This window comes from Cryptomeria japonica, chromosome 7 (genome assembly GCF_030272615.1).
Source record: "Cryptomeria japonica chromosome 7, Sugi_1.0, whole genome shotgun sequence".
NCBI classification, from domain to species: Eukaryota; Viridiplantae; Streptophyta; class Pinopsida; order Cupressales; family Cupressaceae; genus Cryptomeria; species Cryptomeria japonica.
The window spans coordinates 394279826-394423983 of record NC_081411.1 but is presented as its reverse complement, the minus strand read 5'-3'; the positions used below and the strand labels follow the sequence as shown (position 1 = coordinate 394423983).

At 37.4% G+C, this 144158-nt stretch overlaps 1 protein-coding gene across 1 annotated transcript; it reads right to left on the bottom strand.

Annotated features, from left to right (window-relative positions):
- Positions 1-47079: 47079 nt before the first annotated feature.
- On the bottom strand, positions 47080-124769 carry LOC131041814 (protein EXECUTER 2, chloroplastic). The gene is made up of 11 exons (XM_057975034.2): positions 124230-124769; positions 103151-103267; positions 102978-103043; positions 64653-64759; positions 64486-64567; positions 63599-64312; positions 48515-48650; positions 48243-48415; positions 47994-48068; positions 47794-47886; positions 47080-47621 (listed from the first exon to the last, which is right to left on the bottom strand). The coding sequence occupies exons 1-11, from the start codon at positions 124668-124670 to the stop codon at positions 47526-47528; spliced, it is 2100 nt and encodes a 699-aa protein (XP_057831017.2). The 5' UTR covers positions 124671-124769; the 3' UTR covers positions 47080-47525.
- Positions 124770-144158: the final 19389 nt, after the last annotated feature.

The following is a 144158-nucleotide window of genomic DNA, read 5'->3' as shown; positions in this document are numbered from 1 at the left end:
CACTTATAACAACCCTTAAGTTGTACCCAAATTTACCACTTATTTTCCTCACTATAAATTATAACCAAGTTATTATGTATTTGTTAATCTATATACTCAAGCACTTCTATCTATACAAGATAGATATATGTCTATATAGAATAGGCATTTCTCTATCAATATGGGATATACATCTATTTAAATGGGATAGACATCTATCCATATAAGATAGATACATTGCTCTAGCTAAAGACTTAGAATCATCGAGACCAATCAAGTCTTAAATCACTTACTAGAAATTATATTTCCCTAATAGAAGTGCACTAAGATCATCATCATTCATGAATACATAAAGATTTGAGGCCCACATCAAAATTTGACCTAAAGCCTTGGGGAGTCGAACAATCCATCCAAGATTCTTCTCAAAATACAACAAATTTATTGTATCTCATTTATCTTAGTGATTCATCCTTAGATTTAGTTGATTACTTCACTTGAATGAATAATTTAATTAAATTTTGTATAAATTGGTAAATCTATTGCTCTAGAAGATTCCCAACCTCATACCTAAAAACTTGTATATTGAAAATTTTGTTTGTTCACCAAACTACCTAAATATTTGCTTCTAGATGGGATTAAGCTTAAATATATATGCAGTTCTCATATCTAATTTATATTTGATGTGAACCATTAGTTTTGGTATCTAACCATAACTAGGATCCTTTTCTCTCATATATTTCCTATTCAACTAGTACTCGTGAAGGGAATCATATGATTGAAATTATATTCAATTACCTTGACTAATACTTGTTTACTAATTTTCTCAAATTGTATAATCCTAATAAAATAAAACTTTATTTGAACTATATGAAAATACTTCTATTTCCTTTGAAAAGTTATAAGGTGATAATTCTACTTCTCTTTGAAACTATATGTTGATAATCCTATTTGTCTTTAAAACCATACGATGGTAACTATATTTTCTTTGAAATTATATGACAATTTCTTTAACTAACTAATGTTGATTGGTTTCTTTACTTACTATTTATCTTTCACTAACTTTTTATTTGCATAAGATTATTAGTTCCTTATATTTAAATTAGTCAAATATCCCTTATTAATCTTCCTACAAATGTCATTATTGCAACTATATTAGACTATAAGTGCAATAGATGAGTATGTCGATGTTACCTATAACTGTGAACCAACAACATTATGATATTGAACTCTATGATGTTAAAAAAATTATATCTTGTTTAAGTTATTTAAATTAAATTAGAAAAATAAATTAAAAAAACATTTTATCTAACGTATAATGATTTTAAATACTAGATGAAATTGCACTTCAAAAATTAAGTTATATACCTTTCACTGGTGGCCCAATGGAGTTGTATCCTTGTGCTAGGGGCTTCTTTATCACAAGATTTATATCTCTAAAATATTTAGAGTTGGTGTTGAATGAAAGTTTGCGAACGTGGGTTAAACATTGCCTCTCTCTCAATTGATGGTTTCCTTCTTTCAACCTTATGACAAAATTTTTCAATATTATGCCATTTTGAGTGAGGTTGCCTAACTTTATCTCCAATTATGGGAAGATTCATGTTTTGATGATATCAACAATGCTATTGGTCATTTTTTGAACATGGATTCCTTAATGTCTAATATCAACCACTCCACTTTTACCCCTACCTTGACGGACATTGAGATTTTCAAGGCCCCTCATGGTTGAAAATATGTAGTGGATTTAATCGATTGATTATGAGAGCCTATCATTTCAATGCAAACTATGCTTTGATACTAGACATCTTACTTATAAATGTCCCCATTCTCCCCACAAGAATATTAAATTAGATACTTGTTGGAGAAACATCCTCCCCAATCATTTGACTATGGATTTTTCTATTCCCTCTGATTCTCTAGTTGATAAAGTTTTGTGCCCCACTTCTTTGATGATGGACCACATTTTGATTGGGCATGGCTTCCTCTAGGACTAGTACAACTCAAACAACCTTTTCATCCCCTAACACAACTTCTTCAAAACCAATTCAAGCTTCTACTACATTTGATTCTATTGCCATAGTGGTGGGCTATGAGATAATTTATGCTCTTACTCAATTTGAAGATTCAATACAATATACAACATCTTTGATTACATTCTTCCTTGTTGCATGACGAAGACTTTGGTTAAGGTGGCAATTGAGGACTTCCTCCTCTCTCCTTAGTCAATGGTGTTTGAAATGTCTTTGACAATTGTTCAAAGAACGAAAAGAGGTTTTCCTAAATCTATTTCAAAATCTCATCCCCAAGTTTATGATGTGCAAATTGCAAGGACGAAAAATGACATTGTGTAAGTTGAATGTGTTGTACAAGGTTCGAGGCCCTTTCAGAACCGATTCTAATTAGTTGTTTTTTAATTTAAAAAGCAGTGTTAACTAGGGCGCTGACCCTTAACATAGTCATAGACTATCAAAAAAGAAATAAAATCTTGTAGCCAAAAAGACAACACATCGAAGCAAGTCCGGGATTAACAAGTTTGAACAAAGGAAACTTGTCCAACCTTCAACAACAAAGACCCAACTCAAGAAGGGGTGTGGAGATCCGATCCAAGGGGGGCGGGGAGGACTTCCCCTTCCACCTGTGACAAACAACAGTCCAAGTGATACTATTATCGGGGCCATCAAGGGAATGACCAAGCGGTAAGGAACTCGCTTGTAAACCATCAATGAAGCTAGCAGCAGGCTGCTGCGAGACAACAATCGATTGCTGCAAAATAGGAGATAGTTGCAGAACATAAGGTTGTTGCAGAGCATCAGGAGAAGGACTAGTAGGTGTAGAGAGAAGCTGCAAATCAAAGGCAGCAAGGTCCGTCGGGGCAGGAGGAGCCAAAACGATGGAATCGACAGCAACATTAGCATTAGTAGAAGGAACCTCAACCTCCTAAGAGGAACCATCCAAATCAAATTCAACAGCATAGATGGTCAAATGATCAACAATAGCATCCTTCCACCAAGTAGCAACACCTTTGTGGCATGAGATATAGCAGTCTGAAGAAAGAACCCATTAAAACTGAAATTCTAATTAGTTGTTTTGTTGTTGGTCAACAATTTTTATACTGACATTTTGATATAACTAGGTTTCAAGAACCCATTAAAATTTATTTAACTTTTAATCAAAAAATACCACCATAGATGAAATCATTAATGCAGAACGGGTATTTTTTTATGTTTTTTAAGTTATTTAAAAACCTAGTATGAAAATCCCGAAAACCGTTGTAGGTGCTAGAGCGAAGTAATCTAGACAACATGATGAGTTCGAGAACAACAATTATCAAAAACAGAACTTGAAGAACAAAGCGCTATTGTCAAGTTTTAGGTCTTCAAGCTGACAAATATAGTGGGTAGGATTTCTGGTAATAGCGCAGAGTCAGGCAGGCAGAGACTGGGGATGGTTGTTGTTGTTCCAAATAGTGGATGCATTCGTGGGTCCAGGTGCAACATGGCAACAAAGGGAAGGAAGGGAACATCTTCAAATTTGTTGTCCCTCAACTTCTCCCGACAAGAAACAAGGGATTTACAATAGATAGAGAGTCAGGTATATATATCAAATATTGTAGTGGGCTGCAATGTCTGCATTTTTTAGTAAATTATTACCATTTTGGTTGCCTTCAATACAAAAACAGTTTTGGTCTTTATCTTGTTTATTTTACTCCTTTTTCATGGGAATGGAAACACATTCACCTTCACACATAATAAACGGACAAGATCTTTCCAATTGCATTGAAACAAACATTTTAGGTCAAGTGAAAATTGCTTCTTCAGTCAAGGCAAGGAAGTGGATTTGGGTCAATGCCAAACAAAGTCGGCCACCTTAAAGGAATAAATTTTATTTTATTTGCATAAGACCAAGTTAATCTTCACCCTAAAAGACATATCTTTCCCTTGAGGAACCTATATAAGGAGACTTCAAGCATTCATTTAATCACCAATTTGAAGCAAATTCTTTCTCCAATAGCGAATTTCAAGAGCAGAGTAGCGATTTCAATAAGCATTGGCGACAAAATCAATCAACAAGGAAGCATATCATCAACGAACTTCATCATTATAACAGAGAATTTCTCCTATGGATTAGTGAATTTATCGTAAGAAGGTGAATTTGTTCATTGACCTTCAGCACCAGCAGGCTTGTTGAGTATTCTCAGTCACATCCTTTGATCAAGAAACATAGATATAAGATACAATAGGATGATGATGCAAATTGCAAAACAGAAGGAGGAGGGTTGCAAGACTTACACCACCATGCAGATTCAAAAGGAAAACTTAATCACATGAGGGATCTCAAGGACTCTCACCACATCATGATGACATGAAGAAGACAAAACCTTAAAGTGTAAAGAGATATCACACAACTATCTCAAGGCGGGATAGGCAGAAGGTTAAACTTGATCATCATCGCACCAAGCTTGAAATGTTGAGTATCAAGAGATATTGCTCAATATTCCTTCATGATGATCTACCAAGCATAAGTGTAGATTGAGGTGGCATCCCAGTCACTACTCCACCAGAGGTTACACATCAACATATCCAAATGCAGTGCACTTGACTCACCCATGGGGACATAAACTCCAATGCACCTACTCACACTATTTATTGATCGAATATTCTAAAGATGACATGTGTCCAAGCATTATAATTATTTCATTGGCCAGAATAAAGTTTGTTGTAACAAACCCTAATTAGGCTTTCATTGTAAAATCTTGGCCATTGATGGTGATTCAATCCTGGCCACTCATTTTAATGAGCTCTCTATATAAATCTCAAGCTCCTCATTTGTAAAGGTTAATAGTGAATAGGAGATAGAGAGTAGTTAGTAGTTGATCAATAGATAATAGTTAGTTGGCAATTATAATAGAAGTTAGATTAGGAGAAGGCTAAGATTGTTGTCAAAACTTTGTTGTAAAGGACAATTGATTTCATTGAAGTTATGGTGAATTTGATTTGTTATTTTAACAACTTGCATGGTATTTACTTCTCAATTCATTTTCATGTTATTTAGATAAATGGAATATCTTTGTGCATGATCAATGGTGAAACTCCTAATCCATACCACTCGCCTCTTGTTGATTGTAAGTGTGCCTTGCGTGTTCAAATGGAATACCTAAATGAGCTTAAGTTCAATTGTTATTCAATCATTGATATGCATTCAATTAATGGTGTCTATGCTTGATAATGATTTGAAAATCATCTGATTTCCTTATAAGATCGCACGAAGTTTTGTTGAGTTGTTGCTTCACATGTCAAAGCAAGGCTTAGTTGAGTTTCACCAAAGATTGTCCATTGTTTCTACATTCTTAGACTTATCAAAACCTATGTCTTTTGCCCTTTTTTATTCTCCAAGCATGTAATTAGAATCTAACTTCCAACAATTCAAGCATTCATGTACAATGTAAGTCCCCTTGTGATTCCTGCATAATCGCATTGACCAACTCTGTTTATCCACACGTCGTGACTCGACATTCAATAAACTTGGAGTTTTCTCCAGTGATCCTTAGGTGAATCTTCAACATTTGAGAGACTTTGATCAAGAGAGGATAATATACTTTTGGATATTTTACTCTGTGTTAGCATGTGCATAAAAAAAACATCAATAGGATTGTGTCAAAAGCTTTTTTGAAATCCACAAAGCAACAAAAATCTTCCTCTTTTTGCTCCCAAACTTTTTCAATGATGTACCTTAGATTAATACCATGATCAACTGTGGAATGCTTAGGTTTGAAACCTGCCTGCCCTTTAGCACGTTTATCACTTTCTTCTACCCACTTGCTGATTTTGTTTTCTATCTGTATACACCTAAAAATGGTCTGAAGATAATTAATTGAACAAGCAATTATTTAATTAATCCCCCTTCCCAATTTAATTGAATTCATTAAACAATTTGACTAAATACCCCTTTTCATCTACTTATTAATAAATCTAAGGATTTATTTAATAGGTTCATTTCAATAATCCCCTTTAATTAATTAATTCCCTCCATCCAAATTCATTTCTTCTAGATCCCCTAATTAATTAAAATAAATCAAATTCATGAGTTGTTGAGATTAAATAGCCTTTTCCCATTATTTGAATTTTTAAATTCAAATTATCCTAACTTCTACCACTCCTAAACCTAACCCATTCCATCCTAACCACCATGTCCCCTTTCATCTAACCTCTTCTAGAAGCTTTGTGACACTTGTCACTAAGTGTTCCCTTTCATCTAACCTCTTCTAGAAGCCTCTTGACACTTGTCACCATAGAGATGACAGATGTTCCCTTTAGTCCAACCCCTTTGCCAACCTCCTCCAATTTAACTATTGATATCTTCAAATCAATCTGGACCGTTGATTCCTGCCACATCATCCCTAGCCTTGGGAAATCCTATAAATAGACATCATTTTGGAGCACAAAGGGTCCCAATTTCATATCATTTGGCATCCCGATTGATTCATCTCATTTGCATTCAAGCATTGTTACTATAGGCATCTAGCTTCTAGTTTCTCATTTCAAGCATTGTTATCATGTTCAATTTTAACTTAATTGCATCTTCATTCTGGCTTATTTTCTAGAATAATCATGAAATCATGTAGCTTAATCATGCTATCATTGCTAGATCATGCATCTTCATCATTTAAATCCTCCATTTAAGTGTAGTCAAGTCACTGGAGTTTGCATACCAAGATTTGAGAGCAAAATTCATACTCGCATTTACTAGGAGGCGATAGATCGCTTAGCTATGGTTTTGTCTTTCTTTGATTTAATTCACTAACCATTGCTTGTAATGATTTATTGAGTGCATTGTGTTTGCAGGTACAGGTACACTTCACAGAGCACGACACTATCATACTGCCAAATAACTTTGCAAACAAAGGATGTATCATAATGGTTCTATAATTGGATGGATTATTGACATCACCATTATTGAAAAGAGGTATTGCTAAGCTAGTAGTCCAATCAGTAGGGAACCCTTGTTGAATGATGTTATTGAAATTTTTTGTGATATGAGGTGTAATAATTTCCATACCCCACTTTAGATACTCTGCTTGAAGTTCAAGTAAGTCTTTTGCTTTACCAATACCCAACTTCTTAATACCCATCTTGATCTCTTGCATGGTGAAAATTTTAGTGGTGGTGTTGACCAAAGGGGGGCAGGCAACCTGAGAATCATGCTCATAAAGATTCTTTGCATAATCGAACCATTGGGATGTTGTAATAGTGTTTTTAGTTTGCCTCTTTATCGACTAAAGTTTTTCCCAAAACAACTTGGGGTTATTCTTCCCAAGGAAGATTAACTCTTCCCTCCTTATCACTATGAAATCAATTTTTTTCTTTCTTCAAATTTGCTTGTAAACTTTGAGATTAATTTTCTTATTATTTGTGTCTTTAAAAGTTCTCCTTGCCTTTTTGTAGTCTTCATCAAACCAAGCATTAATCATAAAGCAATTTGTTTCAACTTTTCTATTTTTAGCTTTTTTACATTCAGCAAGTGCCCTATGAATTATATTTATAAGCTCGATACTACAAAGCCCATGTATAGGAGTTTTCACCTTCTTGTAAAACTTTTCAAGCACTATTTGGAAGGTATTACAATTTTTTTGAGTTAGCAAAATTTTGCCCTTTGAAGGAGAATGAGGAATATATGTGGATTTCCTCCCAAGTTGTTCCTTTTCAGTCAAAGGGAAGATTAAACAAATTGGTTTATGATTAAATTTTAAATCCCAGAATTGATCACTAATTAAAACTTCCTCCATTTTCTCACACAAGCTATGTGAATATATGACATACTCCACTACACTTGCACCATTATAAGTATTGAAAGTAAAATTGCTATACCTCACCCATCTAACCAAACCATTGTAGATGACTAAATTGAATGACCCACACAAAGTAAGCTATTTCTCCCCAAAACATTCTAGGCTCTGTTGTCTTCTGAGACCCTAGCCCACTGATGAATACTTTCTTCTGTAAGCCAAATGGAATTGCAATCTTCCTTACAACAAAGAATGTTGGCTTGCTCACTTGTTGTCCTAGCATTAAAGTCCCCCACCAAAAGGACTTCACCAAGTTGAGAAAACTCTACAAGATCCTTTTTTAAAGCTGCAAAAGGATCCTCGTGGTCAAGGTCTTTGTTCTTATAAGTTTTAGAAACTTTTGGAGCAAAATAACATGTTCAAATTCAGATAAGATTACCATTTTCAACAATTTCAAACCAAATGAATTGCTTATTTGAATCTTCTCTTTCTAGCTGAATCAAATGACCTTCTTTTTCCTTCACTAAGATCATGATACCCGTGTGACCTTTGCCATTCCCAGTTGCCTTGTTCTATAGTGCCATCTTCAGATACCCTTCAAACCAAGGTGTCTTGCACCCCTCATGCTCATGTGTTTCTATGAGACAAATAATGTCTCTACCCTCAACAATAGGCCCTAATCCAGGTACCCGTCTCCAAGGGTAACCTCTACAATTCCGACAAACTAGACTTAGAGAAACTTGGGTATGTCTTGATTGCTATTAGTGTTGGCATGTAAGACTCAAAGTTGAGTCTACTTCCCCATAAGCCCATACTGACTTTGTTGGCACGTTTCTTACTAGAGGTTTTTTTTCCATTTCTTTGCCACAAACTTGTTGTTCTGATTTAAAATGAGGCCCAAAAGAGGCAATAACCACTTTGCCTTTGTACAACCATGCTCTTTTTCCCTCATCCCTAGCTGCCTATGGACATTTCCTCTCTCCTTTCCTCTTGTTGTCTGATAATTAAATTCTCACCTAGAGAAAAGCGAGAGCCCCTTAAGAGTTGTTTCTTACTTAGAAGGGCTTGCTTATCCCATATGTTTGACATGATTATTTTAAAGGGTCTTTCTCTTTCATCACTAAGCTTACCCACCCTCCTTGATTGGCAGATTCGCCCTTGCGAACTCAACTTGTCTTTTAAATTTTGCTAACCGAATCAAGAGTACAGTCATTTCTCCCATAGTCCTTCACACCTCTAATGATTATGTTTACTACTCTAGCTTGCCTTTCTTTGGTTTCTTTGACTTGCATACTATCAACCTAAGTGTTTGCTTCTACTATTTTATTAGCATAATTGCTAATAACTTGTGTCCAAGACTTGTGATTATTAGTAGAACGACCTTCCTTACCTTCTCCTTCCCCCTTACCTTCTCTTTCTTCCACTCCACGAGTGTTTGCTTGGTCACTTGCTTTACTTGAGGCAATTCAAAATTTAACACATCTCTCCTTTCATCAACCTTCATGGCTTGCCATTCACTCTTCCCAACTAAAAGAACCTCTCGCAACAGTGCTAACCGCTCTTTTAAAAATAGTGTTAATTTCTCTTTTAATAATTAATTACTTTCTATCAAAGTTTGATTTACAATTGTTAGTATGGATTTTGTGATCCCTTTCTTCCCCTTTGCATTCCAAAACCTCCAACCTCCTCTTGGCCCTTAATAATTCTTGTAGATACAGATCAGATGACCAAGTGAGAGGTGTGGAAGAGGGACTGTAAAAGGCAGAATCATCAATGTCCTTGTTGCCTTTGGGTTTGTTGATATGAATTCTCTGCATAAGAGATTGGGTTGGATATTTCTTATTACGAAGGTACAAAATGCTTTGTCTTTGACACGGTTTTTTCCTTGACTGCTCCTATCTTATACGAGCACATGATAAATGACCAAATTCACCTTCTTATGATAAATTCACTAATCCAAAGGATAAATTCACTAATCCATAGGATAAATTCTCCGTTATAATGATGAAGTTCGCTGATGATATGCTTCCTTGTTGATTGATTTTGTTGCCAATGCTGATTGAAATCGCTACTTTGCTCTTGAAATTCGTTGTTGGAGAAATAATTTGCTTCGAATTGGTGATTAAATAAATGCTTGAAGTCTCCTTATATAGGTTCCTTAAGGGAAAGACCTTAGGGTGAAGGCCGACTTGGTCTTATGCAAATAAAATTAAATTTATTCCCTTAGGGTGGCCGACTTGGTCTTATGCAAATAAAATTAAATTTATTCCCTTAGGGTGGCCGACTTGACAAGCATTTAAACATTTTCCCTTTTTAAATTCATTTTTGGTGCCAAATGTGTTTTACATTGCACTTAAAACGATCAAGAGGGAAATCGATTCTAAACAAAAGCAAAGGAAGGACTTTTCCCTCCTAGAGTGGAGCAATGGGACGAGAATTCACTCAACTTTCAAGGCAATGGAAACATAATTCGCTTGAATTTGTGAGCAATGAAAGCACATTGATAACCAATTAGCTAAATTCCAACCTCTTATGTCTCAAAATCGTCATCTCTCCTATATGAAATGCTTGAAATTATCATCAAAATTGCCTTGGGAAGAATTTCGCTCTCAAAGAAGGCCAATGGAAGTGAAAATCGATCCACTCAAGGAGCCCTGGAAGTAACCATTTAGTCAAAACTCCATTCACTCTTTCCATTCCATCAACTCAAACTTAAGCCTCAGTCATCCATGCGTCAAAATAGGTCAGATTAACCTCAAGAAGGGCTTTGAAATGAACTTCACTCTCAAACTTAAGCAAAGGAAGAGGGTTTCGCTTTCAAAGGGAGGCAATGGAACAAGTATTCGCTCCTAGAGTGGAGCAAAGGAAGTTGATACTTAGCTTGGTTTCACTCACTTGTTTTCCGTCCATCGACCCACTTCCTCAAGTTCTTATCAAATTTCCTTTGTTGATTGCTTTGAGGAAAATTTCGCTCCGAAGCTGAAGCAAAGGAAGGCATTTTCGTTCCCAGCTAGGGGCAATGGAAGTGAAAATTGCTCCGGGAGGGAAGCAATGGAAATAGCTTCCAATTTTGACACTCAACTATTTTTCGTTCATTTGTCTTCATTCTCTCAACTCAAGTGCATCAAATCATCTTCATGTGAGGCTTTGGAAGCAAATTCGCTCTCATGGGAGAGCAAAGGAAGAACATTTCTCTCTCTGACTTGAGCATTGGAAGTGACTCAAATTTGTCATCTTCTAACTCGGTCTTATCAACTCACATCTTAGGGTTTTCCTTTCATGCACAAAAAGGTTATCAAAAGCCCTTAATGAATGCCTTGAATATGATTTTTCTCCTAACCAAGGGCAATAGAAGGAGAATTCGCTCCCAAAGGAGAGCAATGGAAGTGTTTTTCGCTCCTTAAGAGGAGCAAAGGAAATAACTTCAGGCTACCATCTCCAACAGGTCTTTGTCAAAATTTGAGAGCAAAGGAAAGGTTATTGGAAGTTTTCTCCAAATAGGGAGCAAAGGAAATACATTTCGCTCCTGAGATGGAGCAATGGAAGTCACCTTCGCTTTAATTGAGGAGCAATGGAAGTGTAGCAAACTTTTGTGATTCAGTCCTTGTTTCCAATCTGCATGCCAATCATCCATGTTAATGAACCGTGGAAAGGTTATATTCGTGGTGGAGAACAAGAAAATTCTTATTCCATTCACCTAAGCTCTTTTCCCTTCTTCAAGATTATCATAATATCACGAGCCATTAACCTTTCAAACAGCTTTTGTGTGCAGACTAGTCACTAAGGGATCAAAAGAAATCTGCTCTTAGGCCAGATGGGTGCACTATATGCTGGCGATACTTCGGGTTTTGTTTGCAGAAGCAAGTCTATTTGATCCATTATTGCTCAGGCCTCACGTTATTACACTCAGGCAAATCGGTGATTTTGTCGTCATTTGCACAAGCGATTGTGCTTAATCATATTTTGATTGCCCTATAATGGAATTGTCCCAAGTTGTGTTGAATTCACTTATTCCTTGTAAAATTCAAGTTTCCTTTTCCTCACAAATCTGCCACTTTCAAATTGATGAAATTCAACCTAAATCTCATATGGACCGGGTCTGCAAAATTACTTCTTAGGTCTGATGAAAAAAAATACCCCCAATCTGCTCTTCTTTGTTCAAATCAAGATCCTTTTTGTCTCAACCTTGAATTCCAGATGCTTCACCTAGTATAGAAATGGAACCTAATGAATTTCTAGGTCTAGTTTCACTTTTGCAATCTTTGATTTTAGTTTTCAAGGTCCTTTTGTGATCAAATTCAGCACAGAATTAGGCTTCAAATAGGTTGCTTTTGCTTCATCTCAAGCTGAAATTGACCCCAAATCAGGTCTGATTGTAAATTTAGTGTTGAATGGTAATGAGGGTTTGCATCTAATTAGGTCTGTTCCTTTTGAATCATGCTCCCTGAATTCATTTAGGTTTGATCTGCTCTGAATTGCCTGATTTTTTTCACCTGAAAAGAAAAGACAATTTCAATTAAGAAGAATCAAATGAAACTTAATAACATTATTAGCTTTATCAATCTGGAAACCAATTATCTCTCGGTACTGCTGACTTGAAATCTTATATTCTTCATCTTCCATCAAATTGAAATTTTAAAGATGATACTCGGTGAAATTCACATCAACATGATTGAGATTATCTTCAAAATAAGTCTGATTCACTTTTCCCCATGCTGGAAGTTAACTACCTTTATCTCTGGCTTGTTCGAATTGAGAGTTTTAAGCTTTTCTGTTGTAGATTGCATTCGGGCAATGCCAGTCTCTTCTTATGATTTGATTTTTAATTTAAATCCCCCCAAATGTTTTGTTCATGTGACACATCTTTCACTTCAGAGGCCAGCTTGTTTATTTCCTTAGTGCCGCACCTTGCCTTTATATTTTATTGTGGATTTAAGGGGCTTGAGCATGTGTTATAATAGTGGGATTTGCTAGGGCTTAAGCATGCTACGTGGTAGAGGGGATGCAATTCTTTTAAAATCGTCACATCAAGGTTTGTAGTCGGGCCAATAATATGTGGCATGGTAGAAAGGGATTAAAGGCAATGAGTTGAATGGAAAGAGGTGGTAAGGGATAGTCATGAGGGTAGGATGTAAGGAATGTAGGGGGAGGATAAGAGGAGTGGTAGGGAAATGAGGGGTAATTGGAGGTGGATACGGGGTTATAAGAAGTATTGCGGTGGGAGGTAGGAGTTAGGAAAGTGAACAAAGGGGTAAGGAAGGCGGTCAAGGGGGTAGACGGTGATAAGGAATGGGTTGGGTATAGGGTGTAAGGGGTAGTGAAGGGGCTGATAGTAGGTTAAGATGGGGTTAGGGTTAGGGGTAGAAGGTGATAAGGAATGGGTTGTGTATAGGGTGTAAGGGGTAGTGAAGGGGCTGACAGTAGGTTAAGATGGGGTTAGGGTTAGGGTTAGTGAGGGTGGAAACGAACGATAAGAGGAATGGTGGTAGGGGAATAAGATAGTGGGAATGTAGGTGAAGGTGAGGGTCAGGTAGAAGGGTAGGTGATTAAAGAAGATAAAGGGCGTAGGAAGGTAGAGAGTTGGAGGAGGTGGAAGGTAAGGGAGATGGAAGTGGTAGGAGGTAGGAGGTAGGAGGCGTAGGTTAGGAAAATGGGAGTTTAGGATGTAGGTTAAGATGGGGTTAGGGTTAGTGAGGGTGGAAATGAACGATAGGAGGAATGGTGATAGGGGAATAAGATAGTGGAAATGTAGGTGAAGTTGAGGGTCAGGTAGAAGGGTAGGGTAGAAGGGTAGGTGATGAAAGAAGATGGAGGGATAAAGGGTGTAAGAAGGTAGAGAGTTGGAGGAGGTGGAAGGTAAGGGAGATGGAAGTGGTAGGAGGTGTAGGTTAGAAAAATGGGAGTTAGGAAATTAAGTTAGGAGATTAGGATAAATAAGTGGGTAGGGAATCCATGATAGGAAGGGTAATGGTATAGGATGGTTAATAATGAAGGGTTTAGGAGAATTTAAGGGATAGTCAGGAGTAGGTAGTGGTACAGATAGGTTAAAATGCAGGATGGAAGTTGGGATATATAAGGTAGTAAGGGATGGGAGGTAAAAAAGGTTAAGGGATAGGATGGAGGTTGTGTAGGTGAAGTGGGTTGCGATTAGGATGTAGGTTAAGATGGGGTTAGGGTTAGTGAGGGTGGAAATGAATGATAGGAGGAATGGTGGTAGGGGAATAAGATAGTGGAAATGTAGGTGAAGGTGAGGGTCAGGTAGAAGGGTAGGTGATGAAAGAAGCTGGAGGGATAAAGGGTGTAGGAAGGTAGAGAGTTGGAGGATGTGGAAGGTAAGGGAGATGAAATTGGTAGGAGGTAGGAGGTGGAGGTTAGGAAAATGGGAGTTGGGGAATTAAGTTAGGAGATGAGGATAAATAAGTGGGTAGGAAATCCATGATAGGAAGGGTAGTGGTATAAGATGGTTAATAATGAAGGGTTTAGGAGATAGTGGTAGGGATAGGTAAAAATGCAGGATGGAAGTTGGGATATATAAGGTAGTAAGGGATGGGAGGTAAAAAAGGTTAAGGGTTAGGATGGAGGTTGTGTAGGTGAAGTGGGTTGGGATATGGGGATGGGTGGAAGGAAGGGTAGATGGAGTATAGAAAGGTAGGTAGAGGATGAAATGGAAGGAGAGGTTTATGGATGAATTTTTAGAAAGGTTAGGTGGAGAGGGATGAATAATGGAGAGGTCGAATGGTAATGGCAACGGTGAGGAATGGAAATGGGTGTGATCATGTTTGGACACCCGCTGAGAGCGCTGGGGGATTCAGGTCGAAGGCTTAGGAGGGCAAAGGAAGTGTTGAACCTCACTTCATCCTTAAGAAAGAGACTTGATCAGCTCCTGAGAAAATACAAACAAAAGGTTAATAGCAAAGACTTCACAACAGCCAACAACTAAGCTAAGACAACTATCCTAGAAAGCAAAAAAGTGGGGGTCCCCATTTGCAATGGGGTGATGTGTGAAACCATCACAACATCTAGCACCACCTCAAATAAATGTTCTCGAACATTTCAAAGATAAAGACCCAATCCACACTTAGAATAATTCAACCTAACTTATCAAGAGACTAGGAAACATACTCAAGGTGGAAGAAGAATCCTGAACCAGATCAAGGCACTTTATCTTTGATTACCCATGTGTGTGCAAATTTATTCACCTTCTCAACAAGAACATTATGACCTCCAGGTTCCATCGTGAATAGCTACGCGGTTTATTTAAACTTCATAAGCATCCTAGATAGAGCCTTGTTGCCAGTCGGACATCTATAGCCCCGACGAGGTTATCGTTGTAATCTCACGAATATTGCTCCATTGCAAGTCGGGTGTCTATAGCCCCGATGGAGTTACTCGCATGTTCCCATAGCCAATATTGATATTTCATTTTCATTCATTTTTTTCCTTTTTTCCTTTTTCTCTTTTTTTCTCATCTTTTCATATTCCATCAATTCCTTTGGCTCATAAGCAATAAAGCTCACTTGGGTTTGACGATTATAGTGGCGCTGAAGCAAGACTTTGGATTTTTCATTAATCATGGTTTCCCTCAGAAAGCCATAATGACTTGGAGTTTATTAGTATGTAAAGATATAGTAATCAAATGATGTCAGTATCAAGACATAGAAAGTGATTCCCTTCCAAGTCAAGTACAAGTCCTAACCAAATGATCAAACTAGAGAGGAATAACCTTGGATTCAAAAGTACCTCATAAATAGATATCCAAGAAATGGACCGAACATAAGATCCAAAATGTGCTAGTGAGTGAGAAAATAACATTAATGCCTTTCTCACAACTGAGGGCTCCTAAGCTAAGAAAACCCACTAACTGACTCAAAGCAAACTAAAACTTAAAGCAAACAAAAGCAAATTAAGGCAAACCAAAAGCAAACAAAAGCAAATTAAGGCAAACCAAAAGCAAACTGAACTAAAGAAAGCAAACAATTAGACTATTTGAGCCACCTAGGATTCTTGGGTCAAATGACTCAAGGCAAATTAAGAACAAGGCTCCACAAAACCTCTAAGATAAACTTGTGGAAAGAAAACCTACTCTAAGCTATATACAAGACTCCTAGACTTGACACGACTCGAATAAGCGACATATGTATATGACTTTACATGATTTCTCAAGGTATGCAAGATGAGCACAACAAAAGTGATAGTTTAAAGTCGAGCAAACTCATCCTTAAGTACGGAAATGCAAGCTCTCACCATGCATCTCTCATATTCAAGCAAGGTTTCATGTAAGATAATCAATTGAGAAAACTCATTAGGACTGTGATCTATCCAGATGCAAGTTGTTTTCCCAAAACCCCCATAATCAAAATCATAATAACTTTCAAAACTAGGATTAAGGAAAGAGACAAAATAGCATGTTTCAGGCTCAGGTGGAAACTCTTGTGAGCTCTCCACCTTTGCATCGTTGAAATAGAGATCATTTGCCGCCTCAGGGGTTACCATTGGTGATGTACCAATCCACGAGCATTACAACATGTCGATCCTTGCTTGCAATCTCCTCTTGAGATAAACTAAGTGCCCCTTCGAATAGCTCAACATTCTTCACTTTCGTGGTGACAACGAGTTCATTATCTTGCATAAACCACGCATCCTCATGTAACTTCGTAAGCATATCTTCAAAAATTAGGGACTCCTTGATAGGTTGAGCTTCAAACATTTCCTCTAGTTGATCAAATATAACATCTGATGATATTTCATCCCCAAGCATTCTCTCCGAAGGTCGGAGTTGATGATGAATCATATCACTCACAATAACTTATTTTCCTTGAAAAAAATTTGGCCATGATTCCATTTGTATTTCCTCCATGATATCTTTTAGCACCACATCAAGTAGCATGATAATAATGATGTCTTTGAGTGCCCCCTCAAATTGTTTTTCATACTTGAGCTCGCTTGTGATAATTTGTAGCTCTTCATTCAACATGTCAACTTGATTGTTCTCTTCAAGGGGTGCTACTTGAAATCTCTTGAAATTCACTCTCAAGGATATCCTTTTGTAGTAGGAATGAAAATTCGTCAATGAATTCTCTTTCTTGAAATGTATGTGAATCATTGTCCTCCTTAATCTGTATTTCAACGTGTTCTTCTTTTGATGTAGGACACATAAAGCTCTCATTCATTGCTATACATTGATCACCTTGTGGAAGGTCATTGACTTGCAACTGGCTTCCTCCACTACCGGATCATGTAGCAATGCCTTGTTCATATGTTCTTCTAAATTCGTCTACAAGGTGTGCACTCCAAGATCTATTCGCAATACATTCTTCCTCAGATAAGGATGACATTCCAAGCTGATGTCTGACTTGGTTGATAGCCATTTTGCACACGGAGCAAGTAAATTCAGAGAGGAGTGCATTATGAATCCTACACCACAATGGTAGCAATATACTTTCTAAATGCATTCCACCATTCAGGACCAGTTGATTTTCAATCATCCATAAGAAGATTGAGAGAGGATCATTTCTCTCTGGGACACTGAAATTGTTAGGGTTTCAAGCAAATCCGAAGCAAATATGAACTAACAATTATATGCATCTTTAAATACAAAAGATAAAGAAATAAAATAGGACACAGATAACACAGAGATTTAACGTGGTTCACCCAGAATGGGTTACGTCCACCATACACAGTCGTCCAATCTTTCTTATTATCCAGCAAAAACAATACATCAACCTTACAATGCCTTAAGCATCCCAACCGCTTATAACATGTGTTTATAGGGTAACAAACAAAGTCGGCCTTTTTAGGGTTTTATTACAATGTCGGTTTTCATCAACAAAAAACAGCAAAAAAAAATTTCTCGGGGGCGACCCCCGCAGTGGGCTTGGCTCGCTTTCCCGGGGCCCGGCCCGACCCCGGTGAGAATACGTGTTGAGTGTACAATACTTTGTTGATCAGTCGCCACATATCAATAGAAATTGCCTTTTTCCACTTTTGGGTTAGATACATCCCAAAATAAGATTTTTCCTTGTTCTACTAATTCCATCCTTGATAGGTATGTCAAGCAATGCATCTCATCATGTTCATTTGTCTCATGGATTCTACACTTCCCTGATGGTGCAAACTTGGACAATCTCCATGGGTATAGTTGTGCATTCAATCTCCACCAAAGGTGAGGAATATCAATTTGTTACTCATCATGAAATTGTTTTTGCTCCATTGAGAAACCTTTCTTTTTTTATTATTTTTTATTTTATTATTTTTTGGATTTTTTGGTTTTTCACTTTTTTGGATATTTTGGAATAAAGAGATGTTGCGAATCTCATATTCAACTTGAAATCTAAACTAGTTCCAACTGCGGGAAATTCTTCCTTTCCTTGCAAGACCAATTGACAACCCAACAGTCACCTTCTTTGATTGTTCAAGTATATATTCACTATCATGCCCTCCTAATTTCGTTGAGCATGGAGGAGAGTGAAAAGAAGGTTATAAGATTACTCCTCGCAAATATGAATTGATATGATCTGGACTTCAACTGCTCAGGAATTCATTGCGATCAGCCCTCCTTCTAGTGCCAGTTTTGTTGATGTTTTTTTTATGTACATGCGAACACAGAATAAAATACCCAAAAGTATCTTATCCTCTCTTGATCAAACTCTCTCAAATGCTAAAGATTCGCCTAAAGATCACTTGAGACAACTCCAAGGTTCTTGAATGTGGGTCACGATGTGTGGATAAGCACAGTCGGTCGATGTGATTATGTTGGAATCACAAGGGAACTTACGTTGTACATGAATGCTTGAATTATTGGAGCTTAGATTCTAATTACTCGCTTGGAGAATAAAAAAGGGAAAAAGACATAGGGTTTGAGAATTCTAAGAATGTAGGAACGATGGACAATATTTGTTGAAACTCGACTAAGCCTTGCTTTGACATGCGAAGCAACAACTCAACAAAGCTTAGTGCGATCTTCTAAGGAAATTAGATGATTTTCAAATCATTATCAAGCATAGACACCATTAATTGAATGCATATCAATGATTGAATAACAATTGAACTTAAGCTCATTCAAGTATTCCAGTTGACCACACAAGGTGCACTTACAATCAACAAGAAGCTAGTGGTATGGATTAGGAGTTTCACCATTGATCATGCACAAATATCTTCCATTCATCAAAATAACATGAAAATAAATTGAGAAGTAAAGACCATGTAAGTTGTTGAAATAACAAATCAAATTCACCATAACTTCAATGAAATCAATTGTCCTTTACAACAAAGTTTTGACAACAATCTTTGCCTTCTCCTAATCTAACTTCTATTCTAATTGCCAACTAACTATTATCTATTGATCAAATACTAACTATTCTCTATCTCCTATTCAATATTAACCTTTACAAATGAGGAGCTTGAGCTTTATATAGAGAGCTCATTCCAATGAGTGGCCATGATTGAATCTCCATCAAGATTTTACAATGAAACCCTAATTAGGGTTTATTACAACAAACTTTATTATGGCCAATGAAATAGTTACAATGCTTGGACACATGCAATCTTTAGAATATTCGACCAATAAATAGTGGGGGTAAGTGCATTGGATTTTGTGTCACCATGGGTGAGTCATGTGCACTGCAGCTAGACATGTTGATGCGTAACCTCTTTGATTGGTGGAGTAGTGACTAGGACGCCATCTCAATCTGCACTTATGCTTGGTAGATCAGCATGAAGGAATATTGAGCAATATCTCTTGATACTCAACATTTCAAGCTTGGTGCGATGATGATCAAGTTTGACCTTTTTCCCATCCTGCCTTGAGATAGTTGTGTGATATCTCTTTATACTTCAAGGTTTTGTCTGGTGAGAGCCCTTGAGATCCCTCTTGTGATTAAGTTTTCCTTTTGAAACTGCATGGTGGTGTAGGTCTTGCAATCTTCCTCCTTCTGTTTTGCAATTTGCATCATCATCATCATCATCATATCATATCTTATATCTATGCTTCTTGATCCAAGGAGGTGACTGAGAATACTTAGCAAGTTTGTTGGTGTTGAAGGTGAATGAACAAATTCGCCCTTCTTATGATAAATTTGTTGCTCCCTAGGAAAAATTCGTTGTCATAATGATGAAGTTCGCTGATGATATGCTTCCTTGCTGATTGATTTTTTTGCCAATGTTGATTGAAATCATTGCTCTGCTCTTGAAATTCGTTGTTGGAGAAAGAATTTGCTTTGAATTAGTGATTAAATGAATGCTTGAAGTCTCCTTATATAGGTAAGGGAAAGATATGTTTTTTAGGGTGAAGGCCGACTTGGTCTTATGCAAATTAAATTAAATTTATTCCCTTAAGGTGGCCGACTTGACAAGTTTTTCAACATTCTCCCTTTTTAAATTCATTTTTGGTGCCAAATGTGTTTTACATTGCACTTACAATGGTCAAGAGGGAAATCGCTCCTAAACAAGAGCAAAGGAAGGACTTTTCACTCCTAGAGTGGAGGAATGGAACAAGAATTCGCTCAGCTTTCAAGGCAATGGAAACATAATTCGCTTGAACTTGTGAGCAATGGAAGCACATTGATAACCACTTAGCTAAATTACAACCTCTTATGTCTCGAAATCACCATCTCTCCTATATGAAATGCTTGAAATTATCATAATAATTGCCTTGGGAAGATTTTCACTCTCAAAGAAGGGCAATGGAAGTGAAAATCACTCCACTCAAGGAGCAATGGAAGTAGCCATTTAGTCAAAACTCCATTCACTCTTTTCATTTCATCAACTCAAACTTAAGTCTCAGTCATCCATGCATGAAAATAGGTCAGATTAACCTCAAGAAGGGCTTTGAAATCAACTTCGCTCTTAAACTTAAGCAAAGGAAGAGAATTTCACTTTCAAAGGGAGGCAATGGAACAAGTATTCGCTCCTAGAGTGGAGCAAAGGAAGTTGATATTGCAGACACATAAAATTTGTCTTCCTAATTAAACTTTATTGTTCCTATTATCAAGTGGATCCTCATTATATAATATTTTTATTATTTATTCCTCCTTATTCTATTTTTCATTATAATATTCATATCATAATATATTATCTCATTATTCTTCATTATATCATAATATTATATTATTATTCATTTAATCCATTAAAATATATTCTATTATTAATCCATTTTTTCCAAATCTCCTACATATCTTCACCCTATATTTATCAATTCCCACTCTATGTATTTCACTCATCTAATGCATGTGGGATAAACACTCATTTTCCACATTCGTCTTGATATTGGATTTATCCTTTAGGACTTCTATAAAAACTCAACTCCCTCTTTCATTTGAACTATCTAGCAATCTAGTAATTAGTTAATTTTTTTGCATTCGTCTCTTGCATTTCACTTACACTAGACCTTGATTTAAGGAGTGCAATGGAGTAGATTTTTCTTACATGCATGTGTGTTTCTAGCTTAAATTTTTGTTTTGCATGCATGTTCATTGTAGGTACTTCATTGTTGGGTAAATGATCTATCTGGATCTTCTCTCATAAGATCTCAGACAAATTTTCTGGTCTTTATTTGGCATGTCCATTGGGATACTCCTTTATCCTTTTGTTGATTTGATTTTTGTTTTCATCTACAGGTTGCCATCATGACATTTGGGGTCCCGGTTCTTTGAGGCTTTTAAAAACATTTCATGAAGTTGCAGTTTTCTTTTTGAAGCATCTAATCAGATAACTTCGCTTGTCTTGTATCGCAGTTCATATTTTGTTACCATTGTCTGAAAAAATTTAGAACTTTTTCACAAAATTCTTTTCGTGCATAACTTTCTATCCTAAACGAGGATATTTCTTTGAAGGATCTGCCAAAAATTTCACGTTGCTTGTGTTTGCGTACACCTATTTCTGCGTTCCAAATAGTTCATGCATCTTGGTTGATTGGTAACGTTTTGTGGAAGTTTTTCTTCTAATCCTTTGCATCAAGCTCATTTGCTACATATTCTGCAATCATGGCAGCCCAGGAGACCTTATTTCTTTGCACAGTTCATTAAATCATTAAACATTTCCTTATATATGCTCCCACTGTCTTGCATGCATTACCTTTAAAACTGCCATTGCATTTACTTGAAAATTTATGGTACCTTATCTGAAAATTTCCAAAGCCATTTTCAGCAAAGTCATTATGTGCACAGCCAACCTATCATGGCGTTCCCTGTGAGGCATTTTAAAAAAAATAGTTCACATTACCTTATCTATACCTCCACGTCTTGTCGCTGTTGTATATTTTGCATGCATGGTTGCTAGAGCATTTAACTCTTAAAACAATCCCCACGTTAAATCTCCATGATTAAGTTTGTCAAAACATTTGAAGTCTGTCAGAACAATGTGCATAGAAATCTGCCTGGACATTCATATTATTTCCTGTTTGGTTGCATGCAGGCCTGGAATTTGACAGGCGAAATGGCCGTTTTTTCACTTTTGAAGTGTATTTGACAACTTAAAAAATTAGTAGAACGTATGCATTGACATGCTATTTTTTTCTAAAACCGTATAGATGAAAATATAAATTTATTTAGAATATTTTGAAATGGAAGGATTTAGAATATGGAAGGATGTAGTTGTTTCTAATTTTATAATATTTTAATATGATTTTTTACAATAGTTCTATTTTTTCATACGAATTTACAAACTTGTCATAATTGAAATGATAGAATATAATTGATAAAATATTTGAATATGAATTTTTACAATATATTCTATTTTATATAAATATATATATATGAATTTAGAAACTTAGTCAGTTTAATTTTTTAAATATATTTAATAAGATTGTTATAGAAACTTGTCATAATATATATAATTTTAAAATTTAAATGTTTATTATTACTAAATTAGTAATTATTAATTGATTATCATTTAATGTTAATATATAATATATATTAGTGTATTAATTTAGAAACTTATTTAGTAAATTTAAGATTTTTGCATATATTACTAATTAATCATTATTCTCTCTCATTAAGATAATGATTTTCATTTCTTTCCAAGAAAGATGTGCATTGATTTTCATTGCTTCAATCTTCTACTTTTATATTTTTTGACAGTTAATATTTTTCTTAAAACGTCAAATGAAGGCATTGAAATGACTAAACCATCATCAAAAATTCATATAACAGATAACCCTGGTTGCATGTATCCAAGCCTAGATTTTACTATTTTGAAATCTTCTATTACCTATTTTAGGCCCGCTTTATTCTTGTTTTAAATTTAGATTCTTTTATTTTTAAAAGGATTTGTTCTTAGTTGAACTATGTTGTATTTAGTTTCAAGCTTTTCTAAGTTCTCACGTATCCCATGTTTTTAGTTTTACTTTTTAAATTAGAATTTACTTTTAGTTTTTAATTATTATTTTAGAATTTGTTTTAGTTTTTAATTATTTTTGTTAGTTTAGTTCTAGATTAGTATTTAGTTTTTAATTGGTTTTTAGTTTAGTTTTTAATTAGTATTTAGTTTTAATTTTTTATCAGTTTAGCTTTTTTATTAGTTTGTTTAGTTTAGATTTTTAAGTTGTTAATTAATGTAGATTTTTAATTTTGTTATTTAGATTAGGTTTTTAGTTTGTTATTTAGATTAGTTTAGATTTTTAATTTTGTTATTAGATTTAGATTTTGTTAAATTAGATTTTATTATTTGTTAATTTGATTTAATTTTGATTAGATTTGTTAGCTTATCTTGTTAGTGTGTTCTTAGTATGGGTAGCGTTTGGTTTTTTTGATTGACTTTTTGATTTCAAGGGCTAATCTTTTAAAATTTTGTCTTCTGCAGGGCATGCATTTTTCATTGGTTAAAAACCATAATCTTGAAACTATTAATGACATTTGGTGCAGGATGCTTGATGAAGACTTGATTTTGAAACTGGTTGTCTGTTAGTTTACAAATACTTCAATTGGTACTTTAAAATTAACCAATGTTTTTTGTGTCTTGAGCAATAGGCTCTTTTTTATTTTACGTTTTAGAGGGCTTGCCTCCCAAGAATCCCTTAAGGCTCGGTGAGAGGGAACGGCCCATGTGGTAGCAAGGCTAAGGTCAAGCCCATCCAAGCCATTATAAATAAATGTTTATGTGAGAAAACTTGCAGGCAACAGGTGTTGATGTGTCATACCAATGTATGTCTCCCTCAGCATTTGTGTGATGCGTAAAAACTCGTAAGGGTTGGGAGGCCTCATTAATTTGAGCGAAACACCGCATGTATGGCCACCTGAACGGATGCCCTTACTAGAAACTCATTGTTTTAGTAGCCAAAAACCTTCTACTTGTTGACACAGGCGTTGTGATACGCGCATGTTGAAGATACCCCTCATGTGCCCCTTAGTTTGAGATAGTAAATTTCTTGGGAAGTGATGACCCAAAAATTTGAAGCTTGGTATGCCCGTAGAAGTGAGAGTCATTGAGGGGAGCCAATGCTACCAAGCTTCTAACTATCCAACTCAATGTGGTATTTTATTGCAAGGGGATTCAACAAGTATTGTCCTAGCCAACCTTAGGATTGTGTTTGAATGTTTTTATTTCATTGCAAAATCAAATAAACATTTTGTCTATTGTGAACATTTCACAACAACACCACACTTGAAATTGAAACACTTTACAAAAATCTTGGTCTAAACATTCAAAATCTTGGTCTAAACTTTCAAGTATACATTCATATTGTAAAACAGAAACATTGCAAAACAACATTATCATTGAAACGTTGATCCCATGTTCTCAAAATAATCATTTCAAATCTCTTAGAAATCATTTTCTAGTTATGATCTTCTAGGTTCTTTCATAGTCACATCATCACACCTTTAGGACCTTGCATACCACCCTTATATCATACCCTTGCATATTTCCTTTAGGTATTATTCTTACATCGTGTCCTTAGGTTCCACCATTGGGTTTATACCCTTGGATCGTTCCCTTGAATCATACCCATAATATTTGCATAGCCTTACATCATTTTCTTAGGACACACCCTCGATCCTTACACACCTTCATTAGGTCATACCTAAATCAGTGCACATCCCCATATCCCTTTAGGACATAATCCCACCTCTTGCATAATTCAATCAAAGTTTCAAAAAACCCAAAAACATTGCTTGCACTTGGGATTTCTCATCTTAGGTCTGACATCAACTTTTGATCATCAATCATCCTTATCACTTGAGGTGCATCTTCCTTGAGTTAGGGAACCTATCAGTGTCTTTGAGTTGGTATTCCGCTTGGATTTCATCATCTCCTATCATAGCATGCCCTCTTTTTGATCACATATCCTTGTGTCTATCCATCATAGCACAAGTCAAACCTTACATTGCAAATATTTTCAGACCTAGAGTACCCTTAGTCCTTGCATCAAACATCATTCATCCCCATATCCTATTTAGGGCTTAGTTGCACATCACTTTCCTATCATATAGATCACATTTTGTATCAATACTTTATCATATTCTCATCACAATCATATCACATAGATTGCATTTTTGCATTGATCATTATCATATCCCAATATCACCTTCCTATCATATAGTTTGCACCATAATCTTTGAATTGATCTTTAGTTACATCCTAATCACACTCATATCATATAGTTCCCCCTTTGCATTTTAGGGTTTGCATTCCATCTAGAGTCTCATACATTGTCCTAGGTCAAAGATCAAAACTATCATATATGCCCATGGATACCTTGGCTCAAATTCAAGATCTCAAGAGAACAATATATGGCATTCAAGTCCAACAAAAGGAATCAACGAAACCTTTTTAGAGACAAATTCAAGATATCAAGAATGACGAATTGAAAGGAATGCTAAAAAGACTATATGATTTGGAACAACAAGTGATTAAAAATCAAAAGCCAAATCTTGAATAAGATCACAAGATACCTTCACCAAGACAAAAAAAAAAATTTCCTCCAAGTATCCCCTAGATAGACAGTTTACACCTTTGGGGCAATCCATTGAGTCACCTTTGAAAGAGCTTCTTGAGCACAATCTTATCATATTGCCTAATAAGACCACATGGGGATGTGAATTTTTAAGTAATTATTGTGCATATCATAGACATAACACACATTAGACTTCAGATTGCATGGACTTAAAACATAAGATTCAAGACCTCCTTGATAATGGTATCATTGAAATCTAAGATCCTAATGACTCACCTAAAGAGAAACAAGGCACTACTCCTAAGCATGATCAAAATTATGAACATGTGTCTAGCAATGGCCCACATGTAGCCTCCATCTCTTCCCATCTCCTAAGGTTTCTCAACAACAATCCATACCATCTCTTTCAAACAATGAACCTATTGATGACACTTTTCTTGTTGACCCTCAAGGGCTATTGACAGTACAAATCCAAGCTAATCCATTTTTCATACAAATCCTTTATATGATTCGGATATCTTAGATCCTATGCCATCATACACTCCAATTCCAATCATACCCACTCTAGAAGGCCCCATCCAAAATGCTTTCCCATCATGCAAAAACATGAACACTTTCCAAGAATCTCCCACGCATATTGAAAATACTACCCCTTCCTTAGAAGTGGCTCCATGTCAAGAGCATAATCTTAAAAAATGAAGAAAAAAGTTCTATCATAAATCAAGATCAAGACACAAAAACTCTCCAATCCCATCTAATGGCTAAAAAAGATCATATCTCCCTAGAATCCTGTGATGATCCTCTTATACCTTTCCATTTCTTCCAAGATGATCCCCTTTCATATCAAGAGCTAAGCATCCTTCCAAATCTATTCCTAATCCACTTCCTAAACAAGATTATGATGCCTCTTCCACCTTTTCAAATGATCCTATTCAAAATGAAGAGTGAAACACCCCACTCTATCCAATGGTCCTCTTCCATGTCAAGATCAAAGTATCCCTTTATTCCCTTGTCATAATTCTCCATGTTTACCTCAAGAGTCCATCATGCTTATAAATCCCTCTCATGATCCTATCATTCCTTTCAAGTCACCTCCACCTCAAAATGAACCGACCTCTGACATCAAAAGTAAGAAGAAACCCTTTGTTAAAAAGATCTTCCAAAGCATCCATTATCAAATAAAAGGGTTAGACATTCATAAACAAGGTATATTAGAACCCCCTGATATAAAAAAAAATCTTGATTATAATGGATACATTGCTCACTCTCAAGATGTTGGTGTTCCTCATAAATCCTACATTTCTCCAATTAAATCCAAACACACACCTTCTGGATCCTCCAAATCTATTTTGGGTCCCTATATGCCAAAATCAAAACCTTCAAACATTTCATCTATCTTGGGTCCCTTCATCCCTCCATCTCCTATCCATGTTATCCCTAGCTTTCAATCCACTAACCTTACCATAAGTCAAGATCAGCAAAGGCACACATCCTTGAGAACCTTCCAACAACCTACCCACATGAACTCTCCATATCATTCATATCCATCCATAAATCCTAATGCCATTGGAAGCAACTTGGATGCCAAGCATAAAATTCCAATATTCAAAAATCCACGTGAATCAAAGGATCAATATGTCCCATCTAATTGACATGCAAAAATAACAAAAAATTTGATCCAAAAAGAAAAGAAAAATGTCGAAAAGGCCACAAAGAAAGAAGAAAAGTCAAAATTTGTATGGCTTCCTAAGTCTTACATCAAGGCAATGTGTTCTAAAGTATTACAAAAAAATGAAAAATCAAGAACCATGTGGATTCCCATGTCGCTCATATAGGACTTGCACACTAAAGAAAAATCAAAATTGGCATTCAAGTTTGCTACCCCAGCTTCTCCCACATCCACTATCCTACTACCTCGGTCACCTCCTTCATCCATTTTGGCTCCTTGTGTCCTAAAAACCACATCAACCTTTTCATCAAAATCACAAACTCTGAAATCCTTTATTCCTTTCTCATTCCATCACCCTTCAAGGTGTGTGTCAATGTTGACCTTGCTGATATTTCCATCCACTCCTACACAAATCTTCCAACATCACATCCATTATCCAAAACCTATGTTCTATCCTTCCATCCCTCTTATCCAATCCTTCGCATAAATCCTTATAACCTTTCCATCTTATCATTCATTTCATCTCCCTTTACCATCACCATACCAATGTCTTTGAGAATACCTTCATAGCTATGGTCTATAGAAACACATATTCCAAGGGTACCATGCAAAGAAGTGAGACGCTTGAGTCCTTCTTCCATCTTCTATCATGCATTCATTATCTTCCAAAAAGTGAGAAGAGAGAGAGAGAGAGAGAGAGAGAGAGAGAGAGAGAGAGAGAGAGAGAGAGAGAGAGAGAGAGAGAGAGAGAGAGAGAGAGAGAGAGAGAGAGAGAGAGAGAGAGAGAAGTAAAAAAATAAAAATAAAAAGGAGAAAAAATTTAAAAAAATCGAAAAAAGTAAAGAGAAAAATTCATCCATTGGTGGAAAAACCTGACAAACAGGCGCCTTGGACAAGTATCATGATAAAAACCTGGCAAACAGACATCATGCGTAATCCATTATCTTCTTGCACTATTCACTGGGAGCAAGTTCCATCCATGCTATCCTATCCACCACACCCATCTATTGTCTTCCAGTATCCCTCATTCACTATATATCCATACATATCCCTTTTCCACCTTTGATCTTGACAAGGTTGAAAACCTTTGCAGGATTTTTTTGTCCTATCTATTGCACTTGATCCACACCCTTGAGCTCCTATCTGTTATTTTGTCCATTGCATGCTTCCATCCTTTATTATCACCTTTGATCTTGCTTATCCTATCTACCTCGTGTACAAATCTATCCCTTGATCTTGATAAAAAATAAGGACAAAATGCAAAACATGTTTTCAAAAAACCTCTTGACATGGCCATTTCTTTGGACCATATGATATTCATTACACCATTTGCTTTCTTTATACTACTATATACAGTCCCTGTGCTTGGATTATTATGTTGTGAGATAGTCCTTGAAAATTGCATAAGCTTCCTCCATCATTCACTTATCTATTTCTATCCCATTCATTCATTCATCCACTCAAAATCCCTTTTGCCTTACTAGACACTAGGGGTAAACATTTAAAAAACATTAAAAAATTCATTAAAATTTCCTCTTACTTAATCTCAATTTTCTAATCATTATCAAGTGGACCCAAATTAAATAATATCTTAATATCTCATTATTCTCCATTAGCTTATGATATTCATTTTTCAGTATTCCATCATTCCTCATTATATGATGATATTCATATTATATAGTATATTAAATAAATCCATTTAATAACATTATTCTCCATTAAATCCATTTTTCCATCCATTTCCTAAATCTCTTTCATATCTATTTCATCTCCTATTTATTTTCTTCCACTCCCATCAATTACACTCACCTAATGCATGTGGGACAAACATCTCACACTAATCTTTTATCCCACATTTGTCTTGAAACTTGGATTCCACCTTGGGATATTATAAATACCTTGCTCCTCATTTCTAAGCCTGGAAAATCTCTCTATCATTTGCATACTTGCATTTTTGAATCTTTTCTTTTGCATTCTAGTTTTCTATTTGATCATTTTGTTTATCATCTCATTGATTCTCACATTGATTTCATTGAATTTAATATCCTTTATACCCATTCATCATAGCCTCTTGTGTATGTGTTTCTGAGAGGATCTGTCATTTGAACACAAGATCTTGATTGGTAGGAAAACAATGAAGACAAATCCTTGTTTTTGATTAAGGGGAAAACAGGTTTTGAAGGGACCTGAAACCCTGTACAAAGCAAGTTAATTTGGGGGAACCTGAAACCCACATCAAAAGATATTCAAGAATAACCACTAAACGAAGCTAAACTAAGACAAGATGGAACAAAGCCAAGAAAGGTGATCAAAATAGACTAACCCCTCCAAAATGAAAAGTTGTCTGACAAATAAAAACATATGCATGGAAAATCTGCAGGCAGTCCGAGATCCAAAAGGAGATACAACGAGCAGTAAAAAAGAAAAGGCAAAATAAAGTTCCAACTGCCCTAAGGTATTTTAACAACAGGCACCCCCAACCTGGAAAAAACAATCATCATTAGGATTTCCCTTTGGATCCCTTCTTTTAGGATCTAAGAGTCATGTCAAAAGAAGGCGAAGACCTTTTAGAATGTTTGCTTTTAACCAAAATCCGGCCTTCTTCAACCTTAGCAGCCTCAGCTTGCCAATCCATCAAATGCAATGCAAAAAACCCAATGCCCAAGGAGAGGCCAGCAAACATCGAAGAGCCAACAGGATCAGCAGAGCTAGGGCTAGGCACATCCCTGGAAGAAGAAATAGACAATGGGACAGCTCCAACAGATGCATCAGAAGCAGAAACAGGTATAGGGGCAACTCCATCATATGTACCATCTAGAATCTTGTCACACCCAGTAGCAGGGGCAGATCCAGCAACATGTAATATATCAGGGCCACCATATGGCTTAGAAGGAATTGAAGCAAGAACACCATTTGAAATGTTAGCAGAAGGGACAACACCTTCAACAACATCCACTGAAGGAGTATCAGATCCCGTCCCAGGGACCAAGGGGACAGATCCAGCAGAATCTACCACAGGCACTTTAGAGCCATTGATGGGAAGATCCTACCCAACCGTCTGAGAAGAGCTCTTGAATACCGTATAATGTTGAGAAGAGACACCTTCCCACCATAAAGAGGGCTTCGTCACTTTAACTTTCTCTAAATCACATTTAGCCACGACATGCCCAGTCTTGAAGCATCTTCTACATCTGAAGGGAATCCCTTCATAATCCAAAGATTGAATCTAGAAACCCTTGGGGGTCGAAACTTTGATCTCTGCTGGCAGAGCCCTAGAAGCATCAATGTCTACCAAAATACGATCATAGGTGGAATGAAGGATATCAGAGGACTCCACATCCACCATAAGAAAATCTCCCAATGTGTCACCCACTTCCTCAAGGAGCTGGTCCACCCAAAGATGAAGTGGGAGGTTGGGGATTCTAACCCAAACTGACATTTTACAGAAGGATTCAGATGAGGGATTAAAATCGTCATGCCAGGGTTTAATCATCAAATGGAAACAATTCTCCCAAGTAAAAAAATAGTCACATAGAATAATCTTTCTATTAGCCACTTTATCAAACTTGGCAATAAAAAAACCCTTGTCCAAAGGGAAAATCTGAGCCGAATCCAAAATGAGGGGTTCCCAATGCTTAGAGATCCAGTCATGGAGTCTCGAGAGAATGGGCCAAAAACCCTTAAACTAGCATATAACCGTAGTAGAAGAAAGATCAGAGACAACTTGATCAATCTCTTTAACCGTCTCTTCTTCTAGATTAATAGCAATAGACTAACAAACAGGAAAAGGCTTAGTCTTAGCATGAGAAGATTTCTTACCCCTTCCAAAAGCCAGACGATTCGCATAAGATCCCCTAGAGACCCAGCAATCTGCACCTGAAACACAGGCGACCAAATCAACACAGCAAGGAGCACTAGCAGACGTCAATGGAGGCACATCGACCACTTCATCACCAGCATGGACCGTTCCATTAGAACTTTCAGAAACAACAATACCCCCACCGAAGCAAAGACACCCAAAGCAGGTGCCTGCAAAGAGGCCGAGAGTTTTGAGCGGGAAGCCATGGTTCAGATAAGTTGCACAAGTATTGATAACTTGTTGGTCTTGGCCGACACAAGATTGGCGCCTGCAAAGAGGCTGAGGGTTTTGAGTGGGAAGACAAAGTTCGAATAAGTTGCACAAGTATTGATAACATGTTGGTCTTGGCCGACAAATCCTTGTTAATGCATGTGTGTGTGTTTTGTTTAATTTAGCTTTGCATGTGTGTTTTCTTGCAGGTACTTCATTGTTTGATGTAAAATCGATTTGAATCTTCTCCCATAAGATCTCAGATCATATTTTTTGCTTTATCCAACTGATGCATGTCTTTGAATCTTTTGTTTGATGTAAAATCTATTTGAATCTTCTCCCATAAGATCTCAGATCATATTTTTTGCTTTATCCAACTGATGCATGTCTTTGAATCTTTTGTTTGATGTAAAATCTATTTGAATCTTCTCCCATAAGATCTCAGATCATATTTTTTGCTTTATCCAACTAATGCATGTCTTTGAATCTTTAATCGCTTTACCAAATCAACCAGCTTGCTTCTTGCAATCTCAATGTCCCTGGATCAATCAATCAACACGTCAACTTGATTTGTGCTAGCATCAATCCCTATCAGCTTAATCAACTATTCTATAATGTTTTTTTATTATTTATTCCTCCTTATTCCATTTTTTATTATAATATTCATATCATAATATATTATCTCATTATTCTTCATTATATCATAATACTATATTATTATTCATTTAATCCATTAAAATATATTATATTATTAATCCATTTTTTTAAATCTCCTACATATCAACTTCACCCTCTATTTATCGATTCCCACTCTATCTATTTCACTCGTCTAATGCATGTGGGATAAACACTCTTCATTTTTACATCAATCCTTTATCCCACATTTGTCTTGATATTGGATTCATCCTTGAGGACTTCTATAAAAACCCAGCCCTCTCTTTCATTTGAACTATCTAGCAATCTAGCAATTAGTTCATTTTTTTGCATTCTTCTCTTGCATTTCGCTTTCTTTAGCTTTCTTTGCATTCATCATCTCAAATCTCCACTAAATCATAGCTTCTTGTGCATGCTTCTGAGAGCCATTTTAGTTACACGAGACCTTGATTTAAGGAGTGCAATGGAGTAGATTTTTGTAACATGCATGTGTGTTTCTAGCTTAGATTTTTGTTTTGCATGCATGTTCATTGCAGGTACTTCATTGTTGGGTGAACTATCTATCCGGATCTTCTCACATAATATCTAAGACAGATTTTCTCATCTTCATATACTTAGCTTGGTTTCACTCGTTTTCCGTCCATCAACTCCCTCAAGTTCTTATCAAATTACCTTTGTTGATTGATTTCAGGAAGATTTCGCTCCCAAGCTGAAGCAAAGGAAGGCATTTTCGCTCTCAACTAGGGGCAATGGAAGTGAAAATCGAGCTCTCGGAGGGGAGCAATGGAAATAGCCTCCAATTTTGACACTTAACTCTTTTTCGCTCATTTGCCTTCATTCTCTCAACTCAAATGCATCAAACCATCTTCATGTGATGCTCTAGAAGCAAATTCTCTCTCATGGGAGAACAAAGGAAGAACATTTCCTCTTAGACTTGAGCAATGGAAGTGACTCATATTTGTCATCTTCTAACTCAATCTTATCAACTCACACCTTAGGGTTTTTCTTTCATGTACGAAAAGGTTATCAAAAGCCCTTAATGAATTCCTTGAAAATGATTTTTCTCCTAACCAAGGGCAATAGAAGGGGAATTCATTCCCAATGGAGAGAAATGGAAGTGTTTTTCTCTCTTGAAGAGCAGCAAAGGAAATAGCTTCAGGCTACCATGTCCAGCAGGTCTTTTTCAGAATTTGAGAGCAAAGGAAAGGTTATTGGAAGTTCGCTCCAAATAGGGAGCAAAGGAAATACATTTCTCTCCTGGGATGGAGTAATGGAAATCACCTCGCTCCAATTGAGGAGCAATGGAAGTGCAGCAAAATTTTGTGATTCAGTCCTTGTTTCCAATTTGCATGCCAATCCATGTCAATGAACCGAGGAAAGGTTATATTCATTGTGAAGCACAATAAATTTCTTACTCCATTCGCCTAAGCTCTTTTCCCTTCTTCAAGATTATCATAATATCACGAGCCATTAACCTTTCAAATAGCTTTTGTGTGCAGACCAGTCACTAAGGGATCAAAAGAAAACTACTCTTAGGCCAGATCGATGCACTATATGTTGGCGATACTTCGGGTTTTGTTTGCAGAAGCAAGTCTATTTTATCCAATATTGCTCAAGCCTCACCTTATTACACTCAAGAAAATCGGTGATTTTGTCCTCATTTGCACAAGCGATTGTGCCTAATCATATTTTGATTGCCCTATAATGGAATTGTCCCAGATTGTGTTGAATTCACTTCTTGTAAAATTCAGTTTCCTTTTCCGCGCAAATCTGCCACTTTCAGATTGATGAAATTCGACCTAAATCATATATGGACCGGGTCTACAAAATTACTTCTTAGGTCTAATGAAAAAAAATACCCCCAATCTGCTCTTTTTTGTTCAAATTAAGATCCATTTTGGCTCAACCTTGAATTTCACATGCTTCACCTAGTTTGGAAATGAACCTAATGAATTTTTGGGTCTAGTTTTACTTTTGAAATGTCTGATTTTAGTTTTCAAGGTCCTTTTGTGATCAAATTAAGCATAGAATTAGGCTTCAAACAAGTTGCTTTTGCTTCATCTCAAGCCAAAATTGACCTCAAAACAAGTCTGATTGTAAATATATTGTTGAATGGTAATGAGGGTTTACATCCAATTAGGTCGACTGCTTTTGAATCCTTCTCCCTGAATTCATTTAGGTCCGATCTCTGATTTTCCTGATTTTTTCACCTGAAAAATAAAGACAATTTCAATTAAGAAGAATCAAATGAAACTTAACAACATTATTAGCTTTATCAATCTGGAAATGAATTATCTCTCGGCACTGCAGACTTGAAATCTGATATTCTTCACCTTCCATCAAATTGGATTCTAAAAGATGACACTTGGTGAAATTCACATCAACATGATTGACATTATCTTCAAAATAGGTCTGATTCACTTTTCCCGCATGATGGAAGTTAACTACCTTTATCTATGCCTTGTTCAAATTGAGAGTTGTATGCTATTTTGTTGTAGATCACATTCGGGCCTGCCCTGCTCTTCTTATGATTTGATTTTAAATTTAAATCCCCTCAAATGTTTTGTTTATGTGACACATCTTTCACTTCAGAGACAAGCTTTTTATGGTGGATTTAAGGGGCTTGAGCGTGTGTTATAATAGTGAGGTGGATACTAAAAAAAATACCCAAGCATGCTACGTGGTAGAGGGGATGCAATTCTTTAAAAAAAAAGTTTTAAAATCCTCGCATTAAGGTTTGTGGTGGGGCCCAGTAACATGTGGCATGGTAGAAAGGGATAAAAGGCAATGAGTTGGATGAGGTGGTAAGGGATAGTCATCGGAGTAGGATGTAAGGAATGTAGGTGGTAGGATAAGAGGAGTGGTAGGCAAAAATAAGAGGTTGGGTATAGGGTGTAAGGGTTAGTGAAGGGGCTGACGGTATGTTAGGATGTGTAGGTTAAGATGGGGTTAGGGTTAGTGAGGGTGGAAACGAAAGATAGGAGGTATGGTGGTAGGGGAGTAAGATAGTGGAAATGTAAGTGAAGGTGGAGGTGGAGGTGAAGGTGAAGGTGAAGGTGAAGGTGAGGTAGAAGGGTAGGTGATGAAAGAAGATGGAGGGATAAGGGGTGTAGGAAGGTAGAGAGTTGGAGGTGGAAGGTAAGGGAGATGGAAGTGGTAGGAGGTAGGAGGTGTAGGTTAGGAAAATGGGAGTTGGGGAATGAAGTTAGGAGATGAGGATAGATAAGTGGGTAGGGAAGCTATGATAGGAAGGGTAGTGGCCGTATAAGATGGTTAATAATGAAGGATGTAGGAGATGGAAGTTGAGAAATATAAGGTAGTGAGGGATGGGAGGTAAAAAGGTAAAGGGATAGGATGGAGGTTGTGTAGGTGAAGTGGGTTGGGATATGTGGATGGGTGGAAGGAAGGGTAGATGGAGTATAGAAAGGTAGGTAGAGGATGAAATGGAAGGAGGTGTTTATGGATGAAATGTTAGAAAGGTGAGGTGGAGAGGGATGAATGATGGAGAGGTGGAATGGTAATGGCAACAGTGAGGAATGGAAATGGGTGTGATCGAGTTTGGGCACCCACTGATAGTGTTGGAAAAAATAGGTCGAAGGCTTAGGAGGGCAAAGGAAGTGTTGAACCTCACTTCATCCTTAAGAAAGTGACTTGATCAACTCCTGAGCAACTATAAACAAAAGGTAATAGAAAAGACTCGACAACAACCAACAACTAAGCTAAGACAACTATCCTAGAAAGCGAAAAAGTGGGGGTCCGCATTTGCAATGGGGCGATGTGTGAAAACGTCATAACATTTAGCACCACCTCGAATAAATGTTCTCGAACATTTCGAAGATAAAGACCCAATCCACACTTAGAATCTTTGGAAAATTCAACCTAACTTATCAAGATACTAGGAAACATACTCAAGGTGGAAGAAGAATCTTGAATCGGATCAAGGCACTTTGTCTTTGATTACCCATGTATGTGCAAATGTATTCATTATTTCTCAACAAGAACATTATGACCTCCAAGTTCCATCGTGATTAGATACGTAGTTTATCTAAACTTCATAAGCATCCTGGATAGAGCCTCATTGCCAGTCGGACGTCTATAGCCCTGACGAGATTATTGATGTAATCTCACGAATATTGCTCCATTGTCAGCCAAGCGTCTATAGTCCCGATGGAGTTACTCGCATGTTGCCATAGTCAATATTGATATTTCATTTTCATTCATTTTTTCCTTTTTTGATTTTAATCTTTTTTTTCTCATCTTTTCATATTTTGTCAATTCCTTTGGCTCGTAAGCAATAAAGCTCACTTGGGTTTGACGATTACAATGGTGCTGAAGCAAGACTTTGGATTTTTCACTAATCATGGTTTCCCTTGGAAAGCCATAATGACTCGGAGTTTATTAGTGTGTAAAGATATAAGGCTCTTTTTGTATGCGGATGACCTTATTTTGATTGCTAGGTCTCCTCTTGGCTTACAAGAGCACTTACACTCTCTTGAGTAGTTTTGTAGAACAGTGGGGATGCAAATCAACATTAGCATAACAAAAGTGATGGTTTTTTTCAGCAAAAGAAAGCATAACCAGCATAAGTTCTTTGAAGGCAGTGTTCTTGAAGAAGTGGCAGATTACAAGTACCTCAGAATTGACTTTAACAAAAATCTAAGTTGGGAAGGTTGCAGAAAGAAGAGAATGTTGATAGGTTGGAAAGCATTTTATGCTTTTCAAAATAGATGCAGGGAGGCAGAGCTATGAGATTGGAAGGCTACCCAAACTCTCTTTTGTTTTTTAGTGGTTTTGGTTGTACTTTATGGTTGCGCCTATGGAAGCAATTGCTTTGGTGAGATTCATAAGTTATTTGAAAAGAATTAAGCAAATGGAAGAGGGTTGATGGCTTAATATCGTCTTCAATGACGCATTATGCAAAAGAAAGAAGACTTGGATGCGACAAAATAGCAAATGGTTTAGAAAAGGGGATATATACTTGAACACATGTCCCTCGAATAATGAGATAAAGGCTTATGTTATAGATAAGTTCTACAAGCGTACTTGGAATAAAGAGCTAGGGAGAAATAAAAAATACTATATTGAAGAGTTTAACCCCTCGTGTAACCATCATCAAAAGGGGTACATAGGGGCCAATTTATCATGGAAAGCCAAAATCCTCATTGCTCAATTAAGAACTAATTCTCATCAACTCCACTGCGAAACTGGGCACTGGAAAAGACCAAAAGAAGCTTGGGAGGAAAGTGTGCATTTTTGGCACTTCAGGTAAAGTTGAAACAAAAACACTTCATTCTAGAATGTGACGCTTTCGAGGCCAGCAGACACAGTTTTGAAAACACCTTGGCAGCTAGTTCTTGAAATAATTTATTCAACGAAGTGTGTGTGGAGAAGTTAGGCACTCTCATCATCATACTGCACAAGAAAAGAGTTGAAATGTAGAAGTTGGTTTTGTGAAGGGGTTTGTCCCATATTTAGCCTCGTGGACGTTAAAATGTGTTCATCTTCTTCTTAACTACTAGGTAATCAATTTTATCAAATGCCAATCAGTGATATTGCCTTACTATCATTTGTTGACCAAGCAGAATTATAATATGTTGCACGTTATTTCCAAGATATGCCTCCAATGGCATCTTGCAATAGCACTTGGTTTTCCATCCACTTCTCTTCTGAATTTCCATGTCATAAGTCATTTTCCATCGAAAATAATGCCACATTACTGTTACACGTGGTGCCACTTTTCAATCTTCTCCATTGCAGAGGCAACAAATAAAGATTGCATGATATATACCATTCATACTTTTGATTTCATGTGTGTTTGATTGATTTACTTCTAAATCGGCAAGAAGAAAATCAATGCTTTGGCAAGGCTTTTGAAAAGACCACGCGCAAAGAATACTTTGATAGTACCTTTTGTCTTTTACCTTATCCGTTCACTTGAACTCTACCAGGCTACAGTCAGAAGCACTTAAATTGACAGATTTCACTTGAATTGACATTGTCTTCTCCACAGTCGATGCCTCTGCCTCCCTCATGCATTGAATACTTTTTTAAGCAACCATAATGTCCATGCCTTAGCAGTCTCATGTGCCTGCATATACTTTCAACATCAGCCTCTATCTAGCACCAATGTCTTCTTTGGACAGCATAGGATCGTGTGTTGCTTTGAACAATGTTGAAAATGGTAGAGCATAAAGAAAAATAAAACTCATTACATTATTCCTACGCATAATAAAAATTTTTATTTAATTGATCTCACTGGGATTCATTCTTTTATTCAATCATAAAGATGTTCATATTTGCCTATTAAACTAACCCCCAAACCAACTACTTATGGGAAAGTTTCCAAAACTCAAATTTGTTTTATTTATTTATTTACTTACTTACTATTATAATCTAACGTACAATATTCTGTATAAACGCAATATAATCTCCATCAGTTGCATCATACGGAATTTTATTCATCGTAGAGAATTCCACCAAAGAGGTATCTGAAGTAACAATGTGTGATGATTTCCCAATGCAAGAAATAATTATTAACCTCATCAGCCCAACAAGAACCAGGAATCTCGTTCCTTGTGATTATCTTCCCCATGCCACCATGATTACTATTAGTCTCTTGAAAGACATCTTCCCGTATAATATTCACTTCTTTATAACCAACCTAAGGATCATCTTCGGAAATCTATCATAATTGACTTGACTGGGGAAGATCCCTAAACTCAGATCCCTGCATTCAGCATCCACAACAATTTCAACTGGGACTTTTCAAAACAAATCGATTATAATTTACAATATACATGGATGGAAAGCTTGCTAGAGATCCTCGAGGACGGCCCAAGCTTGACCTTCATACTCTCAATATGACTCAAAATGTTGTGGAAGAAAAACAAAATAGCCTTAACAAGTTTAGGAATCAGTGAGGTTGTTCCTCACTGAGAGTGTGTGAGGAGAAAAGCCTGCAATTCTAGATTTCCAAAGAAGAATCAATGATTCTCACAACTATTCTACTATGAGTTCAATGTCACTAGGAAAAACAAATTATGTTGCACAAAGTGTCATGCATCTAAATTTGATCAGAATATTTGAATGCAGCGTCTGCAGTGACTGCTTATTCAATGGCCCACTCCTTCATTGAGACAGGTTTGACATGACCTACTCACCATATTGATAAGGACGAAAGAAATTGCAAGAAAAATTAGGTTGCATCACAAATTAAAAATTACTCAAAAACTTCAGCTATATCAGAATTGTAGATGAGTAGATCATGATGTGGTAGAAATTTTGAAGTATACTTAATGTAATAAGCGGCAAGACACAGAATCATAAACAGTTTACAAACTCTTGGAAATTGTGATGACATTTTTCAAACACTTTGGAAACGATCATGAATACTTCTGAAAACTTCAAAAAATAGAGTTTTTGCATCTCAATTCCGAAAACTCCAAGTGTGCAGCTAGAAACTCTCAGAAACCTTTCTTAAGATTCAAATTTGTTGATGTGCTTTTCATGCACATGCGAACACAGAATAAAATACCCAAAAGTATTTTATCCTCTCTAGATCAAAGCCTTTCAAATGTTGAAGATTAGCTTAAGGATCACTTGAGACAACTCCAAGGTTCATAAATGTCGGGTCACGACGTGTGGCTAAACTCAATGGTTGATGTGATTGTTGGTAATCCAAGGGGACTTACATTGAATTTTTAAATGTTTGAATCGCTGCAACTTAAATCCTAACTACTTGATTGGAGAGTACAGAAAGAGAAAAAGATATAGGGTTTGAGGAGTCTATTCTAATCCTAAGAATGCAAGAAGAGTGAATGATTCGATGGAATCCTATTGGGCGAGGTCTCACTATTAAACTGAACAATTTGACACAACTTTAGTGCAATCTTCTAAGATGCAATTCAAAGATGTTCAAATCATTACCATCAGACATTGATTACCATTCAAGTTAATGCATAAACAGTGGATATATAACAATTTGAAGTTAAGCTCATATCATTCCAGTTGACCACACAAGGCACACTTACAATCAGCAAGAGGCTAGTGGTATGAAATAAACAGATTCTATGCAAATGCATTCAACGATTTCCTTTATTCATTCTATTCAACATGAGAGAAAATGAATTGAGAAGTAGAGACCATGCAACTTGTTGAAATAACACATTAATTCACCATAACTTCAATGAAATCATATGCTCTTTACAAAAGATTTTGGCAACAATCTTTGCTGGAATCGTCGTTGTCATTACACCAAAAGCTTGAGTTGTCGTTGAACGGGAGAGCGGCCAAAGACAAGGATCCATGAGAGGCAAGAGGAAGCCATGTCACAAACCCCAAGGAGGTGTTGACCACCAAGTCAATAATTCCCCCCTCCGCACCGACTGAGGGTTCCGCACCGACGGAATGAAGGGGACCTCCTGAGATTCGAACCCGTAACCCAATGCTCTGATACCATTTGTTGAAATCACCACTGCTATTACACCAAAATCTTGAGTTGTCAGTGAATGGGAGAGCGGCCAGAGACAAGGATCCACGGGAGGCGAGAGGAAGCCATGTTGCGAACCCCAAGGAGGTGCTGACCACCAAGTCAACAGTCTTTGCCTTCTAATCTAACTTCTACTCTAATTGCTATCTACTATTCACTATTCACCATTACTAACTATTTCCCCTTTTACAAATGAAGAGCTTGAGCTTTATATAGATAGCTCATTTTACAATGAATGGCCTAGATTGATTTGAGATCAATGGTCAAGATTTTACAATGAAACCCTAATTAGGGTTTGTTACAACAAACTCTATTGTGGCCAATGAAATAATTACAACATTTGGACACATATCCTCTTTAGAATATTCGACCAATAAATAGTGGGGGTAGGTACATTGGAGTTTGTGCCCCCATGGGTGAGTCAGGTGCACTGAATCTGGACATGCTGATGTAGGTCTCCTCTGATTGGTGTAGTGACTGAGATGATGACTAGGATGCCATCTCATCTTGCACTTGTAGACTTGGTAGATCATCATGAATGAGTATTGAATAACATTTCTTGATACTCAACATTATCCATCTTTGGCAATGATGATGATGGTCCTCTAACTTCGATTAACTCTTCTGAAACTATCCTCTTGAATGTCTCAACAGAGGCGCTAGGTATAGATGTTGACTCACCCTTAGTTTTGAATTTTGATATTGCCTTGTCATAACTGCTCCTTCACTCTTTTGGAAACTCTTTCTTTGTTATTCTCTTCATGTTGTTGATGTTGTAAATCATTTCCTTGTATAACTGAATCCTTCTTGTGTAGTCACCTTCCTTGATGTCCTTGTATTTGTCGATGAAGTTTTCCTCTTTGAAGTTGCATGGTGTCGGGGTCTTGCAATCCTCCTTTTGCTGATTTTAGGCAATCAGATGTTAATCTAGTTACTTAAATTATAAACATATTGAGAATAAGCAGAAATAATAATAATAAAAAACACGCACACAACACAAGACACAAGTACCCTGGGAAAACCTCCCTCTTGGAGGAAAAACCTAGCATCAAAGATTCAGTTCAATTCCTTTATTCATAAGCAGATTACATGAATCAGATTACTTATCTAATTGAGTGCCAATCTAGGGCAGACTGAACCTAGTATATGCAGCTGTAGTATGTCTTCAAAGAGAGCAGAATATTGACACCACTTAAAGAAGGAGATCATTGAAGTATAGAGCACCACCTTGCCCAGCAAGTTGTCCAAAGGATTCGCTCAAGGATCAGATAGACTTGCAGCGGCATGAAGATATGAATCGCTCTCTTCCTCCAAGTTTGCTGACTGAATTTGCACAAGGCTAACAACACTTGATAAAAGATGTTTGTTGTGTAGAATGAATCTTGTTTATATACAAGATTCATGTTCAAGTTTTCCAAGTCGGCTTTGACCAAATTTCCTTTATTTTACATATTTTAATTTGCACTTTTGGCGCCCAATTTGGGGCCTACATAACTTGCAAGTTGTGACACGTTTCCTTTTGGGCCCAGCCCTATTAGACATGAATTGCTTAACCACACATTACATTTTGGCCCAGCCCTATTAGACATGAATTGCTTAGTCACACTTTACATTTGGGCCCAACCCTATTAGACATAAATCGCTTAACCTTATTACAATAAGATAGTATTTTAATTGCCACAAGGCAACATTAAAATATGATCTGAACTAGCTAACCATTTCAGCACTCCCTCTTAGCTAGAGAGGATTCTATGAATAATCAAGTCTCAAAGTGGCTACTATCATGGCTACTCCCATGGATGAAACAAATGATACGTTCACCATAGCTACTCCTAGAGGGTGAATGAACTCATCATGGAATTTCTTCCATGATACCCACCATACCTACTCGTAGAGGGTGGGACCACCATGCCTACTCGCAGAGGGTGGAATTTCTTCCATGATACCCACCATACCTACTCGAAGAGGGTGGGACCACCATGCCTACTCGCAGAGGGTGGAATTTCTTCAATGATGCCCACCATACCTACTCACAGAGGGTGGAACAAGGGTTTTCACCTCAAACTTCTCCCAGAGAAGAATGCATCACCACCATGCCTACTCGTAGAGGGTGGATCCACCATACCTACTCACAGAGGGTGGAACGAAAACTATTACACAAAAGATGAGGCTTCCTCTGAAGCTGAAAGAAACTGGCTCCCTCTAAGCTTGACAAGCTCCCTCTGAAGCTAAAGATGTCAAGCTCCCTCTAACATTTCCTCCTTTTAGAAAAGGAAGTCTTCATTTGACCTTTCCTCGTCCTAAGATGTCCCTATGCCAACTTCTGCAGAGGAAGCAAGAGGAGTGGACCTGAATTTGCAATCCCGAGCAAAATGACCATACTTGTCACACTTAAAGAACTGGATGTGAGATAAGTCCTTTCTTTTTGATTTAGGGGTGGGATCTGAATCTTTGTCTCTATCCCACTTCCTTCCTTTGCCTTTAACCATATGCGAAGCAAGGACTTGATTGTCTACATCATAATGATCACGCTCAATTGCTCTTGCTATCAATCGTGACTTCTTGTATGCAATCTTCTCTCAAACGATCGAACTTGGGAAGATCTGGTCTTGCACTAATTCCTTGAATGTAAGACTCCCAAGATGTCGGAAGACCATTGAGAGCAAGCATGGTCAAGTCACTATCATCAACAACCTTCCCAATGGATTAGAGCTAATCTCTCAAATCAGAAAACCTCATGAAGCATGCTATGACAGATTCACCTTTCATCATCTTGATGTGATGAAGTTGTTGCTTCAAAGCTAGGGCACGGCTAGTGTTGTTGATTTCGTACATCTCTTCCAATGTCTTGAACATTTCGCTGGCAGTCTTCAGCTTAGAGATGATAGGTACAATATGATCCTTCACAGAGTCAACCAGCATTCTCTGAGCTTGAAAATCTTTCTTCCTCCATGAAGTCTTTTCCTCTTCTGCCTCAAGTTCAATGGAAGATCTCTCCACAAAGTCTGCAAGATCACTTCCATTTAATGCAAGCATGATTCGGAATCTCCATGACGTGAAGTTGGATGCACCATCCAATCTATCTTCAACCCTGAGACAGTTCAACATTTCGAATGAAGTAATAAGAGCAAATTGAAAAGAGGACGAACAACTACAATCAATCTGATTACCCCTAATTCGAACTTGGCTCTGATACCATGTTGGTTTTAGGCAATCAGATGTTAATCTAGTTACTTAAATTATGAACAGACTGAGAATAAGCAGAAATAATAATATTAAAAAAAAACACACAACACAAGACACAAGTACCCTGGGAAAACCTCCCTCTTGGAGGAAAAAACCCAGCATCAAAGATTCAGATCAGTTCCTTTATTCATAAGCAGATTACATGAATCGGATTACTTGTTTGATTGAGTGCCAATCTAGGGTAGACTAAACCTAGTATATGCAGTTGTAGTATGTCTTCAGAGAGATTAGAATATCCACACCACTTGAAGAAGGAGATCACTGAAGTATAGAGCACCACCTTGCCCAGCAAGTTGTCCAAAGGATTCGCTCAAGGATCAGATAGACTTGCAGCAGCATGAAAATATGAATCGCTCTCTTCCTCCAAGTTTGCTGACTGAATTTGCACAAGGCTAACAACACTTGATAAAAGATGTTTGTTGTGTAGAATGAATCTTGTTTATATACAAGATTCATGTTCAAGTTTGACATGAAGGCGGATTTTCATGAGACCTTTGCCATTCAAACCCTTGGTCGGATTTTTGAAAGATCTTTGCAACACTTGACCATGGTGGCTTTTAGGGATAGCTTTGCAACTTTGCTCCATGGGGGCATTTGACAACACCATTGCAAGTTTAATGTAGTGGCGGATTTTAAGAAGACCTTTGCATCCTAGCATTGAGGTGACATTTCAAGGGGGCTTTGCAACTTGTCACCTTAGGTGGCTTTTTGAAAGACCATTGCATCTCAGGGTTGAGACGGCAATTTGGAGGAGCTTTACAATTTTTCCCCTTGGTTGTCTTTCGGCAACACCTTTGTATGTCTTTTACTTAGTAGAATTTCATCACACCATTGCATCCTTTGACCTAGGCAGTATTCATTAGCATCTTTGCAACTTGGATTCTTGAGACATCATTGCATCTTTAGCTCTTGGCGGCAATTTAGAGGATCTTTGCAAATCAATCTTCAAGTCGGCATATTGAGATGCCATTGCAACTTTTGATGAAGGCAGCTTTATGGGGGTTCATTGTAACTTAGCCTTCATGGCGTAAATTTGTATGACCATTGCAAGTATTGATTGTGGCAGCATTTCATGACCTCATTGCATTTAAACATCTTGATGGCTTCTTGGAGGAGCTTTGTATCTTCATACCTTAGCGACATTTGGAGGCACCATTGCAACTTCATATCAAATCGGACTTCTAAGTGACCATTGCAACTTTTGCTTGAAGGGGAAGATTTGAAGTAGCTTTGTATCTCAATCTCCAAGTTGAATTCTCTTGACTTCTTTAAAATTTCATGTTTACCATTGCAGTTGAACCGTAGATCAGCTTTTCACACCACCTTTGCAACTAGACATCAAATCGGCATTTTAGGTGGTCATTGCAGGTTAGCCATCAAGTCAGATTTTTGAAGAGGCATTGCAACTCAACACCTAAGCGGCATATGAGGACCCCATTGCAAGTAGATCAAGATGGCAGAAATTTTGATGTCATTTGCATGTAATACTTGGATCGGCTTTTTGAAGGAGCATTGCAAGCTAAGATCAAGTCGACTTTTAGGGATACCATTGCAAGAATTGCTTCTTGGTGGCAATTAGAGGCACCATTGCAAGTCTTACCTTGGCGGCATTTTGAGACCCCATTGCAACTCATTCTTGAAGTCGAAATTTCAATCACCACTGCAATTTCATCATCGAGACGAAATTTTGGAGGAAGCATTGCAATTCAACCACCAAGGCGATCTTTGGAAGGAGCTTTACAACTTATCCACCAAGGCTGATTTTAGGAAGACCTTTGTAATATTTGACCAAGGCGGCTTTTTAAGACCCATTTGCAACTCAACACCAAGTCAATTTTCAGAGGTACCTTTGCAAGTTGACATCTGATCAACCAACCAGCTTTGCAATTCACTTCTTAGTTGGCCAACTAGAAGACCTTTGCAATCCATTTGCATCCAAAAGCTTCATCAAGATTTTAAGGTTATGTTTGGCAACTTTTCAAATCTTGATTCAATACTTCATCCTTTGATCATCTAAGGCTCCTTTGCACTAGATCTTGATCTTTCAACATTATTGAGACAAACCTTCATCCCAAACCTTAATTGACCTAGATTAGGTGATATTAATAATCTTAATCCTTAGACACACCTCTTAACTCGTGAAATTTCATCCTTAGTCATGGCGTTTGGAATTGCTCTAGAACAAGGGAAACCATTTGAAGATAATGTTGTACCTTACTTTATCTTGAAGAGAGAGACCTGATCGCCCCCGATGCAATTACATGTAAGAGGCTAATAGCAAAGACACAACAACACTAAGACAACGAAGCTAAGGCAACTAACTTGGAAAGCAAAAAAAGTGGGGGGGGTCCCCATTTGCAATGGGGCGATGTGTGAAAACGTCACAATAAAATCCATCTCTAGGAGTCCATAATTTTCAAAGATAGAGAAGTAGATTTGGAATTCTGGAAACTAGTTTCCAAGTTCTAACCTTTGGGAAATGTTTTTTTGATATAATAGAAAAAGATGCACACTATGTTATAACAGGAAAAAAAAAATGTACTCTCCAAAACAGTGAGAGTTCCAAGCACTCCCCAATATAGTAAGTACACCAAGCACAAACTCAAGAATGAAAACTATGAAAATTATTTGAGTATTCACTAATAAAACATTGGGCAAAATTAGAGGTGAATGAATTTTCCAAACTTCCAAGTCATACGTATGAGTTTGGTAAATACTTCAATCTATTATCCTATTTTGTTTCTTCCATATGACTTGATGCAATCATTTGCTCCACCTTTGTAATGAGAACCTTGAAAATGATGAATTGCCTATAGACTTTACGATACAGTAATTAAAGCAGAGAGCAACTCGGTTAACTTCAAAACTAAAAAGATTAAACTAAGATCACATTGATTGGACGAGTCAGCTAAAACTATTGAAAACTAATGTCATGGTCATAAAATATCCTTTCTTAGATATTGTGATAATTGTAGAGGGTTATTTAAAAAATCTCATCATTACAATAGCTGCAGTTCCTAGTATGGAAAAAAATTCCAATATTAATACAAGGCAAATACAAAAAACATCCCAAAGCCTTTCAACATTATGATCCACTCGTAAGTATAAAAGCCATTATATTTTATACTGATGGTTCCGAAACTCAAGATATGCTATAAAAAATGAAAAATTTCAGGTGTATGATTAAATAAAATGTTAAATCAAAGCAAGAAATCACCAACAAGGAAAAAATACATCTGATAATCTCATTTTAACTTGCTACCACAGAAAATGGTCCAGAACCAAGTTTCTACTAAGTTAGATGTACTGTACAGAAATTTGGAACCTTTATCATTAGAAGACATAATATAACATCTCTAAATTCCATGTTCACAATCATTGTCAAACAGTAAGACTGTTCCAAGGACTAATGGAATATGCTCTACAGGTTCGTATTATCCATTAAATTACATTCGAATTCAATCATCTAAGCGATGATTTCATGTGAACTCCTTATCTCTCATGTTCCTAGTAAAAGAGGCCTGATGACAATTTGCATCGGAGTCCATCCAAGCAATAAAATTAGCAAGTACTGCATCCGACTTGCATACCTAAAAAGATCAATTTCCCCAAGGTACTCGAGAGAAAAAAAAAATTAAATTCATACAATATGGCATACAGGAAGCTAGATATCTTTGACCATAACAAGTCCTCTATAAAAATATGTTTGCAATGAATAGCGGATATGGACAATGAAAAATCTAAATCTCATTATTGAAGCTTCAACCGATTGAATAACACAAGAATGTGTTTTTCCGACACACAATATACAAAGCCAAGTTGTGCACCTTCTGTAAGACCACCACCCTGAATGCAGAAATTAAAAATCCGCATTAAGCCTCTTGAAGAGAGATCTAATCATACTATGGTCTGTTCAAATGATATGAGTAAGTAAAGCAGAACACCCAAAAAGAAGACTGACCACTAGGTTCTTTCTTATAATTAATAAATCAGTTTCATAAGCTACTGCCATCATTACCTTTCCATCAAGTACCACTAATTCACCATCAATCCACTGTGGATTACGGAAACCAGCCCTTGCAATTCTTCCCTGGCCTTTGTACCTAGCAATCTGCATAGTATATAAATTAGGTTTCCAGTTGACAGAAAACTGATGCTAGAAAGTCTGGCCTACAATGAATAGACATTATCTAACTTGTACAGTTAAAACTTAAATACCACTCCCAGTTCCTCTGGATAAATTCCACGAATTGATAGAGAATTTGTATTGCCTATTTTTGCTCGAAAAGTAACCTGCATGAATAAATCAAACTCCTGTAAGACAAATAATCAAAATAAAACCCATGTATGTACCCATAAGGATGAAAAGTCTCACGGTCAATAGTACAGCATTCGGTAAACTTAATATCCAAGAACAAGACAATTATTTTAAAAAAGGAAATAATTAATATGATCACAGCTCTCTACCTGGCCAGCAGGTACATTCAGGTCGCCAGTTAATTTTACAGCTTCTACATACTCAAAGAATTCTAGTTTAGAATTTTCACTCAGACTTTCATTTGTGTTCTGCCAATGCCCATATGTGCGCCTTAGCTGAACCACTTCTGAATTGTGGTGACCAAAAGTCCCAATATATAGTCCTAAATGAGAGCCATGGAAAATATCATATTTTTTGAAGTACAACCAAAATCTATATTAGTACATATAAAGCATTAAGATCCATGGCTCGTGTAAACTACCGCTCAACAGATCTGAGTTAGCCTCTGCAACATTTAAACGCCGGAACATACTGCTCCCAGATAAATCATTCCTTTTCTGAGCTTGACTAAATGCAAGCTTAATTATTTCAACTATTTCCTCTATATCCTTGGGTTCCTGCATAGACCTTAGTTATACAGCAGAAAAATGTTTTGAACATTCAGAGAATAAGAAAAGTAAATTACTTTGCAAATAGCACTGCCAAGCAAACTATATTGTAAATTTTGACTATAATTACCAATTTCCCAATTCATTGGCCAAAAGCACAGTAAACCTAGCCAGATGGACATATATTAAAATCACTAAAGAATTAGCTTATTTGTTGGATAAAAAATGTCTAATCCATTGGAAAGATTGAGAACTAGAATTCAACTGGAATAGAATCTTGATAAACCAATTCATGTCCATATAAACAATCAAACAATAATACAAAGATTTTACTGACCCAAGTCATGATGCACTCAAGGAATTTCCATCATGATAAATATTAAAGCCATTGTAAACATGAAAGAAAAGTAGATGTAAACTTCAGTCACAAGAGTACTCTCTTACATCCATTTGCAAGAGCCTGTAATTTGGTCATAAGCTAGAGAAAATCAACAGACCAAAACAAAACCTTTACAAGAGTTTATGCATGCATGTACCAACAAATACCTATTGACACCTAAAAAACATATAAGCCTGCATATAGTAACATAAATCTTATTCAAATTATAAGTTGTACTTTACATTGGGAACACCTGTCAGCATTTACTAGCTACCCAATTTCTAAAACACATGTTTTCCTCTAACCTTAGGATATTAGCTCCTAGGATCATCAATCCATGGCTTACAAGTTCCACAGCTAATTAGAAAAGGATTAAATATCTTGTGCTACCCTCTGTACGACTAGAAAGTGTACCTAAAGCAATGCCAAAAGAAGTTAAATAAACAATTAAATTGTAGATGTTAAGACTTTCAAGTTTCAACAGTTGACAGAAATAAACCCTTGGTTAACAATACAAACCCTTGAACCAGAAAATAATATTTTCAGCATACCAATTATGCTTCATTTTCTACTTGGCTTCCAGCATGTGTGCGGTACAAATCTTTCCAATCAAGCATCTTGAAGAATGACATCAAACTTTTACAAATAGAAAAGTCAAACTACAGTGTATAACTCCTTACAAGAAATCGGGATGTCATGCCAAAAGCACACATAAGTGCATGCGAAGTACATGACATGTTTTCTAATATAGAGACTTAGATTCTTGACCCTTGCCATGTCACATCATTGTTTGCAAAACTAGCATCAATCCATTTTAGAAGCCATTGCCTGGCATAAACTTCAACAATCATAAACTCATAAATATACTCAATAACAGACAAATCATTTATTTTGGTCTTCATCAATCAAAGTCCACAACTTCATATGTGTTGAATGACAAATAGTAAAACAAAATCTCCAAAGGAAAAGTACTTCAATTTATTTTTATAAATATCACTTGTAAAAACTTCAAAGCAAACTCACACATCAACTTCAGTAAAGGCAAATTTTCAAACATATTCTTAAGGTGAAGATTCATCTTAACAAAGACTAAACAATGCAATAATATAACCACTACAGCCTAGGATCAAGCCCTGACAACATCACGTTGGAATGTAATGAGTTGAGTGTTGTTCGCTTGCACCAACATGAGCTGAGAAGGGCACATCAATTTTGATGGTTTGGGGTTAAGGCAAATTTTCAAACATATTCTTAAGGTGAAGATACATCTTAACAAAGACTAAACAATGCAATAATATAACCACCACACCTAGGATCAAGCCCTTGCAACTTCATGTTGGAATTCAATGAGCTGAGTGTTGTTCACTTGCAAAGAATTCCATATTCGTAGAGTAGACGAAATAGTTTACAACCACCAACATGAGCTGAAAAGAGCACACATCAATTTCGATGGTTTGTGCATTATTGAGAACTCATGAGAATCAGCGATCATCTTATGACATCATATTGGAGGGCTCTCAAGGTTTTTTGGTGTGGTTTTAGTTTTCCACAAGCCAAAGTCTCGAGCAATTTGATGGGATAAGAGCACGATGACCATCATTTGTTGATCTTTCATGACCCTGACTCAATACAGTATGAACAGTGATTAAAATATGGATCGGGATTACATCAAAAATCATATGGAATGCTGTCAATCGTAGTTGAATCGTTATTAAGGAGGATGTTACATAAATGAATCGGCACTCTATGAAGAAATGTGTTGTCTACTAGAACAATGATTATGTCTAATCAGTGAAGATCATTAGTGCAAGAATCCATTACTTTACCATGATATCGATTAAATGAAGAGACTAATCAGTTAAGATCAGATCGGTTATATAATAGAAGGGTGTGGTCTGCACAATAGAGGAAGTAATCACATGTCCAAATTACTATCAAGAGGTGTTAGGAAGTAATCAATTCACTGGTTAACAAGCAGTGATCATTAAAAGCACAGGTCGTGACTCTTAAGTGAAACAACCATGTGTAACAGCCAGGATACAATTTAATACTGCTTTACAAATATAATATTTTTAAGCTAATAAGGCTAAGAGCCAATATATGGTCCAATTCATATGATATAGCATTGGTATCAATTTATATGAATGAAGCACACGCACACGCACACGCACGCGCACGCAAACACACGCACACACACACACACACACATCATAATCTATTTGTAGTATCCCTTTGTCTCTTGCTATAGCCCCTTTGAGGACAGATGGGTTGTAGGGAACAGCTGGAGTAATTCCTCACAAGGTGGGGAATCCCGAGATAGGCTAAGGCATGTGTTTCTGAAACCCTGATGGCATAGTTCCAAGATGGTTATGAATATGTGTTCTGGAAACCTTGAAACCTTGAGGGAATCCACTTGTAGATTGGTATCCGAGCACCCTATGACAAGTACTCCTTGTCCTCCTTAGGGTTGAGTTTGGAGAGAAGTATGAAAGTGGGTTTGAATATGTTAACTCTCAAATATATTATGAATTATTCATTGTTTTCTTAAATTAATTTGATTTAGTTGCATAGTAATGTATGTTAAACAATGGAAATTGGCATCCTCCTAGTAGGGGACAAAACATGATCTTTGCATAAGGAGCACTCGGTGATTAGTGTAGCCTAAAATGATACCATCTAACATCATCAATGTGCTCAATTGGTAGGACCTGCAATGATGTCACCATGCTGCATAAACCAACAATTGTCAATCTTAAAAGCGTTGAAGCAATACATGGGAGTCATTGATTTACCCAATTATCTAACAGCCATAAAGCTTTTTAATAGCTTTAGAGTATTAGGCACTATAAAATCTCAAGAGTCGTTCATTCATGTTTTTATCCAACCCTCAAGACTTTGAGAGGTGTTAATGAAGGATAGTGAGAATTTCATTGATGATCCATATGAGCTCACTTGTGTTTATTAAATATATGTTGTGCACAATAGTGGATCTCAATTGAGTGATGCCTTGTATTCAAATGGTCAAATGTTAATTAGTTAGAGTGTGGAAAGGACACATGGTGAGTTTGCGATCCATCTCCTTTAATTTGAGGACACATGGTGAGTTGTTAATTTGAGTTTGTTGAGCTCGCAACGACAACTATAACATAAAGGAGATGGATCACAAATATGTTTAATAGAGATAGATGATGCAAATTGTCGAATATGCAGTGTGATTATGAGACAAGTCATATATTAGCAAAATGTAAAAACAAGATGAAGGAGATTACAATTGTATTTGATGAGCTCTATGATTTTGCAGATTAATACATTCTTTGCTCTCTTTTGGTCTTAGGTTTTTCTCAAAAGGGTTTCCCAAGTCAAATGTTTTCTCATGGCCCAATGGATAATGTTTGTTCTTTCTTTCTCTCAATTTTATTGCTGAGTGAATTGATACAGTAAAATAAATCTCTAATTTGATCATAAAATTTAAGATTCAATTGCAATCATTGAACCAAAAAAATTCAAAGAGCCTAGCACAACTTAGAGCCATAGCAGTTTGGCTGAGGACCTCGGTAGTATATTTTTGGAGCCTTGGAAGAAGCTAGGCACAACTTGGAACCATACTATAAGCCAAGGTAGAGGCTATGCATTTGATTGAAACCATGTTGTCAGTCGGAAAAGATTGATGGAACTAAGAAGAGTTGATTAGCCAACAGCAAGAGCCACAACCTTCAAGCTAAATAGAAGGTTGTGTTTGGTTGGCAGAGAGGGCATTGATAGGAGGTATGTTGCTGGTGTTTAAGTAAACAGGAAAATCACCTAATAATAATTTAATTATTAGGCCCCTTTTACTTTATGCACTTAGGCTTATCTTAGGAAATGTTTTCTTATTATTACATTGTTCTTTTTTTGTCTCATAGCATTGGATGAGGACACCTGTCATAATGTGATTTAATCCTCGCCTAGGGTTTGATCTAGCGTTTCTTTTTCCTTTTTATATGGATTCATCATTCATTGTAATTATTCATTTAAGCTATTGCATCAAAACAATTTTATATTTTTCAAGCAGTTCAATTGCTTTGATCTCTCTTTGTGACAAGTATTTTGCTTGCATGTGATTCTGAGGAGCAATGGGGTTTAACCATAAACTTCAACATGGTATTAGAGCACTAGATCTGCAACTTCTTGTCCTAATTTCGAAAGATACAGCCTTAAGGAAAAAACTTGTGCATCTTGAAGCCAAATGGACCTCATCATATCATTCAAAACAGCCAAAAACCCTATCGTCTATCGAATCGTCAAAATTGGTGATCGGGATTTTTGAGGTGATTTTTTTTGGAGAGGCACTTAATTCAAGGTGAAATTTTGGTACAGCCATATGAATTCGTAAAACATACAATACTACACAAGCATGGCAACCAATAACGCGCAAGGTGCAAAAATAAATCTAGCATAAAAAATAACTAGTGACATTTAAAAAACAAAATCCGATGAAATTATTAAATTTGACAACGTACACTTTTTCCATTGGCATAGCCATGCTTGTGCATGCACAAAAAAGGCTGACATCATCAATTTGATGTTTGCCGCCAGATTTTTCACAGCAACTCTTCACTGTTGGCCATTTTTTATCGACAGCCACTCATGAGCCACTGCCACTTTGCCACCAATGCCACTGAGAAAGCCCCTCCCTCTACCTGTTGTCGAGCATATTGTCAACTGGGGGATAGGGGCTTGTGACCAGCCCCTATGGCTAGTTCCTAGTCTCGCATGTGTCAGATGGCTTAATTTTTTGGCCCCTTTGTTCACATTTGAAGCCAAATTTTAGCACTTTTCGTCAATCAGGAATAAATCAAGCATACAAATTCTATCATTGGCAAAACCATATAACATTGGAAATTTCCAATCCAAGCCCTATCTAATGGTGCTACTCATTTTTCTAGATTCTATTATGAGTGAAAATTGTTGCCAATTGAATCCAGATCTTGCTGTTTTCACTCAAAGGCTCATAACTTTTTCCTCAGACCTTGGTTTTTCATGAGTCTTGTTGCACTAGAAAGCTGATGCAAACCTCTACACAGATCTCAAACTTGTTTTTTTCCAAAAATTTACCAGGCACCTGTTGTTTTCATAGATCTCAGGTTTTTTTGGTTACTTTCTTGAAAACATGCAAACGAGGGAACAAAGAGGAATTTTCTTGCATTGTCAGAGTTCTTGTTTCTTCGCTATCAAATTTTGTATATTTGCAATAAAAACATATGGATCCAACACACATAAGTCTCCTCACACCATAAAATTACTATGGGTGGAAAAAAGAATGGAGATCCATCTGAAAAACAAGGGATGTTAGAGTGACCATGGGTGTAAAACTTGAACCAATAAAGTCAGTGGAGAAGAGAAAATGGTTTAACAAATGTGATGAGATTTTTAGAACATTATCCATGTCTGTCTCTTGATCTACTCTTTCATGTTGAATCTTGCACTACACTCGATCAAATATGGACTCAATAGGAGTCCTTGTTTGGGAAGAAAGATACCTTGAGAGGATTTCAAACAGAGAATAAACTTATCAGTTTGAATCCTACAGATTTTGACAGCATCCAATACTTCTTCACCAAACTCAAGTCTCTCAAATTGTAGTTGTCAAGGTGTGGTATTGAGAAATAGAAGTCCCAATTGATTCTTTCCATCCTAGCCACTTGCTTTTCCACCTTATATGCTACTACAGATGCACTTGGTACTAGATTTACCATGCCTTCAGTTTATTTTGCTACATCACTCACCAAGAAGCATGCAAAGTTGTTACAGATGAGCTCATTGGAGCCTTCCAAATCAAAAGCTCTTATTGCAACCAAAAGGCTCAAATAGCAAAGACGAGAAACAAAAACACAAGGATTCCAGAACAATGATCAAGCAAAGAAGTCACATTCACAAGATATCTCTGAGTCCTCTTCCTCTTCTAAGGGGGGAAGGAATTTAGGGAGAAACTGGAATGTGCATATTGCATAAAGACAAGACATGATGAGCATCAATGTTATGCAAAACAAAATAATGAGCTGAAACACCTTCTACAAAAGAATCATATTCAGTTGCCTTCATCTGTGTCTTCTAATACATCCTCTTCTTCCACATCTACACCTACACATTCAGGGTCAGCAAGCATGACAAGTGGAGTAGAGAAGATGAAAATCCATGGACTCTTTGCACCCACCAATCCTCAATCAAACCAACGGCTTCTTGATTTAGGAGCCTCACATCACATGGCTTCATCTCCAAATACGTTCTCTTCATATGAACCTTGTGCATTAGTACACATACTATTGGGGAACAACACATATATGAATGTTTGTTGGAAAGAATATATAGATATTGATGGTGGCATAGTTTATGATGTACTTTGTGTTTCTTCACTATCCTCCAATCTCCTTTCCATCTATCAGATTGCACACAATGGGGCAAGGAAGATCATTGAGTTCACACCTGATACAATGCTTATCATAGATGTGTAGAGTAGAGAGATCATTGCAGCTGGGACAGTTGATCATGCATCCTGATCGTATGCATTCTCAAACTTTGCTCCTGATGATCTTGTAGTAACATTGACTAGTTTACATTCTCATGCGTCTAGAGTGGATCAGATATCTGAGAAGTTTGGTCACCTAAACCTTTGTGTACTTCCATCATCCACCTTGGTTCATGAAACTTGTGTTGAGGCTTCCACCTCCTCCACATGCATCTTTAAAGATCAGTTTAGTTCAGCAGGATGATGCTTGTCTTTCAGGCTCCAATTCGTGGGATGACTTCTTGCTAGGCATTGCAACATTATTTGTTTAGTCAGATTGTAGATACTAGGGACATGATTGAGGATATTCACTTCTTTAATGACAGCTACAACCCACCTATCATCACTTCATCATTTCCTTTGGAAGTTGTTCTAGAAAGATCTTTACTGTTAAGATTTGTTTCATTGGATTTGGCATCTTTTGATTCAGACATATGGAAACTTGAGCAATTTTTTGAGGCACTCAATTGAGATCACTTCTCCTGAGAGAGTTTCTTCTACATTTGCCATTGGATTTGTTTCTTCCCAAGGGGAGGAACAATGTTTGCCAATTTTGGATCATCGTTAGCATTCTTCTTCAAGCATTCACTTTTGGCAGCGGAGCTACTTCTTTGTGGGGTGAATTCATCATCTCTTCTTTTGTCTTCTATGGGGAGATCTTGATTGTACCTATTTGAGTGAAGTAATGCTTTGGGAGGACATGTTAGGTCCTCAATTCTTTTGTCATACGTAGGCTTTTATTTCTTTTTTCTCTCTTTTGAAGAGGATTTTTTTTCCATGAGGTCTTCTCTCTTTCTCCAATTATTAACTCAAATTTGCTTAAAATAGTGTTGCATAAATAACAACAGTTGAACAAAGATGCCAAGTAGCTTATTAACTCAAGTTCACTTAGGAAAAAAAATTAATTGCAGACCAATTGGTAATTGGACAAGGTAGATCAATATCCACACTAAACAATCAATATTTTTCTATTCTGAACAAACTACAGAGTCCACAGTAGCTGGCACTGATTAAACTTATCCAGGAATATAGCTAATTCAAACTTGTTATTGATAGGAATAAATTTTAGTCTACATGATACCCACCATGAGTTATGCCTCCAGTCTGAAATGGTAGCAATAAAATTTTATGATTTTACCCAAATTTGTGGCTCAACCTGCGAACTGTATGCTCAGTGGATCTTGCTATGGAACTAGTAGCTTCTCCCAATTGTCTATACCTTACTTTGTTTGTGTCAGAAGACACACAACAAAGTATGGTTGCCTTCCTGACTGCATAGGATTGAAAAAGTCGTTGCCTTGGGAAAGATTGCACCTCTTCTTGCTATTCGCCCAGATTCTACCCAATGCCTATTTTCTCTTTAATGTGTTGCCCAAGGATCTGCAATATTTAGGGTGTTAAACTTGATTTTGCTTGTGTTGTAGGAAAAAACTATGAATGATGGATAGGGGTGTTGTCCTACCCAATTTGATCTTCAAGAGTTTCTGTCCCTTCAGATCCGTGCATTGTTGGAGTACTCCTAAAATCAGAACTTTTCCATGATGCTTCCAAACAGAAATCTGCCCTTACAAATACCTGATTAAGCCAAAAATCCAAGACAAGTCGGCCTAGAGGGAAAAAAAATAGATTTAAATTTGAATTATTATATTTTATTTGTTAAGATTTAAATTCAAAATTATATTTATTTATTGGTGTTTAAAAACACCATTTGTGCGAGTTGGGATGACCCAGCTCGCAATGGGCTCATGACAAGTACCTCATCAAGCGTTGTAGCAAGGACCCATTCATGTATCCAACATTGCATCCATCATTAGGTCTTTAGCTTCTCCCTAAGTTTTACTAAAGGGGGGATGTTAAAGTAAATAGGAAAATCACCTAATAATTGATTAATTACTAGGCCCCTTTTACTTTATGCACTTAAAATAAACTTGGCAAATGCTTTTTTATTATTAGTTTGTGCTTTTTTTGTCTCATAGCATAGGATGAGAACACTTGTCATAATCTAATTCAATCCTCGCCTAGGGTTCGATCTAGGGTTTCTTTTTTCTTTTCATAAGGATTCATCATTCATTGTAATCATTCACACAAGCAATTGCATCAATACAATTCTCAAGTTTTTTGAGCAAATCAGTTGCTTTGATCTCACTTTGTGACAAGTTTTCTGCTTATAGGTGATTTCTAGGAGTTGTGGGGCTCAACCATCAACTTCAACAACTGCAAGTCTTGCAAAGCATCCCTTAGGGCATCTATTTTTTAGCAAAGGTTGTATTCTGAGCCAATAAGGCTAATGCAACAAATTTTTGGACTGCTACAAGTGGATAACAGATCTTTTGTATGGAGGATTTAGTTCAAGTAGAGTAGTAGGTCAAGTTTCCTTAAAGACTATTTACGAATGTACTGTAAGACATGTTGAGGCATTGTAAAACATGTACAATTATGGACTAGTGGCATGAGGAGTGTTGCTCACTCTTCCTAGAGTTTTTTACCTATTTGGTGGTTTCTCTAGAGTACAACCTTGTTCTTGCAGTACACCATATGTATGTGATTGATCACACAGTTGTCTATTGTTTATTTCCAAATGCAGTACACTATGTTATGCTGCAAGTTGAGGCAGCTTGAGTACATATTAATCCCATATGCTAATGCAGTGGAGTTGTCATAGATGCCCAATTTATGGATCAAGTGATATCAGAGCCATTCTTTCTGTGAGACTGGTGGAAAGTGGCACCGAAGTATGTCCTTTCATTGTGCCTAAGTTTTAAACATCCAATGGTGTGCAGTGTTTTTCTAATCTATTGTAAGTGCAAAAACAGAGTGGATTGAAGCATGTTTAGTACAAGAAAGACAAGAATCAAAGTCAATACCATTTGAATCAAAGCCAAAATTCAAAGCCATAGTTACACCTAGAGTAAGAGCTAAAGATCAACCCATAAAGAAATGTATAAGGTACAAGAGTTTGTTGGACTATGCAGACTGAGTTGTCCATGCAGGAGGGATGGAACTCAATTTAAGCTTAAGGAGAGTTGCATATTAACTCAGAAAGAGTAGAACTTTTTACCTATTGAGCTAAGAATAGTGTTGTCAATCGCGGTCTCGTTCCAATGGTGGTTTGTCTATCAAGATGAGGGCCAACCAAAGGATATCTGTAATTTCCCCTAATTAGTTATACTTTAAATTATTCTAAATTTGCCCAAATCTAAAATAGGTAATTAAGTTTATGGGAGTACCTTTATATGCTATTTTCCTGCAACACAAAATTAGAGAGCATATATGAAGTAATACTTATAAACTGAAACATATGCTAATGAATTTGATTGAGTAATATAGATTTTTAATGTATTAATTACTATTAATATTATATTTGTTAGATAAAATCAGATTGTAGGTTAGTTGCCATTCTTTATTATCCAATTCTTAGTGCACTAGGGTAGGCTAGCTGGATAGAGTGTCCGAGAGACCCTCCACCCTAGGCCCAAGAGCAGATGCTACATCCCTCTTGGCTCCATGTGGCAAGTGTTAAGCATCCATCATGGAGTGGCATACCCAATGAGGTGTCCTATTGTCATTCCCCCTCATCACAACCACCTTCTCTCTTAAGCCCAAGAGCAGATGATTCATCCCTCTTGGCTCCATGTGGCAGGGGTTAGGCATCCACTATGGAGTGGTGTACCTAAGAGAGGGTCCCACATACATAAAGCAATGAGTTTGCAATTTATAAGTCTTGTAGAGGTTACAAGTTCCCTTAGTTTAACATTATCATACCATCATATTGATCATAATAGATCACACAGTATGAGTTAGAAATGAGCAGATTGGAGAATATATGCAGTGAATGATCATAACAACGATCTGCTATCAACAACAGTATGCATAGAATACTATCAGAAATATGCACAGAACTTCGTATAAAAATATAGTCTTATCTTAACAATAGTTGCAGATTCGATCTCTTTATTATGTTCACCTCTTCCATAATTGTTCGATGCCTTTCCTTTGAGTGGTTGTTATGCAGTATATAAACCCTCGATTTGCATGGAAAGTTGTCTTTCCAAACGGTCATTATCCTTGCAAAGGTGATGACTCCTCATATCATGTCTTTTGCCTTAACTAATTAATCTACTGCTGATTATCACACCTGATCAAGGATTATTAATAATACTTGTTAATGTAAACACAATTCTTATCGTTTCATTAATCCATTTGCAATCATGCTAATGCCACATTGACGTATAATAAGATCTTTGTCTGGATTGGTATTGCTGCTCTGCAATAATTAAATGTGCCTTTTTGTATAGTGCTCGTTGTTTTTAGATCATCCTATGCATCAGCCTTATATATGCCTTTGTTTGAGTATGGAGACGGTCTATAACTTCAAAACAATTCTGATCCAATCTGATTGATGGTGTTCTCACTGGATGCTTTGATTCCTTTCCTTTATATCTCTCAATGAGAGGGAGGGGTCAACTCTCTTCATCATGCATGCCCTTTGGCAAAAGACACACCCTTTCATCATTAGCACCCTTTGAAAGAGTGCAACTCTTAATTATTTCTGCCCTTTGAAAGGGAGACAACTTTCCACAATCAGATCTGTACTTTTATTTAAGTCAAATCTGCACATCTGATTTCCCAAATTATACCCCTCAAATGAGGTTCTCTTCTCCCTTTGATATCTCATTTTTGAGGGAGTCACAACCTTTCATTTCATGTCTTTTGACCATTCATTAACTTAATTAAAATTTAATTATATTTATTTATATTTTAATTTTAATTTTATTATTATTATTTACCATTAAATTCTATTTCAAAGAGGGGGCATTACAAGATCTCATCCCCATAATGGTTTTACTTTTAGTCCATCACAGGAATGCTACAAGTGAGCTAAAGTTTAATTCCTTCAAAGATGCTACAAGTGCAATGGAAGTCAACAGCCATTTGAATAAAGCTAATTCATGCCATGAGGGCGTGTTACATCTGTAATCAGCCTTGAAGAGGCTTCTCTTAGTTTTTATGGAACCCAAGCTTCAGTGGTGGACTTTCACAAGGACGAACACTTGTATCACATGGACTATCAGGGGGGATAGACAAGGAGATAACATTTATGCATACTAGGATATGAGAGTTCTTAATTTTTCCTTTTTGTCTTTTAAGCTTTTGGGGACCAAAAATTCCTCTATTTGGGAGGTGTAATCTGTAAATGGATCATCTCAGGTGGGCCAATAGGATCATGCTGCAAGTTCACCTGTAGCAATTGAAATTACACTTGTAGCAAGGCTACAACTCACTTGCAAAGGCTGTTGCAAATTCACATACACCATAGGCCACAAGTGTTCAAGTCTTCTACAAATCACCAACAACATTCATGAGAGTAATGGTTTCTCTCAATAATTAGTTGATAGTTATCAGCACTGTCCTTGCATCGGAATATGACAAAACACATGCACTAGCTTGAATCATTCACTTTTGGGGTCATAGTATTGCTCAAGAGCCAAGTGCCAAGGGCATGTAATCAAGCAATTTGACATTGTCCGGCAATTACACAACAGGATGGAATGCCAGGTGGACATATGGTTGGTGGTAACAGAGTAAAACAGGGAGCCAGAGGGACATCTATTCTGGCAGAATTTTCCATTTTAGTGTGCATGATTGTTCCTTATTTGGAAACAACCCTTAGCCCTATTTGGGCAATGCCTATTCCTCTTTGCTAGCAATGTGTCTATTTTTCTTCTTTTGCAGGCACAACTTTTCATCTTCCCTATGTATCCATTTTCCATGTTTTGGCAACATGGTCACCTATTGTGAGCCACCGTTTAATTTATTGGTAGGGTCCATCTCCTTGCCTAGGCATGTGTCTGTTTGCATCCAAATTAGCAATCATTTTTCCTATGTTTGCATTTCTATTACATTTTTTAGGATGTTTTAAAGTTTGACATAGATTGTTTTATTCTTTATTATATTAATATTTAATATTTAAAAATATAATTTAGACTTTAAATTGCTAGTATATTTGATATATAAAATTTAACATATTTATAATGATTTAAATATAAAATTAAATTTATTTATATTTAATTTATTTTATTGGTGAAAGCAGGACTTTTGGCCTAGCCCACACTACGTGAAGCCACAATCGGGTGACCTCATCCCCAACATGAATGCACAGAACCCTCCAAACCCGCAAGTATGGTAGCCCAGCAGGAACACAAAGCCCATGAAAACACCAATCCAATGAGGGAGTGAACCACAGGCATGAACAACTTCTAAGTCACCAAGCATGAACACCAGCAACATCAAAGCTATAGTTTAAACCCGCGAGCACACTTCCAAAAGCACAAGCCTACAATCGCAATGGCCCAACAAGGGTTTGAACCTTGGTCACAACATCAACAATGCCACAACTTAAACATCACACTACGGAATGAAACCTTCTATTTAACATTTTTAAATATATTATATCCTATTAATTTTAAATTTGTTATATTGTATTATTTTTTTATATTATAAAATGTAAATTTGGTGGTTGAATATAACAACGAATTTATTTTTTGAAGATTATATTTGTTGAATTTAATCCAAATTTTATCTTTGCCAAATTTGAACACAAACACAAACCTTGTGATATGGGTATTTTATATTGATTTGACATTTGACATCAAATTATCAATCTCAAATGTGTTTTCAATCTACGAATTTTTATTTTTTTTCAAATTATATATATTCAACAAAAATTGAAATACTAGCAAACCCAAACCCCAAATCCATACCAAACCTTGTACTTAAACTAGCACTAGCATAAAAGTAATCAAGACACATGAGTTTGTAATCTTGTAAAGCGTAGACAGATAGGAAAGGTTGAGTTTATTCTCATGCTTTGTTGTAAGGGCAAAATCCAAAGAGGCGCAAATTTAAAACCATGTATATAATGTAAAGTGAAAACACCTCAAGCATCATAGCTCTTTTCTTTTATTTGATTATAAAATACTAAAGTTGAACAGTAAGATTTGTAATTGAGCGTTAGTTTAGTCCGACCACTTAATAACTATATCTAGCCTAAGTCCTTACAAAGATGAAGTTGTGACTTGTCCTGAACTTGTGCAAATGGAGCAAACTCCAAGGCTTCTACTTTGTGAGTATTTGTCCCAATTAAAATCTTCTTTGTATTTCCTATGTAACTTTCTCTAACACCCATCACCATCCTTTTTTCTCATGACAATGCAAAAGTTATGAGTGGAATGATATTCAAGAAGTAACAATTGAATAGATGTTTCTGGATTCATCATGTCTGATTTTTTTAATTTTGAAAACCTTGATGCCCATCAATTGCATGCTTTGCTGTCCATAGAGTTCTTTTGGTGGATATCTATTGACAGTTTTCTGTCAATGATATTTGTATTTGATTGTCAGCATGGTACATGTAATCAATGTAATTTTCTAAAGAAGTTGTGCCAGGTCAACTATGTAGTTTGCTTGTGTTCACTCCTTATGGTAAAAATAGGATTATGTTTCAGTTATGCTCTTTGTTAGATACTCTTAAATATATTTACAGACAAAAGTTAAGCTGTGCATCATTGTATTTGTTAGTGTGTTTGGATGACTTGGTAATGTGTATCTCATGTAGGCTATACTTCAGCTCTCTGGCAGCTGGCTTAAGTGGTTCAGAAGGTACCTCACACTAAAATGATTAACAAGAATGCCATGGTTTGCAAGAAGGAATTTTTAACCATGAACGAAACTCATTTAAGAATTTAATGATTCCATTAAGAACAAAAAATTACTGCTCCAATCCCTCAATCCTTCTTACATGACTGGGGTAACTAGCAGACACTGCTACACCTTACCTGAGCCATCGCTTTTTCTACAAAGTAAACATTAAAGTATGTCTGAAATAGAAGAAATAAACAAAGAAAGAGGAAGAACGACTTACACTGACTTGTATAGATTTCCAGAGAAACGCACGGGTTACATAAATGTTTGCCATTAAAATAAACACAATAAACATAAACCCCACAAACAAAGTCTGTAAATATAAACACTCACCTTTAAACCAATCTTTTTGGATTTCCACAGAGATTTTACAACATTTGATAACTCAAGGTCTGAAGATGACTGTGCTGCAACTTTTGCCACTTTCATATCTAGTTCATCTTTTAGAGATGGCTCCTGACTGTCATTTTCTGCTTTATGGAAGATAAAAGCATCCCGCCCTCTATACTCTATTTTGGCTGGAACACGTTTGACAACTCTTGAAGCCTTATCTTCTAAGCTACTTGGTAAAACCCCGCCAATCACAAGTTTGAATGGGGTTTCGTTGTGTTTCTCTGCAAAATCAATATCTTCAATAGTTTCTTTATCATCTTGTAGATCACCTTCAATTTTAATCTCATCTTCATTATCTTCGGAACTTTCACTAGAATTGCTCTCATCATTCTCGTCCTCATTCTCCTGTATTAACTGTTCAAATATCTTTGTGTCCATCTCCGCCCCTTCAGGTGCAATGACTTTCAAAACCTTGAATTTTATACCTGGTATCCTATGTCTCAGATAATTTAGAACACGATTCAGTTCATCCATATTATCTTTGTTATCACTCTTGTCTCCTTCATTTTCCACATCTGCAGAAATTTCCAAACTCTGATATTTTTGGTCTCCTTCAAGTGAGCTTTTTGAGGAACCCAAAAGATCAGCATCTAAAGGTTCTAATGATGGAAGAGATTCGTTTAAGGTCTCTTTGGCACGCTGTAAATAAATTGCCTGCCAAAGATGGTATCAACTTTTATTACTGATTCCAAACTTATATCCCCCCAGCATGCATATTTAAGCACTCAAAAATATTTACTCCATATCCAACAAAATAGAAGCACGACAGAAACTTTATTTCTTGTCCCAATCTAAGCAATCAATTCCATAATACTTATAACAATTACCTGCTGTTTGTATCTAGGGTCCCCATATTTAGTTACAAAGATTTCAAACAAAGGTACACCTGTTTCTGCAGCAGCCAACTGCCTGGTAAAAAGAAATGTATATTTTCAGTAGTTCCTTTATTTTTAGCAATTGCATTGCACAAAAATAGCATCTATACAAAAGCTACCTTGCACTGTAACTTTCGGCCACAAATCTACCCTGTGCAGGACAGATTTTTACAATTCGACCATATGGGTCCTTTTCACCTTGTGGCAGACTAACCCACCAACCTACCTGCAGAGAGAACATTAGTCAACTTTAATTGACAAAAGGTTGCTACTAAAATCTTTAACTGATTATATACCTGTACTGTTAATCATCTTCTTATAAATCTCCTTTTCCAGTTGAACCTTACTATCGTAGGCACACAAACCAAGAAATGATGTTCCATGACTACCCCAAAGTGCGTGAAAAAATTTAAGGTACATATAGATAGATTTAGGCAACAGAAAAAAAGCAGGTATGAGCATTGTTATCCTCAAAATGACAAGCCAAAATTACTATACCATGGATGTAACTACAAGCAGTTAGAACAAAAAGAATAGGAAGGCACACGTGTATCAGAAGATTAAAACTTGAAACTAGTTCTCATATGTTCTTATTTTGCATAGAAAAATGCACATTTAAGAAAGAAATACCAAAGGACCAAAACCCCACTGCCACGAGACCAATTCTGTAAGTGTCAGTTTTACAATAGATACACATAATCTATAATGTCTTTAGACTCATGTTATAGTTTGTTCTTGTATTGTAGTGGCAAGGCAAAGACATAAGAAATAAAAGCGTTTAGTCAACTCGTGTTGAATATTTAGACAATTTAGTTTTGTAATTGGTTAGTTGAGATTGGTACATCAAGTGGTTGTCAAATATTGCTAACAACACACCCCTCAGTTGACACTTGATGTCTTTATTTTGTTGTGTTGGAGAGAAGTTATTGTATTTCTCCCTGGTGATATTGTTGTACTTACTATATAGTATATAGTATATACAAATATGAATAAAGCATTGTATTCTACTTCTTTCTTGGTATACTTCTCTCAGGTTTGGTTGTATATACTTTATTTCTATTTGCTATGCTACATTTTTGCACCAGTGTCTTTCTCAATTTAGGCCAGATCAGGCATCAAACAGCAGTAGATGGAAAGTTTGCCAATGAAGAAGTTGTAAAGGTTCGAGCACAAATATTTCATGGGTGGAGAATTTAATCAAACACTGATCTGTGATGATCTCAAGCTATGCCTGATAGAAATCTTCATAACAGGCCTTAGATTTCCTATGTTATTGATCCAATGTAAAAACAATTGCAACCCAACATATATAGACTGAAAAATGATGCATTACAACTGTCAGCAGCCATCTATGTCATTTAAATTGTATGCTGATCCTAATGTGTTTGTAACCCAAATACACGCCTACACTACTGAAAACTAGATGTCTATAATAATAAAATCTTAGCTTGATCCAAATATTCTGTAATATCCGCCTTCGGGATTTACCTTAATTTAGTCTTATCTTGATAGCTTTCCCTAATGTGTCCATGTAATTCATGTTTGCAAGTTTCCTCTCAATTGCTTATAGTTGTTCCTGATAGCTAGCTTTAATCGTATGTACCAATTTGGCCAGTAAGGCTGCTGCTCAAATGATCGATCCAATAAGAGATACAAGCTTTCCCCATCTCGTAATGTCCCTTATTATATCTGTGATTCTTACAAACTGTTTAATGATGTATTTCAAGCAAGATGTGGTATGTATAGATATGGAATTCTTATTTAGCATTTGATAGTATTGTTTGAACTTCCGATTATAATATCCCTAGAGGGATTGTGTTTAACTCAAGCATAACTCCAATGTGCCCTAATATATGTGTGAACGCTGAATTATATTATGTTGGCCTTGTTTAATCTTTTATTGATTGGTATCCTCCGTCAGTCACACCCCTTAATGTGAATCGGTTCTACCTTTTGTTGATGTGTTTTTTACGCACATGCAAACACAGAATAAAATACCCAAAAGTATATTATCCTCTCTTGAACAAAGTTTCTCAAATGCTGAAGATTGGCTTAAGGATCACTTGAGACAACTCCAAGGTTCATAAATGTCAAGTCTTGATGTGTGGATAAGCACGAGTGGTCGTTGTGATTGCTGTTTCATCAAGGGGCAGATGACATGCAGTGAAGTTCTTTCCTATTACTACGAGATGTTTATCAAAGAATTAGCAAAAGATGAGGATTGAGAGGTTCTAAGCTATCCTAGGAATAAATGGATGAGGATGACATAAGTGAAACTCTACTAGTCTTAGCATCGCCATACAAGAACAACTCAATCAAAACTAGTGCAATCTTCTAAGGATGTTTAGAGATTTTCAAATTGTTACTGATAATTGAGCAACAATTGAACTTAAGCATTTTCAATGATTCCAGTTGACCACATAGGGTGCACTTACAATCAGCAAGAGGCTAGTGGTATGGATTATGAGTTTCACAATACATCAAGTACAACATTCCATTATTCAATCTAAATACTTAAACTAATATCAAAGATTGACTTGTGAGGATGAAAAACCATGCAACAAGCTTCAAAGATTGAATAGAAACACCATAACTTCAACGTTTTATTAATCCAAAAGCCAAACAACAACAATTCTTCAACTCCTCTTATCACTCTTGAATTCTATATCTAATTTCTCTAGCTGCTATCTAGCTTTCTCTCTCTAGCTTACTAACTTATTAACTTACTAACTCTTTACAAATGAAATGAGTGGAGTTTATATAATACTCCCAAATACAATGAAGGGTCGAGATCAAATGAAGATCAAGGGCCAAGTTTTTGCCACCTAAACCCTAATTAGGGTTTGACACAAATGAAACCCTATCTAAATAAACATCACCATGGAATCAGCCAATGAGAAAATAGCATGTGTTGGCACAGAAATCGAGGAAGCATCCTCCAATGAAAAAATGAATTGCCAAGTAGGATCGTAACAAACTGTCTTCTAGAATCTTGTTTCCTTTCTCTCCTTCCCTTCTAGCATATTCAATGAATCTGGTCACTATGCCCTCTATCTCAGTCATCGAGATCGCGGGTAGAGACTTCAAGTGTTCCTCCATGTGCATGACTTCCTCGAAGGCTCTGACGATAGCATTCTCCCATTCAAGTTCAAACTCTTGAGTCTTGTTGGCTAATACTACGAGTTCAAGCATATCATCCAACTGTCCTTTGGTGATCATTCCATCAATCCCATGAAAGATAACTCTTATCCTTTCTTCCAGCTCTCTAGCTTCTATAACCGTCCCAGGATCAATCTTCCTTTCCAAAACGATTTGTACTACTACTATCTTATCATGAATACAATGCATATCATCTTGAACTTGGCTGCATCTGTTTCCAATCTCCTCAAAAATGACCTTCTTTGTGCGAAGTAGACTACTTCATTGTAGAAAGCTAGGTGTAGATCCTTCTCTTCTTATCTTCTCTCTTGATAAGACTTCCCTGGGTGTTTTCCTTATTACTTGCAATATTGGAATGATGACATCTCTAGCATGAGCAAATGCTTCAAAGGCTTCTATGAGGACATAAGTTCTTCCAAGAACTTTTATGACTGTGTCGAGTGTCTTCATTATGCCCATCATGAACTTGTTGACCCTGTTATATGAATCTTCTATCCATGTGTCCATCAATTGTGCGAAGTTCCTCATCTTCTCCATATGATCAACTAATTTCGGAGGAAGCAAAGGTGGTGGTGTAATTGCTAGACTCTGATGTCTCAATGGTTCCTGGAAATGTTGGAAGTAATTCCTCCACGCGCTTATATCCTTTTCTAATCTTCTATCCTTTTCTACTTCGGTTCTTAGCATATCATTAACTGCCTTCAATGAATCAGTTGCTTCACCTATGGCTTGCTTTGAGGTGAGTGGACCCAAATCAATAGTCTCCATATCATACTCATCTGTTGTGATCTCACCTTCATATTTATCAACCCTTGGAGTAGCTATTTGCGACTTCCTTGATCCAGAATCATCTCTAATCACCTTGGACATCTTTGTAGCTTTCCTTTTCTCGATGACTTCTCAAGTCTGGCTTAGAAGGCTCGCTATGTCATATGTTGGTTCTTCATCAACTACTATAACTTCTTGGGCTAGTCTTTCCTTAAGCCATTCAGGAATAGAGGATCTTCCTTCTTGAATTTATGTTTCTTCCCGTATTTGCTCATCTATAGGTGGTGAGGTAGTCTCATCATTTCCTTCGATCTCTTGAATGTCATTAATGAGATCTCCTTGTCCTCGTGATGATTTATCTTTGCCTTTATCATTGTGAACCGCGGATTCCGTTGATTCATTTGCTCCTTGACTCAATTCCTTCTCTACCCTTTGTTCTTCGTGCCTCTCATCCTGATTCGATTCTTCATGCCTACAGGAAGGATGATTGGAACTTGATTTATGCTTCTTTCTTGAGGGTTCCTTTTCTTCACGATCATCGTTTCTCTTAGACCCTCTTGAGTGAGATGGTTGAGGTGCACTCCCACTTGCGCTTGCTTCATCTTCACCATTTGCTCTTTCTTTTGAGTAGAATGTCATGGTCATGTTCTGCTCTTTCAATTTCTGATGCTCTATGTCTACCCATATGTGAGTGTATTCCAAGACTGGTTTCATTAACTCCTTCAAATCCATGACCTCCATGTCAATCCACTTGATGTTGATCTCCTTGTTTTCTTTGGCATAGGCTGATTGAAGATATTTGCCACTATCCTGGACTTGATCAGCAACATGAAACATCTTACATTTCCTGATGAAATCAAGAGGTAGCCTGGAATACATCTTCTTCTTCACTTCCACATCATCTTGAACGTTCATCCAATAGTCCTCTAACTGCCATTGATGTCCATACTTCTTTCCCAAAATTCCTTTTACATTATCATATGGATTGAAGCAATCTTTAGGAGTGAATGGAGTGCCAACTCTTTCTCAGCATCCTCAGCTACATGAATGGAAGGGCACACTTCAATAGAGTCTCCAATTGTAATAGGAAAAGAAACACTAGTTCCATGCTTATGCCTGTATGCCTTGACATATGCCACCAATCTCCTTCCAACTACGCCCCTATACATAAGTCTTGGATACTCGTAATTTCTTGCAAGGGAGTATATTATATAGGAGCTCAAATAGAATGTTCTGGTGCGCATCAATCTTCTTAATTGTAGATCAATGTTGTTGCTGATGAGCCTCACCCAATTGATTGTATCCTTGCCATGAGTGACAATCTCTATGAAATAGAACATCCAGTCCTCGAAATAGGAAGCCTCAAGTGCACCAACCAATCAATGAAGGTGATGAAGTCTCTGAATTCATCTTTGAAGTCCACCCTATGTAGTCTGTCGGGCCATCTGCTCCTACCACCTCTACTCTTCTTCAACCAAAACTTGTTGATGATCTTTGAACAAGCATCTGGATTGTCGTCGTAGGCGGACTTAGCTCCTTCCATTACTTGTGTAGACCATATCATTAGGCTCTGGTAGATGAAATGCTTCGCTGATTGCTGTCTTCGGGAGATATGCAAGTACTGTTACATCCTTCGCCAATATTCTTCTTGAGGGAGAATCATAATGTTGGGCACACTCCACAATTAACTCGTAGCATTGCACTGCAAGAGGAAAGCCAGCTGCATTTATGTACCCACTATCAATCATCTTCTTGGCTGTAGCGGTAGGTTCACTTGTGTATGACAGGTGTCAAAACTTCTTGGTGTCGAACTTCCCGAGATTGGTGTCTCCTATTTTGCTGCAATGCAACATGATTCTGCTTTCTAATGCATCATTCTTGCATCGTTCTTCGAGTCTTCTTTGATGAGTGCATGGCAGGTCATGGTTTTATTCAATTTAGGAGCCGCCAACTTTCACCTATAAGAGATATGTAAGTTAGGGCAATGGTGAAAAGTATGCGAAATGCTGATGTAATGAAGCCTATTCACTTAGTAAGCTAGCTATGATATTGATCTAAATCAATCTTACATCTTAATGAATGTGAAATTTGAATGCTTGATAAGACTGATTTGCACCTTGAGATGAATTAAGGAGGTATATTTTGATAAACAAAATCAATTTCTGACCTTAATCAGACCTGTACCTGACTTTATATCAGTCAATGTGATGTCTCTACCTCTAATTTCTGATACTTGACCTTAAAATCTGATCAATGATGTGACTGCTAATGTCCAAGAGTTCGCTGTCTTCTTAAATTTGCTTTTATTTTTTATTGATGTTGCTGTTGAAAGACGAAATTCACCCTTCAATCTGCAATCTTGGTGCTAAAATTCACCTTAGCTGATGATGTAATTCGCTGACCTTAGAACAAATCGCAGCTTGCTGATGAAATTCGCTCAAGAGAGAGAGTAATTTGTTTGATTTGATGGTAAAATGAATGATTCGAAGCCCCTCTTATAGGCGATCAGGGTGAAAAGTTATGTCTTTTCTTATAAGGGCCGACTTGTTTTGATAAAAACAAATCTTTTCAAGCTGGCTGACTTTACCTCCTTTTATTTGAATTTTAAATTTTGTTTAGGGGACGCCAAAATAATGTTTAATTAATCTTTAAAGTGCATTAGAATATTAGGAAAATTGGCTCCCCTACCTTAATTTGTGAAGTTCGCTCATATGCCTTCATTTGTGAAGTTCGCTCATATGCCTTCAAACATGAAGTTCGCTCATCTCCTCCAATTTGTGAAGTTCACTCATGCAGTCTTGAAGACGAAGTTTGCTTTCAACTCAAAATTGAATCAGCTCAAGGCATATGAAAGGAATCTGCTCTTGCTAGGGAATTCATGAAGTAAAAAAAAATTCGCTCCACTGCCTTGAGACATAAAGTTCGCTCTCCTGTGTTCAAACATGAAGTTTGCTCTTGAGGGGTTGGAGATGAAGTGAACTCCTCTTCAATCCTTTGTTGCTTCATTGATTCAATCCTTAGGTTTCTTAAGTTATCTCATTCAAACGCTCAAATCCACACTCACACATACACTCAAGCAAGGCACTTTAAGGGAAATTCGCTCTCCTACCTCCAAACATGAAGTTCGCTCCCCTACCTCAATACCTAAAGTTTGCTCCTGGGGGCTTGGAGATAAAGTAGATTGAACTTGAATACTAAGTATTTGCTCACTTACCTTGTTTTACTCTCTTTATTCAAACTTGCAAGATAAGGTTTGAAACAACTTTGCTATCAGTCAAGGGTAATCGAAGCTTTAGAGCACTTGGAGTGTCACTAACTAGCAGTTCTTTAGACTCTTCGGTTGAGCTCGTGACTGACTCACATGAAATCTAGACCCTATGAGCTCACACATTTCACCCACGCGAGGGAGAGACTAGACTAAGAGGCTAGGACCTAACAAAAAAGGGGGGCCCATCTTGATGGGGCGATGTGTGAAATGGTCACAACACCTTTATTCCTTAATCGCACCCTTTCTCTTTATCTATTTGTATTAGCAAAATATTTGTAAATCACTGCTTTTATTTAGATCGCTGTCCCTGCTGGTGCTGTACCTGATTTGTATCACGGTAAATGTGTGACCAAGGCTAACGGCTGTTTTCTCAAGATCATCGAATTCACAGAGGATGAGTGGGGAAAATAAAAGATGTTTGAGGCCTCCTTATATTTGGGAATTAGCATGAGTAGTTTTCTTGCAACGGACGTGACTCATGCTCGTTCATGAATTCTCCATCATTTGTGCTAATCACACCCTTTGATCGATTTATTCTTTGATCACTATGATTGTTTATATTCTCATCGAATTTTGACTAATGCCATGTCTCCTAAATCCGATAGTCTTGTAATTTGATTGCTATTTCCGGTGACATCTTGTGTAAGTCTTATTGTATCCTCTTATAGCGACGGCACTATGAATCATAAACATTGATTATTGCAAATATTGCAAATGTAACTACTTGTACAAACCAAATCTCTGAAGCTTGTCATCCTTTACTCAATTTCTGATTTCATTTATACGATTAAAGAATATTATTAAATATTAATTAAATAATATTATTTAATAAATAAAAAAATATTTAATAATTTTCAAATAATCATTCGTTAATAATTATCATATTAATTAATAATAATAAGTATTTCATTATGCTATATATAATGATCAAGGAGGGGACATGACACATTCCTATATCCAAAATGTACGTTACTACAACTAAACCCACTTTCTTACATGGATGAAATACATTTACCTATGTTATAACAATACCCCATATGACACATCCAGCCATTACTTGTTATCTTTTAATATCAAAAGTTTCCAACCACTCCTACAATTTGATGGATATGATCATATTTATTAGCTTTAGACTCCTTTTCCTATTTCCAAGTCATAGCTCAACTTAATCACATCTCTAATTAACAAGGGTGGTTATGTGGTGGTTGAATCTGTAGTTAGACCACCTCATGTATTCATGTGTATCATTGTAGTTGCCACCTATTGAATTTTTTTGAGGATTTTCCATTGACATGGCTCCTCATATTTTTCCCTCTATGATTCAGTTAATGCAAACGTATGTGAGTTTAATCACCAAGTGGTATTAGTGCGTAGGTGCGTGGAGGACAATGAGAAGTTGATTCGCAAAGCATGTTGTGCTATGTGATTGTGCAAAAGCCTCCAACCTCCTCTTTTTTGTCATGATGGCTGCATGATATAAAAAAAACATGACTTCTCGTAAGTTTCTTGCACGTGAATTCCACAAAACATTTCTAAGCCCGAGGTTCACTAGTTTTACCTAACTTCTAAAGAGATCTTCTTAGAGCAACTTAATTTGTTGTGATATCCATGACTAGAGACTTTTAAATATGGTGCTTTAGATTCTCGAGTAATTATTTACTTTCAAAGAACTATGTAGATTCTTGAAAGCAACACCAAGAAACAACATGCCTTCTCCTTACTTACAAAATTAAATTTCCTGAATTTATTGCTTTCCTATTGAGAGGGAATCATGAATGTGCCTCAATCAATCTTACATGTGGCTTCTATGATGAAAACATAGATTCTATTGGTAAAAGACTGAAGAATGAGATTGAGAGGAAATGGCATGCTTTCTCAAGTTGAGAGCACTGGATTTTACTATTGATCATATGCTAAAAATAGAAAGTAGTTACATAGTAAAAAATAGAGTGTAGGCATATCAATTTTAATAATTATAAGAGAGCGAGATGGCGGCATTGGACGGCAGCAAGAGCGACGCTGGCGAACAGAACAGGGTTACCAATCTGAGGTATTCTGGCTCCCAGTCCACGAAGGTTGGTTCTTCGAGCGATGAAGTGGACATTGCTTTTCCCATTAAGACTCGTAGAATGCAAGCGGTCCAGGAACCAGATAAACCGGGGGTAACAGATAGGTTTCAGGGCTCCAAATATTCCAGTCCGCGGTTAAACCATGGAAATCCCTACTCAAGTGGTAATCTGTGCCCTATTGACCCGCACAAGTGGAAGGCGAATGGTTTCAATTGGAACAACAAAGGCTGGTTCCGCAAGGCTAACCATCCCATATCCGAGGGCCCCAGAAACTGGTATCCACCGCCTAAACCTAACACTTCTGATGCGCCGCTCAAGAGAGACATCCCTTATACCGACTCTTTTTTGGCTCCCCTGACTGATCATGGTAATTTCCAAAAATGGAATGGGCGCTTCAGGCAAGGAAACTCTAAGGCGGACCAAGCAAGTTTTTGGAGATCTAACTTCCGTTCGATTAATCGGAACCCTTGACCGAATCTAGAAAGACGCCCAGATTTTCGGAGAGCGGGCTCTCTCTCACAACAGCACCGTTTTCATAAACCGGTAAGTAAAACATCAAGACCCACTATCTTTCTGGATGAGAATAAAATTAATTCTGCTCAGTCAAATTTGCTTAGTCTTGCCTTTTTATCAAGTGGGGTAGTGGAAAGCGGGTTAAGGACAGCTTTGAATCCTGGTGTAGAGCGCAGTGGGGAAAGGATATTAATATTAATATTCTCCCAAATGATTTCTATATGATTGAATTTATGAACAATAAGGAACAATGGCAAGCTAAAAACAGAGGTCCATATATCCTAGATGGCATTGAAGTTCACATCATCGATTGGCAGCCCAATTTCAATCCCCGGACATATGTCTTGCCGGATAGCAAGGTATGGATAAGACTGTATAATTGTCCCTCAGATTATTGGCACATTGATGTCATTAAGGACATATGCAAAAACCTTGGTACCTTTGTATCGGCTGATGATATCTTGGAAGATAAACTATGGGGAAGCTTTCTCAGAATTTATATTAGCACAAATCAAATCAACAAGATCCCTGACGAAGTCAGAATTATTGGGGCTGGAAAGATCTGGATTCAAAAGATTGACAGGGAAGATCAGCTGCATATTTGTCCTAAATGCTTCTCCTTGGATCATTCTGGTATTAGTTGTGATGTCTCGGCCACGATACAGCGAAATTATTCCTGTATGCAATCTCCTATTGAGGATAAACTGCAACCGGAACCTCTCATTACCGATGACTCTAGGGATACCCTTTGCAACGATACTCTTGAGAAGGAGAATGTTACGCTAATGGAGGCAACCCCTTTGATCATAGTCCCCCCCTCCTCTGGTCAAAGCGAGAGCCAACAAGATCTTCTCACACTGTTGGAGAAGACCAAATCCCTACAGGCAGACATTGAATCCAAGATTGCGGACTCTCTTCCACCCTCCCCCTTTGTGCCTACGAATAAATTGGCAATTGAAGACGGAAATCCACCCTCAGGATATGGAGAATGAAACTATAGGGGTGCTAGGAGGGCAGACTCGCTCTCCGATAGGTATTGAACTAGAAGATGGCAAAATTGAAACCTCCTCAGAGGGGGAGGACTTTGAACCTGACTCAGAGCTTATAATGGAGGGTTCCTTAAAAGGTTTTGGAAAATCAGATTCGACTATTGATAAACCAAATTTTAAACCAAAAGGTGTGCGGGGGCGCAAGACCAAAAAAGTCATGCTAGCAGTCAGTAGCTGGTGCTGCCTGTGGTCAAACCAAACTTAATTTAGGGAAGGGAATTGCCCTTCCCCAGGAGTCATGATTCTTATCTTGGAACGTCAGGGGTATCAATGCCCCTGACAAATGGCGCTTGATTAAGTGCCAGATTGATGACACCAAAGGAGATATTTGGCTACTACAGGAAACTAAATGGAGCAAGGCTGAGATTGAGGCCAAAATGAGAGTTTGGAAACAGTGGAATGGGTTTTTTAGGCAATCGGATGGAGCTTCCGGTGGCTTGGGAATTATTTGGAACCCCATGAATGTTAAGATCTCACTTGTGGGAGAAGATAAGTATTGGCAACATTGCTTGGTCACTATTGGACGAAATGAAAACTTCAATCTCTTCAATGTGTATGGACTTTCTTCTGTTGGTGATAAGCGAACTCTCTAGGATCTCCTATCCATCAAGCTAAACAATATTACCGATGGTAGTTGTGTGGTAGCTGGGGATTTTAATGCGATCCTTTCTGGCACTGAGAAAAGTGGGGGTATTCAGAGGACTGGTACGTCCCAAAAAGACTTCTTGGACTTTGTTGAGAAGAATCACCTTTTAGACATTGTTCCGAAAAATGGAATTTTCACATAGTCGAACCGGAGATTGGGCTTCACTAATATTGTTGAACGGCTTGACCGGTTCCTTGTTTCTGGTGATTGGCTAGGCCAAAATCTAGCCTTAGAATCATTGATTCTATCACTCACCGGATTAGATCACTACCCGATCTGTCTGGAGGTTGCCTTGGCTCAAGCGGAGGGAGGTACTTCGTTCCGATTTGAGAAAATGTGGCTCAGAGTGGCTAAACTACATGATCTTATAGCGGCTTGGTGGAATGAGCCGGTATTTAGGAATCATTCGAGACTTCTCATTCTCAATAAAAAACTCAAGTATATTAAGGTTAAGATCAAGGAATGGAATAATAACCACTTCAAGAATATTCATATGGAGAAATTAAGAATTAAGGTTGAACTGGCAGATTTAACCAACTCTATTACGTCTTCAGGAATGACTCAGGAGCTATTCATCAAAGAAAATTCTCTCAAATCTGACCTACAAGAAATCCTTAGATGTGAGGAAATCCACTGGCGGCAAAAATCAAGGGAGTTATGGTTAAAGGAAGGAGATAAAAACACTAAATTCTTCCACCGGTTGGCCATTGCCAATCGAAAGAGAAACAAAATATCGGAGATTATGAGATCAGATGGTGTCACTGTCAAGAATTACGAGGACATTGCACAGGAAGCTATAAGTTTCTTTGACTCTCTGTTGAATGGTGACCGTCAGATCAATCATGAAGCAAGAACCAGAATTCTGAACTCAATCCCATCCATCATTTCTGCTAATCAAAATACAGCTCTCTGTACGCCCATTTCTATTGATGAAGGAAAACCACCCTCCAATTGAAACCAGATAAGACTCCTGGCCCAGATGGCTTCCCTGTCACGTTCTTCCATCATTACTAGGATATCATTGCTCAAGATTTACACCTTGCTGTAGAAGAATCAAGAAAGAAGATCACTATGTTAGGGGCCATCAATCACACCTTTTTGACTCTAATTCCGAAGAAGCAGAACCCACAACAGATGAGTGACTTTAGGCCTATCGCTCTATGCAATACTGTATATAAGATTGTAACAAAGATCATAGCTAACAAATTGAAGCCCCTCCTTAAGCACATCATATCAGAGGAACAAAGTGGGTTTGCCCCTGGAAGATCCATTGTAGATGGTATCATTGTTGCTCATGAAACACTCCACACAGCAAGGAAAACCAAGGACTCCTGTATGATTTTAAAACTGGACATCATGAAAGCTTATGACATGGTGGACAGGGATTTCTTATTTGATGTTCTCAATAAATTTGGCTTCTACAAGGAATGGCTCACTTGGGTCACGAGTTGTCTCTCTTCCCCCAAATTCTCTATTCTAGTCAATGGTTCATCCCACGGTTTCTTCTCTTCGACAAGAGGTATTAGACAAGGTGATCCATTATCACCCTTTCTGTTTATCATAATGGCTGAAGTTTTAGGTCGATCCATAAGAGCTCTCCAGCAAGATGGTCGTTGGGTTGGAGTTAATGTGGCAACAGGGGTTGAAAAAACGACTCATCTTCAGTTTGCAAACGACGCCATTCTATTTGGATCGGCCTATAGGCGAGAAGCCAGATCAATCAAAACTTGCCTTGATGATTACTGTTTGGCTTCTGGACAGAAAATCAACTGGCACAAATCTGAAGTGTTTTTTGTCAGCACTCTACTCAACTTGCAAACGGTATTATCAAGGATTCTCAATCTCAAAGTTGCTAATTTCCCAAGGAAATTTCTTGGTACCCTGCTCTTCATTGGTAGTAACAGAGCTCACTACTGGAAGCACCTCATTGATAAGTGCAAATCCAAGCTTGCAACTTGGAAAGGCAAGTGGTTATCTTCTACTGGGAAACTCACTATGATAAAGTCGGTCCTTTCAGCGCTACCGATTTTTTCCATGGCTTGCCTACGATTACCGGTGGCAGTTGAAGATGACTTGATTTCTCTAATGAGAAATTTCCTTTGGAATGGGTCGGATGATAAAGGTAAATTTCCCCTGATAGCTTGGAAAAAGATCTGTCAACCAAAAATGGTAGGTGGCGTCGGTATTCGCCAAATATCAATTATGAATTTAGCAATGGGTGCTAAACTGGTTTGGGAAATCTGTAGCGGCGGGAAGCAAAAATGGGCAAGGCTCCTGAAACATAAATATCTGGACTCCCTAGAACCTAAGAGGATTCTGACTATCAACAACCCTCCCAGGGGTTTGGCTATCTGGAATTTCATTTGGGACAGCAAGGAAATCATAAGCGATCAGGTTACCTGGGAGGTCAGGAATGGCAGGGATGCCTCCTTTTGGTTTGATTCTTGGTCGGGTGAAGCTGCCCTATGTCACAACCCCTCTCTACATCCTGTTATGGAGGAAACTTGTCGCCTCTGGGGGCATAATATTTGTGATTATGGTTATCCGATCCTAGAAAATGGTATTTCTAAATGGAAATGGAACTCCTTGGACGAGCTGGACTTGGATCAGTTTCAGAAGGACTTATTTACTGACATTCTCAACAAAAGGATTATTTTCCCTTCCCTTGATAAGGATATTATTAGGTGGTGCGGCTCCTCTGATGGAAAATACAAGGTATGCTTTGGCTACAAGCTGAAAGAAGCGGCTATAGACAAAAAAGACTGGCCTGTTAATCTATTTTGGCATCAACATCTCCTTCCCAAAGCAGGTTCCTTTGCCTGGTTGGCCTGCCAGAGGAAAATCTTAACTCAAGAAAGGCTCCATTCAATGGGTATCAATGGACTCAGTAGATTTCCTTTATGTCTAGATCAGGAAGAGACTGTAGATCATCTTCTTCTCCATTGCAAATTCTCCAATCATTGTTGGTGGTATTTCATGGAAAAACTGAGATTATTCCGCCCCTTCCCAACAGGGCTGGACAAATGGTTTTTGCAATGGCCTAAACCGGTAGGAAAGGCAGTTTTTTCTGATTTGCTCTTCATCCTCCCATCACTTCTGATTTGGCAAATTTGGAAAGAAAGGAACCGTAGAATCTTCCACGGTAAAGATATGGGCCCTCAGTCTCATTGTGCGAAAATTGAGAACCACCTGACTGAGCTCCTAAATGTGGCGGCCCAATCCAAAACACTTAAGAAAAATTTGTTCACGGACTGGGATTGTAAGATTAAGATGGCTCTTCCAAACCTACTCATCCCTCCGATTTTCGGTCTGAGCTCTCTGGTGGATCAGACCAATCCAAGAGCGGGGGTGATTTGGGACGCACCAGCGGTTGGGTGGAGCAAGGTAAACTTTGATGGTGCTTCTGCAGGCAATCCGGGCCAAAGTGGTATTGGTTGCATTCTTAGGGACTTTGATGGTCTCTGTATAAAAGAAATCTCCGAAAAGATTGGAGTGGCTACTAATAATGAAACGGAATTCAGAGCGGCATTAAGAGGTCTTCAGCTAGGGAAGGAGCTTGGGGTGCAGAAAATTCATTTGGAGGGTGACTCATTAAATGTCATTAACGCAATCGGCTGCAATAGCACCCCTTGTTGGCGCCTTAACCAGTGGCTTCAACCGATCCTGGTGTTGCTAGCTACCTTTGATGAATTCCGGGTTAGCCATATCTACAGAGAAGGCAATGGTGAAGCCGATAGACTTTCTAAATTGGCTATAACCGTTAGTGACCCCCCCTAAAGATCCACCGATGATGTTTTTTGTTGGACCGATTGACATGCTCTCCTCACTTAGGTTGGGTCCTTTGAATATGGCACGTACCGGTGGGTCTCTTGATAGGTGTGCGCTCTCCGTTTCTATCTGCCCCCTCCGGTTGTGGAGCAAACCGGTGCTCTACTCCCCAGTAGCCGTGATTCCCCCTCCACCTTTTGGTCTTGTTTTCGGTGAAAAGATCAATCGGCTGCCTTGTTAACCGGTTAAGGTCTCCTCTTATCATCGTGATGTGACGCATTGCCGGCACTATTGATGAGTGCCAGCATTTGGCTCGTGGCTATTTAATACAAGTGTACTTGAGTATCCAGTTACAACTGTATCCTTCAAGATTTGTTTATGATCACTTGATGCTTAAAGTCGGTCGGCATCAAGTTGAGAAGTTTTGGAGTAGATGGTTAGTCGGATACCGGCTGCTCACGCGTGTAGGCATTTATTGGAGAGGCAAGTGCAGGGTGTCGTATTCTCTGGTTCGATTCCTTGCTATTTAATAAAGGAATACCCCTTCTTTCCACCATATTTTGCTTTCCTCTCTTGGCAACTCAGTATGGAGACCTGTTGTGACCATTTCACACATCGCCCCATTAAAATGGGGACCCCCTCTTTTCGCTTTTGTTTTGCCTTTTCTTCTCTCTGTTTTTAGGGTTTTGATTAAGTGAGTGAGTCGTCTGGACTAGGGTTAAGCCATAGGGGTTTCTTTTGGATGTTTTCAAGCCGAAGTCCAGTCAAATTTTGAAGGTTATTGCGCATCCTCCTGAAGATTGTTTACTGAAGTTAGGGTTGTCTTAGGTTAAGTCGGGGTTCTTTTGGGGTAAATTCAAAGTTTTCTAAGTGCCAGCATTTTGAGGATAAAATTGTATATTTTGTCTAGGTAAATTTTGACCAAATTTTTGATGGCTTGATAATTGGTTCCCGGCCTTGGAGATGACCTAATTATGCCTTGTGAAGTGATTGAAGACCTAAATTTTGGATATTTTGGCTTATAAAGGCAAAATCGCTCCTGTCCCTCACTGAAGGACCGGAGCTTGAATTCCGAATTTGCATTATCCTCACAAGATTTAAGTGATTTCGCGATTTGAGGAGGTCAAGAGAAGTATGTTTTATTCGTTGAATATAACTTGAGTGGCCTACAAAGGAGAAAATCAACCCAAGTTGCAATAGGCGCTCTTGTCCCTCTCCAAGGGACCAGACCGATTTTCAAAGAAAGCTCCTGTCCCTCTCCAAGGGACCAGAGCGATTTCCTCAAGAGACAAATTCTTGGCAAAGGTAACGTGAGTTTCAAGTTTGAGATGAAGGAAGGAAGGCGTAATCGATCCATTGAAGATAATTTTGAAAGTTTGCAAAACACAAGTGAGCTCATAATGGCAAAAGCGCTCCTGTCCCTCACCAAGGGACCAGGGCGAAAAACACATTATCAAGTCTTCCCCTCCAAATTGGGACGAATACAGGCCAAGGCACAAGATGGCGATGATATTTAAAATGCTTCAAGGAAGAATGAAGTTGCAAAGACCACGAAACTTAATGAAAATTGGCTAAGGCGCTCCTGTCCCTCACCAAGGGACCAGAGCGAAATCTTCAAATATGCCTAATTTTGGAATGCTACTTTCGTTTCCAAGACTCAAGATGGAATAAGGAATGACGTTTTACGCCTTGAAGGTAATTCGAGGTTGATATGATCAAGAGTGTGTGCAATAAGCTAAAAAGCGCTCCTGTCCTTCACTGGAGAACTAGGGCGATTTTTCATAAAATCAATCATTTCCTTCCAAGGCCACGCCAAGGCAAGGTGATACAAGATAGGAAATATCTTTCGAAGGACGATGAACAAAGAATTGATCCCAAAAATCAACGATCCTAGGCTCAAGAACAAAATCGCTCCTGTCCTTCACTGGAGGACCAGGGCGAAAACCTTTGGAGAGTCTATGTTGCCTTGGAGAAACGAGTTAAGCATGCATAGAACGAGCAATAAGGATCATTGCTTACATCACATCATGAATTGGCAATTTGGAAATCAAGGACAAAAGGTGGGATCGCTCCTGTCCCTCACCAAGGGACCAGGGCGAAAATGTTTTAAAGCAAGCTCCTTCCAAAGGTCACATAAACTAAACTCAAAATTCCGAGCTAGAGTGCGATTTTGAACGTCAAGGTTGGGATTTTGAACGTAAAAAAACTAGAAATGCAAGGTCAAAATGTATGGGCGCTCCTGTCCCTCTCCAAGGGACCAGAGCGATGTTATTCATGTCTACTATTTTCCCATGCTTGAGCACGTACTTTGAAAAAATTCCTATTAAATGCCAAATTCGCTAAAACCTTGAAATATTCTAATTAAGTTGGCATTTAATGAAGGTGCGTTGATATTTAATAATTAATTTAAGCCTTTTAAAAAATCAAAATTTTTAATTATAAAGGCATTTAAAATTAATTATTATTAAATTAAATTTAAAAATAGAGCGCTTGGGGTATTATTTTAAATATTTTTTATAAAAGTCGGCCTCTTCTTTTATTAAATTTTGTTTATTTTTTGGCCTATTTTCACCAAGTCGGCCTATGAGGAATGAGGTAATGAGCACCTATATAGTTGTGGTGTTTTGAAGCATTTTAATCCATCATTTAATCATCCATTCAAGTGCGATTTGAAGAAGCAATAAAGGTGCGAAATCTGGTCCAAGGAGGAGTGCGAAGTTTGATTTAAGAGGGAGCGAATTTGGTTGGAGGCTAGAGGTGGTAAAGTTAATGCTTGCGAAGTCTAGAGGAAGACCATTTTGTTGAAGGGAGAGCCTCGATCCACATTTTGCCTAGCGAACTTGCCTAATCTTGCATTATTTCTTAGAATTAGTTCTCAAGTGGAGGTATGGCGAGATCTTCCTAGTTTAATGTTGAAATTTTGAATTTTGAATTTCCAATTGCATAGTTATATTTAGGAAATGATAATTCAAAGATCTATCATGAAGTTTCCTAAATTTAAAACTTGATTCTACTCTATATGTTTAAATTGCAAGATATATTGCTCATTATGAAATGTTGTGTAGGTGTCAAGATGGCGACCCCAAAGGCAGGAGCATCCACCAGTCGTCCAGCCCTCATGAAGGAAGATCAAAAGAATGAAGAATTGGAGACCAAGATCGTGTCAAAGTGGAGTAACATTGGAGATACCAACTTGGGAAACTTCAGTGTGAAGAAGTTTCGAGACGTCCCTTACATTGGAAAGCCATCACCTATCGCAAGGAGAATAATTGAAAGTGGCATTATCAAGGCGGTCGGCTTCCCTCCAGCAGTCCAGTGTCATGAGCTGATGATCGAGTGTGCCCGCCATTATGACCCACAATCAAGATCAATCGTGTCCAAGGAAGGAAACACTTTGGCTTACCTTTTAGAAGAGGCTATCAGTGAAGCTCTCCACCTGCCAGAACATAAAGATATGATTTACAAAAGCTTGGAAGGAGCTAGATCCATGTACGAAGATGATCCAGACACCTGCTTGAGCATCATCAACAAGAATTGGTTACTCAAAAGTCGTCCTCGCCTGAGCAAGATTCCCAACACACCACATAGGATCGACTTCCAGGAGGAGTACAGAGATTTGATAACTTTACTCAATCGAGTTACAGGGGCTCCTCAAGCCTTCTATTTTGAGAAGTGGATGTTCTACTTCATCCAAGTGATAGTTCAAGGGAAAGGAACAATTCATTGGGCTAGAATTATTAGCCATTGCTTGGACGTGCAGTTGAGAAGACTGAAGGCTACCAAGTCATTCCACATGAGCTCGTACATCATATATGCCTTGATCAGGAGTTTTGAATATGCAGGACTACCTCACAGAGGAGTGATCGGAAGAGGGCCCGGGGAAGTCAGAGTTTGTGAATCTTATGTTCATTTGCATCACCCACCTGGAAGTAACTACAAGTTAGTTAATGATACCTTCACAATGAACATCACCAGGACATTGCAAGGCGGGATTCACAATCAGATGTCTCAAGATGCACAAGAGCTTGTGAAGAGGTATGGTGCTTGGTTTATCCAATTCCAGAAATTTACATATATTAGAGTTCATAGGTGTCCTTCACCTCCATATATGTTGCCAAGATATCCGACAGACAGAATAGTATTACTGGAGGTGACTAGGCAATTGGCAGCTTATGCAAAGGCATTCAGACACAGGCATGGAAATGGAGTTCCTGTGCCTATCATACTAGGGAATTCAGTTGAGGTATGTCCTAATGCTCTAGCCATGGATGATGCAGAGAAAGAATTGGCCTTATATTCATTTTCATTCTTTGCCTTGAGAGAGAACTTTGATCCTTATGGGTATATAGAAGAAACAATTGGTAGAAAGTACAAGCATGAATTTCAGATAGAGGACTTTTTGATGAATCTCTCAGATGATTTAGAAGTGAAAAGAAAGATGCATTCCAGGATACCTTTAGATCTCATCAGGAAATGCAAAGTTTACAGAGTGGCCGATCAAGCTCAGGACAGTGGCAGACATCTCCAATCATCTTATGACCGAGAAGACAAAGCAGTAAAGATAGATTGGAATGAGCCTGAGGTTTTTGACTTAAAGGCTTTGATGGCTCCAGTTTTGTCTTATACTCGCAGATGGGTTGATGTGCAACATCAAAAGTTGAGAGAACAGAACATATCTATGACTTTTACTTTGGAGGAAAGGGAACAAGGTTCTAGAAGAGAGGTTGTTATAGATGATGTGGCACCTTAATTATCATTGGTCTATGTTTCCTAGATTTTTGTGCCAATTAAATATTTGGCTATGCATTTAATATTGTTCAATAAAAGGGGAACTTTTTGTAATAGAACCCTAATTAGGGTTTAGGTGTCAAAATCTCAGCCGTTGATCTTCTTTTGATCTGGGCCGTTCATTGTAATTGAGGATGCTATATATACCCTCACTCATTTTCATTTTGATAGATATAGATAGAGAATAGCAGAAAGAATTAGAGCTTTTCGAAAGAAGAAAGTTATTTTGTAGCAAGATTGAGTTTTGAAGAGAGAATTTCAAGCAATTGTTGTCTATTTTGGCTTTGAGATCAATAAAATATTGAAGTTATGGTGTTTTATTGCAATTCTTGTGGCTATTTTCATGGTTGCTTACTTTCTTGAATCATTCTTGGTCGAAGTAGTATTTAAATTTGAAGGACTAAGTGTTGGGCTTGATCTTTGGTGAGATTCACGTTCCAAACCACTAACTTCTTACTGATGGTAAGAACGCCTTGTGTGGTCAACTGGAGATATTTGGATTACTTAAACCTTCAAATCATCATTGAACTATTGATATGTACCTTCATGGTAGTGTCTATGATTCTTGATGATTTGAAAATCAATAATCACCTTAGAAGATCGCATCAATCTCAGTAGAGTTGTAATTCCTTGGCGATACTGAAATTGGTCGAATCTTACCAAGTCTAGCCTACATAGAGTCATTCTTAGGATTAGATTAGAATCTATCTCTTGAAAACCCAACCTTTTGATCTTTTTGAGAACTTGTTAGTTTTAGGAAACTCTGTTCCTGAACGGAAACATAAGGCCCCTTGATGAAACAGCATTCACAACGACCACTGGTGCTTATCCACTCGTAGAGACCCTACATCAAAGAACCTTGGAGTCATCCTGATTGATCCTTTTTTGCGACATCTTCAGCAATCAGAGGCTTTATTCAAGAGAGGATAAGGTACCCTTGGGTATTTTATTCTATGTTAGGCAGTGTACAAAATACACGTCAACAAGACCCCAATCCTCCTCGAAGCTACTTGTCGACATATGGCTTTCCCGGGCAAAATCACGGAAAAGCGTCTACAAGAGGTCCTTTTCTCTCGACATCCTCTCATTCTCCACAGCTTAAAGCGGATCCTGGGAAAGGAATTTCTTATGGCTTATCACAATTACAGAGCCAATGCTAATATTCCAGCCTTTTTTCTTGCAATATTAATCTACATGGGGACTAGTAAGCAGCAAACAAAACTGCTAACCCAAATGATGTTCAAGCACCGCTTGTTGGGGAAATAGATGTTGTATTGGACAATATTGATGCCAATCTCAGAATTTCACTTCCCCAAAACTACTATATGTCACTTAGCAATGGAGCGGAGGTGAAGAAGCTTGTGATTGTTAATTCTCTGGATTTTGTATCCTTCCAAGCAACTTGGCCCGTCAGCTCTAGGAACATTGAGTTCCTTCCGAAAGCGGCTGGTATACAAAGCGGTTTCATGTCGAATTAGAGGGCAATTTCTCTCTGTGGTGAAGATCTAGCGGTGACTGATGACCTCGGGATCCTTGAGAATGGTGATCTGGTGGATGGAAACGACTGGGGGTTTGGGCTGGGTGAAGAATGGTATCCAAACGACTATCAACTCCCTAAGGAGAAGGCAGAATCGACAGCTCATTTGAATTGTGGCCCTGAATGTCCCATTGTCTTAGATGCGGCCAATGCGCTCGTGGATGATGCTTCTGATGCCTCTCTGTGACTCCAGTTGACTCTAAGCCCTCCGGTCTCTCTGCCTTTTGAGATTGTTTGTTTTTGTCTTATGACCTTTGCGTCCTTAAGAGGTCAGTATATTGTTGTCCTCATCCAGTCCTGTGTTGATTTCTCTTTTCCATGGATTAGAGCTATGGTAAGGGGTTTTCTTCTTGATTCTTTCCCCCTACCGCTCTTATTGAATCAGGCCTTGGATTCTCCTTCTTTTTTAATACAAGGGTGCTGCCCCTCTGTAGCTATTTACTTATTAAAAAAAAAAATAGTGTAGTCTAAAAATTAATGGAAGTCATAACAAACTTACTACAACAACTTATTACAAACAAGTGTATACATAAAATGTATTATAATATCAAACCAATATTCTAATACCCACCTTAATGACTAAACCAAAGACAACACCAAGTTTGTCCGTTAATTTAAAGAGATACACAGGTTCACGAGATTTAGTCAGTAAATCAGCAAGATGTTCTTGAGAAGTGCAAAAATGAAGAGAAATGTCTTCACAATACATTAGTTGTCAAATATAGCAATAATGAATCTTGATGTGTTTGATTCAACCCTGATACATTAGATTCTTCATAAACTTCAATACTCCTTGTTAGAAAAAAGCAAAGTAGGAATATATTGGGGAAACTGAAAATCTATCAAAATCCTTAATAACCAAACCTCTTCACAACTAGCACTCACATTTGCTTTGTATTCAGTTTTAGTGAAGATAAGGATATGATTTGTTAATGCTCACTTTGCCGTGAAACCACTCCTAAAACCATGGAGAAGATGTACTCAATATTAGACCATTGAGTAGTAATTGCTCCCGCCCAATCAAAGTCTATATATTCAATAAGCCCAAAATTGTTGTCCTTTGATAACACATGCCAAAGTCAAGAGTGTTTTTGGCGTACCACAAAACTAACTTTGCAGCTACCCAATGAGAAAGTTTTGGTTTTGATAAAAACTGAGAAATTGCTAACAACAAAGCAAAGATCCAGCCTAGTGGATGTAAAACATACAAAATGCCCACCATCTGTAGAATGATTTATTGATCAGAGATGAATCATCAAATGTTAACATCAGCCTAACCTACATAGGTGTACAATATTAGTTGTCAGTTGTCATCCCAAAATGTTCCAAAATATTTACGGCATATTTGATTTGAACCATGAAGAAACAATTATCAAACTACCAAAACTCAATTCCTTGGCAATAATGTCAAAATCCTCATACAATTCTGATTTTACTCATTGAACTATAATGTTTGTGCTTCCTGTGATGGCAAGATAATCAACATATACAATAACAATCACAATATCATTACCATTGCTTTTGACATCAATTTTTTCATCAAATTGACTCCTAAATCTAGAATCTTTGAGATGTTTATCAATTTTGAGATACCAAGGGTTTGAGAAGCATGCTTAAGTCTGTAAAAAGAATTAATCAATCTACAAACCAAATGTTCACATCTAGGAACTTGAAAACCCTCAAGGTTGCACCATATAAACCACTCATAAACCCGAGGAGAAGATGTACTCAATATTAGACCACTAAGTGTCAATTGATCCTGCCCAATCAACATCTATATATCCAATCAGCCCAAAACTGTTGTCATTGTTGTGACGTTTTCACATATCACCCCATTGCAAATGGGAACCCCACTTTTTGCTTGGTAGTGTAGTTGTCTTAGCTTAGTCGTATAGCTTGGCAATAATTTTGGTGTCTTTAACCTTTTGCTTGTGAGAAGTGCAGTGCCTTGATTGCCAGGATGTGATCGAGTCAGCATTTCCTTGACTTGAGTAAACAATGAATCAATCAAATTGATGTTTGTCCATGAGTCACGAAAACCCACGACCACGAGGAATCCATGCCCAGGCTGAATCCACAACATGGAGGTCAAGAAGGTTATGTTGAGTGAGAGTTGCAATGATCAAATTCAACCTTGAACCTTTAAATTCCACAAATAAGGTGCTTCTAATGATCAAAGGTGAGTGAAAGCTGAAGTGAACGATTTTATTCATGACTTCATGATCAAATGAAAGATTAGCCAAAATCCACGACTTGAGAGGGTAAATGAGCAAATTTGTCCTGAGTTGCCAAAATCCATGACCTAACGGAGTCCATGAAGATCTTTGAAGGCAATAATGATGAGTGGGAGTTGTGCTATCCCTAAGTCTTGATGAGTGATGCTAAGCTTATCTTGAGGTAGGTTGAATGGCGAAATCTTGATGAGGGTGAATGATGATGATCAATCCATGACTTGAGCACATCCATAAGGTGCTAAAATTCATGACTCAAGCATGAAAATGGCAAGGTTGATCCATGAAGTGAATAAGAAAAGAACTCATTCAATCCTTAACTTGGAGAATGGAGATCAAAAGTATGATGAAGATGAATTACTTGGCTAAGTGTTGGAGTTTATAAGTTTGGATGATGATGACCATCCATGGACTTGTTGTGACGTTTTCACACATCGCCCAATTCCAAATGGGGACCCCCCTACTTTTTAGGCCCTCCCGGTCTTTTGGCTTGCGTTTTTGGGGTCTTTTCGCAGCAGTCTCGTAAGTCTCTCTGCTTTGCAAGTGTTTGGGGGCCATATTGATTAAATCTGCTTTTCGTTTGAGCAAGTTTGGTGAAGTCTAGGGCATGTTTTGTCTTTTTTCTGGGTTTATGCCTTTTGTCCTAGATTTTAGGGGTTTCTGTTAGGGTTTTGAAGAAACTGAACATACGACTGGAATTAGGACCCTTCAAGGAACCTCCCAGTAAAATTTGAGCCAAAAGGGAGCAACTTTCTATTTTTAGAAAGTTCCTATTATTAGGGATTTTACTGAGTCCTGGATTGGTCTAATTTTGCCAAAAATCAAACTTACTATTTTTAGTAAGTTCTATTTTTAGTAAGTTTCTATTTTTAGTAAGTGCTTTTCTGACCTATTTTGCCCAAACCTTGACATTTTCAAACACTTACTATTTGGGAAAATCTATTTTTGGCAAGATCCTCATAGGAAAACACTGAAAGCTGAATATCTCTGAAGAAGTTGAATATCTCTGAAGACGCTGAAGACTAAACGTTCCTAAAGACCATTTCTAAATCTGGAAGATTCAGAAGGCAGACAAGTTGGATCAAAAAATGGTTGTTTGGAACTCCTATTCTAGAAGAGGAAAGCATGCAAAATCATCCAAGTCCAAAAATTCACATCAATCCACCAATGTCATCCTGATCTGAAAATGGCCTAAAATTTGACTAAGTCTGAAAACTTTAAAGATCTTCCAAAATCCAAAATTTGCATTATGATTCCTATGGACCTGAAACCACTCTCAAACATCCTGACATATATATATCCTGACGAAAAGCCTGGAACTTGTGAAAAGCATCAAAATCCTCCATGCATGAAGAATATGCCCAAGGAAGTGATTGGGCGCCAAACTGAGGCAAGCAAGGACAAATGGAAAATCCCATGAATCCATGGCATAAGCAAAATTCCGCCCAAGTATGCAGTTGGGCGCCAAAATGGGTCAGGCAAGGACAGGCGGAAAAATCCATGAATCCTTGGCTAAGTGTGATTTGCGCCAAGACATGAGGAAGGGAGCCAAAATGGGATTCCCATGGATAGAAGGAAAATTCCATGAATCTTTGGCCAGATGAAAAATCCGCCCAAATGTGGACTTAGGCGTCAAACTGGACATACCCATGGAAGATGTGAAAAATGTGAAAATTCCAAAGCACAGTGAATTCAACGCCCAAGCTAAAAGGTTGAAATTTTGCCTAAGGCATGGAATCCAAGGGGTCAAGGAGGAATAGAAAATAAAATTCCCCTCAGGCAAATTTTTGAATTTGCTATTTTTAGACACCGAATCTCGCTGGAATGAGGAAATTGTTATAGATTCGGAATAGTGGCAGAATTTTCCATCCAATGAACCTAGCTCCTAAATTTTAGGAGGATCCCTAAAAAATAGGGATGTTGAAAAGAAGACACGGACAATTCACAAAACAATGAATTCCTTCCTCCGGAGGAATTTCCGCCCCAGCCTTGTGGAGGGCGCCAGAATGAAGAGTGCATGGAGAAACAGGCAAATTGCAAGAATCCTTGACCAAGGCATCTTAGCGCCCAAGTGAGTGAAGGAGCGCCAGATAGAGGGATGCAAGGAATCCATGTAATTGAATGAATTCCTCACCAAGTGTAGAATGCCACCTAGGAACACAGGAGTGAGCTAAAATGATCTTCTCATGGGCAGTGCACAAAGAGATGAATTCCTTCATCGGGGAAGAATTGCACCCAAGAAGAAGAAATTCCAAGAAAGGGTAAGGAACAAATTTCTTTCCAAAGGAGAATTCCTCCACAACAAGAAATCACATCCAAGGATGAATTGAAGATAAAATTTCTAAGGCAAGGAAGGAATCAGGGATGAACTAAACAAGAAATTTCCCCCAGGAAAAGTTTTTAAAAATTCATTCCCGGGCATCAAATCACATCCAAATTTCAAAACTTTTTACAGATTTGGATTCGTAGGAGAATTTTCTCTCCTGGACCGTAGAACCCTAATTTGGAAATTTTCCTAAAAAATAGGAAATGTGCAGAATTGATGAAAAACCTTCTCTGAGCAAGGAAAGTTGAAGAGACTTCAAGAAAATTCTTCCTGAATTGAATTTTCCCTCTCCAATAATTCCAGATGTGCAGGAGCGGATATACGACGGCAGGGTCCACTTGCATGGCGAGGATCTATTGAACACGTGGCAGTAGAGTGGCGCATTCATTACCAAAATATTTGACCAAATGGCGACCTGGTCATTGCATGTTGAATTTATGGCAGATTCCTTTTGCATGCAGCCGCCACATGTGGAAATGATGGATCATTTATGACATAATGGGGTGATTTTTGCATGGATGAATGTTCAACGCATGTTGAGCAAATTTGAAGGAGGTGGTGCATTTAATGCGCAATGGATGCTATTTTGGGTACTTTTGAATTAATTGTATATGGGCATGATGGGTTATTGATTTGAGATTCCCACCTTGTTGCATCTTGAGTGGAGAATCTTTTAAGGAAAACCCTAATTAGGGTTTGCATGTAATCATGGCCTGAGGCCTATATAAAGGGGTAACCCCCCTCATTTGTAAAGGGGGGAGCCTTGTATGAAATTGTTGCAATAAGTTTTGAGATAATAACCATGAAACATTGTTCTTTGATGGTGTCCACTTAAGTTATTTTTTCAAGACTTGCATGGTTTCACCTTCCTCACTTAAAGGACAAGTAGTATAGTGCTTTGATTTCAATGGAGAATGTAATGGTGTCTGATGAATTTCGATGGTTCATACTTTTTGCATCTTGCTGATTGTAAGTTGCAGTGTAAAGTTAGTCTGAGCCCCCTAAATTCATGCTAAGTTCGATTGTGGATAGTCGTTTGGATTGCGCCGTTTTGGGTATTCAAATGTACTTTCTCAATTTGAAAATCCTCTAACATCCCCAGGAGATTGCACCGGTTCTTGCGGAGTTGTAGTTAAACTTGGCGAAGCAGAGCTTGGTTTATTTGGAATTTGTCCACCACAGCACTATTCATTATCACTGCTCTTAGGAGTAGATTTAGATCCTTTTGAACCCTTTCCCTTTTACTTTCAGTTCATTTTAGTTCGTTCGAAGCAGCAGCATCACAGAATCGCCATATCCAATGATGGAGTTCCAGCCACAACAAAGAAGTGAAAGAATGATGCAAACGTAAGGCCCCTTGGATTACCAACAAACACATCAGCGAACTGAGTCACGTCCGTAGCATAAAGGAACCTTGGAGTTGATTGTCTGATCTTCCTGCAATCTTAGCATGCAATCATACTTTGATCAAGTGAGAGTGAAGTGACCGTTAGGCAACTTTATTCTGTGTTCGACGTAGTCATAAAAAACACGTCAACGGGACTCAAGGAATCCACGCCTCACCAATATCCACGACCCTCCAAAATCAACGACTTGGAGGTGGATGGCAGTAAGTTTGTCCATGGGTTGATAAAATCCATGACTTGATGAGGATGTTTCCAACATCATGATGTTTGATCAAGCGAGCGACTAAGTATGATGAAAGAGTGAAAGTGATCAAGGCAACCAACTACTTGGAAAAGCAAGTGAATTGTCCATGGGTTGAGAGAATCCACGATCTACTTAAGAAAAGTGCAACATCCATATGTTTGAGCAAATGAGTACCAAGTGAAGTGAGTTCATGATGTGATGAAGTGATCAATGCAATCAATAACTTGGAGGGAGGTAAGTAAGTTTGTCCATGGGTGGTGAAAATCCACAATCAGCTAAAATCCACGACCAGCAAGGAGACCTAAAATCACATTAAGCGATGGAATTAATTAAATTTTGATAAACAAGTCAGCTTCCTAGGAGTGTGAACCATCAAGGGATAAGCTTCTTATAAAGAGGACAGATGATCATTTCATTTGATCTCAAACAAATCCGGTTCATGAGCAGATCAATCACAGCAATCTCCCTCAGGGCAAAGACAATTCAATCAATTTGTAGGGCGAATTCAATCAAGGAGAGAACAATTCAATCTAATATCACAGCGACTTCCATCAAGCAAGAGGACACAATTCAAATCAGGTCTCAGACCCCTAAACATTACAAAATCAGACATGGAAATCAGAGATCAAGTCACCATATACCATCATTTAGGATGCATATTAGATTAGGGTTGGTCAAATCTGTCTATATCATATGTGTTTGATGCTATCTTTGCTTATTTTGCAGGTGACTAGGGAAGACGGTGAAAAAGCAGGCTGCAAGCATTTCAAGGAAACATTGCAACAAGGAAGGAAAGCTCTCGACAACACTTCAGCAAGGCAGAGAGGGACTCAACAAAGTCAACCTTCAGGAACACCAGGAAGAAGACCTCACAATGATGCAATGAAGGACTCACAACATCAAGATAGAGCAATGAAGTAAAGGATTCCTCAAGCACATTAAGGCATTCACAATGGCAAGTGCAGATCGAGAAGACAAAACATGAAAGACTCAAAGAGTGTAATGAGGATGGGTGAACAAAATGATGCAATCAATTAGAGAAGGCCGACTTAATAAGGATATGAAAGTTGAGGTGGCAATAACTCATCTCCATTCATCACTCAAGGTCAACATGTCCAAGTTCAGCAAACCTAGCTCATTTAAAGGTGGAGCAAGTGACACTTGTCACTTCATCAAATATTGTTTATCTTACCTAACTTGGATTCCTATTGGTTAAAATTCGATATTGGACATGTGTCCTAAAATGTAATTTTATCATTGGTCAAGCATTAAATGTAATGCAAAGTTAGTTATAACTAAGCCTAATTAGGGATTTATCTTGTAATCTTGGCCATTGATTTGAATTTAATCTTGTCCATCCATTTGTAAAGAGAAGTCTATATAATGCTTGCTCTCCTCATTTGTAAAGTTAATAGTTGGTAGGTAAGCAGTTAGAAGTAGTAGTAGAGTCAATAGGGATTGCTTAAGATTTCAACTTGACATATTGACCTAGATTCAATGGGCTCTTTTGATATTGATAGCCTAAATGAGGCATACTTGTACTTAGTATTGTTTTTATACTATTGTCTATTGAAAACTTTGCATTGGAACAGTTAAATAAAATTTAAAAAAAATTATTACAACTATACTACTCAACTATGTCAACTACATTGTCAATTTATTTTGATATAAGATTTGATACATTACATGAATGTCTAAACTTAAATTTTGATGTCATGTATGAATTAAATTTGTAAAAACTTGAGTTACCATATATTATTTTCCGATATATATATACAAATGTATTTAATCCCATCCACAAAAATGCCCCCCCCCAAACTGCCATCCCCATGCCCGAAACATTGTGGAACCTAGCTAATTAGCAAAGGGATGGTTGTGTGGTATTTGGAATGGTTAAACCACCTCATGTATTTATATGTATCATTGATCAAATGAATGTAGTTGCCACATATTGATTTGTATTGTGTGTTTTTCATTGCATGGCTCCACTTCTTTTTCCTCTTTAATCCTATGTGTGATTGTATGTAAGTTTAATGGTAATCACTAACACAATAAGTTTAATAATAATCACTAACACAATCAATGTACCCCAATGCAAAGGCAATCACATGAGAAACTACAAAGAGCTATTACCCTATAGAGACAAAGAGTGGGTAAAAATTCCAACTATGAAAAACTTATATTTCATACATCTCTACTGCTTGAGAAACAAATCCAAAGTAGAAGCTCATTTTGAGCATAGACGTTAACCAATTCCTCAAATTTGAAAGATGTTCTATCCTCCTCTCATAACCCTACTCATTCTTCTCTTTCTAGAAGACCCATGCAATTCTCAATGCATGTCTAATTAGAATGGTTAGATCAATGAATGGATACCCTTCAATTCTGAAAGACTCAATTTCATTGATGTATTTAGTGCGATGTTTGAGCTTCCATTCATGAGCTCAAACATATAGTTTATGCGCCTTTAACTTCAAATTTGGATTTAACTCTCATGTGTTCCTAATTCAAATATAGGTCTAAATTACTGAAAGTCAAATCTACATAAAACCATAATTTGATGCAAGTCCCCATATCAAAATTAAATGTTATTGCAGCTCAAATTAACTACTTAAATGCTATGTCACAAGGTTCATGCTTGAGTTCAAGTTTGAGTTGTAGCCTACCTAACTAAATTAATCTCCCCTCTAGTAGGGAAGTCTGGCTCCTCCATCAAGGACTCCACCCATTTTGTCAAGTTTACCCAAAACGAAGAAGTTGAAGATGGTGAACTCCTTGTTAGCTTTGATGTGGTGTATTTACTCACCAAAGTCCCTATCATTGACTCCTTTGAACTAATCAAGCTTAAAACCAATGATGAAACTATTTCTCTCATTGGAAATTGCCTTAGATCCACCTTCTTCACCTTCTAGGTGTGGTTTGTTTGCAATTTGATGAGGTTGCAATTGGATCCCCTCTATCCCCAATTGTGGCTAATCGTACATGGAATATTTTGAAGAGTTAGCCCTAAATTGCTTCCCCCTTAATCCTAGGTGGCGGAAGTGCTCTATGAACAACACTAACATTTTTTGGCCACATGCCCCTGAACAATTGGAAAAGTTCCACTCTCACCTTAGTAGTGTTGTTGACTACATTAAGTTCACAAAAGAGCTTGAATCTAATAATCAAATCTCTTTCCTTAATATCCTTATCATCAAACAAGATGATGGCTATCTCTCTGGCCTATTTTGTCTTCTAAAAATCCACGCACACTTATTTCTACCTTCATGCTTCCTAACATTACCACCCAACCCAAAAAGATTATGTCTTAAAGAACTTAGCCACTAGAGCTTACGGCATTTGTGACGAAAATCAAATGTTTTCAAATTGAATGGGTTTCACAACATATACATCACCAAAGCATTTAACCAATCCAAAAAATGGAAGGGTCCTAAACCTATGATTATTGTTGCAAGTGATGTCCATGTCACCTACCTCCCCTAATTGAAGGCATCTCCAATAAGATCTCCAAAATTCTTTACAGGAAAGGTCTTAAGCATACCTTCAAACCCTATTCTACTATCAAAAATATCATTCCTTCCTCCAAAGATCTAGAGATGCTCATCTCAACTTCGAAATCTATAAAATTGTCTACTCTTGTGGGACCCCTTACATTGGTGAAACGGATCGTTCATCAATACTAGGATCAAGTAACATACAACTGAATTAAGACATGAGCAAATTGCTAAATTTGCCCTAGCAAAACACTCCCACAACACCAAGCACCCATTTTACCTTAAGGATACCCAAGTCCTTGTCAATGAAGACATTTTTTCAAAAGAGAGCTCAAAGAAGCCATCCATATTAGAAATAACTTGACCAATCTTAATTGAGACGTTGGATGGAATTTGACTTTTGATTGGCTTCCTTGACTCAACTCTCTCCAAACCAACTATCATTGTTACTGATCTATCATTTTATCCATCCACTCTCCCTCTTTGTTTTGTTTATTCAAGTCCTCCCCCTCTTGGTTTCTTTTCTCTTTTTGTTAACCCTTGTCTTCCCATCTCTCTCATCCCTTCTCTTTCTCCTCTATTCCTAACCCCTCTTTGGCTCCCTCTACCTCATTTCCTTCTACCTTCCCCCCTCTTCCTCACCTAACCCCCACCTCATCCATTGATAACACCTCATCATTCTTCCTCCCTTTTGTCTCCTCTTTATCTTCTTGTGTTCTCTCCCTACACCATCTTGTTGGCTAAGCCTCTTTCTTTCATTATTTTTGCCCCTTCACCCATCCTTCTTTCCCTAAATTTTGTCTCCTAAGTACCTTTCTCTCATCTTCAATCTTTTCTTCTTTCTATGAGTTTTTATCTATTACTCTATCTTTACCTCTCCTTTTCCTTTGATACTTGAAGGTTAATTTCTCTATTTCATGGTCTCCGCTTTCTTCTATTTAATTCTACCTTCATTTTCCTTCTCTTCTCCTTTCTTCATTTATCCTCTCACTTTTTGTTAATACCTTTTCTTCTTTTCTAATTCTTATTAAAACTATACTTTATTTTTATTCCTTAACCTTTTTCTCCCCTCTCTCCAAAATACTATTTTTATCTCCTTCACTTTGATCTATTCCTTTTGTTCTTTTTAGCCCTTTCTATCCTTCTTTGTAATTGTTTACTTTCTCCTCAATTGTTTTTTACTTTTGTTCTTATTTATATTATTTTTACCATCATCTTTCTCCCACCCTTATTTCTTCTTAATTTACCCCTTATTATTTTTAGTTCAACCTATTTTAATTTCTTTCTTTTTCTTTTCTATTATTTATCTTTTTATCTTTTCTTTTCTGTTATTTTATTTTTTCATCTTTTCCTTTATCTCTTTTATTAGAATCTTAGTTTTTAGATTTTTGTACAATTCAATTGCCCCCTCTTTTTTTCCTCTATTCACTTTGTTTCCTTCTATACCTTTTCCCTTGGGAATAGCGGCTCCACCTCTTTCCTTGATACACTACTCTGCAATCTTATTCACATTTTTATCCTCATCATGACAATGGATCATTGAATGTAATCCAAAACATTGATGCCAAATAACAAACACAATTAAATCCAAAAGCCAAAAAGTTTATTTTGAAATAAATACCTCAACCAATCAAATTCATATAAAAAAATGGTCATTAAATTTGAATAATATAAAACCATATCTCTTATTTTCAATTAGATATATTATATTAAATTTTAAAAATAAAAATTATCTTAAATAAATTAAATGTCAATAATTGTTTATAAAATTATAAATATTAATAAATAAACAAATGTTTTTTATAACCTTTAATAAAAATTCACTTAAGTTTTTGTTTTCTTTATTAGAATAGATAGACACATGGAGACTAAAAGTATAAAAGTGGGCAAGAGACATGCAATCTTCAACAAGCGACAAAAGATAAAACCTTTGTCAATTGAAAAGTCAAGCTAATTGGTCATTTAAAGATCTTCAAAAACAATCGGAATGTTTGCATTTACCATTTAAAAATCCCAAACTAAACCATGTGCAAATGTAATTCCACTTATCCATTGCCCTTATATGACTACCCGTTGGTGTGGTTTTATGCACATTCAACATGGAATAAAATACCCAGAGATATCCTATTCTCTCTTGATCAAAATCTTCTATGTGCTAAACAGCTGAATTGTGTGATCACAAAGACAACTCCAAGGTTCCCAAATGCATACGGATAGTCTTAGTTGATTCGTTGTGATTTGTTGGTAATCTCAAGGGGGTCTTACGTAATGGTTCGAGAAGTTAATCAATCTAAAGATTCTGCCGATTCCCGACACTTGTAACTTTCTTTTTTTTGGAATGATTTTGCAATAAGCTCTTTCCAATCCTACTTCTACTAAGACTTGAAAAAAAGGAAAAAAGGGTGAGGGTTTAGGAAGATAATTCTAATCCTAAGCTAAACCTATGAACTCGGGAGACAAAAATTGCAAAAGTGGAATTTAAACCAATTCTTGTTTCACCAAATTCAACAACTACACAAGAACGGTGCTATCTTCTAAAGAATTCAAAAGATTTTCATATCACTTATATTCACCGACATATTGAACAATGAATATAGTAATAGAAGTTAAGTTTTCATTTACTTGTTCACGCTAACTTTGCAAAATAATTGAAAATCATTCAATTATAAAAACATATTAACACATCAACTCCACATTAAGCAATTTTATCAATCCTTCATTCAATCTATCAACTTGGAAATTAAATCTATTCTAATAAGAACCAAGAAACCATGTTAACTTGCAAAAGTGGATAAAGATTCACCAAACTTCAATGAATTATGTCTATTACTTAAGAAGTATCACTACAACAATTACTCCAAAATCTCTCCCTAAGAAATGAATGGGTTTATATAGATGCCCCAATACAAAGCAACGGTCCATATTGACCTATGATCAACGACCAAGATTAACAAAAAAAAACCTAATTAGGGTTTGTTACAACCACCTTCTCACAAACCAATGAGAAAATAGGAACCATTGAAAATCATTTAATATCTTCCATTTGCTGACTTGGAATTGCCTGATTGGATGAAAGATGACCAAGTTGCCACCTCAACTTGCATTTGGCTTGTGCTTGTGCATCTTGACGTCCTCTTGCAATTTTGAACTCTTGCGGTTGAGATCTTTCTCCTTGTGAATCACATCTCTGCCTTGGAATATAGACCTTGTCTTGAAATTCCTTGTAGTTGTAGTTCCTTCCTGCTTGTTGAGGAATCCTTTGCCTTTACCATCATTGTATCTCTTTAGGAAAATTCACCTCCTTGCTGCAAAGTTCTCTTTGAAACCTGATTTCTTTGATAAGGACTACCTCTAAAAATCTGATAAAAACCACCACCTTTCTGTTGTTAAATTCATTCCCCAAGCACTTGCCTCTTTTGCTTAACTTGAAATCTGATTTTACACCTTCTTCTCTTACATGTTTTGCGAAGGTTTAATACTCTAGGTCAATCTAAATCTCATCTCACACGGTTTCCTTTGTATCCACTTGCAATCAATGGATCTTGGTGGAAATTCAATGAGGATAGGGATTGTTTTGATATTCTTTTCATCTTGCACCTTATTCACATCTTCATCTCCTTGGAGTCTTGGATCCTAACTTTGGTCTTCTTTCTTTCCCTCTCTTGAGTATGCATTGGTGATTCCTTTATCTTGATGATGATTTGTCTCCTTGAATGCTGTGAAGCCTTCCTAATTCCTCCTCCCATATTCTTTGGTGCAGACATGGTACCTTTTAAGGAGGTCTGATTACAATTGGAACTTAGAGATATCGATCCACTATAGATCTGGAAATTAAATTTCAGTCCCAAAATCCAGAGACGAAAGGGAGAAATTTTGCGATTTTACCCTCAAAGTATGATCACTAAGGCTGAATATATGTCTGAAGCTTCTTTGCCTGTAAATGATGAGGGCTTTGTTTGGTTGATCAGCCCTTCTCCTTCACTAGTCTGCTGTTGCAAGGTCTGCCTGGAGAAAAATTAAACTTGTGAAGTGAATGATTGTTGTTCCCTTCTTTTATAGACATGTGAAGAAGTTTTTTTTCCTTTTTTTGCTTTGATTTTCCTTTAAAGTGATTTGCAAAAAAACAATAAAGCTTGCTTTATTCGTTTTAATTTCTTAGCTCCTTTCTAGAAAATTGACCTCATGAAAGAATTATTCTTCTACCTGTAAGTTGATTTTCAACTTAACCTTACTTCTTTACTCGGGAAATTCGGCCTCCAAGTGGATTTTCCCTTTTACCTCACAAGGAATTTTCATGGACTTAGAAACTTTTTGCTCACTATACTCGGGAAAATTGGACCTCAAGTGGAATTTGTCTTCTTTATCTTGTGGATTTTTGAAGTCTTAACCTTCAACTTGGGAAATTCGAACCTTAAGCGAAATTTTTCTCTCTTTCCAAGTGGACTTGTTCACTTTGTCTTCAATTTTGGAAATTCGAACTCTAAGTGAATTTTCTCTTTCCGAGTGGATATTTTTACTTCTCTGAGGAATTTATTTTCATTCTCCTTGGTGGATTTCATACCTTCAACAAGATTTCTGACTGAGGAGGTCGGACTTTATTTGAAACAGGATTTTCTCATTTCCTTGTACAAAAAAGTAACCTCGAACATCCCAAAAAAATAGAAACTCCTAAAAATAGAAATTTCTAAAAATAAAAAAGCAAAAAAGCAGCTTCCTGGATTGGCCCCAAAATACCAAAAATGAAAAAGCAAAAAGCACAACTTTCCTAGAAAATAGGAAGTAGTCAGAATTGATCCCTAAAAATTGCGTTTTTACTCCTTTGACCTATCTGAGCACATCCATAGCATCATAATGTTCTTTTGATCATTCTTTCTCCTTATTGATTTGATGACCTCTCCAAATTCGATGAAAAACCCAAAAAAAACTTGACACTTGCACAGGCAAGAGACCGGAGACCAAAAACTAAGACACCAAAACACTACTCTAAAAAGCGAAAACTAAGGGCCCCATTTGCAATGGGGTGATGTATGCAAACGACACAACACTACCACTCCCCATCCCCATCTATCTCCTAACAATGACAATGTGATGAGTAAGAGTTGTCATACAAATGAATAGAATAAGCTACTTTAACAATTTCTCGGAGATTTGTTAAAAAGTGCTCAATTTTGAATTTTTTGGATGAAATCTAGCAACCCCTATGACTTAGCTAATATAGATGAAAAACATGAAACTATGTTGAAACAACAATCCTTACCACCACATGCAACAACTATCCAAGCTATCCATGATTGATGTGTGCATTGCACATTATATAAATAGTTTTGAAGTGTTGTTCCATCTACTTTTTAAAAGTCAGTCCTTGAATATTTATGCATTGTTTATTCCTTGTACAAGAACTATTTGGTGTATTATTGCATACAACAAACTTGAGTGGATCAGCCCACGTAGGGGATATGTATCACCTAGTAGTGTCATCTATCATGTGCATCTAACCTTTCAAAGATGAGGTGGTTTTTGAAATACCACTAATGGAAAATGGTGATCTTCTTCTTGAGCACACTTTCACGTGGGAGTGCCTATGTATCTGTCTGTCAAGATCTTTGAAGTGCCACTGGTGCTATGGGAGGTAAAAGTTACATGATTCCAGAAGCGATTCCAGAAGCGATCCTTGCTTCACAAATCGTGCCATCTACCCACCAGAAGACCAGTATACATAATTCCACATTCTCATTTCCTTGTCTGCACATTCAGCACTAGTAGAGCAGCTCAAAACATGGAATTGGATCAGATCTGGAAAAATGACAGGCATAATTAATCCACACCACTCTGCTGTGCTTCCAAAGCAGTTCAACTGGATCGCCAAAGGAAAAGATTCACCAAAGATTGGTTCGAAGACAAGTTTACACACTTGCTTCCAAGACTTGATGCGCTCAGGGCTTGCTTTCCTGGAGGGGTGGATGATCCAAGTGGCGACTTAAGTCTACGATCAGCATCAACCTTGTCAGCTTCTATGATCAGCATCAACCTTGTCATCTTTCCTTGAAGGACCAAGACTAACCACTAATTCTTGAAATCACTTATCAGAAACTACCAGAAGTAAAGAGTTGCATGTAGAAGAGTAAGAGTTTCACCTCCCATAACAGTTCCTTTGCCTTCTCCCTTTCACTAAAAACATGTACATATATAGATTGACTTATGGAGAGAAAGTAAACAGTCATTCACAACTTGAAGAAATTGTCATGTACAAAACATTCAGATTAATTAAATTCTGTTCTATATCTTTCTCCTGATTCATTGATGGATAAATATTTAGAGTTCTGACTTACAATACAACATATCTAACTTTCAACAATTTAAATTTTTGGGGTGTTCTCCACCAGCTATCTCCTAGAATCTGGGTCACTTGTGGCTTGGTAAAATTTCACATCTTTATAAATGACTTTGTTATATAAATAATTAGTCCTGATATTTTGATTAATATTTGGATGAGTTTTGGAAGAGCTAATAACTATCTTGATTAGATGCAGCAAGTAGGAATGTAATTGCCTGCAGTAGAACCCCATCTCAAGGACTTTGTATAATATCAAGTAATCTAGAAAGAGAAATCTCTGGTTTATGAACACCTGTTCTTGAGTTACATTTGCTTCTTGAATAATTCCTACAAGCCAGGATTTTATCCTGTGAATGCATAGATCATCCATCTCTGATACATCTTAGAAAATTTGTACAATATAAAATCATCTCAACAAAGATAATCGACTCCATTCTTATTTTCACAAAAGAAGAACAAAAAGTTATAAGCAAAGCACTATAATGCTGATAGAAATGTAGGCAAAACTGAGAAAAGACAAGCATAATCCATCAACAGAATTCACAAAACTAGAACAACTCACAATTAGAATGGAAATTTGAAGTCTACTCAAAATCCTTTCCAAAGTGAAAAGATAAAACTTAAGAAAAAACTCCCTCATTCTCCAAAAAACACAGAAATAATCTCCTTTAATCACCAAAAGAATGAAATTAAGTATCATAAACAATAGATATAGCATTAATTATAGATGCTCAATAGAGTTTTCAAAATAAAAAACAGTATCCCAAAAATTAAAAACAGAAAATTAGAAAAAATCATAATTATTGTAGAATTCTTTAGAAATTATAATACTGAAGCAACTTACCAGACCCGCACCTGCATCATCACGGAGTCGTACTGCATCCAAATAACGTTCTTCTTCTATTGCTTTCTGCAAAAGTTTGCAGGCATGGATTGAACCAAAACCAAATTTTCAAGTGAAATGATAAATCTATTCTTTTATTGGAAATTTTCAAAACTTTGAGCAATATTTTCTACCTCAAGCTCAGACATAACTTCAGCAACAGTGTCCTTTGCCATCGTTGCTGCAATGGCTTTTTTCAGCCGAAATGCTTCCTGAAAATCTTCACTCCCTACAGCATCATCTAGTTGGGACTATTTACAAGGTAGCATGCATGTTAGAAACGGATTCATTGATTTGATTTTGAAAAAGAAACTAGGATGTGAATAATGGCTCTGATATATCATATAATAATCAAAATTCAGAAACACAACATTGGATGGCTATTCACACTTCTTGCTCTTTCAAAAATTGGCATTCTACAAAACAAAAGGAGTGAAGGTTAGGGAATGATAAAGGAAATTTCGGCCAAGATGCTTTCTGAAAATCTTCACTCCCTATAGCATTATCTAGTTGGGACTATTTACAGGATAGCATGCATGTTAGAAACAGATTCATTGATTTGTTTTTGAAATAGAAACAAGGATGCGCATGAAGGCTCTGATATAATAATCAAATTTCAGAAACAAACCATTGGATGGGTATTCATACTTTTGCTCTTTCAAAAATTGACATTCTACAAAACAAAAGGAGTGAAGGCTAGGGAATGATAAAGGAAATTTTTGAACCAGTTTAAGGTGAAAGTTTAATGCTAGAGCATCAGGTAGGGTTTAATATCTACAGCAATGGAAAACAAAGCAACAACAAACACAAAATCTTGTTTGTAGAAATCATTCCAATAAGTAACAGATATACCAGAGGTAGGGGAAATAGATAGAGGTTATTATTGTAGCAAACAATAGGAAAAAAATAGCTCTTAAGGAACCATCTGTTATCCTCTGAAGGATTTCTGATCATTTTTATTTTTGGTGTTTTAAATTTTCGTGTTGACTACTTATATTAAATGAAGCACTTTAGGTGATCATAAGGTAAATAGTAAATTTTATTTGTATGTGCATGATGAGAATAAGAACATACAAAGAGTCAAGTGTGGAATGTCAAAAGGAAGGTTATTGGTGCATTCCAAATGTCTCTAGCACTTCATAAAAATAAGTTTGGGACAAAGTCCTAACTTGATGAAGGGTAGAAGCCATACACATGCCATTAATGCTAATTTAAATCCAATTGTGAGCAATTTTTCAGTTTGTAAATAATGTTAGTCTATACTAATGTCTTTCAAGTTTCAAGGTATTAAAGCCATGAAGCTTCTCTTTATTCACTCACAATCATTTTCCATAAAAGTTAAGTTCACAAGAATTCCTTCAGTTGCATTTTGATTAGGGACATTTACTGTAAATATAATATATTTCTGAGCTCTCTTTAGTGAGGTCTGAGTTCTATTACAGTACACAAACCATCTTATCAATTGGCACATATAAGTTGGAACAGTAAACTAAGGGAAGATAGAGTACACTGCTTGATTGAAACAAGTCAAAAAGGATTATTGGCCGTTTGCTTTGAGCACTGGCAGCATTCAGCACAATACTTCAACACTAGAATCTCAAATTGGTTAACCATATTTGCTAGAAACATTAGAAATCAGTCCTTACAAGTAATTTTTGTAGCATTGGGGTTCAATGGAGCAAACCAGTGAGTTCATTAACTTTTTCATTTGTTATGCTTTATTCAGGTATTATGTCAGCATTGTGTTGAAATAAATATGCTCCCATTTATTCCTTTTTTATAAAAAACATCATAATTGTTTCTTGAGAAAATTTCTGATTTTTACTCATCTTCTGGTAAATTCTTCATTGGCTCTTTGAGACGTTACAAATCAGTTTCTCTTCACAACATTAAATCTGAAAACATGGCAGGAAAACTTAGGGAAATATCTATAAACAAATATATATAGGTGTTGAAATTAAATAGCTAGTTCGAATTATTTGATGGCAAATATATATATTGTAATAACTTAAGTGATTACAATACTTGTAACTTGTAATAAAAAGGGCAGGCCCTATTTGGGCAATTGATTTAACTTGTAAATTGTATATGGGTCCTGACCCATATGTAACTTGTAAATTTAAAAGTATATCTTGGCGCCAGAATATGCAAGGCCGACCAAGGTTTATTGTTGACATGAATTCATATATAAGTAAGATGATTTGAGGATCACAAATCATCAATCACAAGCGAATATATATCTCTCTACCTTATGTGATCTGCTTCCAGCTGCAATCATCATCATCAGCAAAAGGATATTCATCAAAGGTGAGCGAACTTCAGTGAATTGGTTTCTTGTTGAAGCGAATCTGATCTAGGAGTGCAAATCTGTCCTAGGGCATCCAAACATCATATACTCTGCCGAATTTCTGTTCTTGTGGCTGGGCAAATTAGTATGGAATCTGAGCTGTGAATCTACCTTATATCTGGGCGAACTATTGATCATTCTGAGCTCCGTTCCAGACCCAAATCTGATCAATATTGTGGAGCAAACTTGTGCCAATTATGGGCGACTATGCTGGGCGATATTGAGTTGTCTAACTCACTAATTTAAGAGCAGCGATCATCCTCTTCTGTGGTGCCGAAACCCTACTTGTGGGATCAGCGGATTAGGGCCTGCACATCAGAGATTTAGATTGGGCAAAGCTCTGCCCTAGGTTGATGACTTAATCAGATAAGTGATCTGATCTTCATTGTACTTGTAATTTGCTCATAATTAAAGGATTTTGATCTGGACTTGATGCTGGGTTTTTTCCTCCAAGAGGGAGGTTTTCCCAGGGTATTCTTGGTGTCTTGTCTCTTTTGAGTGATTGCTTTGTGTTATTTCTAAGTTTTTAGATCACTAAAATCAACAATAGGGACAGTCCAAGTAGTTGCAAAAATACCTCCTGATAGGCCTATGAAAGGTCGGATAGATCTCAAAAAACTTGTAGTTACCATATCAAACAAAGATTCTTTCTAACTGACAAGTACAAATCCTGGGTGACTCAAATAAAGCTGAAATGGATTGACCTGGCTAAACTTACAGGAACACCGCAGATTTAGTAAGACTTGGCTACCATCTGAGTGAGAATAAAAGCACATAACAAGAATCCAAATGGGCAGTTTTCTTTTCCCCTCTCCTCCAACAGGTCATGATTGAAAGGTTAGAGAGAGGAATTAAGCTGTATGGAACTGACTTTTCATCGTGAATGGCATATTTGTGAACAAATTTTTCCAGTCAGCAAATATTTAAAACTGCAGATATGAGTTCAGAAACTTTTCTTAGATTTTTACTGGTGGATAACAATGAGACTCATTTTTTGTGAATTTTCCTATATATGAATTTATTTATTTTATTAACACAGTGCTAAGTACCACCCAAGTTGAAAGTTGACACCAACTTGCCAACTGCATGTCCAGATGCTAATCATAAAATTGCTTATGTCCAAACCCCACTTATATCTGTGAAGCCTGTCCCTATTTGCCTAACAAAAAGAAGCAAAAGGTAGAAAATGATTTAAATGAATTGCTCAAGAGTTAGATGAATCTACTTAAATTATTGACTTGGGAAATTGGGTTTCAGAAAAAAAAACATGTAGAAATTAAAATAATAAAATCAATAGGTCCAATGAATGATGTCTATATGCATTAAACATATGCCAAAATCCACAAGAAATCTCGAAACAAGATTTACATATTCAAGCTTCAGGAAGAATAAGTCAATTGGGATGTGTTGACCATTTCACACATCGCCCCATCAGGATGGGGGCCCCCCTCTTGTTTTTTTGGTTTTGCTTTCTCTTAGCTAGGTATTTTCTCTGCTTGCTAGGTGTTTTGAGTGAGTTAGTGGTCGCCTGGGCTGGGTAAGTTAGGGTTTCCTTCGGAGAGCTCACCTAGGGTTTCTTTCAAAGCTAAATTTGACCTAGACTTGGGAAAGGCATGTGTTGTCTGCCTTAAACCCTAATGTTATCTTAGAAGGATCTTGCCTCTCAGGAGTTAAAAAATGGATAAATTGTGCAAAAGGGTTGAAGGTTGTAAGTCAGGATAGGTCAGGGTTGTTGGTTTGTGAGTCAAAGTCTTGTCTTTTGTCGAGTCGAGGTCGATTGAATAGAGCCAGTGACAAAGAGAAGATTCAAGAGGCGATTTAATGCATGATGGGTAAAAAAGGGTAAAGAATTTGAACCAAAGAACAGGAATTTCGCTCCTGGCCCTTCCAAAGGGTCCGGAGCGAAATTTCACCAAGGACCCAAGATTTCACCTGAGTCAAAGAATTGTTGAGCGAATTGGCAAGGATATGGAAGGATATGCATCAAGGGATGAGTCTGGGGTAAAGTCAAGTCAATTTTAGGGGAAATTATGCCAAGAATAGGAATTTCACTCCTAACCCTTCCAAAGGGTCCAGAGCGAATTCCTCTACAAGACACTCCACCTTGACCCAAAGTATGAGCTAACCCATTCCTAGGCTTGAATGAAGGGAAAAACACTTGTTTGAATAAAGAAATGTGAAAAACGAAGTCAGGATCATGGCCTAAGGGTGGATTTCACTCCTAACCCTTCCAAAGGGTCTAGAGCGAAATTCATGCAAACCCCTATTTTTCATTAAACTTGAGCTATATGAGCAGCTTTGCATGATCATGATGGAAGAAAGCCTAACAAAATGTGTCCAAGACATGAAATGGAGAAAAGAGGTGAAAGATTAGCTCAAAACTAGGATTTTGCTCCTGACCCTTCCAAAGGGTCCAGAGTGAAATCCTCATTTGACCCTCAATTTTGGCCTAAGGCATTGAAAATGAAGATTTTGGAGCCAAGTGGATGGCAATGGACTTGGATGTGGCGAAAGGAGAGCAAATTTGATCAAATTTTGAAGATGGATTGGATGAAAGAGGTAGGAAATCAAGCAAAACTAGAATTTCGCTCCTGATCCTTCCAAAGGGTCCAGAGCGAAATTCTTAGAAGAGACCTTTTTCCTCTTTGTTTGCACTAAAAGTCTTGTTCCTTGGACATGGTGGTGGTAAATGATGGGTCATTGCCTTTTGAAGTGATAGAATGTGAAAGAGTGAAGGATTTTTGACCAAGACAAGAATTTCACTCCTGACCCTTCCAAAGGATCCAAAGCGAAATTCATATTTCCTCTATTTTGCTCTTTAACTTGACGAAGTGTTGACGTGTATTTTGTACACTATCAAACACAGAATAAAATACCTAAAGGTACCTTATCCTCTCTTGAGTAAAGCCTCTGATTGTTGAAGATATCGCGAAAAAGGATCAATCAGGATGACTTCAAGGTTCTTGTATGTAGGGTCTCTACGTGTGGATAAGCTCTTTGTGGTATGATGTGATTTGCTGGAATCACAAGGGGACTTACATTTGATGCCTGAACTTCTGATTTGCTTTGAATATTGCTGGAACACGGGATTTTCACTAGCTTAGATTTGAAAAAAGGAAAAAAGATGAGGGCGAGGAAAGGATCTAATCCTAACACTAAGAATGTAAGAGCAATGAATGATCTTTGATGAAACTCTAACTAAGTCTTGTTTTGACATCATAGGAACATCTCCACAAGGCTAGTGCGATCTTCGAAGGAAAGTTTTATGATGTTCAAATCATCACTGCAGGCATAGACACCATCAGGTTGATGCATATCGATGAAGAAGCGACAATTGAAGTTAAGCTTAAGCTGAATGATTCCAGTTGACTACGCAAGGCAAGTCTGCAATCAACAAACTGCTAGTAGTATGGATAAACGAATTTCACCATCAATCAAGCACATTTCTTCCACTCATCTAATCATAAAATCAAACATGAGAAGTATAAAGACCATGCAAATTGTCGAATCGACCCATAAATTTCACCATTTCTTCAATGAAGTTACAAGTCTTTTACAACAACATCTTGGCAACAATCTTTGCCTTCTCTCTCTACTCTACTCTAATTGCTATTCTCTCTCTATCTTCTAACTGCTTTCTATTATTTACAACTCTCTCTAATTCATTCCCTTTACAAAATGAAGAGTCGAGGTTTATATAGTGCCCTCAATACAATTCGATGGCTTGGATCAATTCGAGATCAATGGCCAAGATTCATCAATGAAAACCCTAATTAGGGTTTGTTACAACCATTACATAACATTTAATGCTTGACCAATGATAAAATTGTATTGCTTGGACACATGTCCCCTCTAGAAAAATCGACCCATGGATAGCCGAGGTAGGTACATCGGAGTTTGTGCCACCTTCCATGAGTTAAGTACATTGAATCTGGACATGCTGAGGTGGACCTCACTGATTGGAGACGTGATGACTAGGATGCCACCTCGTCTGACACTTGGTTGATACTCAATTTGGTAGCGTTGAGAAGTTATCTTTGATTAACTCTTCTAAAATTATTTGCTTCTTCAACGAGCCCTTGTCCTAACTCCATGTGTCCTTGATGTGTAGGATGATGATGTACCTCGCCTTGGAACGCTGGATTGAAAGAGGTCGCCCCTGTCCTGGCTTGATCGTCCCAGCGAAGACCGTCCTTGATCCGGCTTGATTTTCCTTGATGAGATCTCCATTTGATGCCTACACAACATTTCAAAATTAGCAACATGATTTTGCAATGAATAACTAGATTAGAGATTAAATTTAGGAAACTTCATAATAAGTCCTTGAGTTATCATTTCCTAAACGACGATTGAGCTATTAGAATTCAAAATTTCAAAATTTAAGGCTATGACGATCAAAATTCGAAATTAAAACAAGGGATCTTGTCATACCTTACTTGAGAGTTTAACTCTAAAATGCAAAACAAAGGAATTCGCCTAGGCACAAATCAAAATTTGATGGCTTCAACGTGATCTCTCTCCAAATGAACGTCCACTTTAGCAATTCGCCACCTTGGGGGAGGAGTCTTCAATGTCTTGAAGATAACAAATTCGCCTTACTTGAAACAAACACGCACTCCTCTTTGATGATAATTTCGCACCTTGTTTTCTCCAAAATCGCATATGAAAGAGGATAAAATGATGATTTGAAAATGAAATAAACACCTCCCTTTATAGGCGCTCACCTTCACATTGACCCTAGGCCGACTTTGGTGAATAAGGCAAATTTAAAATAAACTTAAAGGCTGACCTTTGTAAAATGAAACAAATTTTAAATCAAGCGCCCCATTTTATTTATAATTAATTAATTTAATGCCCATAATTTTAAATAAACTCGATTTTTTAAAAGGCAAAAATTAATTAATAAAGACCCATGCGCTAATGTTAAATGCTAACTTTAATTAGATTTCAAATTTATCGATTTTTTCCTAGCATTTAATAAAATCTAAAGAATGTTTTAGCGCCAAATTTGGAAGAGGTAAGGACACAAACCTATCGCTCTGGTCCCTGACTAAGGGACAGGAGCGAATTTGATGTTTAGTCTTGATTCTCTTGCCTTTTATGTTCAAAACCTCCATCCTCACGTTGAGACTGGCATGTTTGCCAAAAAACTCGAGCTTGATCGTCTTGATTTGGTGGATGAATGCCCTCTAAGGTGGATATCGCCCTGGTCCCTTGGTGAGGGACAGGAGCGAACTTCATGCTCTGGCCAACATTTGCTATCTCTCAAGCTTTACTCCTTGTTCATCACCTTGCAAATGATATCCTTGATCTTGCGAACCTTGACTTTGACGTGATCTTGAAGGAAAACGAATGATTTAATGAAAATCGCCCTGGTCCCTTGATGAGGGACAGGAGCGATATAGCTTCCTTGTTCAAATTGATAGTCTTTTGACGTTTGAAACCTTTGCATATCATCATCTTAAGACGCCTTAGACCCTGTGCAACCATGTACAATCTTGACTTGGCATGAATTTTGAATGAATTGGCAAATATGGTGGATATCGCCCTGGTCCCTGACTGAGGGACAGGAGCGAACTTCAATGTCCTGGGCTCATGCTTGCTTTCATCAACTTGCCATTGCTTTCATCGTGTAAAATGAAGTCCCTTGGTCCCCTTTGGACACTTGAAATGTGATCAACATTCAAAATCTAAGCTTTCATGAAGATTTCGCTCTGGTCCCTGCCTGAGGGATAGGAGCGAATTTGTACTTTCAAGCTCAACTACACTTTGCCAACTTCCAAATTTATCTTCAACGGTCTAGTTTCACCCTCCTTTCTTGCCTTCAAACTTAAAACTTGCTTGCTTTTGCCTGAATTTTACCTTATGAAGAATTTCGCTCTGGTCCCTGGGAGAGGGACGGGAGCTACAATGGATTTCGCCCTGATCCCTGACTGAGGGACAGGAGCGATTTTGCATTTTGGTCTATTTTTCCTCATGTTTGTGCCTTCAAATTATATTCAACTGGTAAAAAGCACTTCCTTGGTTCTCCTCAAGTCGTCAAATCGTTCAAATCTTTCAAGGACAAGGAAATTTTGGATTTCAAGCTCCGGTCCTTCAGTGAGGGACAGGAGCGATTTTTGCCCTCCAGGCCCAAATGCTTCACTTTTCACCATGAAATGTCTTTGCTAGGGAAGATATCATCCTGCCTCATGCTATGAATAAAAGTTAATGTCCAAAAAAGGTCTAAAAATGTGCATATAAAGAAAATCGCTCTGGTCCTTCAGTGAGGGACAGGAGCGAATTTGACCTTCTAGGCAAAAACTTCATCATTTCATTGTTTTTGATCAAGTCTGGATGCTCTATCATGCTCATTTCGTCCTTCACCATGCCTTTGATGTCTCAATTCGTCCAAACACGGTCAGGAATGGCTCAAATAAGTATTATCGCCCTGGTCCCTTGGTGAGGGACAGGAGCGCTTCGCCTTGGTCCTCCTGAGAGGGACAGGAGCAAAATTCGCTCTGGATCCTCAGTGAAGGACAGGAGCGAAATTTGACTTTTCGAACTCTCTATCAGGATAATTTTTATGGAATATAACATTTCTTCTTTCTTATACTTTAAGTTATATTCCATATATACTTTCAGGATGTTTGAGAGTGGTTTCAGACCTCCATGAGTTATATTGCAAAATCTAGTTTTTTGAGGTTTTTCAGTTTCCAAACTTAGTCAAATTTCAGGATCAGGACATTCCAGACTTAGCCAAATTTCAGGATCAGGACCTCACTCAAGCCGGACTTGCTACCCTATTGATCACCTGGGCGACACTCAAAATGCAAAGGCTAGCTAACAAAACCCTAAAAGACCAAAAAAAAAAAACCCTAAAAAGCAAAAAAACATGGGTCCCCATTTGCAATGGGGCGATGTGTGAAAACGTCACAACACGAAGTTTGGAACTTCTAAGGCATGGTTTGGAGGACTTGGATGCATATTTGCCTTGGAGAGGAGGTTTGAGGCGATGAAATGATGGAAATCAACCTGGAAGGAGAATTTCGCTCCTGACCCTTCCAAAGGGTCCAGAGCGAAATCCTCAATTTGACCTTCTTTTTTGCCTTAAGCCCTAGGTTGACCTTGTCTTGAGCTAGTTTGATGGTGGATTGCCTTGATTATGGTGAAAGGAGCTTGAAATTGATCAAGTTTGAGGGAGAATTGGATGAATGAAGTGGAAAATCAACCAAGAATGAGGATTTCGCTCCTGACCCTTCCAAAGGGTCCAAAGCGAAAATCCCCATAACTCTCATTTTCTTCCTTGTTTTGGCCAAGTTTTTGGTTTCTAAGGCATGTTGGAAGGTGGATTGATATGTTCTTGCCTTGGGAAGTGATTGAAAGCATTAAAAGGTGAAGATTTTGCCTAGAATATGAATTTCGCTCCTGACCCTTCCAAAGGGTCCAGAGCGAAATTCTTCATAAACCTCATTTACTTCCTTGCTTAGGCTACAAACCTTGTTCCTTGGGCGAAGAGTGATGTATTTTTGCCTTGCAAAGAAGATTGGAGTTGAAAAGATGAAGAGTCAAGCCTAGAATGTGGATTTCGCTCCTAACCCTTCCAAAGGGTCTAGAGCGAAATTCCCCAAAACCTCTCTTTTCTCTCAATTTTATGCCAAGACAAGTGTGGGTCAAGGTGAATTAGGATTGGAGATGTCCTTAGGCATGACTTTGAGTTGCTAGTAATCAACAAATGTGAAGGAATTGAGCAAAAACTAGGATTTCGCTCCTAACCCTTCCAAAGGGTCGAGAGCGAAATTCCTAAGAACACCTATTTCCCCTTCAAAACAAGTCAATTTTTTGGTTTTTATGGCCTAGATAGGAATGGAGTAACGTTTCCTTGACCTTTGAGGTGAATTGAAGTGGAAGAATGAAGAAATGAGCTCAAGAGCAAGGATTTCGCTCCTGACCCTTCCAAAGGGTCCAGAGCGAAAATCCTAAAACCTATTCTTTCTTCTAAATTTGGGTCAAGACAAACCTTGATAAAGGTGAGATAAGTTTGGAGAGGCCCCTAGGATTGCCCTTGAATGGATTGTGGTCACCAAAAATGAAGATTTTAAGCTAGGACAAGGATTTCGCTCCTGACCCTTCCAAAGGGTCTAGAGCGAAATCCTAAATAGGTCTTGTCCCTAGCCATGATTTTGAGCGAATTTCCCCTTTCAGGCCTTTTGGGGGTCAAGCAGATGTTGTCATGTTGAGAGATGGATCCAAAGGTGAGAATCGAGGAAGAACAAAGTGAGAAGAATGGAGCTAAGTAAGAGAAAACAAGCAAGTAAAGAATTTTGCTCCTGACCCTTCCAAAGGGTCCAGAGTGAAATTCTCAAGATCACCTAATTAACTCATGATGGATGCTAAAAAATGAATCCCTAGGCTTTGGAAGAGCTAAGACTAGCAATACTTACCTTGAGGAGCGATTCGGAGTGAAGAAGTGATACAATCTGAGCCTAATCATAGAAATCGCTCCTGACCCTTCCAAAGGGTCCAGGGCGAAGTCCTTAGTAATCCTCATTCTTCACCTTGGTTGAAGGCAAAGCTCATAATGGCAATAACATTAGAAGAAGGGTCAAGATGGTGGAATCATAATAAAAATGGAGAAAAGTGGCAAACATTAAAGAAACATCAATATCTCCTAGGCTTGTCTATGCCTCTTCAAGAAATTCACAAATTAAGCCACATTCAAGACTCATTTTTCCCTCTCATGAGTTGCTAATCAAACCTCATTTGGGTAAATAATGCAAATCTCCCTTAATTAAACATTTGTAAAATGTGTTAAATCGATTTTTTAAGCCTTAAAATTCAAAATTTCACCCTTTGCCACCCAATTATATTTTTTAAAAGCCTTATGGCTAGGTCAGCCACCTTAAGGATGATTTTTTTAAAAATTTTATTTGTTTCTCTAGGAGGTTGGCCTCTTCAAGAAATGAAGAAATCGCCATATAAAGGAAAGAAGGTTTGTGAAGCTTTAATCATTCATTCATTTGTGTTTTTTCTAAAACAAATTTTAGGAGCAGAAATAGCAGAGCAGATTGCAATAAGAAGGCGAATTTCTGATCCATAAAGGCTGATTAAGAGCTGAATCAACAAGGGCGAACCTGAAGTGCAGATCAAAGATTTTTCAAACCCTTGGAATACCACTTGGAAGGAGGGTGAATCCAGCAGAAATCTCCATTTTTTATCCATCTTTTCAAGTTGATAATTAGAAATCGAAGGTAAGGTGTATAATCTGATTTTTGATAAGGTATTGAAGATCTGATTCAAGTCTCTATTTTAAATTTTCTTAAGGTTAGGTCTTCAATATCTAGTTTAATTTCTAGGTGATGCAAAGTTTGGAAATTCTTAATTTTTAAGGTTTTATCATTTCAATTTTTTAAGGAGTCTCAAGTCACCTAGCTAAGGTTCTACACTTCAACCTAACTTAAGCCTTTTTTTGTAGGTAGCAAATGGCAACCCCCAAGGCGAGTGGATCCGCTACCCGGCAGGCTCTCATCAAAGAAGATCAAAAGAATGACAATTTGGAGACAAGGATCGTGTCCAAGTGGAGCAATATTGGAGACACCAACTTAGGGAACTTCAATGTGAAGAAGTTTCGAGAAGCACCCTACATCGGCAAGCCATCACCCATAGCCAAGAAGATAATTGAGAGTGGCATCATCAAGGCCGCAGGCTTCCCTCCCGCAGTCAAATGTCATGAGCTAATGATCGAATGTGCCAGGCACTATGATTCACATTCAAGGACAATCGTAGCCGAGGATGGAACTGTCCTGGCCTATCTTTCAGAAGAAGCTATAAGTGAAGCTTTTCATCTCCCGAAGCCGAGAGATATGATCTACAAGAGCTTGGAATAAGCTAGGTCTATTTACGAAGATGATCCTGATACCTGTCTGAACTTAATCAATAAGAATTGGTTACTCAAGAGTAGGCCTCACTTGAACAAGATACCTAATACGCCACACAGAATTGATTTCCAAGAGGAATTCAGAGACTTGATAACCATGCTCAATCGGGTTATAGGTGCCTCTCAGGCCTTCTTCTTCGACAAGTGGATGCTCTTCTTTATTCAAGTGATCGTCCAAGGAAAATGAATGTTCAATTGGGCCAGAATTATTAGCAATAACCCAAATGTGCAGTTGAGGAGGCTAGTCCCTACTAAGTCATTTTACATGAGTTCCTATGTTATATATTCTTTAGTCAGAAATTTTGAGTATGCAGGGCTACCACATAGAGGAGTTGTTGGGAGAGGGACAGGAGAGATAAGAGCATGTGATTCTTATGCTCAACTGCATCATCCACCTAAGAATGACTACAAGCTAGTCAATGACACCTTCACAATGTATATCACTAGGACATTGCAAGGAGGGATTCACCATCGACTGACTTCGGAAGCACGGGAGCTCGTGAAGAAACATGGTGCATGGTTCATTCAATTTCCAAAATTCACCTACATCAGGGTCCATGGATGTCCTTCACCTCCCTATATGTTGCCAAGGTATCCTACAGACAAAATAATATTACTTGAAGTGACTAGATAGTTGGCAGCTTATGCTAAAGCATCAAGACATAAGCATGGAAATGGTATCCCCGTACCTATTTTATTGGGAAATTCAATTGAAGTGTGTCCTAATTCTCAAGCAGCTGAAGATGCAGAAAAGGAATTATCTCTGTATTCATTCACATCCTTTGCCTCAAGAGAGAATTTTGATCCTCATGGTCATATGGAAGAGACAGTTGGGAAGAAGTACAGACATGAGTTTCAAGTAGAGGACTTCTGGATGAATGTTCAAGATGATGTGGAGGTGAAAAGAAAGATGCATTCTAGATTACCCTTGGATCTTATCAGGAAATGTAAAGTTTATAGAGTAGCCGATCAAGCACAAGACAGTGGTAGATATCTCCAATCATCCTATGAGAAGGAAGATAAAGAAGTGAAGATAGATTGGAATGAGCAAGAAGTTGCAAACCTGAGAGCATTGATGGACCCAATTTTAAACTGCACTCGCAGATGGGTGGACGTACAACATCAAAAATTGAAGGAGCAGAATATAGCCATGACATTCACCCTAGAAGCAAGAACAGAAGAAGGAGAAGCAAGTGTGAGTGAAAATACTTCTAATTCCAAGGGGTCGAAGAGAAAAGAAGGACTTGAAAAGAGAGAACCCTCCAAGAAGAAACAAAAGGTGAATCCTGATCGTCCACCGAGTACTTCTTCTAGACATGAAAAGGAGATAAGTCAAGGAGAGGATCAAAGAGAGATAGTGTATGAAGTTGATGAGTCTATGGAATCCATGGTGCAGAATGATAAACAGGGCAAAGGACAAACACCTCAGCATTCATCAAGTCAATCTCTTCCTCTCCAGGTTGGTGCTAATGAACAATAAGAAGAAAAGAATGATGATGAAGGAACATCTCCTTTCAGAGACGAGAGACCTCTACCTGAGGAAATACAGGTAAGGGAAAGAAAGTCTTCCATTCCAGATTGGCTAAAAGAAAGACTGACAAGGGTTGTAGTTGAAGAGGAAGAGCAAGTATTTGATTTGGAAAGTCTCATAGGAAACTCCCAAGAAGAAATCGAAAAGAGAAAGCTACAAAGATGTCAAAGGTAATTAGAGATTATGCAGGATCCAGGAAGATACAGGTAGCCACACCAGCAATGGACAAGTATGAGGATGAGATTATGGCAGAGGAATATGATTTGGAAACATTTGATCTTGGTCCACTTACCTCTGAGCAGGCTATGGAAGAAGCAACTAATTTAGTGAGAGCATTTAATGATAAACTCAAGGAAGAAATGGAAAAGAATAAGAGGCTGGAAAAGGAGGTTAGCACTTGGAGGAATTATCTTAGCCACCTCAACCAACCATTAAGGTGATGGGATCTAGCAGTATCACCCTTGCATGCACTTCCTCCTGAGTCGAAAAATGAGGCAGAAAAGATGAAGAACTTAGCCCAACTCATGAGTTCATGGATTGATGAATCCTACAAGGTAGCCATTGAATTTGTAGCAAGAATGATGAAGACAATCCATAGAGCTATCCAAGTCCTTGAGATCATTCATAATCTATTGATAACTGTAGATGCCTTCACTCACACTAGAGATATTGTCATCCCTATATTACTGGTAGTAAGGACATCTAGATATGTTTTAGCACAAGAAAAAATAATAAATGGAGGAACCCATAATCTTCTACAATGGTCAACTTTACTCCAAATGAAGGAAGTTCTATTTGAGGAAATCAATAATAGATGCAACCGAGTTGAGGGGACTATCCATCCTATTCAGGATAAGGTGTTCGATGTATTATGTACAATCCTTGACAGAAGGATAGAGATCAAAACAGATGTGGATGTCCAAGAATTGGAAGACAGGATCAAGATTATTTTTTGCAAAGAGGAGAACATGATCACAGAAAAGCAGAGAGGTCAGATGTATGCTACTATGTTCCTAATCGAGAAAACAAAATAACAAGAGCATGGATGGGAGATGACCCTTCTTGCAGCCTTTGATCAGGTCCTTCACTTGGAAGAGCGGATGAAGAACCTGCATGAGATTCCCATTGCTGAGATCGAGGGGATTACGTCCAGATTCATTGAATATGCCAGAAAAGAACATAGAAAAGGGAACAAAATTCTAGATGAAAAGTTGCTATGAAATGATGTGGCAATTCAATTCCTATTGGGCTATGTTTCCTTATTATTTGCGCCAGTTTCTATTGGCTATGGAATGATAATGCTTATCTGATTAGGGTGATTTTTGTGGCAAACCCTAATTAGGGTTTAGGTGTCAAGATCTCAGCCTTTGATCTTCTTTAGATCCAGGTCGTTCATTGTATTTGAGAGTGCTATATAAGCCCTCACTCAATTCATTCTAAAGAGTTAGAGTTAGAGTTAGAGAAAAAGATTAAGATTGTTAGCAGCAGAGAAAGAAGTAATGAAGAGAGAAAGTTGAACAATTGTTGTTTTATTCTGCTATCAGATCAACGAAATATTGAAGTTATGGTGTTTTATTGCAATTCTTGTGGCTATTTTCATGGTTGTTTATCTTTTTGAATCACTCTTAGTAGAGATAGTACTTAAATTTTAGAATTAGATTGAAGGACGAATGTTGTGTTTGATCTTTGGTAAAACTCATAGTCCAAACCACTAGCTCTTTACTAATTGTAAGCACGCCTTGTGTGGTCAACTGGAGATATTAAGATTGTTTAAGAGTTCAATCATTGTTGGAGATATTGATATGCATCTTATTGATAGTATCTATTCCATTGATGATTCGAAAATCATTGAATCCCCTTAGAAGATCGCACCAATTCCAGTAGAGTTGTAATCTTTTGGCAATACTGAAATTGGTAGAGTTTTATCAAGACCAGTCCTCATTTAGTCATTCCTAGGATTAGTTTAGCATCGCCTTCTTAAGCCCCTTATCTTTTGCCCCTTTTTTGAAACATCAATTAATATTAGGAGAATTCAGTTTCCTCATTGAAAAGTAGTTGCAAGAACAAGCTTTCTTAGAAAGTACGTAAGGCCCCTTGTAAAACAGCAAACACAACAACCACTGGTGCTTATCCACGAGTAGAGAACCTACATAACAGAACCTTGGAGTTGCTCTGATTGATCCTTCTGCGAAATCCGATTGATCCTTCTGCGAAATCTTCAGCATTCGGGGAGCTTTATTCAAGAGAGGATAAGGTACCTTTAGGTATTTTATTCTGTGTTTGGTCGTGTATAAAAGACGCATCAACAGGATGAACTACAGATTACATTTTATCACAACATTTATCTTTTTCACCTTTAAGATGGAAAAGATCAACTCGGATAACTTCAAGTGATATAAGGAGATTTCATAGCACAACCCCAGTTCATGTATAGAACTGAATAAATATCAATTCAATTTTTGTGTCTCAACACCAAGGCCAAGTGCAAGACCAAGCTAAATATGGGGATGAGTTTGTGTATAAAATTAAATAATATACTACACATCCAATTTTGGGTGCAGTTTACCTCAACAATCAAGGCCAGGTATAAGCTTTGGCTGGATTGGTGACATGTTTATGCATAAAAACTGAATACTATAGTGCATCAAATTTTGGGCACAATGGAACTTAAAGTTCCAAGGAAACGGGACTCGGACTCGACTCAGACTCGACAAGGCCGAATGGACTCGGACTCAGGACTCGGAGTCAGACTCGGCTTCAAACTCGGCTGGACTCGGGAAAGTGAAAAAACTCAAGAAATTTAGAGATTTTTAAAGATTAAAAACTTGTTTCAGGCACCCTTTATTGAATACACCTTAAAGACACAATAACATCATCAAACTCGGCTCATTTGATTACATACACAAGTATACATCAATCACATAAGCATAAATGCAAATTGTAGCTGAAGGAAATAACAAACATAGATATATAAATATTGGTCAAATGTATACAATATTACAAAACTCATGGAATAAAAAATCCATGTCATCATATGATCATCATCAAATGTTTCATACAAATACCAAAGGTAAATACAACTACAAGCCTATGGCTCAGAGGAGCCTACACGGCAGCACCCTCCATCCTCGGCCCCCTGCGAAGGCGTCTAGGTAGGTCCTGGATGATTCGACAGCCATAGCCGCTCCCCGTGACACCATGCCATGCTCACCACATCAGGAACATCTGTGTCACTATCTGCCTCTGAATCTCTTGTTTGTGCTCGTGCTCTCCGCTCCTCCTCTGCCATGGCTACAGTCTCAGCTCTATATCTACTTGGTCGATCCAATCGGTGTCAGACTCGGAGGTTAAATTTTCCCTACTTCTATCGATGCAGTTTTCCCCCCATATTTTTCAATTGGGGTTGCCCCCCAAGGTGGGGGTCAAGGGCAAGATCGGGTGTTATTTTTCTATTGGCTGACATGTTGTAACCCTAATTTTTCTCATTCTTAGGCGAAGGTTGTAGTGAACAAAGAGGAGACCATTCATTTTAAAAAACTTTTTAAAATGTTTTTTTTGTCATTTTACTTAACCCAGGCAGTAGCCGAATTTGGGGCTCGGGACTCGCCGAGTTTGGCGAGTTTGAGCCAAACTCGCCAACTCATCGAGTTGCTCGCCAGACTCGGACGAGTTCGAGTCCGAGTCCCAGAGACCCGGCGAGCATGACTCGGACTCGGACTCGCCGAGTTTAGGCGATTCATGGTGATTCCTGTTTCTTAAACTGATAAGGCCAAGTACAAGTTTTGGATCAATTTCATGACATGGTAATGTATGGGATTGAATAATATGCCTTATCCGATTTGGGCAAAGCACACATAAACCAATGAGAAATTATGGTAAATTTGGCTGTGTTTATTAATAAATTGACTAATGCACTAAATCCTTTATTGCCAATTAACATACTTTCCTCGCGACTCTGGATACAAAATGTCCCTGAATTGGAATCCAAACTAAAACACCTAAGAATTCATCAAGGGTTTGGTTTTTTTGGCACCAAAACAAATCCATCAAAAGCTTCTCTCACCTGTGCAATTCAAGCAGTGACGTGGCATTCTTAGACCATTTTCTAAACTGATCCAAGCATAGGTTTAACTCTCTTAAAAAAAAACCCTAAGAAGAATTTTCTTGGACTGATTCAAAGGTTTTCCTCGTATTTTTCTTGCACAAGATGCGAATGTAGAGGGTTTTTCCCAATTTCGCTGCAAAAACCAAAGACGTGTTTCATCTATTTGTAGGTAATTGACAGTCAACACAAAAACTGACCAACCCACCCAAAGTCAGGGTGGGTTTAAAAAACTGATCTCAAGAACTTTGCTTAATCTCAAAACGAGGATCCTTCTCCCTGAACCTAAATTTTTTGAGAAAAAGAGGAGTCATTGAATCAGTGACAGAAACCATCTACCAACCCCAAATCATTAATTGAGGAGTCTGTCATCAAGCAATTCATTAGGGATATCACTTAAATATCTACATTCTGAACCTCTTGAAGTGGGAGTAAAGGAATCCAACTTAGGAGCTAGTAAATCCTTTTTCTTCCAAACAAAGTGTTGTTTTTTATTCTTCAAGCAAGTAATGGAGGCGTGACCCACTTTACCATAAGAATGGCAGTTAATTGGGGAGTCTTCATAGTCTATCTACTGTACCCAAGTTCCAAATTTTGAAGATAAGGTAATGTGAGTGGGGACTTCAGGTTTTTCTCCAAAAAGACACAAAATCTAGCAAATAACCTCTTCATTAATTTAGTGATCTTATCAATTAGCACAATATTTCCAAAAGAATTTGCATAAGTGGCTGGTATGTTAGTTGAAAATTGATTCTCACATAAATTTTGGACACCTTTTGCTATGCACTCACTCAACCTCATGCTAAAGAAGTTGGATATAAAATAAATAGACTCAAACAAGTCAATGGTGAGGCTAGAGAGATCCAAATGTTAATCAGAAAACACCACATGTCATGAGCTATTTTTAGATCATTCTCGTGACTAGGGCTACTGAAGGTAATTCAAACAATACAATTTTTCATTTTTTAATTTAATTTAGTTTAATTTATTTCAAATAAATTAAGCATGCATTCTTCTCTGTTGCATTCAACACAATCATCTTGAGATGACTTGTGAGACTGAGTAATGTCCTGTCATAGATTTTCCTTTTTTTCTAAAATTAAATATCCAACACTCACCATAAGGCTTGCATTATTGATTACAAATATTTTTTTATCTTTAAACTATAATTTTGATATATATTTCAGATTTAAGATTATAAAAATGATTTAGAGAATGCAAACTTATTTAGAATACCTGCTGTAACCCTTCTGATTATTTGCAGCTATTACTTTTGTACAAATGTCTTGAAATACTTCTGCTAAAATTAGGGGTTTCATTCACTAGCTTGATAAAGAAATTAAGGATTTTCATCCTTGAATTCCTGATTTATGAAGGGTTTCATCCTCACAATTGCTGAGTCTTTAATTCATACTTCCATGTAGGAAAACATAAATAATTATCTTTGCTCCATTCATTTCCTTAATTTATCTTCCTTTTATACAATTTTTGCCTCAATAGCCATAACTCTTCATTTTGTCTCTTAGCTTTTCATTTATTATTGTTTTACATATGTCTCTTGATTCATTTTTATTAATTATCATTTTAATCTTTTATTTAGAAAATTGCAGACCTGTATGAATAACTCCCACAATTCAAGCTACCATTCAACGTATGATAAAAAATTTGTCACTGCCTAATATCTTCATCAATTTATGCTTAGTAATTAAGGCCTACGGATATAAACAAGTTTAATTCAGAGTTTGAAGGTTTACGCGATGGCATTACAAGGTGCAAGATGTGCTTTCCAGTATGGTCCACAGCCGATCATGTCCATATGGAGGCAATCCAACATTGAGAAGGCATCAAATGTAATGCAAATGATTCTAGATGACACTTGGTGGTATCATGTCAAAACATCTTTTCAGTTTCACCGAGCCCATCATCAATATGATCCACTTTACTGACATGGATATGCCATGCTTGAGAGAGGTTTACGATGGCATTGACTCAATGATTGAGAAGATGAAATCCATCATAAATGCAAACGAGTAAGATCATGAAAAAACCTTCTACAAAGAAGGGTAGTAAATTTATGTTGAGTGATTGAACAAAATGCACCCCACTCCACCTTCTTGCCTTCACATTGACTCCCAAATATTACTGTGAAGAAATCCTTGCTATGCCAACAAGGGTGCCACCGTACAATGATGCAGAAGTCAGCGAGGTGTTTAAGAAAACTCTTACTAAACTCTTCCCTGGTCCTGATATGGAAGATATAGTTACAAGTGAGTTTGCTGATTTTTGCAGCTCCACTGGTTAAAGTGTTTCCACAACTCCATGACAAGTATGGGAAGGATGCTCACTCTTGGAGGCACCTCAATGGCCACAGATTGCTACACCTCCAAGTCCTTGCAATCAAAATTTGATCGCAAGTAGTTGATAATTTTTGCCTACTCTCTAAATCTGATTTTTCATTTAAAATTTACTATTTTCAAATTTGAAGTTTATTTACAATTTATTAATTTAACAACTCTAGTGAGAGCTCCCTTTGCATCAATAGGTTGTTAATCCCTCTCCAACTAAATGGAAATGGAATACATACTCCTTCATGCGCTCAAGGAAATGCAATCCAATGGCATCAAGTAAAGCAAAGGAGCTAGTTTCCATGCATTCCAACTTGCGCCTTCTTACTCGCAAAGATGATGGTTGCCCACGCACCCATACACATACCAGATACAGCAACTTGGACTATATCTAACTTAGGGTGAGACACATCTCAACAGCCAAGGCCAGGTGCAAAAGCTATGTGTGAACATGGAACATTTTATGTACAGAATTAGATTGGGACAGCTTTCTTTATATATAAAATCGAGTAATATACTGCATTCAAGTTTCTATGACTTTGGTGACATGTTCATGTATAAAATTGTATAACAAACCACATTCAATATTGGGCGCCGCATCTCAACTGAAAAGGCGCGTACAAGCTCTGGGTAAGAAAACCAATTTTGAATGCATTAAACCTATACCGACAAGCCCAGGCACAAGCTTCGGATGAATTTGAAGACATTCAATGTTGACTTATACACCTTAACAAATTTGTGGGTATGGCGCACCTCAACACACATCAAATTCATGCCAAACATTTACCCCTGCCCTAGTCAAAAGGGATTATTTTTCTTATTAGTACGTTTCCCCTGCCTTGATTAAAAGGAGACATTTATTAAAAAAAAAATTGCCCCTGCTCTGATTAACAACAGAACAAATTTAAAAATCAAAACATTATAATGTTATTTTTTTTAAGAACTTTACTGTGGAATCTGAAGTAGGGATACCTTCAAAACAGAAATGATGACCTCGTCTTTTTCCATCTCTGTAAAATGCTCCTGCCATCGATCCCAATCCCATTCTGTATCGGTATTGGAATTCGTTTTAAGAGGGTTCTTCTCTCTATAAGTGTCCAAATAGCTCTGAAGCCTCTTTCCCACGCTGCTAATTAAATTGGATGATGACAACGATGATGATATTGCTCTGTTATCTCCCTCTTTGGAAGCACTGCAACAGGTAGTGATAAAAGTTGAGTGAAGTCTAGTCCTCTTTGGGTTTGTGTTGCCATTGTTACTACGGAATGGAAGGCTGGCTTGCACAAATCCTGTGCCTGTTGTTGCTCCCGCTGCTGTTACTCCCATTCCTTTTCGGGTTTCTTTTCTGACGACAATCCCATAATGACCAATGTGTTTGTGATGGAGAGGCATTAATCTAAAGCAAATTTTCATTTCGTTGTCTTGCTTTGGTCTACTTTATCCATCCACCTGGAAAATCAGAAAAATAAATTGAGAAAAAAACTACCCACACATGTTCAAAGTTAATTTTATTTGGAGAGGATGTTTGGTTTCGTAAATTTGAGTATTTATAGGAGAGCACTTGCTCTTAAGTTAGTGTTTGGTTTCGTAAATTTGAGTATTTATAGAGGAGAGTACTTGCCGTTAAGTTAGTGTTTGGTTTGGTAAATTTGAGTATTTATAGAGGAGAGTACTTGCCGTTAAGTTAGTGTTTGGTTACCTAAATTTGAGTATTTATAGAGGAGAGTACTTGCCGTTAAGTTAGTGTTTGGTTTCGTAAATTTGAGTAGTGTTGGGTTTCGTAAATTTGAGTATTTATAGAGGAGAGTACTTGCCATTAAGTTAGTGTTTCCTAAATTCTTGTAATTGATTTTTTAATTGGTTATTAGTCAATTATTTTTCTATCAATTATGATTTTTTCTTCTTTTTTTTTTTTTTTTGCTTTTTTTTCTTTTAAATTAAGATGCATGTTTTTTAAGTTTATAATTATATGCATTATTTTAATTTAATTGATTTAAAAAATTTAAATCTTATTACTAGATTTATGATTTGAAGATGCACTATCTAAATGATTTTTTTAAGGCAAGATTTTAGATACATTAAGATAATATTTAATATGTTTAAATTTTATTTTTAAATCAAATATTTAACCAAATTATTTAAAATTTGTATCTAAATCTAGCTTTATATAAATAAACAAACATATATATAATATAAATTAATAATATTATTTAAGTTATCTCATGCAATTTAATAATATAGTACTAATATTTATAATATATATTAATAAATAATAATATAATAATATTAAATATATTAAATTTTATATGACTGTTAAGGAAGTTATTTCGCTCTAAACTATAGTTTGCTTCTTTTCCTTTAGCTGGGTCGTTCCTTCGTAAGTCGGACTTAGTATTTTGAATATGTTTATGATTAAGTTTATCATTTTTTCTCGCAGTAATTTTCTTATCCTAAATAAATTGTTGGCCTATCATTTTCTTATCGTAGATAAATTGTTGGCCTTTGATGTCTGAAAGTTGTTTCTGCTCATTCCAAGCTTTTAATAAGTTGATAAATTTAAATTATATATATATATATATATATATATTTCTGGAGATCGGTTTGTTTAAGTAAAATTTCTTATATAAATGTATTGAAGTTTCTGTCTGGATTTTTCTAAGAAAAGCTTGGCCTTTGCTTTCTTTCAAAAAGTTATTGAATGATTTAGTAAGGTGATTATCATTATTTGTTATTGTAAGGTTCTACGGTGATTATGTGAGCTTCTTCCTATAATTCGGCTCTGAGTCTTTAGCTTTGTATGACATGAGCTTTTATTCTTAACATCTCCTATAGTATCTGAGGATGTTGCAGATTTATTGTGAAGGTTTGGCACCACTTGTTGTGAGGTTTTTCTGGGCTAACTTGTCGTTAAGTGCTTGTTGTAGGATTAGCCTAGTGGTTTTTATGCAGGTTTGGTCTCGATGAGCCTTGCAGGGCCTTCCCCTTGAGGTTTATGGTGCTTCATTACTCATTCAGGGAGTTTCTTGACATAGCTCTCTTATTTAAGCTTTGTAGTGTTTTCTCTGGCAGTGATCTTGGTCGAAAGATCTTTTGCAAATCATTTGTAACCTACTTCTAAGGATTTGATTTTGGTTATCATAAGCGAAGCAGTTATCATTTTTTAGGTTGGAGCATCTCTTCCAGAACTTCTAAATTTCTAGAATGATATCTCTCTGTCATATAGCTCTGTCAAATGGGATTTCCCAGGGGCCATTGTATCTGGTTCTCTTTCTTGTTTTTGGGTATCATTAGATTATGATCCTCTAAGGGATCTGGGTGAGACCAAAGGTTTTCTTCCTCCATTCTTTCCTACCGGTGCCCACACTGAATGGAGTTTGTAATCATTTTCTTTAATTAATAAAAAAAATTCAGGCTTCGGCCTTTTACCGATCAAAAATAATAATAATAATATTATAGTATAATTATAATATATCAATAATATAATAAGTAAAATACAATAATATAGAAATCATAATGTTTAGTGTGACTCTAACCCTAACTTAGTCTTAAATCTAATCATATCACTAATTGAACCTTAATATATTTAACCTAATTCTAATCTAACACCAACTTTAAACATAATTCTAACTTAACTATAATCTTAGAGAAAATTTTAAGTATATTAAAATAATATTTAGTATGTTTAATCTTAATCTTTAAAAGCTTTATATAAATAAATAAACATATATAATATAAAAATATATAAATCAAGAATATTTTTTTAGTTATGCTCATGCAATTTAATAGTATAAAAATTTAATAATAATATTGTACTAATATTTATAATAATAAATTAATAAATAACAACAACTCGCCCTCACCATGGGAATCGGGATTATGGACATTGAGGGTGACTCTAAGTTCATCATTGATGTTGTCAAAGGGTGGAATAGGCTCAATTGGACCATTAAGGGAACCATCAGGGACACCCTGAGGCTCATCTTCGGGCTTGATTCATTCAAAATTATGCATGCCTCCAAGGAAGGCAACATAGTGGTGGATGCCTTGGCGGCCCTTGGCCTAAATCTTTCTGGTTTGAGATGTTGGAGGAGCCATAATTCCCTCTCGGACCATGTTAACTTCCTTCTTCAGGAAGAGAAATCGAAAATTCCTATCAATGATTGAGTTGTTGCCAAGTTTTTTCCTTACTCTTCTATCTTCCCTTGGGGTCGTCCAGAGGTGTTGGTTTCATAATTCAAATTATGAGAATATTCCTTTGATCTATGTCGATATGGTGGTGACTCGTTCGGCCAGGTTGGTGGTGAAGGATGTGTTGCTTTATTGGCAAATCCTTTGGGCTTACTGCGCTATGATGAGGTACGATTGGAATGGTAACGTGTTGGTTGTCGTCGGTATTTGTTGGCTTTTCATACCTCATAACCAAGAAATCATTTCCAAAAGTGATTTCAATTTTTCTTATGCGTCCAACTTCATGTCTCACTTAATGACGTCGGGCTCGCACACTTCCCATTGTCTTTTCTCGACTTGCTTCTCGAAGGATCTCTACAATTTTCTCTGCGAAATTTTTTTCATGTCTAAAGAAGTTTTGTTGGTGGAGGATATGGGGGGTGAAAGAGTTAGCTATGAAACAGATGACTTCAAGAATGACCCCCCGATCTAGAATTTTTGTGTTGAAGGAGGGGTCGCCATTTTTTTAGAATGTTTGTGGGGCCATGATGAGTAGCTCTCGGCTGCTTTTGCCTCCTCCTGGTCTGGGGGGCATGTTTCAATGGGCGATATTTCTTTCGATGTCTCGGAGGAAACAATTTCCTAGGCCACAAAGCTAGCCCTTGACGAATGACGCCACGAAGCTAGCCCTTGACGAACGACATTGGAAGCGCACCAGCCATGTTGCCAATAGCGAAGGCCTGAAACACTTCTTTCACAATCGTGAGGAACCTGTCAAACTCCAGGGTGGGTTTGCTCGGGAAGAGCTTAAAAACCCGTGGAATATGATATGCCTTATGATCATGAAGTACTTCACTCCAGAAGGCAGGCCCAAGGTATTTTACTACTATCATTTGCCCCTTCTGAATCATTTTCGTAATAACGATTTGCTTTGTTTGCCCTTTTATTTACTGTGTTCCATTGAAAGCTCTATTAAAGACACCATGGACCCCAAGCATGGGGATAAGTTGCCCTACCTCCTTCACTAGGGCCTCATTTACAGGTTGTACAAATTTCATGAGGCCCTTCGCTCCCCAGAACCTCTTGCTCTCTCAGCCCCCTATGCTAACTCCTCAGCAGCTTGTCGCCCTTTCTATGGCCTTCCCCAGATTTTTCCAATATGTTCATGAAGGCTTTGCTACGACCAACTTCTCCATGTCTCTGCCTGCTTATGCCTCTGATGTTTCTTTATCTGCGGTCTCTCCCAGCTTGACTCTATCCGCCTCTCCCAACGTTTCCCGCTCCCTATCCAAGGGTAAAGGCAAAACCCTTGTTAAACACAAACGTATTATCTTTGAAGACAATTCATCTTCTAAGGATGTTGAGAGTGACAACCCTTCCCCTGATTCTGAGGTTAAAAAGAGATCCTCCAGATTGGCTTCCAAAAGCTTGCATAAAAAGAAGAACCCTGTGATTGAAACTATTGACTTGGAGGAGGACCCCATTGAGGACAAGGAGGGAGAGGACCCTAAAACCATTATGGGGGCCCCCGGTGAGGATGTTGTTGAAGCGGATATGACTAGGGACCCCATGGATTTGGGCACTGTTGGTGCTGCTGGCACAGACAATTCTGAGATGCAAGCCCAGGACTCTATTGATGTTAAGGATAAGGCCCCTATGAACATTGGCACTATGGGTGTCACGGGTGACAAAAATTCGGATACTAAAGCCTTGGACTCTGGTGATTTGGACTCGGATTTAAAGATGGTGGAACAGGTGATGAACTCTATTCCTTTGATGGTCCTGGGCAATGATATTGACTGTTCCCCTGCTGAAGATGTGGCCAAAGAGATGGATAAGACTATGGATGATAAGGCTACTGTGAACCCCCAAGGTGTCCCTACTCTGGAGCAAATGGAAATGTCGCTCACGGACGTGTTGGACATCACGCAGAGGATTGAGAACCTAGGCCCTGTGCTTGAATTGCAGGGTATCATGGATGATGTCAATCGGCTCAAGAGCAAGGTGAAGGCTTAGGACGCCCAAAATGTGGGCCTTAACAATCTCATCTGCAGATCTTACATAGCTCGACGCTCACCCTCTCTTTGCTGAGGGAGCGAATTGCGGACACGGGGGAGGAAAAGCGGGATGCTAAGTTCATGTTTAATGAATGGAACAGTATCATTGATGCCACTGGAGTGCGAAAGGCGTCCCTGTAGTTTTTTTTTTGTGTTTTCTGTTTGTTTTTTATTTTCAAAGACTTGGTCTCATTTTATTGTTAGTTTTGTTACTGTTAATGTTGTTATAGTGTTGTTTTTGCACTGTGGTCTCGTTAATAGTTATGCTATGTAAAGGGTTAGTGCCCTCGTTCTCACTGCTTTTTTAATCAAATGCATATATATATATATATATATATATATATATATAATTTATATAATATATTAATAATATAATAATTAAAATACAATAATGTAAGAATCTTAAATTTTATCTATATGACTCTAATCTTAACTTAATCTTAAATCTAATCATATCTCTAATTGAACCTTAACATAAGTCTCACCTAACACCAATTTTAAACATCACTCTAACTTAATTATAATCAAAACTTAATTTTTGGATTGTATTTAATATATCATGTATTTTTTAGTATATAATTATAATATTTTTATAATATAATAATTAAAATAATCTTAATGTTTATCCATATGACAATAACTCTAACTTAGTGTCAAATTTAATCATATTTCTAATTGAACCTTAACATATTTTACCTAATCCTAACATAACCATAATCTTATCTCTAAATGAATTATAAATTTAATTATAATAATATATAAAAAAAAAAATTAAATAATTTAATCTAATGGTACAATTTAATTAAAAATATATATAATATCTAGAAAAACAATATTTTATTTATTATAATATTAAAATTATCTCTTAGTTGTCTTCGAACATGTAGTGTCGCAGTTCAAAAACTTTGTTGGTGAAGCGGCCACCAAGGTTCAAACCCCTATTGGGCCATTGTGTTTGCAGGCCTTGTGTCTTCTCTAGGTCATTGTGCTTGCGAGTTTGAACAAGTGAAGTGTGGGGATGAGGTCCCCCGATTGTGGCCTCACCGGTTCATAGCTCCGGGTCAAAATTGTTTCACGTGGAGCGGGAGGGCGTGTCATGCCAACGTCGTCGGTCATATTAAAAAGTTTATCAGGCATTATTTTATTTTTAAAAATTATCTTAGTTAGGTTAGGGTTATCGTCATGTAATTTAATATTATATCACTTGTAAGTGGAATAGAATTAGATAATATTATAATATATCTTACTATTTCCAATACAATCTCATTTCTCAAAATGAAAATTAAAATCAAATTGCAATGCATATAATTTTAATCTACAATGCATATATTTCAAAGTTTCAATTATAATTCAGATGACATTGACTATTTCTATTTCTAAATTATATAAATCAAATCAATTAATTCAAACAACCAAATATAATCATATAAATTAAAATCTTATATACTTATATTATTACATTTATTACTTCTATTACAATATTAAAATTTATATTATTACAATGTTTGCATTCATCACAATAAATTAAAATTTTTGAGGAAAAACTTTGGAGGTTATCATTAAGTTGTAATTTTAAATATTTGCTAAAATATTATTTATCTTTGTTTTTGTTCATTTAAATTGTAAAGTGTCATTGTAAAAATTTGATTTTTTTATCTTTTAATTGATATGATAATGAATTTTGATTCCTTTTAATATTTTCATTTAGAAGTTTCAAAAATGTGCTTACCAAATTTTGACATGCTTATGAAGGTAGTACAAATAGTAGGAAATGACAGTCCACATCATTAATACTCACAAGCAAAGGGTTCAAAATGGTGGTCGATGTCGTTAATGAGGGAAGAGCACAAGCCATATTTGTGGCCTTGCTTTCATGAACTATTTGACATTTTATTGAGCTTTCTCTTTTATTTTTCCACCATGAAGCATTGCAATTAATTGGTTTTTATTATATACATAAATTTGGAGCAGTGTGTCATGCACTCAGCCCAGTCGAAGTGCCCAACGAGGTAACCTAATGTCATGAGTAGAGGCTCACTTAATTATTGACCAAGGACGTAACCCCTATATGATGTTGGCACTATATGTGCAACAAAGGGTTCTTAAGCTTTCTATCATTGCATGAAGGAAATACTAAGCAAAGTGTAACAATGTTGGAAATGAAAATCATATCATATAGTAGTTGATGCAAGTTACTTAAAAGGTGACTTAGCAATGGTTGTGGGTAACATTGTACTAACTCGGTTACAACCAAGACTCTAACTAAGTTGCATATTAGTCCCTTAAAACAAGCATTCATCAACATAAATCATCATCTACAACATATTAATAATATATCAATTATAAAAACACATAGCATAATTGTATATACCATAAACTAGATGATAGTATGGTTAAGGATAGTTTAAACATATATTAAGTCTTATAGAAGTAGAAGGAAATAAGTATAATGATAACATTTATGGGACTCGCCCCCCCATCTTTTCTTTCTATTTGTCCTCAAGCAGACTAGGGCCTAAGGTTTAATCCTAAGACATCTAGCCTATAGTTTATAGACTCACCCTGAGAACTAGTGTAAGTAGAAGCCTATATCTTTTGTAATCCACTTCCATCATTCCCTCACCCTTGTCATGTTTATCACCTACTTTCATGTCCAATGTGGTACTGAATAAAAAAGAAGGGGAGGATAAAACATCAGTGAGATCTAGGATGTTTCAAGTTCTTCAAAGGCCTTCATATACTCATTTGCTCTCAGATCCAAGGTAATGAAATGATGGATGGAGTGTGGCTCCCTCCTTCTTAGCCTTGTGGATAATTATGCACATCTGTTGTGGCAGTGCACCATGGTATTTTTCTTACTTATTTCATGCATAAATATTCTAAACCTATGTTAATCTTGTTCCCTGCATTCATGAATCTTCATGGCTGCCTCCATCCTGTTTGTCATCTTGACCCATTCAACCACAATCTTGTTGGGATCAACTAACTCTACTCTAATCATCAATAGGTGTGACTTTTCCCTTTCTTGATAAAATTCGTATAGTTCCCCTTGTTCATGTTCATCATTCATGTATTATATTAATGATTTTAGTTGCACATCCCCTACATAAAATCAAGGGATTCAACTCGGTGCTATAACGGATTGCCAAGTTATGGAGATAAAACTCAGACGTTCAATCTTGTGTGTTAGGGGTAGCTCTAGAATATGCAATAAGGAATGACCATGGTGTAATAATAGATATAGATTCATTACTAAGCAATTGGCTAATATGGAAACATAGAAATTTGTTTTACAAGTGCAATGCATACACTCTAGCAGGGGGTCAATAACTTCTGAGTTGATTGGCTAAATCAACCATCTTCTCCAAATTGATGGTCAATATATTGATCTATGGTTCCTTTGCTTCTAATTTTATCTCATAACTATCCATGTGTGTCTAATTTTCCTTTTCTTATTTATTTTTGTGCCATTCAAATTTTAAATATGCCCTCCGTAAGACAATGCTAAGGGTGAGTGTAGTGAGTGGTGCTAGTTTATCCTTCTCCTTAACAGTAGGGGACCCTTTCTTCTATAGTTCTCCAATAGCCAGATTGGATAACTTATCCAATCCTACCCTTTCTTATTCTTGGAGTGTCAACTCTCTCTCTCTCTCTCTCTCTCTCTCTCTCTCTCTCTCTCTCTCTCTCTCTCTCTCTCTCTCTCTCTCTCTCTCTCTCTCTCTCTCTCTCTCTCTCTCTCTCTCTCTCTCTCTCTCTCTCTCTCTCTCTCTCTCTCTCTCTCTCTCTCTCTCTCTCTCTCTCTCTCTCTCTCTCTCTCTCTCTCTCTCCATATCCTTTTAAGAGATGCTTGTAGCTCATCATTCTTTTCCTTTCCTTCCAAGGTGTGCTCTAGACCAATAAAAATGTTAGCCCCTATATTAGTCTCATCATTTCCACCAAAGTCCTCCAATAGGGGTATTATCTCCTATTGTTTTAGGCTTGGTGTCTTAGTGACCTTTTTCTTTGCATTGTAGGGGTCATCATCATCAATTTTGTGCTTAGAATCACACCTTTCTTGCCCCCCTCATACCTTCTCCTCAATGGTTTCCTTTTACGGTATCCCTTTACCCTCAATAGAAATCTTGTGATCTTTAAACAAGTATTCTCTCTTTGAATGAGTGTCAACATTTACAATATCTTGTTTAGAAGATTTTTATTTAGATGAAGTCCCCTTCTATGAGACATGATTAGAATGTCTCTCTAGTCTTTATAGCTCATGAAGCCTTTTTTATTTTGGCTTTTTGTGTTGGGACTATTTCTCATCTCGTGGTTTTAATTTTTTCCTTAGATTTCACTTTTTCTAACCCTCTTTTATTTCTCCCTAGATTCTTCTAATAGACTTCTATCTTTTTGACACATGCTTGTCAATTTTCACTTCAATATTTTGTTTCTTGCATTTTAATGTCAAAGAGGAGGCATATCACTTTCTTTTTCTCTTTTCAAGTGAAGTGGAAGATTTAGGGCTTTGTTTTGAGGATGAAACAAGGATTTTCCTAAAGGTTGCAGGTGTCTTTATTGAAGTTGTGGGTGAAGTTGCCGTTCACTATCATTATCACTTTCATGTTCTAATTATTTCTCCTTTGACTTCCAAGGGATTTGGGTAGGTGAGGTAGAAGATGTTAAATTTCCCTCATTAAATCCTACAAGGTTTTCAATTTCTCTTGCACCTTATGTTTATTCTCCTTCACCCTCGATTCTAGCAAACCCTCCAGCCCTATCATCTACATTTCCTAGAAAATTTCTTAAAAGCCTATTGTAAATATTGTGCCACTCTTTAAATTCATGCTTGGTATGATGGCGTGATTAAAGAATAAGTATTCGGTAGATTACTTAGAGGGGGGCGGGGGGTGAATCAGTAAATAGAAAAACTGATACAAACTTCCCAAACTCAAATTCAAACATACAAAGCAAACTTATCAATGAAATACCACTGTCAAGATCAATACTCATAAGAATATCGGTTGTTTGTTACATCAACTTAATAGTAGACTAATTGGAGTACTTCGAGTCATTATAATAATGAGAGACTCATTCATTATAATACCAATGTCATTAGTTCCCATGCTTTCTGGGTTGATAGTTCCCAAAAGCTCTCCGGCTAATTTGCTCTGCAAGTTTCAAATTTTGGCTTTGAACAGTGACAACATGGGTGGTAACAGGAGGCGATATGAACCAAGTAGCTCCAAAGAATGGAAACAAAAGGAGGAGGTTTGGGGTATTTTGCAGAAGGGTGGTTTCTCAAAATTCATGGAGAGACTCCACGGACGAGATGGCATGGTCACTAGTTTTTTCTGTAAAAACTAGAGAAAGGGTATGCTGAAAATGGGAGACCAAACGATTCAAATTGATGAAGATTTAATTGCTCAAGCCATGAGCCTCACAAGAGAAGGGTGCAACTTCTACAGAGATAGGAAAGTCAATAAAGAAGCTATTGAAAGATACCTGAATATCGAAAAGGAGAAAAAATGACTAGTAAAGTTGAGCAAAACTTACTACCCGCCTAGGGCTTTTGCCAAACCCTAGCGAGAGGTCCTCTTTGTTTTAATGCGTTATATCACTTTAGATGGTAGGTTCACAAAAGTTCATGGTTGTCACTTTGTTCTCCTGAATCACTTTAGGCACAATGAAAAAGTTAACTTCCCTTATTTTTAGCTCTGTTCGATGAATGCTTCCATTATGGCGTACAAAGAGAACCCATTAGGTGATACTGCCATGCATCAAGGCCTAATGGTCCTAATTTATGACCATCTCAAGGCCAACCAAATTGCTCGGATGCAGCCCTCTGTGGATTCTAAGGATGAGGGGTCTGACCCTGCCTTCTCAGAGGAAGAGGAGTCTAACAGTGACCCTTCGACTGATACTGAGGACAACATGGATGTCTTGGATTATGAAAGTGGGAAGAAGAGGAAATACATCAAAACTAGACCTTCATCCTCTAAGGGCAAAAAGCCTAAAGGTAGATCCCAGATTAGCATTTCTTCGGAAGAGGAGGTCTGGGATGACTCTAAGAAGGAGAACCCTCAAGGGCTACTGAAGAAGAAGACAAAATCTCACACCCAGACCAAGAAAAAGCACAACAAGAAAGATGAGATTGTTAAGGAACTGAAAGTCCACAAGCAGGTAAGGGCCCTGGAAGCTGATCAAAATCTGGAAAAGGAGACCATGGAAGAGGCTCTTAGGGTTGTAGACACAACTACCACCCGACACACCCCTAAAGAGGAACAAACAACCCATAGAAAAGCTGGCCCCCCCCTCTAACCCTCCCCCCGAGGGTATGAAAAGTTTCATGGAAACTATGGAGTGGCTTATTAATGGTTACAAGAAAGTTGTGGACGAAAACAAAAAACTCTGCAATAAAATCTTGATTTTGGAAACCATCAATACTGGGGAAGGGAAGACCATGGACAACTACATAGAGGACCTGAAAAGCACCTTTGCTAAAGCTGAAAACATAAGAGATGCCTTCAAACCCAGGTTTGAAAAAATAGAGAAGGATTTGCTGGAAAGAAAAAATCTTGCTGACACTAACGACCAAACTCTCTCATATACTATTAGCAAAATCGGCAAAATTGAGGAGTATCTGAAGAGCATTGCAAAACAGATCTTAAGCATCCTGAAGATTTCAGCTAACAACATTAACACTCTCATCAGCAAATTGGATGAAGAAAAGGAAATCCTGGACATTGACCCAGAAACTGAAGGAACAGGGGAAGTTCAAGGTCCCAGAACCCGTACTAGAGGTAAAAAAAGGAAAAGAAACCTAACAAGGATCTGGAAGACCTTAAAGCTGTCAGGGCCACTTACGACGAGCTGGTGATAAAGGCGGAGGACCTGTTAAACAAAATTACTGTGTAGCGCCTTCTTTGGTTCTCTGTTGTTGTTTGTTTTGTTGTCCTTTTGGTTTGCTGGCTTTTTTTCCAGTCATTTTGTATGCGGTTCTTAAGCACTGGACTTATTGGTGTCTTATTTTAATCACCTATGTTAAAGATTTCGGGTCCTAAAAACCTGCTTTTTTAATTAATCAGAACTTAACAGTAGACAACATTTAACTTGTAAACATCTGAGTGCTTTATCATATGCCAATGATTCATTTCTCAATGCTTCCGGTTATCATGCCTTATCAGAAATAGTTAAATAGTTAATCAAATCAACCATAAGATCATAACCATAAAAACATTCACCACATGACACAAGTATTTATACGTGGAAAACCCAAATAGGTAAAAACCATGGTGAGATGAGACTCACAAGATAATATCTGAAGCCAAGCCTGTTAAAGCTTTTACAAAAGTCCTCTTCAGAACTAATCCTATTAGGAATCACCCGGTTAAGGGATTGACTACAAATGCCTCGTTAGAAGCAAATACCCTGTAAGGAGTAACCTCAGTAGAGGATTTGAAAATCCAATCTAATGGACCACCTTGTTACAGGATTTAATAAGTAACCAAGCTTGTTAGAGCTTACCCGATTAGGGGATTTCAATTTTGTTGTAATTGTTAGAAAACAAAAGGAGTTTCTTGATTTATATGAATAACACTATACATGGTTGATCAGATCCATTTAAGCTTCTATTTGCCTTTACTCAAACTACAGACTCATTCTCTGGTTCAACAACCACACACTCAACTGATTTCTGCCAACTCTTAACAAAACAACTTCTTCGACCTTAAATACAAATCAATTAGGTCGGTAACACAACAAAAAATCTAATCCTCTCATCAAGATTACAAACAGGTCGGTACAAGCATGACCGTTGGATTTCATAACAATCTCTACACATCAATTAAGAAAACACAACCGCTCCTTGATTACTGCTTCATCGAGCTCAGTAACTCATCACGCATTTTGCATTAGATGCAATACACTTTGTTCATTCCCTAGACAAACAATCGTGCCAAAACATTTTGAACTTTTCTTCATATAATGACCTTATGTGTCATTACCGCTCAACATCAGATCATAAACCAACATAACCAATTCAACAACCTTAATCAGTTAGAATTTAACAAAAACAACTGGTAGGGTTTACCGGTTACATAACATAGAAAGGGTTTAACCTTTTACTCTAATTATTGGTTCAACTCACAAACTTACATACCGGTTTACAATAACCTTGACAAAGCTCTTCCTACCGGTTATAAGACAATATCAATAATAACAATAATATCAACAATATCATTACCGGTTCAATTGACATCAATGACAACATAACATATCATTAATGCAATCTTTATGCAAATACCAACAATCTCCCCCTTTATCATTGATTTTAATACAAAATATCAACACCATTGCTTTGCTGCTATGATTGTGAATAGGAATCCTGGTTTACATTACCAAGTATTCACATGCTCTCTCTATCTTTAGTTTGTCACTGGGTTTCCTTCCCATAATCACATAATTCTTCTCCCCCTTTGACAACAATGCCAAATTGAAAGTAAAACATGTAATGTTAAATTTTCACTGTGCATCAACAACATACTGCAGCTTGATGCTCCCCCTGTGGAATACATCCACTTCTACATTAACCCTTGTAAAATTCTGCAAGTGATTCAGGGACTGATGCAGTCAACATCATGTTCAACTAACTTCATGAATAGGGACAACCCCTAACTGACTTCTAAGATACTCAAATGTAGTCTTAGGCAGAGGTTTAGTAAAAATATCTGCAAGCTGCTCCTTGGTTGAAACATGCTTTAAGATAACATCTTTGCTCTGAACTTTTTCCCTCAAGAAATGATACTTCAATTCAATGTGCTTGGTTCGTGCATGCAAATCAGGATTCTTGAAAATATTTATGGCACTTGTGTTATCACATAAAATCTTTATAGGTTCTGAAATCTTCATCTTAAAACCTTCCAAAATGTGCCTCATCCAAATAGCATGTGTGCAATTCATATAAGATGCAACATACTTAGCTTCAGCAATAGATTGTGAAGTACAACTCTGCTTTTTACTACTCCATGAAACAAGCCTTCCTCCAAGAAAAAATGCTCCACTGGTTGTGCTTTTCCGGTCATCAACATTTCCTGCCCAATCAACATCTGTGTATGCCTTTAAATCAAAGTTTCTTCCATATGGATACCATAATCCATAGTCAATAGTACCTTTCAGGTATCTAAAGATTCTCTTGGTTGCTATCAGGTGTGTCTCTTTAGGATTCTTCTGGAATCTAGCAACTATGCCAACCGCATGGGCTATGTTCGGTTTGCTGTGAACAACATAGTGCAATTTGCCAATTATTGACCACTATTCCTTCTCATCAACAAACTTAGATTCATTTTCCTTGGACAACTTACAACCTGTAGCCATTGGTGTCCCAACTGGTTTACAGTCACTCATGCCAAATGTCTTCAAGACCTCTTTCACATACTTAGATTATGTAATGAAAATACCATTCTTCATTTGTTGTATTTGCAAGCCTACAGATTTTTTTATTTCCCCTACTAAAGACATTTCAAACTCATTTTTCATTTCATCTGCAAAACTGTCGCTCATGACATCATTACCTCCAAATAAAATATCATTAACAAATACTTCACTGACCAGTATTTCATCTCCTTCAGACTTGAGATATATGTTACTATCATCACTAGTTCTCAGAAAGCCTATCTTCATTAGATGTGTATGAAGCCTTTCATACCATGCTCTGGGTGTCTACTTTAATCCATATAAAGCCTTATGCAATCTGCATACCATGTCTTTCTCATCAATCAAAGCATAACCATTTGGCTGCTTTATGTATACCTCTTTTTCCAATATCCCATTCAAAAATGCAGACTTAACATCCATCTGATATTGTTGGTGTAAATAAATATTCATTATGGATATTATTACACTTTACTTAAGTTAACTTAGGATAATGCATCTCTTCGTAGTTTGGATTTGAGACACTTAGTGAAGTGTGCACATAGGGATAGAGCTTGTAGGAAAAATTCCACCTTTTGTGTTCTTGTTTTGTTGTTACACTCCACATTCGGTGGGTCATCCACCTCTTGTGGAATATTATATTATTTCTTCTACCTACCCCTAGTATTTCTGACTTACCCTTGCTTCTCATTGAGCCAGATGTCATGATTGTGTTCTCGTACATCCATATGGCCTTGCCTATATAAGCAGGCCTATATTCATTGTATTGGTTAATCCAGTTGATCATTTGCATATTGATGAGAATACAATTTTGTTCTTGTCATTCTATTGTCTCTCTTTTTATGCTTTTCATTGTGCTCTTGATCTTGGCAAAATCCTACATGGTATCAGAGCCATTGGGGCTTCATTGATTAGTTTTTTGGAGACATTTTGGAAGGCTTCTATTTTTGGATCTGAAGAACAAGCATTTTTTGGAGGCATCTTAGAGCGTTTTCGACCTCACCATTGCATCCGGGAGGCCGTTTCCATTAAAATCGAGTATAAACTCGACCATTTTTGGCGAAAATCGACTTTTGGGAGTGGAGGAATCTTTTGCCCAATTTGGACGGTACGGTACGAAATTTTCGAATCTATAAAAAAATATTTATTTTCTTTCAGTTTTTGAAAAAAAAAAATTGAAAAAAAAATAAAATAATAATAATTAAAAATTATATCCGAAAAGTTTTTTTCAAAAAAAAATTTATATAAAAACAATTTGGTTTTTGGGGGTCCGCAGACCCCCCTCCCTACCCACCGTACCTTTCCTGCAGGCTTGTCGGACCCGCACAGGCTTCGGCGGCCACCGAAAGCCCTGGCTTCGACAACCTTGTGACCACCGACCACCAGAAGCTTGGGCCCCAGCGGCCACTGGTCGCAGCTCGAAGGAGACCCGCAGTCCGCTGCCGTCGGTACCCACAGGCCGCCTGCCGCTACACACAACCCAGCTCCCGTGTCACCTAGCCGCCGGCCGCAGAGCTCAGGCGCCACCGAGCTCTCGCACCGCCCAGTTTTGCCTGTCGCCGAGACCTCCCAACCCCGCCGTCGGTGCCACCGCTGGCCCTCCAGCAGCCACCACTGACCCTCAGGTAGCCATCTAGCCACTGCCAACATTTTCCGACTGCCACCAAAATTTACCGGTCATCGTAAAACTTTTCCGGGCACAGACTAGCAGATTTCCGGCGACTGCCAACAGTCAGCGCCACCTATTTTTTTTGTACAATCAACATCACTTGGCATTTTTTGCACAGGTAGCGCCCAGTCAGTTTTTTGGAAATTCACAGACCCCTCTCCGTTGAGCTGTTTGGTTTTTTGGGCCAACTTTGGAGGCTCATAACTTGCTCAATTTTGCTCCTTTTTGGGTGCAATTTTTTTTTTATTTGAGCTAATTTTTTGTGCTCTTCGCAGTGGTATGGTTATTTTCTAGTTTTGATGCACAGGTTTTTCAGAATTTTTGGATTCTCTTAGCTGAACCTGTCCAATCCTCAATTCTGCAACTTCAAAGGCCTTGTTTGAGCACATGCGACCTCCTTTTCAGGTGCCATTTTTTTTGAAAGTGCATGTTTTTTCGTCTACTTTTATAATCTATGATCAGATTTCAGAGATTTTGGGTAGAAGTTGTACTTTCAGATATTGGTCTTATTTGGCCTATTGTGTACTTGTAATTTGCTTGGATCTTAGTTTAGATCTCTTACATTATTAGCTTGAGTCTCTTGTGGCCTTATTGAGGCAATTGTAAAATTTAAATTAGAAGCCCACTTTGCCATTTTTTGCAAGTGGCCCATTGTATACACACTAAGTATAAAGTGCCAAATCATCACTTTTGGGGGGGTTCTTTGATTGAGTGAATTTGGGGGGGGGGGGTGTCTTGTATGATTGTGCCACTCTTTGTGCTCTTTCTTTTTTTTTTGCAATGAGTCCTCATAAATTTCCACCTTTAACTCCACATAATTATGCATCATGGAAAATTAAAGTATGGAGCAAATTAATAGAAAAGGGTCTCACGTATTACATAGATGGAACAATAGCAACACCACCTGATCCTAAGGCTGATCCTAATGCTCAGTTAGAATGGCTCACAAAGAATTGCATGGATCTTGGAACTTTGCGCAAGTATGTATCAGATGACCTCATTTTTCACATTGAGAAGTGTACAACAATCAAAGAGGCTTGGGATATGTTTCAGAAATTGTATGGTCAAGTTGATGAAATCAGAGGTTACAAAATTGACAATGAGCTCACCAACTTGGATCCCAAGAATTTTGATACAATCCAAGATTATGTCACCAAAGCAAATGAGCTAAGAGCAAAGCTTAAGGATTATGGAATTGACAGAAAGGATGCTCAGTTGATATTCAACTTGTTGGACAAGCTTGCACCAGAATATGCAGCATTTGTGTCTAGCTTCCAAACTCATCGTTTGATAGTGGGGAGTTCCTATGTTATGCCTTCATTTGATGCTTTCACAAAAATATTGATATTGGAACAATCTAAGTTGTTGAACATGGGACTTCTCAAGTCTTCAAAGTCCAAGGCTTTGGTGGTTAATTAAGGGAATCAAGGAAGTCAAGGCAAAGATTCCAACAAAAAGAAGAAGCACTCCAAGTCTAAGCCACAACAGGAAAAATGACAATCATCCTCTCCATCACAAGGCGATTTTTCATCCTCTTCCAAGAAGGGGAGACCACCTAAGAAGGATAAACCAACTTGTGCATATTGCTAGAATTATGGTCATGATGAACATCGATGTCACACAAAGCAAGTTGATGAGTTAACTAATCTTCTTAAGAAAAACAACATCAACTTGCCATCCGCCTACACAAAGAAGGATTCATCTTCTTCCTCTTCCTCACATTCTAAGGGAAAAGGGCAAGCATTTGTGGCTACAACAGGTTCTTCATAGCAATGGATACTTGACTCGAGTGCCTCATATCACATGGGTTCTACAAAGGAGCAGTTTTCTTCATTGGAGCCATCTAAGATACCTCACATTTACATAGGTGATGATACACAAGTAGAGGTTGAAGGGAAAGGTTCTGTTGACATGGATGATGGAACTTTTGAGAATGTTCTCTATGTTCCTAACTTGTCTACCAACCTTCTCTCTATCTACCAAATCACTCACTATGGGAATGGGAAAAAGGTTGAGTTTACACCAGATTCAGTTGTGGTTAAGGAACTTGATGATGATACCTTGGTAGCAGTGGGACAAGTCAATGACAACTCAAGGCTTTATTCATTCTCCCACTTTGTGCCAAGTTCACCTTCTAGGGCCTTGCTTACTCATTCGAATTCCGAAAGTAAGCTATGGCATGAGCGGTTTGGTCACCTCAACTACCGCTATCTTTAGCATCTCAGCACTAAAGACATGGTCACAAGTCTACCTTGAATTAGTTTTTCAGAGGGTGTATGTTCAGGTTGTTCCATGGGCAAGCATCCCAAGGAGAAGTTTGATAAAGGGAAAGCTTGGAGAGCTTTGGAAGTTCTTCAACTTGTTCACAACAATGTAGTAGGTCCATTTCCAGCACCTTCATTTAGAAACGCCCGCTATGTCCTCACCTTCATTGATGACTACTCCCACTTCCTTGGGTCTACTTTCTCATTCATAAGAGTGAAGTATTTGACAGGTTTTAGGACTTCAAGACTCATGTGGAGAAGCAATCCGGGAAAGTGGTCAAGATTCTTCATACAGATAATGGAAGGGAATATGTGAACAAGAGGCTTAAGGATTTTTTACACTTGAGGGAATTGATCTTCAACATTTTGTTGCATACATTCCACAACAGAACAGAGTAGCAGAACGCAAGAATAGAACTCTCAAAGAAATGGCTAGCTGTATGATACATGCACGATCTCTTGATCCCGCCTTTTGGGCAGAGGCTATCAGTTGTGCCACACACATCCAGAATCGAGTTCCTCACAAAACTTTGCAAGGTATTACTCCTTTTGAAGCTTGGGCTGGTAGGAAACCGATTGTGAGATATTCCAGAGTCTTTGGGTGTCCAGCATGGGTTCACATACCTCTGTAGAAATTCAAGGCATTGGAACCTCAAAGTCGGCCTTGCATATTTGTTGGATATCCTGAGGGTGCTAAGGCATATAGATTGATGGATCCTGAGACACATGAGGTGTTCATTGAGAGGAGTGTACACTTTGAGGAAAGCTCTCCTAGCTTAGCCTCTCTACCTCCTCCACCTTCCTCCATTGTGGATAGTGATGCTAGTGATTTAGATGATGAGACTCCTTCAACTCTGACTCGTAGGGTTACACCTCTGCAGGGTCCACTTGTAGTTGATAAGCCTCGTTCTCCACCTCCACCTAGACTTCGTTGGGCTCGACAGACACTTGAGTCTGCGGGTTCTCTTATTGGGGATCCTTCAGATACACGGAGAACAAGATCACAACATCAGGATCTTCCACATGCATTCATTGCTACTGCTTCTGATCCACAAACATTTAGGGAAGCATCAGGGGTTCCTAAGTGGGACCAAGCTATGGAGGAGGAGTATAGTTCCTTGACGAGGAACAACACATGGGATTTAGTCCATCTCCCTAAGGGGCGAAAGATGGTTCGATGTAAGTGGATCTATCAGACCAAGTTTGCAGCAGATGGCAGTGTGGATAAGTACAAGGCTCGGCTTGTTGCGAAAGGTTTCTCTCAGGTTGCAGGTGTTGACTATACTGAGACCTTTGCGCTCGTAGCCAAGATGAACTCCATTTGCTTGATACATGT

Excerpts from the sequence above, each read along its gene's own strand:
- LOC131041814 (XM_057975034.2), bottom strand. The coding sequence starts at position 124,670 with ATGAAAATTTGCTTTAGATTAATGCCTCTCCATCACAAACACATTGGT. Across the intron at positions 48,416-48,514 it reads TAACTCAGATCTGTTGAGCG|GACTATATATTGGGACTTTT; the intron begins GTAGTTTACACG and ends GCTCTCATTTAG. Across the intron at positions 48,069-48,242 it reads TGAATGTACCTGCTGGCCAG|GTTACTTTTCGAGCAAAAAT; the intron begins GTAGAGAGCTGT and ends TTATTCATGCAG.